Source organism: Ammodytes marinus (genome assembly GCF_949987685.1).
Source record: "Ammodytes marinus genome assembly, chromosome: 11".
In the NCBI taxonomy this organism is placed as follows: Eukaryota; Metazoa; Chordata; class Actinopteri; order Uranoscopiformes; family Ammodytidae; genus Ammodytes; species Ammodytes marinus.
This window is the reverse complement of record NC_137215.1, coordinates 11170421-11314599: the sequence shown is the minus strand read 5'-3', so window position 1 is coordinate 11314599 and position 144179 is coordinate 11170421. Positions and strand designations below refer to the sequence as shown.

General features: G+C 41.3%; 6 protein-coding genes across 7 annotated transcripts; 3 read left to right on the top strand and 3 right to left on the bottom strand.

Annotated features, from left to right (window-relative positions):
• The first annotated feature begins 12241 nt into the window (after window positions 1-12241).
• zbtb18 (zinc finger and BTB domain containing 18) lies at window positions 12242-20539 on the top strand. The gene is made up of 2 exons (XM_080036960.1): window positions 12242-12271; window positions 17665-20539. Exon 2 carries the CDS (start codon window positions 17682-17684, stop codon window positions 19368-19370), a length of 1689 nt encoding a protein of 562 aa, XP_079893086.1. The 5' UTR covers window positions 12242-12271; window positions 17665-17681; the 3' UTR covers window positions 19371-20539.
• Window positions 20540-43030: 22491 nt separating this feature from the next.
• adss2 (adenylosuccinate synthase 2) lies at window positions 43031-63815 on the bottom strand. Its single transcript, XM_080036586.1, has 13 exons — window positions 63446-63815; window positions 56880-56982; window positions 54689-54757; window positions 54536-54586; window positions 54319-54385; window positions 51364-51471; window positions 50665-50746; window positions 50458-50584; window positions 48573-48727; window positions 47480-47604; window positions 47200-47297; window positions 46752-46901; window positions 43031-44822 (listed from the first exon to the last, which is right to left on the bottom strand). The coding sequence occupies exons 1-13, from the start codon at window positions 63632-63634 to the stop codon at window positions 44770-44772; spliced, it is 1377 nt and encodes a 458-aa protein (XP_079892712.1). The 5' UTR covers window positions 63635-63815; the 3' UTR covers window positions 43031-44769.
• A 1710-nt stretch (window positions 63816-65525) lies between these two features.
• LOC307257291 (uncharacterized protein) lies at window positions 65526-68087 on the top strand. The gene is made up of 2 exons (XM_080036469.1): window positions 65526-65727; window positions 67035-68087. Exons 1-2 carry the CDS (start codon window positions 65550-65552, stop codon window positions 68042-68044), a joined length of 1188 nt encoding a protein of 395 aa, XP_079892595.1. The 5' UTR covers window positions 65526-65549; the 3' UTR covers window positions 68045-68087.
• Window positions 68088-86540: 18453 nt separating this feature from the next.
• LOC307257125 (equilibrative nucleoside transporter 1-like) lies at window positions 86541-109110 on the top strand. Of its 2 annotated transcripts, none has more exons than XM_080036262.1 (13): window positions 86541-86644; window positions 94866-94956; window positions 95103-95184; window positions 95962-96143; window positions 97177-97316; window positions 97967-98101; window positions 99099-99196; window positions 99566-99647; window positions 100810-100892; window positions 101053-101161; window positions 102218-102303; window positions 106182-106381; window positions 106883-109110. In XM_080036262.1, exons 2-13 carry the CDS (start codon window positions 94928-94930, stop codon window positions 106992-106994), a joined length of 1338 nt encoding a protein of 445 aa, XP_079892388.1. In that variant the 5' UTR covers window positions 86541-86644; window positions 94866-94927; the 3' UTR covers window positions 106995-109110. The 2 variants fall into 2 exon arrangements, with proteins under 2 accessions (XP_079892388.1, XP_079892389.1); XM_080036263.1 differs by lacking the exon at window positions 86541-86644 and adding an exon at window positions 94275-94341.
• A 4435-nt stretch (window positions 109111-113545) lies between these two features.
• On the bottom strand, window positions 113546-119262 carry LOC307257602 (sterile alpha motif domain-containing protein 3-like; the record flags this gene model as incomplete). Its single annotated transcript, XM_080036860.1, has 8 exons — window positions 113546-113842; window positions 114139-114218; window positions 114333-114504; window positions 114923-115126; window positions 115220-115399; window positions 115504-115591; window positions 118069-118267; window positions 119160-119262. The coding sequence occupies 8 exons, from the start codon at window positions 119260-119262 to the stop codon at window positions 113546-113548; spliced, it is 1323 nt and encodes a 440-aa protein (XP_079892986.1).
• A 3475-nt stretch (window positions 119263-122737) lies between these two features.
• Window positions 122738-138581, bottom strand: LOC307258007 (atlastin-2-like; the record flags this gene model as incomplete). Its single annotated transcript, XM_080037387.1, has 14 exons — window positions 122738-125200; window positions 127171-127602; window positions 127881-127952; window positions 128054-128110; window positions 128358-128485; window positions 128598-128736; window positions 128989-129081; window positions 129338-129394; window positions 129495-129545; window positions 129643-129747; window positions 129965-130096; window positions 132448-132660; window positions 133624-133784; window positions 138509-138581. 14 exons carry the CDS (start codon window positions 138579-138581, stop codon window positions 125081-125083), a joined length of 1833 nt encoding a protein of 610 aa, XP_079893513.1. The 3' UTR covers window positions 122738-125080.
• Window positions 138582-144179: the final 5598 nt, after the last annotated feature.

The window sequence follows — 144179 nt, the reverse complement described above, 5'->3', positions numbered from 1 at the left end:
CACACACACACACACACACACACACACACACACACACACACACACACACACACACACACACACTTCCTCTGTCTTCCAGCTGCAAGCTGCTGGAGATCCATTGGGTGCCATCAGTGTAGATTCTGCTTAGGGGTAAAGTCAATGAAGCAGTGGGATGATGACAGAGAGAGGAGGAGGGGAGAACTTTGATCTGTTTGTGTTCCAGAGGAGGGCTGCCATTGCAGAGGTGTGACCTTGACATTTGACTGAACACATTTACTCAGGATCAGAAATAAGATGTTCTCCGACATTGGCTGTAAAATGACAATTTTGCCTTTTTTTTCTTTCTTCAAATTACACTTCTTGCACATTTTCATTCCTTGCTCATTTCTAAATAGGTATTTGAGGTTGTGCACAACAAAGGGGGAAACAGGGAAGTGATGGTCCAGTTCATTGGTTCTACTACAGCAGAGTATGGGTCTACTGTAGGACATGACATGTTACACATCGGTACCAGATTGAGCTGTGAAAGATGAAAACTGAATATCCCACCACTGTGAACCCGTCTCCCACATCCTCACTGTATGTGCACAGCTGCATGTGTGCAAAAACTACTCCAAGCCACTAGGGAGAGCTGCACCAGTTAAACTCCTTCTCCAGGACTCCAGCTGTTGTCCTGCCTGTCTTTCTCTCTCCTCATCCTTCACTTAGATGGCAGCCATATGAAGTAAACACATCTGGATGAGGTACATTTTGTGTGTTTTAGTTATTTATAGGACATCTGGATCGGCACAATCTCTGCGAGGGCCGGGGCTTGGCTTGAGGAAATGTTGTGTGGTATTTGTTTGAATATCTCATTCAAGCCAAGAATATTGTCTCTAGAGGAGGTTACAGGAAGGATATGTCACATACTTTCTCTCCTGTGTTTGTGTCTGTGAGAGTTGCAGAGGAAGCTGGGGTTGTACACAACACATCTGTCAACATCTGGGTGCACAGACTGTGTTTGGCTTTCCAACAACTGGGTGAGATCAACAACAAAAACACACACAGTTTGAGCACAGCCAGGGGTTAGAGCAATCAGTAAACCCCCTTCCCACACAAACACTTCCAAAGCCTCTGATGGCCCCTGAAGGCCCCCGGTTTCCAATTCTGCCACTTCCTATTTCTGTTCTGCGCCTCCTTTACTTCCTGCATAAGGCACATTTCTCTCTCTCTCTCCCTCTGTCTTCCTTTCTCTTTTGTCACACACACACACACACACACACACACACACACACACACACACACACACACACACACACACACACACACACACACACACACACACACACACACACACACACACACACACACACATTAACACTCCATGTGTAAATGTGATTTTCCTGGGGCTACTTGCTCCTTGGGGAGGCACAGAGCAAGTCATCATCTTCTCCTTCCGATAACAAACTGCTGTGTAACATCTGTGTGCAGGAGGAAGGAGACATATGGGAGAAAGAACTCTTGTCATAGGAGATATTTTCCACTCATGTAATCGTCCCCACAATTTTCATTTCCCAAATATGTCCTACCATGTGCCTAGTTTGATAGAAAAGTCAGCGCACACTAACGTCAATAAATACTCACCTAATTTGAACATTCTTTCTTTACTAATAAACACAACAGAAAAACCTTGTATCCTTGTCATTGTATTGACATTTTAAACCGGCTTATTCATATCAGTACCATCTGACACCTATCAGTCAGCAGCATTTGACCTCTGTGAAATGATTTAGAAGTCAAATCTGTTTTGATAGTGTGTGAGGGACTTAATTTCCAAAAAGTGTTTTCCAAAAAAAAAAAGATAAACCGATTTTTGGATAACGCTGCAACATAAATACCGACATATGACTGAGATAATTCACGTGCTAAAAAGATTATTCTGATGACGTCCGAGTTCTTCGATCACAGGTTTAGGAGATAATATCCTACCCCAAAAATATCCCAACAAGTACAACACCATCAACCCCCATGTCCAGTTGTTGTTTACTTGGTCAGTCGGATGGCTGGCTGGAGGTCCCACACAGGGGAGGGCTGTGCCGTGTCGCCCCCAGTGACAGCTCACCATATGGGGGGGAGCGGACGTTCTCTCACAAACAGAGCTAAAGCACCCTGGCAGATGCCACCTCTGCGGTTACCGTTGTACACACACACACATGCATACAAACACACATATGCACACACACACACACACACACACACACACACACACACTCACACTCTCAGCTACACTCGTCCAGATGATCAAGCTAATTGTGTCCTACTGCACATGTTGTGTTCACAAAATGGACTGAGGGGTGACGTCACAGTAACCTAAGCAATAGTAAATATATGTTGTGATGAAATTTGCTTTTATTTGTTTTCTTAGAAATTTAGTATTTTAACATTACAGTAACCTCATTTTTTACGGTAGATGAAATTACTGTAACAAACAAGGTGGCTCACCTTAAAGCTGCACTCATCAATATCTTTATGCTAAAAAGGAATAAAATAACAATGTGTCATACATTATATGTTACATTGTCAATCCCACAGACAAATATGCAACTCTCGGGGCACCCTTAGCTCAGTTGGTAGGGCGTCCCCCCCATGGGCCTCGGCCAGCAGCGGACCCGGGTTCGATTCCAGCCCGTGGTCGTTCTCTGCATGTCACTCCCCTCTCTGCCCCATTTCAACACTGTCTCTACACTATCAATAAAGCATAAAAATATCTTAAAAAATTAAATATGCAACTCTCTGATTCCCTAAGCCTTAGAATTGTTTTGATTGGGCCGACAGCTTTTTTTCGGCAAAAAGAGCCTGAAAAACAAACTGAACAATACTTGGTCGGGACCAAATGCCAAACGGTGAACAAAGTGGGGTATTTAACAGTTAAAGATCCAGATATTTTGGCCCATCAATTTTTATCAATGATCATCACTTTGTCAGATTTGTACTCACAGTGTTCAGATACTTTAACATAACAATAAATCAATCATTATGATTATTACCAATTGTAATGATGGCTAACACTAACACTAAGACCTAGTTTGCAGTGGACCTGAATTATACTTTACCATTACTTCTGGCCTTTTCCAAAGCTTTTCACAAAGTTTAAGATTTTAAATTTTTTTTTATATTCCATGGAACCATATTTCATTTTATACCTGCACTGTGCAAATAGAAACTTAATTGAAACAACTTACTTCACACAGGTAATTTATCTAAGTAGCATTTAGCCTGATGTATGTATTATTGTTGTTTTGTGCTGCTGAAGAGGCCTACAGTTAAAGTCTAATCAAACGACAAATCTCCATCTCGTCCGTCTCTCTTCCCACACCTCTATCTCCTTCATTCACCCCCTCTCTTTAATTCAACCATAATGTCTCTCCTCCTCTACTCGTCTTAAAAAAAAGTGGTTGCAATTTACTACTCCTGAATAATGAGAGGATGGCTCCCTCCATTTAGCCGGAGGCTTACAGAACTAACATCTGGGCTGTTTGGCAGGCTTGTTGGAAAGCCTCTTCAATACTGCTCCAGATGCAGGCAAGGGAGGCCCAGCACACACAGATGGAGATACACACACACACACACACACACACACACACACACACACACACACACACACACACACACAATGCATAAACATTAGGAACATCCATACATGCAAACACACATTGGCACAGTGCACACAGCACACAGGAGAGAAGCTGTGCGCTCATGCACACAGATGCAAGCACAAATACAGATGTGGGAAGAGTAAAAGATACCGTACGCTACAGACAAACAAAAACACACACAAATCCAATCTCGCTCCCAGATGGAGACAGAGCGGCAGCTGATGTGGTGGGCAGAGCCGGCACATTGTTGGCACAGGTAACATGTTCTCAACAGCTGGCGCAGGTTAGGCATTCCTGGGAATTGGAGCCACAAGGCAAATGTTCCCGCTGGCTCGGTGGCCGGCGATGTGGCAGACAGACTGGCAGGCTGGCACACCATCGCCCGTACACACACACACACACACACACACACACACACAAACTCGACACAAAAATGGATTAATCCAGAAGTGAATAGACACATGAAGACTGTCACAGACATACAAATGTACTGAATTGCATGCGTATGTTTTTAGTGAGTATCCATATACACGTGTAGAGCAACACTGAGTGTGTGTGTGTGTGGGCATGTTTTGTTTTGGTATCCCTCCTCTGTGTGGAAGTATAGCCTTTTCACTGCCCGGGGGTTCATTTCCTGCCGCAGCTGTTGGCTAGTTCCTCTGACATCTGGACTGAAGACAGAGAGAGAGAGAGAGAGAGAGAGAGAGAGAGAGAGAGAGAGAGAGAGAGAGAGAGAGAGAGAGAGAGAGAGAGAGAGAGAGAGAGAGACAGGACGGCAGACAGACAGAGGGACAGAACAGAGGCTAGAGTAGCGCTTTTCATTTCACCGTGATCTCTGAGATCTTACAATAAAGATGTGTGATGATCACACTGCTGGCTGTGCACTCTTGGCCTGCACTTGGCTGTATTTATTTAAAGCTCTGTTCATGTTATTGTTTCCCACTCTCCTCTCCCATTGTTTGTATTCAGCCATGGACAAATCCAGCAGGAGCATCATGTCTGATTATGTCCATATCTGGCTTTTGGAGACCTGATTTTTGTTTTAGCAGGACAGCAAATCATGAACTAAACTGTATTTACAAAATACAAATAAACAAAAAACAGCAGCTGCTTGTCTCCGCAAAGATAAAGGAACTCCTCACATGCAAGAGTTGCAGCGTTGAAGTCTGCAAGTAGTTTTACCTTTAGACTGGTGTTATGATATTTTTCATTCACTTTCATTTGTGTTCACTACAAATTGTTTCTTATAATAGCCATGTAAAAGTAAAATACTATGCCAGGACAGGACACACTCTTTACTGTGACTATGAACTATTTGCTGAACCTGTTACATCACAATCACATCATTGCTGTGATGAATGGCAGCAGATACTGTATGAGTACTTTGTTGTATTCATGCTGCCTTCTAAGTGTGAGTCTTAGAAACAACCTTGGTCATACATCTGTTTAGGCTATCTTTTATTTTGCCTTGGCCCTATACCCTCTTGATATTTTCATTGACCTTCCTGAGTAGCTCCATTCTCGTGCTGTTGGGAAAATCAGTCTCCATCTCCTGGATGTACTGCTTACTCTGTTGTATATGCTCCAAACAGACATCTTTGACATTCTGGGTTGCTGTATCTTCCTCAAGGTTTTTCTATGGTAAGTCTGTTCGTTGCACCGTCATTTTTGTCCACACAAGTGCAGACATTCACGGTCCTCAGGCGATGCAGTCCTACTTACTCTGGTGATCCTGACTTCTGAGAACTGACTAATGACACTCCCATCAGCCACGGCTGTACTTTGGTTTTCATGCTAAAAAGCAGCATGCTAGCACGCCAAAAGAAGATCATGAACATGGTAAACATTGTATCTTCTAAACATCAGCATGCTCTCATTGTCATTGAATGTATATTATTATGCCAACCTAAGAATTTGGCTCAAACTGTGGTACTCACTGCTGTGTTGATTACAAGTACCAACAGCTTCAGGGAGCCGATAGCACTACTGAAGACAAGGGATTGGCATTTTCAGTCATTTCAATATTCGAGTAGGCCTACTCAGGGAAAATAAAACCGTGAGGTTTCCGACTGGAAACTAGGGCACTCGAATATGCCCATCCCTGCTCTAGCCTACTCTTGGTCTTGTTTATTTCTGGTATATGTTCTTATTTTCTATTTCTGGTATTTGTTTCTAATTTGTTGATTTAATAATACAATAAGAAGAGTTTGTAGACTGCTGAATCACTATGGAAGCCGTCAGGGTACTGACAAAGAAAACTACATTATATTATATCAATCATGACAGTAATGGATACTGGTGTCAATCAACACTTATTCATGTTCCCGAACACAGCAGTTTGATTGAGTGAAAAAAATGTATTACATTTTCTTAGGAGTATACTTGAAAGATGAAAAAAAGTATATTTTGGAAAGGAAAAATAACTAAAATGTCCAGCAGGGGGGTTTGTCTGTGGCAGGACGGCTGGCCAGATGTAGAGTCCCCCCCACCACTCCAGCCTACCGCCCACCACACACACACACACACACACCCTCTCCAAGCTCAGCGAGGGAACGGCCGGCTGGCTGTTGGCTTGGAGGCGCCATTAACCAATTTAGCTTCCAGATGTCCATCATACAGCCACAGCCAAGGCTGCACAGCTCTGTTCTATCTTCACACGCACAGGTGCAAACAACCCACACACAAACACACACACACACACACACACACACACACACACACACACACACACACACACACACACACACACACACACACACACACACACACACACACTCTGCTAAACTGTGATGTGCTGCTGCTGGGACACAAACAGATACATATAGAACAACTTCAGATGTACAGGACACATTCGCTCCAACACATCTCACACACAGCAGAGCCAGCTTCACTTGTGCTGCTCTGTGGTGTTTGAGAGAGAGAGAGAGAGAGAGAGAGTGAGAGAGAGAGAGAGAGAGAGAGAGAGAGAGAGATTTGATTGACAAGCATAAATCCTGATAAAACTGTGACTCACTCTTGATCATTTCTAAAATGATCCTCCGCCATCTGGAGGAAAGTGAGTTAAATACACAGTTGTTTCTCCTGATGTCTCGTCCCCCTGAGACATGAGCACACTCACATACATTAGAACGTGCTTTCTCTCTTTCTCTCTCTCACACACACACACACACACACGACACCACAACATGTCTAGAAAGGCTCACATTTGAGATTGAGCACACACATACACGTATTCACTTTCTTCAAATGGACAGATGCTGCACCTCTAGAGGCACAGAGACCCAGCAGCTGTTCCCCAGCCAGTCAGATGGGCTACCATTGGAAGTTCATGAATATTTTACACTCAGTCAAAATGGCTACATTCCAGACTCCGACAACAGCAGCCAGACTGGGCCAGATGATCAGATCATTAAACTATATGAACGGACTTCCTCCCACTGTCAGCTGAAAAAGAAAAAGCTGCTTGAATGTTTCTTGGGCGTTCAGATACGGGGAAGTTGGTGTTGGTTTTGTTTTATTGTAAAAGGTTTCTGACAGGGGGAGTTGGGTTTTTATTCTTTTGTATTTTAAGGCCAACATTTTTCATTCTTTGAATATTTTATGTGTAAAATATTCTTCACAGGTGAAAACCCTGCAGAAATTAAAACTACAGATCTTGTATCGTACTTTCAAAAAAAAAATATTATGAGAGGATAGATGTGCACACAATGATTCTTGTTATTTCACCTACAAAAGGCTGAAGTCTTTCCACGCTCATAGAATTACTCTTTCTCACAATGGCAGCTTGATCCAGGGTGTTGTGATCTGTATTTGGTTTTGGAAATGCTCCTCACCTTGAAAAAAAGTCCTCCTTGGTTGCAGAGAGGAAAGATGGCCTCCAATTGTACTGATAGAAATTGCTTCCATCTCTTGCCCCTCTGTCGGTCTCGGTCTTTGCCTTGGAGGGTGGATTGATCTCATCGGCTCCGGGGCTGAGATTCAAACATCTGTCTTCACCCCCCCTCCCTCCCCCTTTTCTCTGTCAGCCAACCAGTGTCTCCCTGAGTGTCTCCCCTCTTGCAGGCCCCTATTACAGGGCATGATGAGAGAAGCTGTGGGACACACTGTAAGAGGCAGCTGCAGGATCGGGGAGGCACATGGATGGTTTACAGAGTGGTGTAAGTGTCCCTCACAAGTACCAGGAGAGTATACAGGTGCTCTTGGCAACTCCAAACTGGAAAAAGACTGTTCTAAAAGTCTTGTATCAAATGTTTTTCACTAATCGTACGATCAACTTACTTTATGTTCTGTGCACAACAAAAAATGATTTGTCGAAGGAAGTGCCGCAATGATCTTAGATGCGGCGCTCTCTCCCTTTCACCCCCATGAGCTGCTTTTGTATAGCCTGGCATTCCCAGACCTGCCACTAGGCGCTGGCAAATAAAATTTGCTGCGCCTGTTGGTCTGGACACTCTCCATTGAAGCTTTTTCAGAAAGTCCAGAAATCCTGGCTCACGTTTCAATTGGTTCTATAATATGGGCGCGCCAGAGCCCTTTGTATGGTGCTCTGGGGCGGACGTAACCGGATGACGACAGTGACGTGCATGCGACGTCGAAGCCGTGATAGTAAACATCAAAGATGGCTGCGGATATGTTGTGTGAGTTTGAGACTGCTTTGGCCTCGACCCTTTACGATTTGGAAGACGGCACTCAAATCTTTCATTAGCAAGTAAGTGGAATGCTCTGCTTTGCCGACCGACCACGGCAAAAGTTTAATTTAACAGTTTAACAGCTGTTCGCTAAACGAACGGGGCTTAATACGTCACCTTGTGCATCGCTCTGATTGGTTGTAGTGCTATCCAACTGTGTGCAGTGGCATTTGAAATGCACGAGTAGGAGCCGCCCCTTGAGTTGGAAATTACTATTGATCGTGGCCCCAGACCCTCTATCGTTCAAGATATCAGGGTCTGGATTTCCAGGCTAGCTTTTGTATGGTTTTTGTTTCATTATTTCGGCCCCCTGCTGCTTTGAAGCAACGCAAAACAATTTATAGTGACAGTCTTTGTGTGAACTGATCATTTTGTAGAAATCTGTTTAGTATTAAAAAATTGTGTGAGGGTATTAAAATAAATTGATAATTAATGCTGGCAAAGAAGGGCAGAATCTGTGAAGCATACAGTCGTAATGTCTCAGGGATGGCCAGAGGTTTTCTTCCCAATCACTTCTTCTGCCAGATTCATAAACTGCATTTTCTCTGCTTCACACCAAGAAAATAAACCTGAATTCATGACTATGTGCTTCAGGGAGGACTGAATTAAAACGCTGAATATTTATCACATGCCAACACAAATACAGAAAAAATAAAAAAGTAGACTGATGGTGGGACAAAGGCAGCAACAGTATGTCAGGCAACAGTAGACACATTTTGATTTTAAGCAGAAGAAAGTCTTCATCAGTCACTTTAATAAACCTCATTCTTTTCCCTTCTCTTTTCATTTGAATTGTAATCGCTCAGTAATTACTTCATTTATTTCGCCTGTGCATCTACTTTTTGATGTTTTCCTTGTATCTATTATTTACTTCTCTGTGATCCATGGAACTCAACTGTATACATGGTGAGAATTCAAGTGTAAAACATGGGATCTACAGCGACCTCCAGAGGTGGAAAGTAGAAAATCAGACAAATACAAATCCTGTATTTACAAACACATAAGCAAATAAGTCAGACCCTAACTAACAAAGTTATTTTCTTATATTGCGTGATGTATAAGTACCATTTAAATGAATCAAACAACAGGTTGTCATCGTTATGACAATGAAGATTTGAGGGATATGACTGATTCCCCTATTAATATATGAGACTTTTTGTGGTCAGTATTAAGTATAAAAAGCAAAGTAAATCCAAACCCACCCTAACCCTAAAAAACTTTAGCAGAAGTGATGTGAATACAAGTCATACTTCAATGTCCCCCCCCACCTTCTGCTTTGTCTTTATTATATATATTTAATAATTAAGAGAAAATTATATTTAAAACAAGGAGCCTAATATTCAGTGATGGTGCTCAAAATGGTCGGACTACTTTATATTTATTGCTCAAATTAGCTAATAGTTTTGAAAGTCTATGTGCTTTAATCCAATTTTTCTGTGCAGTCCTCATGCTGAACTGTCCGTTCCCCGTGGGCCTAATTGTATTTTTCCTGCACGAACAAGGGGCTCATTGTGACGTGCTGGTAACGTGGATGCCCAAATTGATAGACACATAACAGGGTCATCATTCATTTGCATCTGAACAATTCCTTCAGCTATGACACCGGATCGTGTGAATTCATTACCATACAGGGCTGCAGTTCATCCAGCCATCTATTAGTAACGCCAATTAGTTTACTGGGACAGGTTTAGAGGATGCAAATGGGCCCGCAGACTCGCTCGGGATACCAGAGCTGCCCAAACGTTTTCACGTCAAGGCTCCCATGGCAGACGTTCAATGGCGGTTTGTGTCCCAGTGACCCAGGTTTGGGGGGGATTTTTTAATACATTTTGTAGGCTATATGCATCCTAATTTGTATTCAATGTTTGATTTTAGTCTATTTATGATGACCTCCCCTATGCATTTAAGCTTGTTTTAACACAATTAACTTGTTGTCCACTGTTTTAACTTTTGTGTTAAGTCCCATGGGTGCCCAGGTTTGCGCATTTGAACACCCATTTCTTACAGGTTTCCTTTTTTTCTGACCAGGGATAATCTCATGCTATTGATGTTGCTCTGTGTAGATTTGCTTTTTTTCCTCTTGGATGTTATAAACTTACAACCCAAATGTGTGCAACCGTGCAGCACTTGACACCGCAAAAGACACTCATAAGCAGCATACAAAACAAAACTCATGAACATGAACTGGAGGGGCCCCAAAAAAAACAATTGCAGTGACAAACTAAATGAATAGATATCTAAGCTTTCTGTGAAGGAAAAGACCAGTGCTTTGTGAATACATGCAACAGCCTGTCTATTGTAATTGGCCACCTACAGGTTAAACAGGCCTTGCCACATGAAGCATCCGCATGTCTTGAGGAAGGCACAACAAGTCAATGGTTTTACATGAAGGCACCATGCTGGCGGAAATAAAACCTGTTATATTCGTCAGCATACAATAGTCATTTAAAAAACAACATTTATTTGACTCTCTATTTGCTAAACAAACTGCTCGATACATAGCTTTTGACACTGAAGGCTTGTCCTTTCTAATCATCTGACAGAATAAACTGACAGCAGCCGTGCATGTAAACTGAATCAATGCTGATGGAGTTGTACAGACGCTATCATGACATATGGAACAAAAAGGACATCGTCCTCATTATGGCAATTACTTCTCTTTTGAATTGTTATATGGTGTACTGTAATGGGCTGAAAAATCCAAAGATAAAATCCATAAATTAATTAAATGTAATATTTGCAATCTTTACTGTCTACTTTGCATCCAACTGCTGCACAACAATTTCCTTTAGGATGACTAAAAAGTCTAATTTACTGAAGGTAGGCCTATAGCTTAAACAGCTCCATTATTAGTTATCCCTTGTTTTTTGATTTTATCTTTTTAACACATTGTTGCTTTTATTCTTTTCTCATTGGATTTGTTGACAATAATAACAAATATATAAATAAAACATTTAACAGCATTTTTTTCCTGTAATAACAGACTTTTTCAGACCATGTTTGTCTTTGTTTTGTTTTAAGGCCTTCCTGTAGGAAAAATGCATCAGTTTAATTTTCCCTTGTGATAACGGATATCTTATCTTATGTTGTTAACAAGTTGGATTTTGTAATTTTTAATGGCGTTTGTCAATAGTTAGAAATAATAGGAATCTTACCAGCATTTGATCTGCAATCAGAGCCTTTTGGAGACACTGCTTCTTCTGCCTCTAGAAGTGGTGCAACTGTTTTTAACGCCATTGATATGGCTAATATAGGCTAGCCTATATTTTTTTCCGGTGGCAAATAGTGTAACTACAAGTTGTTATAGCCTACATGCGGCTGGAGACAAACTGGGGTTTCCCCCCCTGTCAAGGTGGTGCACCTGCTCACGTCAGCTCCGCCCCAGCCTCCCCCATCCGTGACTACAGTACCCATGCGGCACCGCGCAGCTCTCCACTCTCTCTCGCTCTCCGCTGCGCCAGTCCGCCTCACCGACTCACAGAACCAGTTGGTTTGGCCCGGTTTGGCCCAGCTTCTTCTTTTTTATTCTTTGCTGGCTCCTCACTGTGTGTGAGCGTGCTGCTGCTACTGCTACTGTTGTGGCTGCTGCCTGGTGTCAACCTACGCCGACGACGTGAAGAAGAAGAGAAGAAGAGAAGAAGACATATCCCTCCCCTCTCCTCTCCCCTTCTGACGGCCGCTTCCAATTTGCCTTCACTTGCCTCTTCTCCGGCACCATTGGCTTCCGCTCCGTGCCAGTCAACTCGCCTGCTTCTCCCCGAGCCCCGAGTTGAAGCAGCAACAGCTCGGAAACATCTGGCCGCCGCAGAGTGCTACAGACTCCCCCGTCCCTCCACCGCCTTGTTCGCTGGCTTGCGTGCCTCGCCTCGGCAGCCTTGTTATGGAAATTAGTCCAAAGTAAGTCTAGTTTTGACTGCCAAGGAAAAAGAAAAAAAGAGGATTTGAAGACGTCGGACCGTGTTGTCTGTAAGTGCTGCTTCTAATACACCGGAGGAGTCCGCTTATAGGAGGCTCAGGATAGGGGAGAGAGAGAGGGTGGGTTACGGAGGGGAAAAAGTAGCTAAACCTTCCTTAGCATGACTGTGTTGTCTCCAAGCACTAATAGTTGCCATGTTAGCTGTCCCCGTGCGGTGTTTTAGCAGCTGTTGTCACAGCACCGGGGCCTCGACTACAACTGTAAATAGCTCAATATTGGAGCCTCTTCGCTTTACTTTTGTTAGCCGTGGTCGGGCTACAGCTAGCTGCGTGGGTCAGTGTGTCTCTGTCTCTGTGTATGTTATGTCTTCTTCGAGGAAATTAATTACGGTCTTCTACTGTCTTTGTAGTTTGTCTCTCAGCCAGCTCGATCAGCTGTAGCCTAACATTACTTTGGTTCGTATGCTCATTTCCTCCTATACAAACAAAACAGTCAGGTCGTGTTTGAGAATTTTTAAAACCTGCTTTAAATTGAGTTAAAAGCGCGTATTAGTCTTATTTAGCCTATTACTAATGTATTGGTCGCATGGCACACAGCTGTGAGGGCAGGTGTTATAAACAGCACTGTCACAGTGTTAAATTGTGTCAAAGTGTAGCATTGAAATAGTAGCCTACATGAGTGGTCGCAGGAGTCGCACGAGTTTTCTAACACTAATTAAAAATGCCATATGCAACTTTAATTAAAGTTTAAGGCTGCATTTTTAACTAAGCTGATTGATGATTGTAGAAGTTGCAGTCGACCAATTTTTTAAAGTAGGCTAATATATTCAGTCAACTGACGGTTAATTGTGAAACATTATTAATCTTAAAGTTGACTATAGGATAGGCCTATATTACCCAGAAATGTGTTATTAACTTATAAATGTTGTAGGCTATTAGGCCTACACATTAGAAAACCAAGAAAAAAAACTTTAATATAGTTTATTTGATTAGAGGCAATTCAACATTTTATTTCCTTTTTTTAGATGACAATTTTTTTAATAAGGTGATGTGTGGTTTTGCTGTCTTAGTCTGTTCAACTTATTTAAATGTTTTTGAAGCAGATTAAAGACACAAAAAAAATTAAAATGAAAGTAGCTGTGTTCCTGCTACACTGTTAGTAAAGAGCTCTTGGTCAACCTCCTAAACTTGAACACTGTCACTGAAATGAAAGTGAAATAAGGCTGTTGTAATAAGTTTCTCCCCGGCTTATTAAAGGCTCGTCTACCTTTTGTTTAGGATTTCATTCTCACTCATTAGGTTCTTTCTTTATGACTTGTTCCCATTGTTTGCCCAATTAATTTTTGTTCATGTCAGCTGTCCGAAGGGTCTGAGCAGGGGGGGTAGGAGGGGACGGTGGCTTGATGGATGGATGGACGAATGAGTGAGTGCGTGAATGAATGCAAGACGAGGCAGCGGCGCTGAACCGTAAAGAAGTGGAAAACAATATCAGCAGCGTGCGTCTGTAAAGTTGCATTTGCCTTTGTTTATGGTTACTGAGAGGGGACAGAAGGAAAGACAGAGGGAGTATTTAAACATTTCACCACACAAGGAAAAAGTAAAAAAAAAAAAAGAAGTTCTGACTCAGAAGTCTTTGTATAGCCTATATACTGTTAACGTTTCCTGATAGTTTTAGTAGCAGTGGGTGCATGATTTGTTGAGTACACTCTTTTCTGTGTCCCCCCCAAAGCATCCCGCTGTATTTACTCATTTTTCCCAGAGAGAAAAAGGGGGGGAGAGGGAGAAACGGAGAGACAAAGTTGCGTGGTGTTGGTAGAATGAAAGAGGAGTCTGGTGGCAGGAGTGTAGAGGAGGCAGCATATGGCTGTAGAAAGAGCACAGCTGGAGGTAGCATCTCCATCTGAGGATGATGTCAGAGCAGCTGACAGGCTGCCATCCACCCCACCTCCTCCTCCGTCCCTCCACCCCTCCCCAGTCCTTTATTGTGTGTCTCAGCGGCAGCCTGGGAGAGTTAGTGCTGTGTTGGTGTGTGTGTGTGTGTGTGTGTGTGTGTGTGTGTGTGTGTGTGTGCGTGCGTGTGGGTGTGTGTGTGTGTGGCTGCCGATCAGCGCCAGTTAGGAGGAGGAGGAGGGAGGGAGGTGGTATCTCGTTCCCCCCCAACATCTCCTCCACTTTGCATCTGTCCCTCGCAGTTTGAACAGCGTGGTGTTTTTTTTTCTTCTTCTTTGCCTGCCTGCCTGCCTGCCTGCCTGCCTCCCTCTTCTTCTTCTCTCCTCTTCTACCCACTCATTGATTCAGAGAGAGAGAGAGAGGTACACAGCCATTCCCAGCCAGAGAGCGCAGCTATTCTGCTACAGTGGAGTTAATCAAGTTGATGCATACTGCTGCAGGTATTGTTTTGTGTGTGTGTGTTGTTTGTGCTTGCATTGTGAGTGACTACAGCGGGAGAGTGCGTGGTAGCAGCGGAGCAGTTATTTTGTTTTGTTGTGGGGATCTCCGGTGGTGTGTCAAACCAGTGTGATCGCTGTGTGTGAAACTGCTGGTGAGTGCTTCAGTAGTAAACTCGTGTTGGTTCGGTGATGCCTGTCTGAGTGGTAATTGCAGTCCGGGAAATTCTCTGCTGTGTTTTTAGTTGGTGCTCTAGAGACCTGCAGTTAAATCCCGGTTATTGTTTGGCTTTTTTTTTTCCTATTTTAGTATTCAGGCTTTTTTTGTTGTTCAGACGCTCATTAATTTAAAAGCAAAGTAACAACGGAGAAAACAGTTTGTTGTTTTTTTAATAGATTTTTCTTTTCTTTTTTTTTACCGTTTCATTCAAGTGAAATATTAATTAAAAGTAATGTTTTTTAAACATTTTAATTTAAGAAAAAGATTTGGTCCTTTTTATTTTTTATATAATAAAGTTAAATATCCAGCAAGTTAAGAAGTAAAAAATCAGGATTTCTTTTCATGTTCCTTTTAGTAAAAGGGCAAAAAAGAAACTCAGCAGTTATTTAATCATAACAATCTAATCCTTTTTTTCCTTTCAGTTAACTCTGACTCGCTGTAAAAATTCTTGAAAGCATGTGCGCTCTTTTTTTTTTTTTCTCCCCTCCTCTCCTGTCGGCTGGAGTGGAGGAGACTAATTTAGAAGTTGCAGATTTGAGCTTCCTGAATTGGCTAGACAGCTGTAATCGCACTCCCTCCTAGTCTTAATCTCTTTATCTGGCTAGCAGCTGCCATATGGCCCCCGTCAGCTGGATCAGATGTGGGTAAGCCAGCCTCCCTCCCCGCCCTCCCAGCCCAGGCCGGCCGTCCCAGCCTCTCTCTCTCTCTCTCCCTGCCCTTCTGTGTGTGTGGGTGTCTCTCACTCTGGCCGGGGCCCGGGTGACGACGGGGCTGCTGCCCTCCTGAGCCTCCGCCGACGGCTCGCTTCCCCACAGCCGTCTTTATTTTTAGCCATCTTTAAGGATTAGGATTGATGCTGTGACGAGCAGGGCACTTACAGTGATTGTACTGTAAATCTTCCCTTCTGGGTGGAGGGCGAGGGGGGTTAAGGGAGAGGGCAGTTTCTACAACGGGGCGGATGTGAAGGGTTTTTCTTTAAGGATTCAGATGGAAAGGAGTGCGTGATTGACAGATAGTGTGTGTGTGTTTGGAAAGAGGAGGAGGTGGCAGAGGGGTTAGGCTGGACAGAGGGGAGTGAGGGGGGGGGGGCTGGGAGGTGGTACACCCTTGTCCCCGTAAGCCCCCTCATTAAAAGCAGTCCAACGAGCTGGGGGGCAATCACACACGCACACACGCACACACACACACACACACACACACACACACACACACACACACACACACACACACACACACACACACACTGACTGGCAGACACTGACATTCTTGGTTTGGCTTCATTCAAACGAGGTGATTTAACTGCTTTGGTTAACACAGTGCAGAGCGGGACCGATGTATTTTCTCAGGCACGGCAAATCAACTTGGTTAACAGGTGGGACTGAATGATTTTACACATTCATTTCCGTTATCGCCGTCTGTCATCTGCAATTTTTGCCTAATTAGATGTTAATTTAATTTAATTCATCAACTAGATCAATTCTACACTCGTTTTTCAAAGGACAGCTAAAGAAAAATTGCTGCAAATAATAAAAAAAAAGCTCAATCCCCCCTACCCTTGTGTAATCTTAAACCCAAAGCTGCCACTAGCAGGTTAAAGGAGGGACAAGCTGTTTTGTTTTAAACAGTGGTGCTATTTCAATTGGCCAGTTTTTGCTGCTCGACTTAGCCTGTGGAGGTGGTTGGAAGGTAGGCTGGTACTAAAGTGTGTGTGTGTTTGTTGTGTACGAGAGGACAGCGTGTGCAGCTGAAAGCCGGTTACCTAAAAGGGCTGTGCCAGGCCAAAGTGGGTTAATAAAAATAACCAGCGTAGGAGCAGCGACAATCCAGGAGTGCAGGCAGAGGAGTTAGAGAGATACGGAGAGAGAGAGAGAGAGAGAGAGAGAACAGAGTGGAAGAATCTGTCTCGTGCTTTACCTGAGATTGAGTCTTTCTGTGGGTAAAAACTGAATCTGTGATTATTCTTTAATTAAACTTTTAATTTGAATTATATTTTGAATTATATAATCATCCATTTTTCCTCTTTTCCCCTTTTCTTTGCATCAAATTTAAAATAAAGTAAAGCAACACAGATATAAAATGAGCATTTGGCATCGTTGTACCAAGGAATGTGTGCACGACTTAACGGTCACCTGCTTTGGGTTTTTTGAATCCGAGCAGAAACATATCTGCTGATGTGAAAAGGTCACTACTGAACATCAAAAATAGAATTTGATTTTAAATATTCATGGTATATTTGTTGGATGGTTTGTATTATTTTAACACATTTCTTATGTGTTAAGAAACGTTAATTTTCTTTTTTTCTCGGGCTCCTTGTTTTTACTGACCTGCGTTCTCCGATGTGTTTCTTGACGCTCTTGGTTCTCTCTGCGGTTTGTTGTCCCGCGTCACATACCATATGTGTTTCTGGCACTTCTCTCTTGCGTTTCTCCGTTTTTAATTTTAATTGGCCTAATTTTGTTTGCAAGAATTTCATTTCTAACACACAACCCTACGAGAGGATTAAAACAGTGTCACAATCTCTACACTTGCCTTGACTTTTTCCTCAGATATTTTTCATTTTACAAAGTTTGGAGTCTTGCCTATTCTTACAATGTCTTTGATTTTGATATCTTTGAGTTTGAATTTTCTCTTGTCGGTTTTGCTTTGAAAAAGTAAATACTTGGTTTATATTTCCGTATATTTACCTTAACTGAAACAAATATTTGATTCAAAATACAACACCTAAGAAACCTTGCCAAACTATTTTTAAAACACATTCAGTGTTAATAAAATGTGTAAGAGACTTTTTATCAGATGTATCTGACTGTGACTTTGTTTGTGTGTGTGTGTGTGTGCAGGTTATGAGGACAGCAGGATGGAGTTCCCAGACCACAGCAGACATTTACTTCAGTGTCTGAGTGAGCAGCGGCACCAGGGCTTCCTGTGTGACTCCACAGTGCTTGTGGGTGATGTCCAGTTCCGGGCCCACCGTGCTGTGTTGGCCTCCTGCAGCATGTACTTCCACCTCTTCTACAAGGACCAGCTGGACAAGAGAGACGTGGTGCACCTCAACAATGACATCGTGACGGCCCCGGCCTTCTCCCTGCTCCTGGAGTTCATGTATGAGGGCAAGCTGCAGTTCCAGGACCTTCCTGTAGAGGATGTGCTGGCAGCGGCCAGCTACTTGCACATGTATGACATTGTGAAGGTGTGTAAGAAACGCTTGAAGCAGAAGGCCACCACGGAGGCCGACAGCACGCGCAGAGAGGATGACGGTGGCTCCAGCTGCTCCGATAAGGCTGACAGTCTATCAGAGGCTTCTCCGGGCCGGCCGGCTACAGCAGACCTGCTGCACAGTGATGAAGAGGAGGAGACCAAAGCTGCACCGCTGTGGCTGAGGCTGCCCTCTGCAGACAGACCAGGGACACCGGCCATGGCTACATCCAGCCCACGCCATGCAGAGGCAGAGATGCAAGGTGCTGAAGGAGGGAAGCTGCTCTCCCCGGCCGGCAGCCCCACCAGCTCCTCCGGCTCCCTCTCCCAGAGGTCCCAGAGGTCCCAGCGCTCTGTGAGCTCCCGTGGAGCCCACAGGGGCAGGAGGGTGTCCAACGATGCAGCTGACTGTGTCCTGGACCTGTCGGTCAAGCCCATTGCAGGTAGCAATCACAGTAACCACCACCAGTCCTATTTCAGCGGAACAGCTACACCGGACAGCCTCCAGAGCCCATTGGCTGTGAGGGTGAAGGTGGAGAGGGGTGTGGCTTCAGATGAGGAAGAGGAACTGGGAGGCAGGGACTATGACATGGAGCACAGCGGCATCACCAAGGCCACGATTCCCAGCACCAACGGGGGTCTGAGCCACCACGGGGTGGGAGGGCCTCTGTCGGCCCAGCGCAGGCTAGGTCTGGAGGCTCACCTGTCTGCTCTGAGAGAGGCGTCTCTGGCCTCAGAGCTGGAGAGGGACGAGAAGCCTAACCACACGGCAGACCATGAGGACATAATGGGGGCTGAGAGCGAGCGGGCCCAGGCCGAGGTGGCCGGCATGGATAGTTCCCTTCTGCCGTACGTCTCCAACATGCTGTCGGGTCAACACACACAGGTCTTCATGTGCCCGCTGTGTAACAAGGTTTTCCCCTCGCCGCACATCCTCCAGCTTCACCTCAGCTCCCACTTCAGGGAGCAGGAGGGCATCCGCGCCAAGCCGGCCGGAGACGTCAATGTGCCCACCTGCACCATCTGCAGCAAGACCTTCTCCTGCATGTACACGCTCAAGCGCCACGAGCGGACACACTCCGGTGAGAAACCCTACACCTGCACCACCTGCGGCAAGAGCTTCCAGTACTCACACAACCTCAGCCGCCACGCAGTGGTGCACACACGTGAGAAGCCGCACGCCTGCAAGTGGTGCGAGCGGCGCTTCACGCAGTCCGGGGACCTCTACCGACACATTCGGAAGTTCCACTGCGAACTGGTCAACTCGCTGTCAGTGAAGAGTGAACCGCTGGCACTGCCCAATGTCAGGGACTGGGCCATTGAGGACAGTTCCCAGGAACTGTGGAAGTAGAAACAGACTGCTGAGTTTGAAAAAGGGAAAGAGAGCAGAGAGGCAAGGGGAGCTGAAAGGGAGCTGGCAAAGTTTGATATTTGGGGTTCAAGTGAGTCATGTTCTTGTGTGTCGCAAAATCTCATTCAATTGCACTTTAATAGCACATGAAAATGTTACTACTGAGTTTTTTTTGTCGTTGCTGTTTGGGCTAATTTGGTTTATTTAATTTTATTCTGAACTCTTATTTTTATTTGTAATAAGTTGAGTTTGGTGGTTTTCGTTGCGTCTGAGGACATGCGTCCCATTTAGAATGTCTTGCCTTTTTAAAGAATTGTCCACTCCATCGCTGTCAAGGTAACGGTTCCTAATTCCACAGACGGCAAACACCACTGCAGGAGTTCATGTCCAACACACTGAAGTGAAATAGCATTACAATACACTAAACGGGTACTGTGAGCAGCACACGTCGATACCACCACACACACACAGTTTGAAGAAGTGTGTGAGTGTTTGTGTGCGTGTTCGCGTGTATGTGTGTGTGATACTGCACTACTCTGGCAAAATTTCACCTGAGGTGTGTGTGTGTGTGTGTGTGTGTGTGTGTGTATGAGTGTGTTTTGAGTGTTAATTTTATTTTCTACTGGCATGGAGGTGTCGTTGGCGAAGCGCTCCCCGCTTCTCTTGTTAAGCTCTTTGGGGTTGTGTGTTCAGGGGAAAGCTGACTGACTGACAGACACACTGATGGCACTCATGCAATGCACAGCCTCCTTTTTTCACTTCCAATCAATTTGAAGTATTTTCTAGAAAATGTAAAGACCTTTACAAATTATTATAATAATTATTATTATTGTTATTAATAGAATTTTTTCTTAAATGTAGCTGGCAGTCTTTAAAACATCTCTTGTTGAAAAGGTATTTAATTTAAGTTTGTTGTATATTGTTCTGCTATAGTTTTAGAAATTTAATCCGTTACAATTTTTTCTTTTTAAATTAATGATCATTATTAATATTAATATTATTTTGTTACTTATTTTGTAATGGGACCTGCTGTTGTTGCATGACGTCCAAACTTGTATATTTTAAAAGGAAAATGTGAATTTGCTGTATTACTGTACACATTGTAATTGATCAAATATTTGACGATGGGCTTTTCATTTTTTTTTTTTTTTTTTTTTGTGAATACTACTCCAGGGTGCAGTCTGTTGAAAACTGAATATTATTCACACGACTTTGGGGGGAAACATGCATGAACATTTGATTTTGTCTTAAATCTTTAAGTTGTGTTTTTTTTTTGCATTTGGGGTGGGAGGGAAATGTTTGAACGTAACACTTTTGACAGTGAAAAGTTGAATTTTACTCGTCGTTGGTCTGTCGCTGGGCTCCTATAGAAGAATGTTACCGAATGTGATTCAGTCGGATGTTGAAGCGATATGATGAAGCATTTTAAGCCTGAGTCTATATGCACTGATCTCTCTGCTGTGTGTGTGTGTGTGTGTGTGTGTGTGCGTGTGTGCGTGTGTGTGTGTTTATGAGAGTGTGGCTTGGTTGCTACCAGTCAATTTAACCTACTGAAGATCTACGTCCACTCAGCACTTCCTGCTCCTGCTCCTCCTCAGGCGTTAAAAATGTCTCCACTGCTGTATGCTTTGTTTTCCATCTCTCGTGTCTCTTCCTCCTCCTATATGGCTCTGACTCGGCTAAAGCGTGAAGAATAACGGGGGAGAGAAAGAGGAAAAAAAGGAGAGAGGTTGAAATTGAGCTGAAAGTTGAAGGGTCAGATATCTTTGTCACACCGTTTGCGTCACGTTAAGCCGAACCCAGTCAGTGCAGCGCATTTCACATTCAAGACGCAGTGGCTTGATAGTGATAATGTTTGTGTGGGTGTGTGTGTGTGTTTTCCTCTTAAAAACATAATCCTTACTTTGACGGGAGATAATTGGCATGCCTGAATGCACCTTTTTAAGCTAAAAGACATGAAATCAGATTTTTTGATGAAAAGATGCCTTTATTTAAAAAAAAACATTTCTGACATATGGAAGTATTTGATACTGTAGAGCACTGGGAAAAATGTGTATGAATTTATCAGAAAATGATGTCTTATTATATTTTGATCAAGTTTTTTTTAATTTGTATGTGAATGTTGTGCTTGGTTTTGGGGCTACTTCAGTTTAATATTTTTTTTTCTACATCTGTATCTGAAAATATTTTGACATAATTTTCAAAATAATGGTCAAGCGTTATACAATCCAAAAAAAACATTTGACATAGAGGTAAAAAAAAAGAAAGACCGCTCCACATTTCCCCCTTACTTGGGTGTGTGCGTGTGTGTGTGTGCGTATATTTATGTATTTGAGTGTGTGTGTGATTGTGTGTGTGTGGCGGATTGGGTGGTTGTATGTGCCGCCCAGTCATCTGGTGGCACCTACAGGCTTTGCCAATGCAATTGTGTGGGTGACACTGCGGCAGTTTGCACCGCTTCGTCTAATTTTTTTGAATGTTATTTTCATCTCTCAAAATGTTATTTCTTCACTGGCAGCGTCTCTGCATATGGGCTCACTCCATCCTGCTGTTGTTTTCATCATTAATGCTGTTTTTTTTTTGTCCTGTCTGTTCCTCTGGTTGTACTTGACCGCCTTAAACTGCTGTAGTCCGGGCCTTTTTTTTTGGTTTGAGTGGAGTTGTGGCGGCTCTCAAGACGCTGTCAAATAGCCACCCCTAACTAAACATCTCCATATTTTGCTGTGCTTACTTGAATACAAAGTGGTGAGATTCTTTTTTTTGTTTTGTTATTTTCAGCAAGGTATATATATATATATAAAAAGTTCAAATGTCAGTTTAGACAGTTCATAGAAAGGCAAACGGGAAAGGGGTAGAGGGTTGGGTATGGGTTGTGTGAAATGACTCAGTCTGTTTTTTGAAAAAAGGACAATCACTATCTGGGGGTAAAAAAAACAAGCAGATTTTGATTCAGATATATTTGCTCCTCCCTTGAGATTAAACATTTTCTTTGCTGTTCTTTTCTGTTCCTTTTTATTTCAGATTTAGTCATTTTTAGCTTTGACAATCATAGTTGGGTTGATTTTTTTCTCTCGAGGGGAGTACATTCTTATTGTGTTTTAGTTTTGTAATTTTTTGGTGTGCTGTTGTTGACATTTTTCAATTGTGTGCAAACTGCAATAAATTATAAGAATCTTGAAGTTCAAACCCCCGCGTGAAGTTCTGTTTTTCTTTCTGTATTTTAGCACGTCACATTATTTTGATAAAATCTGTGCTGTGTCGATGAACATTTCCTGTACTATTGTATTAAAATCACAGAATATTGAATATTACAATTCAGGGACTCTGGCCTGATTTGCACCTCATGTCTGCTGCTTACACACACACACACACACACACACACACACACACACACACACACACACACACACACACACACACACACACACACACACACACACACACGGACTAACAGGTTGCGAGAGGTTTTGCCGTCCCGTGTTCCTCTGTGCCTTGTGCCGCTGGCGGAAGTTGTGCATGTTCATGTATGTACGCGTTATGAGCTTTACATCAAGCCCGGCTTGTACACAGAAGCATGATGGCCCGCATACTCGCTCTGTTTCTCTGTGTGTGTAAACTTGCCGTCTTCTCCTGATATACAGTAGCTGCTGCACTGGCTGAGGTGTAGGCTGCATTTGAGAAGAAAATGTGTAGCAGCTTGTTGAGATCAGACCCCCCCGCCCCCCCTTGCAACAAACACGCACGCACACACACACACACACACACACACACACACCCACACCCTCAGCTTCACTCCAAAGCTCCTCAAGTAGAGTTTTCCAGTAAAGAAATCAGCTTTAGCTAATGTATTGCTGCTCAGTAAACCTGCTCCTACAGATGTATTATAAGCCCCGGCACTCAGAGGCCAGGGAGCAGCGTTCATTAGGCCACAGATGGTCTCTTCAGTAAGCCCCCCAACGCACACTCACACGATAAGCTCACCCCTAATCTTCATGACATTGTCCTACGTCTGAAGATTGCCTAATATTGGTTTAAGAAACTCAGACCTGTTACAAAGATTTCAGTTTTTTTCCTGGGCAGATTTGAAGTAAAAACCTGTAACCTCATGGTATCCCCCCCCCCCCCTTCCATTTATCACTTCAGTTCAGACGGACAGCAGACTTTCTGATAACTGCTGAAGAAAAATGCAGCAACCCTTGTCCTTTGGTCGTGCGCTGCTCCTTGCTGATCATTAATTGCAATCTGCAGTGTTGTAAGTGAACATCTGCTTATAGACAACTGTGCCGTCTCTCCCTCTCTCTCTCTCTCTGCGAGGAGGCCGCACGAGGTTTGCTGTGAATGTAGGTCATTAATTTGTTTCTGTCCTTTGTTTACTTAAGGAAGGGGGACAAAGGGGCAGCTGCGGAACCATTTGGCTGTGCCCAAGGCAGGCCAGCTCAACATGTTGGGAGGCTGAGACCAGCTTGGGCTCCTGTCTGGGGCCCGGGACCCTGCACTCTTGCTGCTTTTTTCTCTTGTGAGGGAGCGGCCTCTGCCAAGCTGCCAGGGGAGAGGAGGGCTCTCTTTACCAGGAGAGGAAAAGGGGGGGGGGGAATAAAGAGAAAAGTGTCATTTGGGCTCCATGCGTCCTGATGTTTGACTGTGTTTAAATGTGCCGGATTTCCAGTCCCCTGCTCAGTCCCTCTCAAACTGACATCTGTAGGTTTGGCTTGGGGAGACAATCTCCATAACTTTGTTGTGACTTCCAAAAAATGAACTCAAGACAGCTGTTTCCATCTAAAAAGCTCAGTGTTCACAGACAACCGCACACACTTGTTTACATATCAAGCGTCTTTGAGCAGTGTATTTGTGCACCACGTGTGAAATAATAATCCCGGTGTTTCTGTCTTTCTGGGTTTTTGTTGTGGTTGTTTTATCCTATGCAGTGTGAATTTCTTGTCCATGAATAAAAAGGAAGCTGGTTAAATGTACAGTAAAGTACAAAGCACCGTCACAAAGGCCACAACGAGAACAGGATTATGACTTTCAGCCTTGACACAAGACGAGCATTCCACAAAAGCAACGCTAACAGCATCCATTCAAAGCTTACAGTCATATGAAAAAGTTTGGGAACCCCTCTCAGCCGGCATTATAATTGACTCTGCTTTCACAAAAAAAAGATAAAAGTGGTATGTCTTTCATTTACCAGGAACAGCTAAGTACTGGGATGTTTTCCAAACAAAGATTTTTTGAAAAGCAGTATTTAGTTTTATGAAATTAAATAAAATGTGAAAAACTGGCTGTGCAAAAATATGGGAACCCTTGTGGTCTTGCTGATTTTAATGCATGTAACAGCATGTAAAACTGAGGACTTTAAACACAAAATTGGTTGGATTATGTTGTTAAGCCTTGAACCTCATATAAAGGTCTGTTTAATCATGATAAAAGGTATTTTAGGTGCCTAAATGCAAGTTCCACTTCTCTTTGACTCTCTGCAGAAGTGAGACAGAATGCGATCATCAAAACAGCTCCCAAAAGATCTTAAAAACAAAGATTATTCATTGTCATGGTTTAGCGGAAGGCTACAAGAAGCTTTCCCAAAGGTTTCAATTGTCAATTTCTACTGTAAGGAACGTTGTCAGGGAATGGAAGGACACAGGCACAGTTGCAGTTTTGATTGATTGATTAAACTTTATTTCAGACATATCAAAAAAAAAAGAAAAACTAAAAGCATGAAAACACAACACAAAGAATATGTTCAAATGATTTCACAAATAAAAATAAACAAAATAAACAAAAAATAAACATAACATTGAATTGATATGCCTGAAAAGGAGTAGGAAGAAGTATAAACTTATTTAATCCTACCCCTTTTCCACAGCTCAATAACTTTATAATAATTTTTTATATATATATATATTAGTTAAACCCAGGTCTAGCAGACCAAGAAAAGTACAAGAGCGGCATATGCGGCGGATTGTGAGAATGGTTGCACACAACCCAAAGGTCACCTCCAAAGACCTGCAAGAACATCTGGCTGCAGATTGTGTATCTGTACATGGTTCTACAATTCAGTGCAATTTGCACCAAAACATCTGTATGGCCGGGTGATGAGAAGGAAGCCCTTTCTGCGCCCACGCCACAGATACAGTTGCATGGAGTATGCAAAAGCTCATTTAGACAAGCCAGCTTCATATTGGAAGAAAATGCTTTGGACTGATGAAGACGGACAAAAATGAAGTTATTTGATCTTTATAAAAAGCAGATGTTTTGGTGCAAATTGCGCTGAATTGTTGAACGATGTACAGATACACAATCTGCAGCCAGATGTTCTTGCAGGCCTTTGGAGGTGATCTGTGGGTTGTGTGCAACCATTCTCACAATCCTCCACCTATGCCGCTCCTGTTTTTTTCTTGGTCTGCCATGCCTGGGTTTAACTGCCACTATGCCTGTGTCCTTCCATTTCCTGACAACGTTCCCTACAGTCGAAATTGACAATTGAAACCTTTGGGAAAGCTTCTTGTAGCCTTCCCCTAAACCATGACAATGAACAATCTTTGTTTTTCAGATCTTTTGGGAGCTGTTTTGATGATCCCATTCTGTCTCACTTCAGCAGAGAGTCAAAGAGAAGTGCAACTTGCATTTAGGCACCTAAAATACATTTTCTCATGATTAAACAGACATTTCTATTAGGTTCAAGGTTTAACAACATAATCCAACCAACTTTGTGTTTAAAGTCATCAGTTTTACATGCTGTTACAGGCATTAAAATCAACAAAACCACAAGGGTTCCTATATTTTTGCACAGCCAGTTTTTCACATTTTATTTTATTTCATACAACCAAATACTGCTTTTCAAAAAATCTTTGTTTGGAAAACATCCCAGTACTTAGCTATTCCTGGTAAATTAAAGACATACCACTTTTATATTTTTTTTGTGAAAGCAGAGTCAATTATAATGCCGGCTGAGAGGGGTTCCCAAACTTTTTCATATGACTGTATATGGAAACGGGGAGAAAAAGCTTTCCGTATTCCTTTTCATGTGAGAGACTTGTTGATTCTCCCTGAAAGAGGAAGCACTCCCAGGCCAGGTCTCGCCTGGGAGGAATTGATGTAGAGGGAAAGAGGAAAAGCAAGGGGACAAACGTGTGTGTGTGTGTGTGTGTGTGTGTGTGTGTGTGTGTGTGTGTGTGTGTGTGTGTGTGTGTGTGTGTGTGTGTGTGTGTGTGTGTGTGTGTGTGTGTGTGTGTGTGTGTGTGTGTGTGTGTGTGCAATTGATCGAGGATTGTCTGCATATTTAAAAGTCCCCCTTTGTCAGGCACTCAGCTCAGCAGGACAGAAGGCAAGCAACAAGCGGCCCGCCTGCAAGCAGACAATACAGTGGCACTACACTGGCCTGGAAGGAGGGGGGGATATTTTTTTGTGAAAATCGGGGGCCACAGTGTCCCAGCAAAAACTCATCCAGCCATCCAGCCACCCACTGCACCCTCCTCCCCTTCCCCCTCAAAACAAAAGGCGACGCAACTCGAACTTGAATATCTGTGTGTCTCTGTGAGAGGGGGGCCCCAAACACTACTTACTCATAACCCCCCCACGAACACAGCCACACACCCACACACACCCCCCCCCCCCCCCACACACACACACACACACACAAACACAAACATACACACACACATACACGTACACATACACGCACTCTGTTGCAACCCCCTACAAACCCCTTCACACACACACACACACACACACACACACATGCATAAAGGATTCTCATACGGAAAATCTTAGATAAGAGCGTCATTCTGCAAGTGCACACACTCACTGTAGTTCCACACAACCATGAAGAACAACGGTTTATATAACTTGTCCTGAAGTTCGCGCACACATACACACACACATACACACACACACTCACACACACTCGTACACAAACACAAAGGCCTCCAGCTGGTCTGTCTTTGGGGCTGGGCTACGGCGGGATTAAACAGTACTTGTCCTTTGTGATTCTTCTTGTGTGGAAGGAGAGCAGCCATGAACTCTTAACATAAGAGAGACATAGAGAAAGAAGAAAAAGAAAAAAAAAACAACAATGAGAGAAAAGGGATGGAGACAGAGATATAAATCTTTGATCAATCAGAAGGATTCATTGGAAGTACAGGCATCTGGTCTAAAACAGCAGAATTAATTATAATTAAGGTTAAAGTAACAAAGACGCAGAAAGAAAATGAAAAATGCTGCCATCCTCTGCCCAGCTGTGTGTGTGTGTGTGTGCATCTGCCAGATAAGGGGCATAACCCGGGCGTGTTCTGGGTGTTGTTGGAAACTGCTGGCACCGGGACACATGTGCACGACTCAGCACTTTATCATTGCCATGGTGACCTGACAGGGTCACACGGGGAGGGGTCCTTTGGTGTCACTGAATCAACCTGTCGGGCTGCTGCTGTGTAAATTTGAACTGCGTTATTGTGTGTGTGTGTGTGTGTGTGTGTGTGTGTGTGTGTGTGTGTGTGTGTGTGTGTGTGTGTGTGTGAGTGTGTACTGGACATCTGCTACGCCTACCTGCTGATTTGTACACATGTTCAAACACACACGCACGCATGAAAAGCGCGCAGCCAGCTTCATCTTCCTTGTCTTTGCTCCTGCTGAAACACAGTGGAGACATGATGAAAGACACACACACACACACACACACACACACACACACACACACACACACACACACACACACACAGACACACACACACACACACACACAGCATTATGGGTAATAGCTCACACCCATGTTAGCATCCTAAGATGTGTATTGTGTCTTATTGCTGCAAGTGTAACACATCACAAAAATCATCAATTTAACTTTATTTGAAACTTTGGAATGAAACATTCCGGTTCCTCCTGATATGACCCTTCGGGAGACGTTGGTGACTTTACGGTAAGGAACCAATGAGAGACGTTGACAGAAAGAAATTATAATTTCATATCAACTCTGTGTTAAATGGTTCAGTTTATTTTCAACAAATGCTTGTTGAACAAATTGATTGGATGTCATCATAAACAACAAACACATAACACACTTTGTTTGAATATTCACAAAACAAGAAAAATGGAAAAGAAGAAAAAATTAAATACTAAGATTTTATCTAAAATCTATTCAAAAAATAATAATAAATGAAGCACTTAAAATCAGCCACTGAACTGAGTATCATTTTTTTTAAGATATTTTTTTTTGATACCGGCGGATATGATATGTTCTGTTACGATGCCATGTGATGTGATATGATAGCCTACTACAATATGGTGCTGTGTAATAAATAGCATTATGTCACAATACCATGTGAATATTTATGTGTGAGGGATTGAGCAGGTAAACATAAAAAGGGAGGCTTAAGATTTAAAAAAAATTGTGGGTTTTATTTACTAAACAACAAATAAACACAACTTACTAACAACTGTTAAAAGAAAATAACTCCAAATTTGACTATTGCGCTTTTGTTCTTTGCTGTGGTTAATTGGTGCAGTGCAGGACTCTTGATTTTATTAATTAATGCATGTTGATTATAGCCTATATATCCTATTGAAGATTTAAAAAAAATGTGATGTCATGATATAATTGTTAGTTTTTAATTTGCAGGGGTGGCTGTGGGGACAGCCTGACAATGTGGTCATACATTGCAGTCCAACAATACAACACATTTACGTACAATATGATGCAATGCAAAACAAGGTGGCACATATCGATGTGGTGCAATACAGTCATATGGCCGAAATCTTTGTTTGGAAAACATCCCAGTACTTAGCTGTTCCTGGTAAATTAAAGACATACCACTTTTATATTTTTTTTGTGAAAGCAGAGTCAATTATAATGCCGGCTGAGAGGGGTTCCCAAACTTTTTCATATGACTGTACATAACAGTACAAACTGCTATAAAATAAAAGTTCAAACAAGTGGCAACACATGTAGAGATAACCAGTTTGCTGATTATATTTTATCCAGTCAAACCAATTCTAATTCAAATATTGACCAATAATAACAGACAGATTCAGAACAGCAAATACCTGTTTCAGCTTTGCTTTGAAGTCCTGTGAATGTGTTCGACAGGATGATTCAGATCATTCCGATATTTTGGGGGAATTTTTGGGGGAAATTCTAATGTGAGTGCGATGATTTAGACCCAGCATATTGAACTATTATCTCAGCCTGCCAGCGAAGAAATTGATTGCGAGACAGGGAAATAAAATTTATGCAAACAATATGTCGAAACATGCCCACCCGCGCCATCTATTTGTCTATTTATCATATGGTCGACGTTTTCTTGACACAAGGAAAGACATAGAAAAACACTCCTGACAGCAGAGACAGTGCATGAGAGGAGTTAACTGGTGCACATGCTTGTATGCGTACAGTTACTGTGTGTATGTGTGTGTGTGTGTGTGTGTGTGTGTGTGTGTGTGTGTGTGTGTGTGTGTGTGTGTGTGTGTGTGTGTGTATGTGTGTTCTCTCACCCTGTGATGCCAACCTCTCCGCTCCCTCCCAGTTCTGGCCAGGCACGACCCATCTGTCACATTCCTCCTTCCATTCCTTCTTCCATCCCTCCCCCATCCGTCGCATCCCTCCCTCCCTCTGTGTACACCATCCTTTTTTCCATCCCTCTATCTCTCTCTCTCCTTCTATTTACGCTCCTTCCTGCAGACGCCCAAACTCCTCGTCTCTTTCTCTTTTTTCTCTCTAGATACGTTCCCTTTTCACTTCTCTGATCTCCCTTTCTCTGCCTTTCTTCCACCTCTCTCTCTCTCTGTCTCTCTCTCTCTCAATCTTTCTGTCTTTTTATTATTGTCTGTGTCAGCTCTTTAGTACGCCTCTAGATGACCAGGCGTGAAGAGATGAAAACGAAAAAACATGTGGCCACTCCAGCTTGAGCAATAATAACAATAGTCATCATCTAAAGATAACACAAATGGAGCCCGAGAGCATTATGTTCCATTGTAGGTCCCAGCTACTTGAGGCCAATGCGAGGCCCTGCAGGCCCATGTAGAGCCCTAAGGCCCAGTGCTACTGCTCCGAGCTGAACCACACTTGAACCAATCTGGGCCAGAGAGGGACAGGGGTCCTGCCTAGGGAACTGGCACTGTCTCCGCAAATGTGTGTGTGTGAGTTGTATAGCATCAGGGGTGTAGCCTGGGGTGAACTGGCATGTCTGTGCATTGGATTATTGAAGGCAGCTTGGGACCATCTGTATTGTGGTGGGGAAAGAGAAGACGAAGAAGAAGAAAAAGAAAAGAAAGAGGAGAGGAGGAGACCAAAGGAGCGAAAGAGAGCAATCAAAAGAGATGCTTCCTTTATTTATTTTTTCTTACTCTGCGTCTGTGTGAAAACTACTTCAACTGGAATGTAAACAGCCTTAATTTCTATCACCGTTTATTTTCAAACTCTGCTACTTATGTGTAGGACAGTCGTTCTCAAAAAAAGGGGTTTTAGACTACCTCAAAGTGGTACAGGACAAAAGGAACAGAAAGAAGAAATACAGTTTTGCTACACAATTTTCCGGACATTCTGTGTCGTGGTCTAAAAAATATTCAAATAAAAAACTTTGAAACCTGGAGAATGACTATTTGGTACACTGCCCACAACTACGTACAGTCATATGAAAAGGTTTGGGAACCCCTCTCAGCCGGCATTATAATTGACTCTGCTTTCACACAAAAAAGATAAAAGTGGTATGTCTTTCATTTACCAGGAACAGCTAAGTACTGGGATGTTTTCCAAACAAAGATTTTTTGAAAAGCAGTATTTAGTTTTATGAAATTAAATAAAATGTGAAAAACTGGCTGTGCAAAAATATGGGAACCCTTGTGGTCTTGCTGATTTTAATGCCTGTAACAGCATGTAAAACTGAGGACTTTAAACACAAAATTGGTTGGATTATGTTGTTAAGCCTTGAACCTCATATAAAGGTCTGTTTAATCATGATAAAAGGTATTTTAGGTGCCTAAATGCAAGTTCCACTTCTCTTTGACTCTCTGCAGAAGTGAGACAGAATGCGATCATCAAAACAGCTCCCAAAAGATCTTAAAAACAAAGATTATCATTGTCATGGTTTAGGGGAAGGCTACAAGAAGCTTTCCCAAAGGTTTCAATTGTCAATTTCTACTGTAAGGAACGTTGTCAGGGAATGGAAGGACACAGGCACAGTTGCAGTTAAACCCAGGTCTAGCAGACCAAGAAAAGTACAAGAGCGGCATATGCGGCGGATTGTGAGAATGGTTGCACATAACCCAAAGGTCACCTCCAAAGACCTGCAAGAACATCTGGCTGCAGATTGTGTATCTGTACATGGTTCTACAATTCAGTGCAATTTGCACCAAAACATCTGTATGGCCGGGTGATGAGAAGGAAGCCCTTTCTGCGCCCACGCCACAGATACAGTTGCATGGAGTATGCAAAAGCTCATTTAGACAAGCCAGCTTCATATTGGAAGAAAATGCTTTGGACTGATGAGACAAAAATTAAGTTATTTGATCTTTATAAAAAGCAGATGCGGCATAGGTGGAGGATTGTGAGAATGGTTGCACACAACCCACAGATCACCTCCAAAGGCCTGCAAGAACATCTGGCTACAGATTGTGTATCTGTACATCGTTCAACAATTCAGCGCAATTTGCACCAAAACATCTGCTTTTTATAAATTTTTGTCTCATCAGTCCAAAGCATTTTCTTCCAATATGCAGCTGGCTTGTCTAAATGAGCTTTTGCATACTCCATGCAACTGTATCTGTGGCGTGGGCGCAGAAAGGGCTTCCTTCTCATCACCCGGCCATACAAATGTTTTGGTGCAAATTGCACTGAATTGTTGAACGATGTACAGATACACAATCTGCAGCCAGATGTTCTTGCAGGCCTTTGGAGGTGATCTGTGGGTTGTGTGCAACCATTCTCACAATCCTCCACCTATGCCGCTCCTGTTTTTTTCTTGGTCTGCCATGCCTGGGTTTAACTGCCACTATGCCTGTGTCCTTCCATTTCCTGACAACATTCCCTACAGTCGAAATTGACAATTGAAACCTTTGGGAAAGCTTCTTGTAGCCAAATTCCCCTAAACCATGACAATGAACTATCTTTGTTTTTCAGATCTTTTGGGAGCTGTTTTGATGATCCCATTCTGTCTCACTTCAGCAGAGAGTCAAAGAGAAGTGCAACTTGCATGTAGGCACCTAAAACACATTTTCTCATGATTAAACAGACATTTCTATGAGGTTCAAGGCTTAGCAACATAATCCAACCAACTTTGTGTTTAAAGTCATCAGTTTTACATGCTGTTACAGGCATTAAAATCAACAAAACCACAAGGGTTCCTATATTTTTGCACAGCCAGTTTTTCACATTTGATTTAATTTCATAAAACTAAATACTGCTTTTCAAAAAATCTTTGTTTGGAAAACATCCCAGTACTTAGCTGTTCCTGGTAAATTAAAGACATACCACTTTTATATTTTTTTTGTGAAAGCAGAGTCAATTATAATGCCGGCTGAGAGGGGTTCCCAAACTTTTTCATATGACTGTATGACGTGGGGTTGTAATTAGAGATTGCATCATTTTAAAGGGTCCTTATGAAATGAGGTTTCTAACCACCAGTGTGGGATCCACTTGAAATGAGTGAAAGCGTCTGAGCACCAAGGAGTGAGCAGTCTCTCAGCTGTGTCACACACAATTATGGGCCGACGCACACTGCCAATCAGTAAACATGATTAAATGTGATAAATGTGAATCCATGGGGAAGTTCTCACAGAGAAAGGTCAGAGGTCAGGGTCGCCTACAAATCAGCCAGTGACAAATTGGGATCATTGTTTCAATGGGTAGCGCCACTTGAGGCTGAAGCAAGACATCTGTTCTCAGGACAACAACCTTTTTGTTTAGGTGTGTGTAAATTGAAATGAATTGGTTGTAGAAGGTTACAGTGATACACTTATTTCATAACCACTGTGACTAGGAGACGGTATTTGACGCAGATACCGATACAATGTTTCACATCGTTGAATCACAAACTGTCACAGAGGTTTGTGAGTGGCTTTTCCCTGGAACAGAAAGTCTCTGAAGTAACCCAAGGAATCATCTTGATGACCCATTTTCTTTCCTCTTCACATCAAAGCAATTATACTGAATCAGGACATGGGCTGGCGGGGGAAACTTCTGTCTTACAGATAAGTGGGAAGCTTTCACTCCACTTATAGTACTTATACTATACTTATTTATCCTTTGCAGGGCTTGGAGCATTTCTCAGATGTGTGTACAACCTGGACAAATCGCCAGAAGAAGTCTATTACAGGGTAGAAAAAACAACCATTCACACTCATGCCTGTGGTTTCCAGTACATGTACCCTGCATTTCTTTGGACTGAAGGAGGAAACCAGAGCATGCAGCTTCAGGTTTCTTTGAGTGGACAGAGGAGAGCAGTGCTTTTAAAATGTGAAAACTGAAAGGCTGATTGGGCCAAACATTTTTTTTTAGGTTTGAGCTTCTGTACCTCATGCCCAGGAAGAACTATGGCATGTGCAGATCAGCATAAAAAACAACAACATCTGTATTTGTGTGTGTGTGTGTGTGTGTGTGTGTGTGTGTGTGTGTGTGTGTGTGTGTGTGTGTGTGTGTGTGTGTGTGTGTGTGTGTGTGTGTGTGTGTGTGTGTGTGTGTGTGTGTGCATAGCGTAGGTCTTCCAGAAGGTCTTCTCAAGAAGGCTGACAGGCTGGCAAGCAGCTGTGGTTGTAACTCTCTTTCTCACAGAAATCCAGGAACCCACACAAGCACGCGCACTCTCTCTCTCTGTCTCATGTCTCTGTCACACACACACACACACACACACACACACACACACACACACACACACACAAACACGCACACACTCAAAACACAAGCTGTTGTTGCTTAACGACTGGGCTGCTCCGGAGCACATCTGCACTCTGCATTATCATTAGCTCTCTCCCACATCCCCAGGATCGCTGACAAAGTGAACAATACCGACAATCACCCCCATCAGCTGTGGCCATATGGGCGCCATCCATAGCTGTAGTGCCCCACCCCCCCCCCCCCCCACCCGGCTGGGTGGGTGGGTGGAGAGAGAGAGAGAAGCAGTAGAGTTGTTAGTGTTGGGGTAGAGTTGTTGAGGGATGTGTATGTGTATGTGTATGTGTATGTGTATGTGTATGTGTATGTGTATGTGTATGTGTATGTGTATGTGTATGTGTATGTGTATGTGTATGTGTATGTGTATGTGTATGTGTATGTGTATGTGTATGTGTGCGTGTGTGTGTGTGTGGGGGGGGGGGGGGGCACACGTAACAGCAGCAATTGTGCCAGCATCTGTTTGGCACTCAATTGCTCACTCGGCCATTTTTTGAAGACTATTGGGCCGAGCTGGCGGAGGAGAAAGTTTTCTTTTTGCTGCTATCACAACAAATGCTGATGTGCGAGTGAATGTGTGTTGTCTTTTTTTCTTCTTCTAATGATCTCCCTTTCCCGCCCATCTCATTTTTTACTCCTCCTTTGCTGCCTCCCCCCCCCCTCCCCCCCACCCGGACAGTTAAATGTATTGCCAGGTATACACACTCCTGTAGGCTGCGTCTTGTAATTGCCACCACCTTAATCCTCTGTCCTAATGGGCTGGGAGGAGGAGGAGGAGAAAGATGAGATGTGTGTGTGTGTGTGTGTGTGTGTGTGTGTGTGTGTGTGTGTGTGTGTGTGTGTGTGTGTGTGTGTGTGTGTGTGTGTGTGTGTGTGTGTGTGTGTGTGTGAGTGTGTGTGTGTGTGAGTGTGTGTGTGTGTGTGTGTGTGTGTGTGTGTGTGTGTGTGTGTGTGTGTGTGTGTGTGTGTGTGTGTGTGTGTTAGTGTGTTTGTAATGGGGGAGTCGGCCCAGATGGCACAACAAGGTGCGCTCCACCACTCTTCATGCTAGATCCCCAAATCTCTCCCTCTCTTTCCTGTGGCCCTCTCTCTTTCCCTCTCCGTCTCCCCTCCACTTCTCCTCTTTTCTCCCTCCTGGACTTTGAACCCAGCTGGCGGAGGTGTTTTTTTTCTGGGATCAGCAGCAGAATCCTTCACTGCTGTTCTAATTATCTTTCAACTCCAAGCCCCGACTGTATAATCATTCTTTTATATCCACCACACTCCTCTCTAACTTCTTTCTCTCTCGTTGCATTTCTTTCCTTCTCTCTCTCTCTCTCTCTCTCTCTCTCTCTCTCTCTCTCTCTCTTTCTCTCTCTCTCTGATGGATCACAAGCAGAAGCTTCAGTTGCTCCTTGGAGATTTCCTTTTTTGGGGGGAAAACAGACACTTCACAGCCCATGTGTCACCTTGAGATTAGCGTTTGTTGATGCATAGTTTTAGCCTATTGGTGTTTTCTGCTGTTCCCATGCAAAACATGAAACCGTTGGTGTAGCCATGAATTAATACAGCGTTTGTTCAGCTATTTGCACCACATGCCTTTGCTTTAAAACCCAGGAGGAATTATTCCGGAGAAAAACTTGCAGAATCAGAGGGATTCATGAATTCACTTTGATTGAGAAAGTTAGGAAATGTACGCAGAAGCTGATACACTGTGTAACTGTGTTCTTTACATGGAACAGTACGATAGAGAAGCAGGAGGTTCAACAATATACAGTACACAATACACACATTGTGAACCTCTCAATACATCTTTTACTCAATCACAACTGAGACAACGCGGCTAGTGAGCAGACTTTATTTGTAAGATTATTTGTCAGGTTAGAAAGAAGGCAATAATAAAAAATCAGAAAAGAGTAAATCTTTCTGGTGCAGATACATTTTCTTTAAATTTGAATGTAATTAAAAATTACGTTTCAGGCTACCTGATGAATGTAAGTCATGTGTTAATTTTCCCTTTACTCTGGTTTGTTCTCCAGCCAGCTCTTGAAGAAGGTATCTTGCCATTTAGCTGTTAGAGTGACTCAAACCTGAAAAAAAGAAAGCTAAATGAGCTGAAGGGTGCTAAAGTTCTTTGAAGTATTGACTAATGCAGCGTTAACAATCCTTCTCTTCTCAATTTACAACATTAACCCCATTTATAAGTACACTGACTTTTTCATTTGCATGTTATGTGTCTAACCATGACTCAAACATTAGTCACAGCTTATACTATATATGTCTCGGCTTGATGCCTTAATCAACACATACTTGAACTAATGGACTTCACTGCACGGAGAAGTTGGACGATTATTAGAAACAATATGTTCACATCACAGGTGACGATTCGTAGAGGTGCCAACAAAAAGGGCCTATACTTCTCTGAGGGTCCATTTGTCGTCAGCTGTCATGTCCTGGTGTGTTTTTCTCCCTGTATAGCCAGCTGATCAGAGCCATCAGGGCCACAGATCTGTATGAGCCGTTTGTCCTGATGTAGTTATTGTCTATCCTGACAAGAGCAAAAAACCGGACGAACCAGCCCTCAACCTCTGCCTATATACAGGTGTGTGTGTACACGAACAGAGGTGCTCATAGGTGTGCTATTCATTCATAGAGAACTTTGTTTGTGTGTGTGTGTCAGGTTGCAGGCCCACCCCGCTCCCCCCCTCCCCCCCTCCTCCTCCTCCTCGCCCATACAGAGCAAGCGCCTCCTGGGCAAATATTTAAAGTCAAAACAGGCTGGGCCCATAAAAAAGCTTGAGAGGAGGTGGTGGTGGTGGTGTGGCTACATCTGTCGGGGGGGAGGGGGGGGGGGGTGAGAGGAGAGAACTGGGTGAGAGAGGAGAAGGGGTGGCAGAGCAGCTGCCGAAACGAGTCTGGACACCGCTGACGCCAACACCTGTCCATACTGGAGACACGCGGCTAGCAAATGTCCAGCAGCCACAGCCCCTCAAAGCACACACACATGATCACACACAGGATCACACACAGGATCACACACAGGATCACACACACACACACACACACACACACACACACACACACACACACACTCACGCACACACACACACACACACACACACACACACACACACACACACACCACACTCACGCACACGCACACGCACATGCACACACACACATATACATGCACACACACATGAAAAAAATGCTTTAGTCTAGCTGTCGAAACATGGAAAAAGCTCATTTGACAAACACACATGGATAAAGACACACAGATAAGGACCCGGACACACTCACAAACACACACACCTAACCCAGCCCTTTGTGGCCTTATACCACACCCCTCTTTTTCCTCTGGCTGACCCCCATCTGTTGCCTCCCTGGGGAGTGTATGTGTGTGTGTGTGTGTGTGTGTGTGTGTGTGTGTGTGTGCATCTGTGTGCGTGTATGTATAAGGGGTAGGAGGTCAGGGCAGGGGACGGGCAGGCGTTGGCCCCGGCTGCCCATTGATCAACAGCTGCTGGGCTTCTCATGCTGTGGGCTGGACGGCTGCGGAGGCGACAGCAGCTGGCTCTGGGAGAAGGTAAAAAAGCTCAAGGCCAGAGGCTGGGACCTGGGGTTGGACTGGAGGTTATAGGGACTACTATAGAGGGGGGACCCAGGCTTACAGAATAGGACAGGGAGTAGGGCTGAAGCTACTGGGTCTTGGGCAACCACGGTAAAGGGGTTTAGACATGAGTGAGTTTTCAGCTGAGGGGAAAAGGGGGCAACAGGCTACAGGGATGGATGCTGCCAGAGACGGGGGCAGCTTGGACGGCAGCCAGATGCTGTGAGCACGGGGATGGATGCCAGAAAGAAACAATGAGTTTAGATAAAGTGGATTTCAAGCAGTGGTGTACTTGAAAGTAGTAGTTAGTGTCACCGAGGTCTGACTAAAGACAAAAGTGTTTGTGCCTTTTCGCAAAAAAACACCCTCAGTCAGTAATAACTTCCACACACCGAAGTGGACATGAATGATTGAAGGTTACGGAAAGTTTGAAAAATTGTGTGCAAAATTCCAACCTTAAACAGTGTGGGTCAGGGGTGAGTTTTCCTCATACAAGCTCCACACATGAAGCATTCTGGCAGAAAATCGAGAATAATAATAACATAATAATATAATAATAAGTATTACAGAGCTCATGATGATATCAAATTAATCCCATTTGTACTTCGCATAGCAAGTACACATGGGAAATGCAAGAAGGTTCTAAGGTCAAGCAGTGGACAAATAAAAAAAATTTAATAGAGTAAATTTAAGTGAAAAAGTAGTTTTACCACAGTGTAGATATACTCTGTTCCAAGTAAAATTCCTAAATTCAAAATCTATAGTAGAAGCACAAAAGTACCCGTAACTTTTCATTTTAGGTCTGTACCCTGATGAATATCAGACATCCTAAGAAAGTTAACACTGCTCTTGATATGTGTTTACTGCTTGCAATAATATGTATTAAAGCATGTGGTGTCCTTTTATACAAAGGTGGATCTAAATAAGGTGATGAATATGACAGATGAGGTATAATTATAGGTGGTCTTTTGAAGCTTAGGAATTTCACCAAGGGATAAAAAAAAGTCTTATCTTATTTTAACATGTATCAGACTGTATTGGTTGATTGTGTTTAGGATTATTACTCTGCATATGCAAAGTTTAGTAAATGTCCTTAGTTACTTTCCTTGAGTAGTTTCCTAAACAAGCAACCTTACTTTGTCTTGAATGATATTTAGATCAAATGGCAATTTTGACTAAACATTTCATGTGAGTCAAGAATCCTGTGTTTGATCATCAGCCTCGTCCAGTTGATTAACTATTGGTGGACACTGATTGTGTTATTATTTATTACTTTTAATCAAATTAAACCTCCTGGTAATCAAGGTACATTTCAGCCTTTTTTCAATGCAAAAAAAAAAAAAAGACAAAAAAGTTTCACCTTTCCTTACTGGCAGGTTGGATTTCAGCCTTGATGTTTGTGCCACAACTGTTTGGGAGGTCGTCGTTTTGAGCATATAGCTTGGTGTGTGTGTGTGTATGTGTGTGTGTGTGTGTGTGTGTGTGTGTGTGTGTGTGTGTGTGTGTGTGTGTGTGTGTGTGTGTGTGTGTGTGTGTGTGTGTGTGTGTGTGTGTGTGTTGGAGGGGGGGGGGAGGGTGGAGACCAAAACAGGAGCTGACATAAGAGCTGACAGCTGTTAACGGTGTCGGCCGTCACACATCTGCTGCGTTCGGGCTCTTTTACAGAGCGGCCACAGTTCATGGGCTGAGGAGGAGGAGGGGAGAGGAATTGAAGCAGGTGAGGGTGGGTCGGGAGAGAGAGAGAGATAGTGAGTAAAAACAACTTTACAGGCTTTTTACAGCCATGCATTCCTCTGAGAGGTTAGAGCCGTGGGTCAGTGGCAGAGCACATCGGGGGGGGGTGGGGTGGTGGTGGGGGGGGGGTGGGGTGGTGGGGGGGGGGGGGGGGGGTCTTGGATTTTTTTCTAAATCACTGTATAGTCAGTTATATCACTCTCATGAATATGTGGGGTTTGAACCATCCTCTTTGGTAGTGTTTGAGAACAAGGATAGTGTGCTGAATTAAATTTTTTTTAAAAAAGGTCTCTTGCTTGTGTCAGTGAAAAGCAGCATGACATTGACCTGACCCTTAATCCTCAATGTGTTTGTTTGAGTTTGTTCAAGTGCCAGAGTTAAGCACCCGGGGCAAAGGAGCACAATGTTACAAGCTCCTATAAAAAAAGACACTATTTCAGAAGCTAAACTTTATTTTGAATCTAAAATTCGCTTCGGGGCTTAGATCCCCTCTTAGATGGAAGACGGTAGGAGAATGTGGGGGCGACACACCACGTGCAACTTAAATGCTCAGTTCTTGACCTTTGCACACGGTCCACTTTAAAACATAGAGATAAAATAAACACAAATCAAGTGAACATTTCCACCTTCAACCCAAGACAGCAGAAATGTTGTCATCTCAGCTTACTTAAAGGTGATAAGAGGAACTTTTAAGTATTTCTGAAACAGTCTAAATGTTCCTCTGATGAGCAAACGAGACCATCAGACCAAAGAATGCTTTTTTATGTAGTTTTTCTTAATGCCTTTGCCATGGGTACACTCACAGGAACAACAGCTGGAGTAGTAAAAACACTACCGCTTTTGTCCAAAGGGGGTGCAAGAATGAACACATACTGCATGTTCCTCGGAGCAAATTAAAAGAAACAGTTTTAATAACAGACATTATTGGATCACATTGGACGAGGAGATTGATACCACTATCTTTATCGTATCTCATCTCTCAGCTAAGCATTACAGCTAGAAACAGGGGAAACAGCGATAGCCTGGCTCAATCCAAAGCCTCCAAAGCTCGCTAATTACCATGCTAAATCGACTCTGTTTAATCCAAGCACTGACTGAAGAGTAAAAAAACAACATGTTGTTCTTTTAGAGGAGGTTATGTGCCAGAATAGCACATTCCTTAAATCCATTTTAAATATGTCCAGTCTCCTGGCTTCATATTGACCATGCACACAAAGAGGTTCACAAGCTTCTAACCTAAAATATTGATCTATTCCTTTATGTATTGAACATATAAATGGTAAACATAGTCTTGCTGCAACAAACAGCCAGATATTTCCGTTCAGATTTTAAAATGGAGCTCAACGGATATAAAAAGTGTCTGGGCTTACATTCATCAGGTGCACATAAACTGTGAGAGAATTCTAATGGCGCTTTATGTGTAAATGTGACAATCATCGGCAGCAATTTCCCTGCACAGTTAAGAGATTGTGGCGGAAGACGCAAGGAAACATGTAAGTACTGCGCTGTACGCCTTGGCATTTCCCTTCCATAAAGAGGGCTTTGTTTACGGGTCAAAGGTCAAGGACGCACAAAGGAAAAGATATCGAGTTGAAGAAAAATTTTGAAGAGAAAGGAAGTTTCCTGGATGGTTTTGCATTACGACGTGTCTTTGCGCATATGTTTGTGCGAGGTGGGTAGCGTGAGAGTGTGTGCATGCGTGCAGGTTTTTGTGTATGTGTGTGGTTGTGTGTGTGTGTGTGTGTGTGTGTGTGTGTGTGTGTGTGTGTGTGTGTGTGTGTGTGTGTGTGTGTGCGTGTGTGTGTGTGTGTGTCGCCACAGTTGGCTGAAGGAGAAAACTCATTTGCTTGTCCATTTACTCTGCTTCCCTCTGCAGCACAATGCAGCGGCAGCCGTCGGACAAAGAGGCCTCACTGTGGGATTCAAATAAAGGAGGGAGGAGGGGGGATGTTAGTGCATAGAAAGGATGAAGGGTTTTGGTAGTGGTGGGGGTACGGAGGTTGAGTTTTGGAGGCCAGAGAGGATTGAATGAGTTGTATAAGAAGGAGGTGGGGGGGGGGGGGGGGCAGGGGTTGGTAGATTATGTGGTTGAGCGATATAGAAGAGGGAGGGGCGGCTGGTCACAAAATTAGTGCAAGTCCGACCCAAATTGGGGGGTCAGTGGTGCCCTTCGGCCTGCCGGTGTGACATCAACATGGTATGTGCTCCAAGGTGACACACTTTGTTCAATGGGATGACCTCACTCTGGACAGCTGACACAGGGTCAATTTTTTAGGGAAAATCAGAATATATATGGAGTTGTGAGTGTGGAATAATCTTATCCCCAAATATGGGTGGATTAGTCGGTGTGTGTGTGTGTGTGTATGTCAGTGTGAGAGTTTGTGGGTTTTCTTACAGGTTGTTGGCGCAGTCAGATGTAGTCAAATAAGAGGGAGGAAGCTTGGTGAAGGTAGGCAAATGAACTTCAGGTGAGGCTGTGGTCGCTAGTGGAGTATTAATAGTAAACACCAACAGAGAGACATTTTAGTAGAACTCACATCTGTCACAAGTACAACTCACTCAGTAAAAGAAACAATACCAAAGTGTGCTTAAAGCTCTGATACGAACAGAGGCCCATTTCAAATGTATTAGATTATAATTATTCATGCACTAATATTAGGCTACTTTAATGTATCAGCTGATAGAAAGGTCCATTTTAAGTATATCAGTTTGACTGGGTCAATAAACTAATCTTAAATACATAATCTATTCATTGCTTCTATTTGGTATGATGAATCTGAACCTACAATAATTTGTTGTGAATTAGAATATTTGCCATAGTATTGTTGTAGAATACAGAGCAGTACAAGTCACCACTTTACTAAAGTACTATATTTGAGTGAATGTACCTTGGATTTAAGATGTTTATGGTTTTGTTTAGTGTGAATTAATGTTTGAATCTATGCTTGTGTGTAGCCTTATTTATATATGTGTCTTCATAATGCTTTCCAAAAAGATTCCCACGTCTCACTTGGGCCTCTAGCTCATTACAGTAACAAATGTTTAGCGTTCATTCCCAGTCAAATGTCTCCATCTAGTGTTCATGAAGAAAACTAGATTATTGCAAGAAGTTGATTTCACATCCCTCAAAACAATCAAATACTGAATGTCACATTTTGGAAGAAAATAAACCTTTTCGCTACAGCAATTTACAGATAATATTAAAAATAAAATGGCTTTATATATATATATATAAAGCCATTTTATTTTTAGCCATAATTATTATATATATTTTTTTCTAAGAAAAATATGAAATAGCAAATCTCCACCAGGGATCTTAATTAAATTGCTTAAGTATTGTTGATGTATGTAGTATATTGTCTCTTTGATTGACATGACGGACTGCTTCAGTGGAGCAGATAGAAGTCTTACAGAGTGTGAAAGAGTCATGTAGTACACGTGACAAAACTGCTTCACCATGAATTCAGAAAACACCACCAGTTTAAATTTAATAAGAGTTGTTGACAGTACACATAGTTCTTTTTTTTTTCTTTGTTTTGATTCACAACTCAGTTAGAAGACTCTCTGGTTTCAGCACAAGACATCTCAAGACAAAAAGAGCATGAAGAGTTCATACATTAAAAAACAAAACAAAAAAACATCCCCTTTTAATCAATGTCCTGAGAAAAATGTTTCAGACTTGAGCAGTCAAGTTTTATGTCACAAGAGAAGATACTGTTTTATATGTATTTGACAAACAAATGATTTGATTTGACTACTTAATTTAACTAAATGCTTCCAAGCAAAGTCGACATTTCATCTTTTAAAATACTAAATGCTTCACTTCTGGTATCAAACCCATTCGTGTGTTTCAGACAAAGCATTGGAAAATGTGTAATCTTCAAAAAAAAACAAAAAAAAAAAACAGGTTGTACAGACATCTGACAAAAAAAGAGAACAAATTCAACCACGTCTGCAAATAAATCTTGTTTGATAGTGAGTCTGTTTCTGCTTTTAAAACTGTCACAACACTTATTTAAAATGTAAATGATCATTTGATGAAAAATTTGACAGAAACAATGTGACAATTCCACCAAAATTTGTTCAGCTTCTCCACCTCAATCAAAAGAAGCTCTTTAAAGGAGCGTTCCGTGATTTTTATACAAAGTTCAGTAGCCAGTGTGAACAAGTTTGCGTGTTTTGTGGCTCTAGAGGAAAAGTCTCCCAAAGTCTGGACTTTACGCCACATTAATATCAGATTTAACTTATCGTAATATTTTCATTTTCTTTCTGCTTTTAAAAACGTGTGGAGTAATATGGACAACTGTCTTGTACAGTATTCTTCATCATTCCATCATTAAAGGTTGTTGCTGTGGCTCTTCTGTCTACTTTCTCTTTAAAACATCAAACTTCTCAATTTACAGAAGGATCGATGCCAGCATTTAGTGGAAGCAGTTAGCTAGTTACAAGAAAATGTAAAAGGCAAATATTTTGGTTGAATGACAAGGCAATGGGAGTGGCTTTAACTCCAAACATCTGTCTGAAGACGAGAAAAAAAAAAGACACAAATAGTATACAAATATTAAAGGATCCCTTGATCATGTCAGGATGTGCTGTAAACCTGGCAGAATAAAACATAAAGCTGATAAGAGTCCAAAGCATCTAAAGTGCCCCGAGGTTCAAACTTTTTAAAACTGATTTACACCAGAATGGCACAGCGCATTTAAAACACAGCATAGATTAACAAAAAAATAATAATACACTTGAACATTGTTTGACCGACCCAACGTTTGACAGTTCTTAGGGGACGTGATCCCGTGTCTGCGTCAGTGTGTGTGTGTTTGTGTGTGAGTCTCTCTCCCCCCCTTTAGACCTGATGGAAGCTGGTGTGCCGAGTATGTTGACGTTAATATCTTAGATATCTAAACATGGACAGACTAAAGAGATACTGGGCCGTGGAGCTGTTATCTTAAAGTTTTAAAACTTTTAAAACATCTGAATTGAGACGTTGAGGTCAGTCTGTTCCGGAGCGGTCTGGTCTATAATGTGGAGCAGTCCGATGATACAGTGATGAAGTGTTAAGAACAGACATGATGGACATGTCTCTGTCGGAAAAGTTGAGACAGTTAGGTAGGCTGTGTGTGTGTGTGGGGGGGGGGGGGGGGGGGGGAGAGAGCAGAAGGGGTACAGTTGATTCACTGCTGTGCATCCTCTTTGCCTGCCTTCGTCTAAAACAGCTGGATCATGGACTCCCGAGACTTGCCCACTCCAATCCACTTGACTGGGCAAACAGAGAATAGATAGGTAGGTGTTAATCATTGAGTTGCAAACCTGGTCATAGAGGGAGCTGAGCATAGTGCAAACGGGTGTGAATTTAACAGTTAAATGTTCAACGGTGCAAAATTACTTCTTTCTGTATAAGGAAAATTAGATTTTAGACTTTAATTAAATGCCATTCTATACAGTGGAGGAAATAAGTATTTGATCCCTCACCGATTTTGTAAGTTGGCCCACTTACAAAGAAATTAGCGGTCTATCATTTTAAAGCTAGGTTTATTTCAACAGTGATAGACAGAATATCAAAAAGAAAATGCAGAAAATCACATTAAAAAAATATATAAATTATTTTTCATTTCATTGAGTGAAATAAGTATTTGATCCCCTACCAACCATAAAGAATTCTGGCTCCCACAGATTAGTCCTCGTGCTTTAAAAAAGTATTCCTAATCTCAACTAGTTTCCTGTATAAAACACACCTGTCTCAACTTGTTACCTGTATAAAAGACACCTGTCAAAAGAGTCAATAAATCAAACTCCAACATCTCCATAATGGGCAAGACCAACAAGCTGTCTAAGGACACCAGGGACAAGATTGTAGACCTGCACAAGGCCGGAATAGACTACAAGATAATTGGCGAGAAGCTGGGTGAGAAGGAGACAACTGTTGGTGCGAATATTCGAAAATGAAAGAGACACAAAATGACCATCAATCTCCCTCAGTCTGGGGCTCCATGCAAGATCTCACCTTGTGGGGTATCAATGATCATGAGAAAGGTGAGGGATCAGCCCAGATCTACACAGGAGGAGCTTGTTTATGATCCCAAGGCAGCTGGGACCACAGTCACCAAGAAAACCATTGGTAACACTACTATAACTATGCCGTAATGGATTGAAATCCTGTAGTGCCCATTAGGTCCCCCTGCTCAAAAAGGGACATGTACAGAACCGTCTGAAGTTTGCCAATAAACACCTGAAGGACTCAGAGAATGCTTGGGAGAAGGTGATGTGGTCAGATTAGAACAAAATCAAGTTATTTGGTATCATAGTGACTTGCCATGCTTGGAGGAAGAGGAATTCTGACTATGACCCCAAGAACACCATTCCCACAGTCAAACATGGAGGTTGAAGCATTATGCTTTGGGGGTGTTTCCCTTCTAACGGGACAGGTGGACTTCACTGCATCGAGGGAACTATGGATGGGGCAATGTACCATGAAATACTGGGTGACAACCTCTTTCTCTCAGCCAGGTCCATAAAAATGGGTCGTGGATGGGTCTTCCAGCACGTCAATGACTCTTAAAATACAGCAAAGGCAACAAAGGAGTGGCTCAAGAAGAAGCACATTAAGGTCATGGAGTGGCCTAGCCAGTCTCCGGACCTTAATCCATTAGACCTGTGGAGGGAACTGAAGCTCAAGCGAAAGCCTCAAAACCTTTAAGATTAGGAGAGGATCTGCAAAGAGGAGTGGTCCAAATCCTCCTGAGCTGTGTGCAAACCTGGTCATCAACTACAAAACACGTCTGACCTCTGTACTTGCCAACAAGGGTTTCTCCACCAAGTACTAAGTAATGATTTGATAGGGAATCAAATACTTATTTTACTCAATGAAATGCAAAATTATTTATATCTTCTTTTTATGTGATTTTCTGGATTTTCTTTTTGATATTCTGTCTATCACTGTTAAAATAAACCTGGCATGAAAATGATAGACCGTTCATTTCATTGTAAGTGGGCAAACTTACAAAATCAGTGAGGGATCAAATACTTATTTCCTCCATTGTATCTAAAAGAACCAATTTGACAAAAACTAAAACTGTAAAGAAAATACCTATCAAACATAAATCATTATTTTGGGTTAGGGAAACATTTTGCATCAAAACCTAAGTCATTATTTCATGTCTGGACATTGAAAGACAGGTGCCCTTCATACCATCCACTCCCAGGTGCTCCTCAATGTAGCGGACATATTTCTGGGCATTCTCAGGCAGCTCCTCGAAGGTTCTCACGGCTGACGTGTCGCTGTTCCAGCCGGGCAGAGTCTCATACTGGACCTCCACACACTGCAACACCTCCTGATTGGCTGGCACACAATCAATGAGACCAGAGGTTAGGGATAATATCACACCATTTAGTGTTACAGGAGTCTGCAATCAAACAGCTATGAAAGCAGATCAACATGTTTCTGCCTTGAAAAGAACTCTCGATAAATAGTCATCATGTAGACCGGAAGAACAGGAAAAGCTGTAGACCCGACGAGAGGTGGGATATTTTAAAATCCTTTTTCACAACCTTTGTTTTAAGTTATTCTCTTAATAAGCGCTGAAAATCAATTGTAACAATTGCACATAAAAAGGTTTCTCATTCACACAGCGGCTCACCTGGAAAGTGAGGTATAATTTCGTTGTTGACTTTGTACGCCACGCCCACTTTGATCTCTGAGAACACGTCAAGGATGTCCAGTTTGGTGAGCGCTAAACTAAGGGGACAAAAGGGTGCAGGACGTTAAGTTGCAAACATCTGGTGAAACCCTGCCCCTTTAACAAATACAGATTGATTATTGTTCTCCTTTATATCCCTTGATTTTCCACTATAAACACACACATTAAGCTACACGATATAATATAATACATAATGATACAAAACACACACTGAACTCACGCGGTGAAGCCGTTAATCATGTGGGCATATTTGATGAGCACCAGATCCAGCCAACCACATCGCCTCTTCCGACCTGTGGTCACGCCCACCTCCTTCCCCCGAGTCTGAAGCAGCTCTCCGATCTCCTACGAAGGACAAGATGAGCAGCAGACAAATGAAGTTCACTACAGATGGTGATTGGTGGCAGTTTAGCAAAACCTCCTTTGGATGGCACTGTTTGACAACAACGTTACACATCTCCTGCAGTAGTCTGAGCAACACATTATTTTCTTTCAAATCAGTTAATATCGCCTCATGATCCCCTAACTGGCCGTATTGTGTGTTAGCTGTAATAAAATTCTGTGGTTTATACACATCTTTTGCCCTGTAAACTGGAATGTTGCTAGGAACGACTGACTCCCTTTGTTCACATACCAGTTTATAGTGCCTAGGCTGCAAATTGTTGCAGACAGGGACAGAAGATTTTATTTAATTTTTTCAGGTAAACAGTATAAATGCTAAGCTTAATATCCCTTCCCTTATCCTATGTTAAACTTTTTCCACCGCTTAATTTTGCCTCCAGAAAGAGACACAAGATGCACAACTAAAATAAACAGCTGTCTGGCTGCAAATTAAAGCTGTGGAAGAAATCGCAGTTTAGCGTACAATTGAAGGGATATTTTTATTTCGGGTTAGCATTTAAATATGTGGAAAATAATGATTTTGCAACAATACATTACTTCTGCTACAGCGACATACTCCCCAAACTCCTTAAAAGTGACTACGCTCATCACCATCTCCATAATGTCATAGACTAACTATGTATACGTACCTCATCCATAAATACCAAACTACCCCTTTGACAATTGATTTATGTTCAGTGCAAACACAGTACGGACAGGTAGCATATTAGTTTGAAGATATTCACTGATTTTGACAAAAAGTGATTTTGACAACAAGCATTCTCCAGAATCGTTGACTTTTCAAATGAAGTGGTTGTAAACCAGTTGCTTTTAATGTGACATACTAAAAGTAATCACAGCTCTGATGTACTGTATCTATGTCATGTTTGCACCTTGATACAACATATGAGTAACTGTGTGTGTACTCTTACGTTGGTCTGTTCTGAGGGGAAAGCTCCAATGCCCACTCTGGTGGTGTAGGCCTTCACCACGCCATAGACCTCCCCAACGTTCTGAGGCGGCATGCCCAGACCCGTGCACACTCCACCCACCGTGCAGTTGGAAGACGTCACAAACGGGTAGGTCCCTGCAATGACATGAGTAGTGTGAACTCATCACATATCACATTCTTTTTTACGGTACAAAGTGGTTGAACAGACCATGCGACTGAAAACAAAATTGGGAGCAAGATTTGTCAAGAGCAAGTCGATTTTCAAAGTCTGACACTTTGGGCCAAGACAACGGCGCAAGGAGTGGATTTCTTTTCACTGTTCAATTGCCTCTATTGGCTGCAAACTACAAAAACTCACTTCTTATTGTTTTTAGAAACACCTGCAAAGTTTTTTGTTTTTCCTTCTCTGCATCAAAGATTTAAAGAACGAGGTGTGGATTATTGTCCCAGTTTAACCTGTACTGAGAATAAGAACCTGCTTGCTCAATCAATCACTGGATATTACGCCCCATAAAAGAAATACCTCTCAGTCGGTCACTGACTGAGAAGTAAAGTGTTCTCAAATACCTAGCGTTGACCTTTGAGTTTGGCTTGAGGCTCACTGGCTTCTAGTTAAGCTGTCTAAAAAAACCTGTCTATGTGACACAAAACAAAACAATTACTAAATGGTTAAGTAATATTACTGGTTTGTCCTCTGTCTAACTATGCCTGAGGTGATAACCACATAGAGACTGACACAAACACAATTCAACTCTACCACAGATATTCAGACAGTGGCATGCTTCAGGAATTGTGGTTCAGATAATACGGTCAAACAAGTTTTGAGTTTCCTAGTGTTTAGACTGAGATATGGTTGTGTAAAGGGGAACAGGTTTGAAGTCGCCTACAGCTGTTCAAGTGCTCTTGAGCTAAACACTGACGCACTACATGTTCCCATATGATAAAGGCTAATGCAAACACATACGCTTAATGTCAAATGATGAAGACTAAAGTTAAAGAGTCTTGATGCTTCAGTGACATTTGCCACTATTTTCTAATCAGGTATACAGTAGATATAGCTAGCCAGAGAGTGAAGCCTATCAGTGCCCAGGACACTGTGCCCTGATACCACCAGAGTTATTACAGGCAACGTGTTTTGATAATAGCCAGTGTTCAACCTCCACTGCAATTCAAATTGGCTCAGTGCCGTCACTGCTCTTGGTGTTGACAGGTCTGCTCAGTTATAGTGACCTACCAGGACATGGCCAAGATTAGCGTGTGTGTGTGTGTGTAAAATACAATCGTAATGCTTTGCCGACATCACCCTTAAGAGAATATTTCTGGATTTAAAGAACACTCTGTAATTGTGATCGTCAGACCAACAGACAGCAGATGCCCTTCGTGCTCATGCACAGTCCGGTGGCATTAAGTGGTTTTAACTGTGAGCGTGCACGTCAAATCTAGACGCCAGAGCGCCTCATAAGCAGTAAGTAAACTTACCGTCATCCCTAGCCTGAGCTCCAAGCAGGCTTTTGTAAAGAGCATCACAAAGTTCAAATGTTTTGGGTAAACATATAACTGGGTCACTGAGAATGCACTCATCAGCGCTTGGGCGATCGTGATCAGAAGCCACATTTATTTTGATTTTTTTGGGCATTTTTATGCTTTATTGATAGTGTAGAGACAGAGTTGAAATGGGGCAGAGAGGGGAGTGACATGCAGAGAATGACCGCGGGCTGGAATCGAACCCGGGTCTGCTGCTGGCCGAGGCCCATGGGGGGGACACCCTACCAACTGAGCTAAGGGTGCCCCTGAAACCACATTTATTCTCAGAGTAAAAGAGTTGGCAAACAGAATTTGGCCCATGCACACAGCGATATACTGACCAAAGTCTATGTCCAGTAGCGCTGCGTTGGCTCCTTCCACCAGGATGTTCTTAGGAGGGCCGTGAAGAGCTTCGTACATGTAGTACACCCCATCTCTCACCATGTGCTTGATCCTCTGCACATAGTCCTAAAAATCACACCACATTACTGCACAGAAAACTATTTAATGTTTCTAGCAGTATTTTTCTGTATTCAATTTTTCGTTACCTTTAATCTGAGCAGCTCTCCATCTGTGTCAATCTCCAGAGTGGGGTACATGGACTTGTATTGCCGGGCCAATACTTTATACCTGTAAGAGGCAACATTGATAAGTTTGAATTCAATGAATCCACCAACTGGGCTGGTATAACATAGCATTTAACATCAGGAGAATATAAACACAGAAGGTTCAAAAAACAACATCTTGCCATTTTAACTTGCTCCTTATCAAGCAACAGTTCCAGACACAAAGGACAAACAGAAACTAAACAAAGTGGCTCTGAACAGATTCTAGGAATATTAGGAACCTCTGTGTAGGGTTTTGGCATCAGATAAGCATTTGCACACAAGGTTGTTGTTTTTACCTTAAAAAGGGACTTCCTGTATTGTATTACCTATTGAATTTCTTTAACTTTTTTTCTGTCAGAAAACACCCGCTTGGACCTTAATCTTTAATGTCAAAAATGCAGGTAAAGTTCCTTATTTCCTACAAAGGTTCCTGTGGTTAAAATAGGCGATTAAACTGAAGCCAGGTATGTGTGGTTGAAATGCAGGTGAAGTTTCTTGTAGGTGAAGATGCAATTAATCATAACTCATTCCTCAAAGTTCTTTGGAAAGCCTTGACACTTACAGCAAATATACTTAAAAACAGATTTTCACCAAAACCCCAGGCTAACAGATATAAGATCATGTAGAGTTGGCACAGACCTTTCTGAGAACTGAGTGAAGTCAGCTAACAGGTCACATATCCTGAGGCCGCTACGTGCTGCCTTGGCCGAGTACACTGGACCAATCCCCTTCTTTGTTGTCCCGAGGCTGGGCGGGGCCAAGAGGGAAGGGAGGGAGGGAGGGAGGGACGGAGGGAGGGAGGGAGGGAGGGGGAAAAGCGAAAATAGAAATAGCATCAGCATGTGATCTCAAACAATAAAATGCCTTTTTATCAGTTGGAAAGTTCATCATGTCATGCATCACAAGAGTTAATCCCCAGGTGTTTTAACTTCTCACAGGACCAAAAGTGTGACTGAAACAATAGGTGCAATTTATATTCAATCGTAGAACTGGTCAATCGGACTGAGCTGTTAATGGAGCACAGTGCAAAAAGCAAGTGACAGAGAAACCTTATTTGAATAGTCCAATGCTGATACCGACTTATTTTTAAGCAGGCGTCATCGTTCCATTTTCAGCCAGCCTCAATAGACACTAAACATTTTCACACAGATGCATCACTGACACTTGCATGTCTTTATACATGATAAGAGTATCACATGATAACTATTCAAATAAACCGTTTAACTAGATCAATATTTACCTATGACACACTCTTGTAACACACCCTTTTAAAAAGGAAAGGGCTTCCCACGGCAAACTTTGCTCACCCTACAATGTTGTCTATTGAGTTTCATCACTGGTGGTAAGAGTATTCAGAAGTATTCATCACCAACAATACAACAATGTAAAAAGCCATGCATTCAAAAAGGTTAACTTTGTGAAAAGCGCATGAGTAATGTGAGCAAAGTGTATTTACTGTATAAAAAATAGAAGCTGCAGCTAGCTTAACTACTTAAATCCAGTAATCAGGCATCAAGATTAGTACTGGGGTAGGACAGGAAAAGTTCAAGTTTTGCAACATAAATCTCCAATCGTTACTTTTGTCTGAGTTTAGAAGTTTAGAGAGGGAACAGCTCTTTAGGAGAACTGCTAACAGTTCATACAAGACATATTTGAATTGTTAGCAGTTCTCCAGTGTTAATAGCCCCGAGTAGAAACTGCATTTTTATCAATTAGGTTTTGTTACGTTAACTGGAAATCTTAATCTTAAATTCGTAAAGAAGTGTAAATGTGCGGGGACAAAAATGTAAAAAATACCAAGACACAGACAAGATGGATCCACCCACACCCACATCCGCACACACACACACACACACACACACACACACACACACACAGAGACAGAGTGTGTGACGCAGTGTACCTTTAAAAAGAACATGCATGTTTTCCTGGCAGATATAATCAATCAATTATGCAGTAAAATGAATCCACATCATACTCTGACTCCAAGCAGCAGAGCAAGCTGGACGCCTGGAGATGCTGGGAATCTAAAAGCACCTCACAGAAATCAGCTAAAAGGTTATAATGACTGAGGCATTAAGGCACACTGGTGAACACACCTTTCCTCTCTCTTCCTTACACAACACAACACAACTAACTGGGGTGAGGGGTCACCATGTGGGGTTAAAAGGCAGATGCATGACAGTGTGCAGGTTGTTGTTTTTGTGATGTGAATACACGGCCACAGAGGTGTGCTCACAAAATAAGTGATCGGCTTGAATGCTTCCTTCAACTCCTAAATATGTATACACATATGCTGCAGTTTTAGTAACCTATTTTTAAACTGCAATCACAGCAGAAACAAGTTGTGAACACAATATTGACATACCACCTTTTAAGTTGGTAGGTCGAACAATTTATGCTCTTTTAGCTGTTTTGTGGCCTCCATCACCTGGGGGAAATATCTGGCTCTTAATCTGCTTCATTATGTCCACCAGCTCTACATGCTCAGCACCAAACATCTGAAATCAGCTGGCTGCTGCAGCTAAACACAACATTATTAAATCGGTGAGAGTGGGGCGGAAATATTGTACAGTTGCAGCCAAACACCTAAACAATGAGCTGAAACTCACAATAAAGCTCCAGAAAGCCAACTGCAGATTCATGTGAAACAGTGAATTTCTAATTAAACCCTTTCACATTGTCATCTGATGCATTGTCATTATAGAATGATGGATTATTATAGCCGTTTTAATTTTGTAAGAAAATACCCTAGTCTTGATTTAAGTTAAGAGGGAAAATTAGATAAAATACTACGGCTGATGCCACTTGCTGCACTAAAAAAATTAAGTTTACAGTACTGTATAAATACGATCGTTGAATGTGTAGTGTGGGACAGTGTTGTTGTTCACTCAGAGCCGTGCTGGTTGCTATAACAAAACAATCTCCAAAATCATCCAGATGGAAGGACAAAGAGTGACCTAACTCTCACATGAAGAGAGATTGTGACTTCCGTCTAACATGAATACTTAAAAAATACAATCAATGCAGGGGCGCCCGTGGTGCAGTGGGTAAGGGCGCCGCCCCCCGGGCTCAGGCCCCCGCAGCAGACCCGGGCTCAAATCCCTCCAGGGTCAGTTCTCTGCATGACTTCCCCTCTCTGCCCCATTTCACCTCTGTCTCGACACACTGCCAATGAAGCATGAAAAATGCCAAAAAGTATCTTAAAAGAAATAAATAAAAGAAATACAAACAATAGCTAAGGAATGCAGGAAGTGTTGCATTTGAAATTATTTTTAAATCTACGAGATGCTGTGGTCAGCTGGATGTTCTACTGTTTGTTGGTGGTGTCTCATGAGATTGAAGATAAGTCCAGGAGGATGAGTCAACTTCCTTCTCGGAATGCGTGGACATGGCAACAGATCTGATCTCTCCCTACAAGTTTGTCTATAGCCTCTGTGTGTGTGTGTGTGTGTGTGTGTGTGTGTGTGTGTGTGTGTGTGTGTGTGTGTGTGTGTGTGTGTGTGTGTGTGTGTGTGTGTGTGTGTGTGTGTGTGTGTGTGTGTGTGTGTGTGTGTGTGTTGTTGCCGCAGCCGTTTATAACAGGTTTCTTACTTCTTGCCTGCTTGCTCTTGTCTCTGCTGTTCCTGAACGCTGTCAACCGCTTGGTGGAAGTCAAACACTGCAGGAGGAGGGAGAGAGGGAATACACACTCTCACACACACCTCAGTGAAACCAGGGCTCAAGCACCCACACAAACACAACACACACTCCCACAACTTACAGACACTTGTGCATGTATGCATTCCCACAATATGCGAGTACTACTCACCAATATGTGCTCTGTCTGAGATGATCAACCTTTGCTCCCAGTCTTTTAGTCCTATGCACACACACAAACAAATATATTGAGTCTCGACACACAAAACACAGTCTTGTTCTGTTACTTATTGTTTCATTCTGTTTAACCTCTAACTTCACTCACCTTTTCCTTTGCGCTCGTTCTTTTCTGCTTCCTCAAAGAGGCCTGGGAGGTGGATCACTACACCATTGCCTGGGTGGGAAAAAATGTATTCAAAAAATGGTAACGTTTAAGTTTACAGTCTCTGATAAAACTGAACTAAACAGACATTGGCGGTTGTGTGCAAAAAGATAACATAAAGATTATACAAAGTCACGATGACTGTCCTTGGGCCTGCAGGATGTTTTAACTCAAGCTTATTTATAGAAGTGCTTTCCAACTCTACGGCCTTTGAACGACTTCACCAAGAAGTTCAATGAACTTTAAATGAAAGCACAGAATGTATTATGCAGCAGAATGTATCTGAAGTATCCAAACTAAAAGTCCATCCAAAGTATGTGCATTTCATTATGTCGATTAATGTTGCAGATGCATTCAGTGCGTACGCAGAAGTGTACTGCTAAAGTTTGTCGAGGTGACACTAATCCGATACCTCTCAGAAATGAGCAGGGTAGAAGTATGCCAGCAAAGTGAATTAATTAAATCTATTTACAGCACTTGAGTAAAAGTACCAACACTGACAGTTACCCAGTGCTTTCAGAAAAAGAAACAAAAAGGAAAATGGAATTGAACGATGTAGTGCAAAGAAAACCATGTCAGAATGAGTAGCATTAAAAATATGATTAAAAATGTGTTAATTAATATGAATGCTTCAGATTTAGGGTCCGTTGTGTATACTGGCTCGCTGTCACACTGTTGTGTCTCACTGAGATAAATCAGAGCTTTAAATAATGTTATTAATTAAATCTCTGCTTTTTTCGGCCTACACAGTGAGGTTTTTGTTTTAGAAAGGTGTTGATCTAACTTCATAGTCATTTTGGAGGATTAAGTGTTATTTGTGGTGCAGTGTTATTCTTATTTTGTCATACAGAGAAGTGTTTCTTGCATCATGACCAGCCTCTTGTAGACTGGAGGGTTTCTCTGTGATTTCTGAGCAGATTTATGACCATTTAGTATATAGAACATGTGTATAACGTTTGGGTTAAGACTTGAGAAGAGCTACACATTTTCACCTCATGCAGTGTTCTTGTTTGACGTCCCTCCCTCCACACCTTAAACTCTCCCTCCTAAATATGCATTCCTCAGTGTTACACAATACAACACAAAGACAACGCAAGCTGCAGCCCAAAACTGTTCCAACAAAACCTGTACGATAACGACCTTCATGAAGGTAGAATATGTTGAGTGCTGTTGTAACTGACATACTGGATGTATAGAAGAATACACATAATTATCATATGATGTGCAGTTTAATATACACACAGACGTCTTTTAAAATGTCAATTATTCTGTTTGGAATTATGGTTTTAGCCTGACATATACATTATACAGAATCAAATAAGCACTTTTTCACTCCTGGAGATCTCAGCATGTAGATCAGGATTTAGCTTAGTGAGAATGCGAGCTTACAGAGCTGACGCTGCAAGTATACAGTTATAGCGTCGTTATGAAAAGTGTGTCTGTGGGATTAAGTGTTGCCTTTAAACAGCTCAGAATAATCTTGAAAGTGTGGAAAATGGTGATAAACAACATAAATAAGTAGTCAATAATGCAGCACCTTTAAGAAAGTAAATCAAAGAAACGTACACTGCTCCACTTTAATTTAGTTATAATATTTGAAAGACAATGTCAAGATTGACACCATGCTGCATGTTATCTGAGCGTCTGAGCCTGCAGAATATTACTGATATAAAATATCAAGGCAGAGATGTGATCATGCAGCTGGCACATGTTAAAGTGCAGACGTGTGGAGGGTTGGAAGAAGCCAGACGGAAAGAGTATAGGACACCATTAGCTAATGAAGTTACTGCAGAGGAGAGGATTCTGAAAGAGAACTGCAGTAGTTTGGCCCAGAGTCAAGCTGATCACACAGTCAGTGAGCGTAGCAGCAGTCGTCAAAGTGGAGGACGTTTACTCTGGGCAATGACGAACGCCTGGCTCAATAGAAGTCTCGATCAATTCGGGCGAGGAAATAGCGAGGAGTGGATGGCCTTGAAACCAGAGCCTGTGCATAATAGTGTGTGAGAAAACGATGTGTGTGTGTGTGTGTGTGTGTGTGGGCGCGCTTCAGTGAGTACGCAGACAGACAGCACAAACGTGGGTGTGAATGCGAGTGTGTTTCTGCTTGCGTGCTGCTCGCGTCTACATTACACACCGATGAAGGCGGTGACCTTGGGGTTGATGATGCCGCTGGGCAGGAGGTGAAAGTCGTACTCCACGGAGTCCACCACCACTGTGTGTCCTGCGTTGTTCCCGCCCTGCAGGAGAGGAGACAGAGAGACCCACCATGAGGAGAATAGACTACACAGAAATGCAGTGACAGACAGGCATTTGACTACTCAGGTCAAAGTTTATTTATATAGCAGCACATTTAAAAAAAATAAAAACTCAGTACAGGCTCAACAAACAACACTGTATAGGATAAGCAACATGAAAAATAAAAACACAATAAAAATTAGCATAATAAAATGTCAAAATGTCATGCTCAACTTGTATTAAAAGCCAGTGCAAAGATGTGAAGCAATGAATTGTGTTCAATTAATGGACTGAGCAGTTCTTATATTCAAATGGTAGATTGTTCCACAGATTAGGGAGCAGCAGCCACAGCAAAAGCTCTGTCACCTTTGGTTTTCTTATAATGACTAATCGACGGCCTTGCGACTTTGTTTGGCCGAGCTGAAAGAAAGGAAGGCTGAATAGTTTGGCGAGTAGCAACAAGCAGCATCATACATAGACAAACCCCTGTGTGCGACTCTGTGCTGGCTGCTGCTGCTGCTGAAACGCTCACACAGACACTGCTCCCTATGCAGTCACATCTCAAGGGAAAAGATCTCACTGCAGTGTAAACTTACTGACAAATCTATCCGATTGTTTGGTGCTGTTAATTAAACATTATGTAAACAACAGTGCTCTGGTCCGGTCAGACAGGACTTCAAAAAACACGCTGAAGGAATTGTATGTGTTGCTTTGCAACCTTCTAGTTCTAGCAAGCTTACTTTCCTTTTTTTTTGGCATCAAGTTCAATGACGAGACAGGTCAAAGAAAGGTCAAATACAAACCACAGCTTGGTACAATTCCATATCCTTTTCCTAAACCTCTCTTATTAGTTTTCCTTTTTGCAAGTCTGACTCACCAAACTCCTGGAACTGGTTAGTTTTAGTCTGATGATGAATGCCAACCCTTCACTGAGCAGAAGCGCATTGGTGAGATCTCATCATTAATATTATCTACGCACATAAAGTCGACATACAGGGCTTCGGTCAAAAAGGTTAGACTCTGCAGCTCATAGACATGATGCAAACATGGAAAAAAGTACTGGAGTAGTATTTTGTATTTAAAATTGTCTGTTTATTTTATTTTACTGGATTTTGCTTACCGTGGGGTAGGTAGGACTGGACAAGCCCAGGTTTCTTCCTACCCCTTTTTTTAACGGGTTTGGTGTGTAATATGTTGTAATTACTAATTAGCTTTTGATTTTTTTTTTATTCCCAGTTTTACTTTTTGTTATTCTTGTATTATTATTTTTCTAAATTGTTCAAAATAAAAGATTTCATTCAATTCAATTCATTCAGCACAAGCAAAGCTAAAAAAAAAATCAAAGATTTGAACGGGAGAGAGGACAAGTATTAAATATAGGATGTTATGTATTACGATGTTTTGCCGCGTCATGCCTGTGCGACTTGCGCCAGTGCTCACGAGCGACTCAAATGCTCCGTCCTGTGACCGGGGATACGTTCCTAATGCTGCTGGGTATATAAATCAGGCCCAGCATGTGCTTAGACCACATGGAGTTATTCCTGGCCCCACAGCAGCACCCTGAACGTGGAGAGGGGGGAAAACAGATGCCTCTTCTTTTTAAAGATGCTTTAACGATCCATTCCATCCCCCCAGAGAACCTAAATCTGGTTCTCCTCACAGTCCCGTGATCTGCCGGCCTCCTTTCCCCCCCACCATCACAAGATACTAAACTTCTGATACCCACCTGCTACTGTACTGTGTTGGTTTGTAGTACACTGCTACTGCAACACTGATTATCCACGGGGTTTAGAGATAACATTTAAAAAAAATCCAAAGCATTTAACAGCAATGCCCAAAGGAAAATCAGCTGTTCTGCAAGTTCAATCGCTACAGTGCTACACACCATTTCACCTGACTCTACTGTTGAGCTCGTTGATTTTCCAGAAACAACGGAGACATTGGAGATATTCTTCGAATTATGTTCACAATGCAACAATACATTTATCACTCCACACATACATTTACATTGTTCTATTCTGTACACACGCCATCTATTGCAAAGTGGTCCCTCCTTGGTCGCTTCTCCTGAAATGAAGAGCTTAATTTTGGGAAGTTTTTCCTTGGCACAATCAAGGAAAAACGGTGAGATTCATGATCTAGGGCTTGACCTTGACTTGACATTCACTTGAAGAAATTAAAGAATAAGGACAGAAGTGAAGAATTTTGGTATGAAGTCCAAATGACTTCTCTTACACCTTTCTCAGAATAAAGACTGTAAAAAAAAAAACCTGTTGGGTGTTAAAGGATCCAGTCGCCTTGTTACCTGATCTGGACCTGTGACCCTGCTCCCTACCAGGGGATAAAAACAGGTGTCACAGCCCACATCCTGCTGCGGTATGGAAGGCCTGGCATGGGATACTGGTGCAGCTGAAATGTCTTAGTCATTAGAATTTGTGAACTAATTAGCTGATCCACAGAAAGTTAAGAGTTGGGTCATTTATTAAAGCAGCTAACAATATTTCTATATGAACAATGGATCACAGGGTTAGGGTTAGAATATTCGATTTACACATCAGGTGGACACGAACACAACTCCAAATGAATGATGTTGTTGCTACGTAACTGCTGGATGTGTACGTATCCACAGATCCGCAGTGAACATACAACTTAGAACTGGCCAAAAGTAACACTGATTCGCGCATGTTAAACTGTCAGTTCCCCTTAAAAGATCGTTATGTTGAAAACCTTTGTGGTCTTTGAGTGTCACGACTTTTTCATGGAAAATATTTAGATAAGTGACAGAAGAAACATGTGTTAATAAATCAAACTAATGATGGATGGACATTTAGCTGCTAATGGTGTTATGCATTATATCATGGCTTACTCCGAAATGATGTTTATGTTTTTACAACACGTGTCTCTCCACACGGGTCAACATGTCTGCTCTAAAAAAAACGAGCAATGTTAAGAAGACTTACATTTGCAATTTGAGAACATCTTTGGCAAAGGCAGCGGTTTGTAATAATTAAAATAAAGCGTTAAATGGTAGTTGCAATACTTGCGGCTCAATCAATCGTCCGAATCGTTGCGGTTCTATTTAGCTAGCAGATTCATATGAAGGCTGATTTACTTTTCTGACAAAAGATGACAATGCATCATGTGTTGTGTATAAGACTGTGTCTCTAAGCAGCAGGGTGCCATGGTGAGGACAGAACCACTGAATATGTTCAAGGTCACAGCTTCAAGCCCTGGTGTTGACAACCACTTGCAATTGTTTAGCATGAAGTTAGCAAATCATTCCCAGAGTGTTGATCTTGAGGTATTTCTGCTAGAATTCTGTACGAGACATAACATGTATCTGACCCTTTTCATTGAGTGTTGAAAGATGTTGTGCACGGTGCCTCTATTCACCAAATTTTTCAGTGAAAGGGGCAATCATGCAGAACTTTCTATAGAACTAAGCCTTGGTTTCAGTAAACAATGACATAGCAGCAAAGTGCATTGAATCAGCGCGTGGTATTTGATCCAGATGATATTTTATTTTTATTTTGTAACAGTAATCTGTGTATCTGAATCCGAATTTGATGAAAATGGGGGCGGGACCTGATAAGCCTTTGGCTTCTTCCGTCTCCCTTCGGACAACACAAAGTATGATGTATGAATATTTGCAAGAGAAAATTGTGTATTGTGTGGAATTGTCTGAAAGAATAATAAATAAATAAATAAATAAATATCGTATATCGGTATGAGACCATCCGTGGCGAATGAATCCGTTTCCTGGCAAGCCAATACAAAATACTGGAGAAATCCAGGGTGTAAACACGACTAGGGTCCTCTGAGAGTTTCTTCTAAATACAGGAAATGGCACCAGTTTAACTTGACGAGCTTGTTTCAGAGCCCTGTGGCAGCTTTCAGGTACTAGGCTAATCATCTCCCAAACAGAAAAAATAAGAGGAAGAATGAACTTTTAGTGCATTTCAACTTAAAATGTCGGAAGATTTTGGAAATGTCCATTATACTTTAATATTATTACATAAATCAAATATATGTGTTTTGTCAGACATTCAGTTATCTGAAATGTTTTATATAATATATTTTAATATTCATATGAATACATGTTTATATTAAATGGGCTGTAACTATTTAACCAGTACAGCTGCATACAACCCTAAATTGAGAGCGTTGGAGGCTAATGAGCAAATACCTTCACCACATGATTTGGATATATGATATTCCGGCATGAGGACTACTGAGTGAGTAAACCATCAGTCTCCTGAGTTGTGTTTTGCCCTCTCAGCTACACGCCCTGCTTTCTTAGAGGTCTAGCCTGTAACCAACACCAACGAGACTGCTGGCAAGGCTAATCATTTTATAAAAAGATCAACGCTATCTCCAGCCCAAACACACACACACAATAATGTATCGAAGGCCTCTGCCAAGAGGGGGTTTATTTTTATGTATCTTGCTTTGGCAGGACCGACAGGAACAGGGAAGCTCAGAGGATCAGGAGAATCCTTGTTATGTCAACTTGTTATCAACAGAGACAACAGACAGCCCTGTGATCTACACAGAGTTAGAATGAGCTGTTGGATTGACGGTTGCATTAAGGAGCACAGTGTTAAGGAGGGTTGCAATTTATCATTATTCATTTATCTGCTGATTGACTTCCCAAATTATTTTATGTGATCTGTGAAATGTAGAAAAGAAAATTCCCTGCTTGATGAATGGAAACCAGTGGTTCACCCAAATTATGAATGCAGTAGCAATAATACAGACTACTTGTTGTATTGCACGTTATAGCAGTTTCTCCAATGTTTCACTATAGTATTGTGCATGAACTCTGAAGCAGGCAAAGTGTCAACAAAATGGGAAGTATTCCACATTGATGGGCTAACACACTGAACTCAGCTGTTTTGTTAACCAGACGATCACTATTGCAAAATAATAAGGTTATTATTACATTTAAGTCTAGACAGGTTGACTGAATACACTGTATCTAGTTGCAGACCAAATATGAACAGTCTTCTGTCAGACCAAGGCTTTCCTGGAGTGCATGTGGTTTAAGTATGTGGCTCAGACTGGGGCTTGGTCCTCCCTCTACTGCTTTCCCTCAATAGCTCACCTCTTCTTGTTCATGTACATCAGGGACAAGTATGGCAGGGAGTTGAACCAATGAGCCACAACGTCCATATAAAGAGGGGGGCGCATTGGACGTCACTTAAACTACACACTGCCTGATCAGATGAAATAACAAACACTGATGTGAGGTTGAAGAACACTTCCACATCGCTGTGTACATGCTGCTTGTGTCATAAGTCTGGACGCCGCCACTCAAATCCTGATGTTAGATTGCACATATCCTCTTGGGGCCCCTCTAGTCTGTCTGAATAGATAAGCTGGTTTATTTAAGCATGTGTGGCCCCACCCCTCAAAGCAAAACAGAATGGTGTTTATATTTTGAAGTCAAAGTCCAGTCAACAAGGAACTGACAGTGACAAACTTGAATTGGACTAAATATAAATAGTTTAAATTGTAGCTAATGATGCCTTCAAGACCAGGATAGGATGACGTGTACACGCATTACGAAGAGGAACACTGCTGCAATAACCATAATCACAGGTTATACAGTGTAAAAGTAACACCATCTACCAAGGCTGCAATTATTCGTATAGGCAATTATTAATTGAAAAACTGCCAATAGCCTACTAGTCCAGAGGCTTTGGTGAATGTGGAAATGAAAGTGAAACCTCAAGGATCAGGATAGAGAGAGAGAGAGAGAGAGAGAGAGAGAGAGAGAGAGAGAGAGAGAGAGAGAGAGAGAATAACTGCCACTGAAGAACTCAATTTGGACGATATATGACTAGGCTATTTCACTAAATGGAGTGACAACTATTTGTATTATAATTTATTACTGTTCATAGGCCTAAACACTAATTTGGTGGGGGGTTTTATAACCTAAATGCAGCTAATGACGCCTCCAAGACCATGTAGCCTTATCGCATTAAACGAACACTTCTGCAATACCGCCATCAAAGATGATACAGTAGGTAGGCTATACTGTTAACATTATCACCCAAGGATGTATTTAAACCCAACACTGGTCCCTTTTGCTAAAGAGCTTTATACGAAGCAACAGTGAGCGAACAAAAAAAATTAAGAAGAATATCCCAGTTGGAGTGATGCACCTGGTCACTTTAGTCAGCCCGAGGTACCTCCTGCAGCTATCCTCCTGTCATGTGCGCGCGACAGGAGACAATTCATCACATCACTTTGGGAGTCCGAAGAGCTAAGCAGGCAAGCAGCTAGCAGGAACTCAAGGTGACATTAGCAAAACACTGAGAACAACACACACAATGAGATGTTGGTTAGCTGGACGCGGACCTGACACCTAACTTGTTTGTAGCTAGATGTGTGAGGAAAACCTTCGTCAGCTTGACCAGGAAAGAGAGTACGTGAATGCAGCACGGGGGCTAAACCACCAACCTGACATCTGCACACCATATCCGCGTTCTGTGCCAGCAGGTCCACAACTTTTCCTTTCCCCTCGTCGCCCCATTGAGCCCCGAGCACCACGGTCACTCTGTTGCCCACGGCCGGTCTGGGTGCGCCATTTGTCGGGCTGTCGCTGTCGCCGCCGTTGGGGGCCCCAGCCGGTTCCTGACTTTCCGACATTTCTGCTGGGTTGCTGGGCTGACTGACTACACTCGTGCGCCCTTTTTTGCACTGAGAAGACTGAAAGAGCTACCTCCAAGGCAACGTTAGACGCTAGGAAGTAACACAGTTTAGCACATGCGCACTAGAGAAAAACGAAATCATAATTACCATGCCCATAAGTGTGACGAGAACAAAAACATGAAAAACACGCGCAGCTCTATGCCTCAGTCAAATAAGCCGGTTGCAGTTTTAGGTACAATATTTGACCGCCACATGTATAATATTGTTGGTAGGCTAATTGTATGGATTTAAACGACGATGTGTCTGGGTTCTGTTGATAGGTGAATCTTGATTGCTTTTACAACCTCAGATGACACTCCCACTACTCTGGAGGTGTGTTCAAGCCGAGCCCCAAGTAATAGCCCATACAGTCTGGTTATAGTCCAGTTATAAACCTGTTTCAGATTGAATACTTGTTCTCTATGTGTGTGTTTGGGTTTAACATTTCTTAAAAATACAGTATCCTATAGCCTATTTAGCTTATAGTTGCATGTTGTTTTCCTCAATTCGTGTTTGAATCTGACTGTATTAACCCAAAGACTCTTTGACACTACTAAAATCATTATCCTATGGCAGCTGTAGTAACTTTGCTAATCTTTTACTCGCTTAATCTCCACAGTTTTCAATTTCCTCCGGAATGTAGGCTACTGTAAACTAGATAAAGTTTATAATTTACATGGAAGTAACATGTAGCCTATATGGAAAAAAACTTGTTCATGATCATGATTAAATTGAAAGGGAATAATTAATCATAGTGTATTGTTGTTGTTGTTGTAACCTTTATGTATTGTATGTATTTATTCATTATTTTAATATTTAGTGGATGATTCTGAGACAGAAGTCTCATGTTTGTGTAATTGCATTTTCCACAAATGTTTGTTACAAAACATTGTGGTTTATATAGTAGCCTATACAAAATATATAATGTTGCATGCATAATGCAGAGAAGGGGAGACTTGTACAGGTTCACATGGAACTCCTTCCACAGATTCTAGACAGTCACTTGACAGGTAGCCCCAGTCTTATTTTCAATGGGTGTGAATGGGAGTACAGACAATGTGAAGGGAGGCGAGGTAGAGTTGTAACTTGGATTTATATTCATGTTAACTTTGTCCATCCGTTTTTTTCTGGTGCCCTTAAAGTAAAAATAGGAATCCTGAAATCAGATGAGTCCAAAATGATCAACACTCCTGTCTTCTCACAATGTGCAGAACAAATTTTATTGCAATTCAGTAACAGAAGCTCTTTATTGGACTGTATGTGTGATGCTTTATATCTTGAATTATTTGGCTCCCTCTAGTGGTGTTTAGAAATGCATACACATTATGGAGCATAATGCCCATAAACGGGTTTAACGATCCTTATTTAGCAATGACTCAGGCTCATTGAAAATACTCAGACAAATATTGTTTTTTGAAAAGTTATAAGGTCTCTATCTGCCGACAAACTGACTAGAAGATTGCTGTAAGTTAGGTCTGTTAAAGCCATATTTTATATCCCTCAACATGTTTGATGAATTTGTGTTTATTGAAGAGTTTAGACTACAGTGGTGTCTGTTAGTGGATGCTCACATTTCTCTGCACAGGTGAACTTGCCCACTTATATTTTTAAATGTATTTATCTCTACATGTATTCTCGTCATGTCGTTAATATCGGAAACTGTACAGAGTAGGCCTACATGCACTCAGCTCCTTGCGCTGCGTGTTACAGCTGTCGTCGTCCTGCAGGGGGCAGCAGATATCGCACATGCGCAAATGCTCCCTGCTGCTGGAGTTGTTTATCGTTACTTCCGTAGCTCGAAGGCTAACACCCAAATCGACTTCATTAAACCTTCCCTCGCCATTCTCATTCATAAAAACAGTTATCTTAAAACATGTCCTCTCGGCTGCTTCTCAGGTCTTTCGTGAGCGAGCGACTGACAGCGGCTGCAGAGGAAATATTTCAAGTTTTTGAGGGAACAATCGCGAAATATGAAGAGGAAGCTTCGAGCTCCAAGCAGGAGATTGATCGTCTCAGAGGTTTGCTGCTAGAGTTTGCGTCCACACATAAAAGTGAGTTCGTCATCATTTTACATCTGTCATTGTCAATGGGCCAGAATAATAAACGTAGTGTCATCTCAAAGGGCATATCCGTCTACGGTTATGTTGGTATCTGAAACATTAGCCTACTTCATGTCGTGCCATTTGTTAGTTTTCTTAATGGCCATTAATGAACAATGTAATATTTCTACAGCTCCTATAGGCTATAGCCTATATGAAATGTGTTACTTTTTTTTAAATGCCTCTCACATTATCATGTCTTGTCCGTCTTGTGTGAAGTGAACTTTTTGTTGCTAACTGGACTGAAAATGCATACTTTTTAAAGATAGTGATATAAAAGTGAAGTTTTTTTTCCTTCTGCATAACATAACTCAATCGAGGTGAATAAAGATGAATCAATCAGGTAAAGTTAACACATCATGAATGTATCATGGACATCTAGTCAGTGTTTTTAACTTGACAACAGTATTGTGTCCACAAAACCAAATATGACATTAAAGGAGTAAGTGATATTTGTTTCTTAATATGCTGTATGTGTTAAATCACTCTATATTCTTACAGCAATCACTTAAACAGTATGCACAGTTCATAGCACAGGTCTCCCAGTCATTCAGATTTGCAGTAATTGCCAGTTAAAATTTTGAGTATCCCGCTCGTTTTATCCAATCAGGAGACAGAGCACTATAAAGAGGCGGGTCTCTGTCCCTGTGAACGATGACTCGCTGCTCTCCATCAAGGTTCTATCTGAAGAAGAGTGCTGCACGTTCATGTGGTAGTGACGTAGGGACGAGGGAGGGGACTGCTAACTGCAGTCACTGACAGGAAGTTAGCTAAAAGGACCATATCACTTACTGCTCCTTTAATAAAAACCTCCCATTTGGTGCCACGTGAATCTGGGAACATTGACTGACCTCTGGGAACATTAGGATGACCCCGTTCTCTTTTTATAGCGTACACACAAGCATTATTTATTTTTCATCTTTTTTATATATTTTATTATTAGAGTGCATAACGGCTTGTCTGCGACTGATACCGATATTGGATTGGATCAGCCCCATCCGTAGCACTTATAGGGCCAGTTTCACAGACATGGATTAAGCCTAGTCCTGGACTAAATGGAATTTTGAATGGAGATTGTCCATTGAAAGTACAATTTAGTCCAGAACTAGGCTTAATCCATGTCTGCGAAACCGGCCCATAGAGTTTATGTCAGCAACCACGACTTAATCACTAATTTGTTGATAAACTGATTGAAAAATAAGAATGGGAAAGCGGCATTTGTTTCAAATTGTTTCCTTTTTTTCCCCCCACACACACAGACTTCTCTCAGTCGCCCACCAGCAAAGAGGAGACTCCCATTAAACAACATGACTCTGAGCCAGAACAAAGCGTCTGTCAGAGCAACCCAGAGCTACGGCATATTAAAGAGGAAGACCCTGAGCCCTGGGCCTGTCAGCAGCAAATGGAAGTAGAACAGGTCCAAGAGTTCAGGCATGCTGCTGACTTCGCCTACCTCCCTCACTCATCATCTGCCTGGGATGAGAATGAGCAGGAGGACACCAAACTGCCTTTGCAACCTGAGACTCAAAACGGTGAACGGGAGGAGCAACAAGAAACTGAAACCGTACGGTATGCTCTACCTGTCGCCTCAACTCTGACTTCACAAGCTCTAGCCCAAAAAGAAAGGGTTCAAGATGGAAGTGAAGACGAAAGACCCGCCGCGAGTCTGACCTCGGGCCAGACACAAATGAACCAGACGAGTCAGAGTTCCTTTAGCGCTCCCGGTGAATCCGCCCCGTTATCTCATATCGATCCGTTTGCGCCCGAGCATCGTTGCCAATTGTGCGACAAAGTTTTTTCCACCATTAACTACTTGATAAACCATGCGTTCCACCTGCACGCAAAGCTCGGGGACGTCCTCTGTGCGGTGTGCGGACAAGCTTTGGAGACCACCGACAGTCTTAACGTGCACCTTAAATCGCACAAGGCCTCCAAAAGTTGCCAGGTGTGCGGCAAACACTACAACAACACGACTGCCCTGTCCGAACACATGGTCAGCCACACCGGGCTGAAGCTGCACCGTTGTCACGTCTGTGGGAAAGAGTGCAGCCGCAAAGGAGACTTAAAGATACACATGAGGATTCACACGGGAGAGAAGCCATTCTGCTGCTCCTTCTGTTCCAAGAGCTTCACCCACAGCGGACACCTGAGGAAGCACATGAGGAGCCACACGGGGGAAAGGCCGCACCGCTGTGATGTCTGTGGCAGAGGCTTTCTGCAGAGCACACACCTGAAATACCACCTAGGGACTCACGCTCAGAAACTTTGACTTTTTCATCCACTTGGGTCCATTATGTATCAATGAAGAACAATTTGCCCTATCATGACACTTCACTTACTGTGTGTGTGTGTGTGTGTGTGTGTGTGTGTGTGTGTGTGTGTGTGTGTGTGTGTGTGTGTGTGTGTGTGTGTGTGTGTGTGTGTGTGTGTATACTATGTATATATATATATTTTTTTTTTTTTTTTTTTTTTTTTTAGTACAATTTGTCTGTGTAAAAACTTTAAAATTCAAACATCTCACACATTTTTAACAAAAAGAACCAAACTGTAACAGTAAAAAGCTGATTTTCATCACATAGGTACTGTTAGGTTAGTGGGTTATAAAAAAGTAAAGTATTTTTACCTTTTTAAAGCAAAATTTGACTTTCAGCAGTTAGATGAAAATGTTACCTAACAACCAACAGGAATGTGCTTTTTAATAACAAGGAAATTAACTTTGTCTTTAAAATGTTTCATTTGATGTTGAAGAATTTGATTGTTTAATCTGTGTGTGCAGTTTTTTTTAGTTTAGCTCGGATAACTGTAAACCAACAACAATATGGATCATGATTTTTACTGTGACTTCTCAAGTCAAGTTTAATGCAAAAGCTTTTCTCATACAAATAAAAAAAACACTTGTACAGCAGAGTCAAATTTTGTATTTTGCTTGTTCAGCTGACCTGCTTTGTACTGACTTAAAGACTTTATAGATTTGACTATATAGCATGAATGAATTAGTCTTCAGCTTAATTGTATTTTTATTTGAGTATTTAAATGTGTTTCCTCCAAAAGGCACAACATTATCTCATCCTGTTGACAAACCCATAACCGACATATTATAGTCTTATAAAAGTTGATATAATGCACTTGTTGATTATACCATTGTTTATATCGCTCTAGATATTTCACTTTCTTCACAAACCTATTGCTGGGCAGGCAGGGCGCAGTGAGTATATCAGTGCTTAACTTTGCTAAAAAAAGGCTAGAAAGCATTTATACCATCCCCGTTCACAACATTTAGAAGAGAATGAACTATTTTCCTTTCTGAATCTACAATGCACAAAGTGATGTTACATCTGCAGCTGATACATTTACATCTGGGATAAATTATGTGTTTACATGATCCTTTTCTCGCAAAGAACCCCATACATTACCCTAGTGCTTCTCAAATTATAATTTTTTATTTTTATTTTTTTTAAGTGCTAGCAAGCGTGATGTGTGCTTGTGTATGGTCATATCCGCACCGCACGAAAGGCCGCGATTTGCGGTAAATAAATGTCCACGTGTATCCAAGTGTCTCTGTAGGCTATTTAAAAACAAATCAAGCAAGTAGACTAATAATAACATTAATGAATTATTGGTTATCGCATCACAGAAGCCCTATTGGCCTATAATAATAAAAAACACCACCTTAAATATGATACAGTTTTAAAATGTTTTGAATGAAATGCAAACCTCAGTGAATCATTTGCTCTTGTTTTTCTGTCCTGAGATTCACACAGACTGAGCAGTCTTGTTTAAATGTTACAAATTGAGCTAATAAACTGAATTAATTGCTGTCCCCTATGGGGGCATGACAGAAAATAATTGAGAACCACTGCATTACCCCATGGTCTGTGATGAGTAGGATTTACCAGTAGGTGGCACTGCAGGAGGCTTTATCCATCCAGTATGTCGGTAAGAGTCTGCAAAGACTACCACACTTTTCTTACTTCTTACTTGAATAATTAGATTATTAATTAAAACATTGACTGTGCCTTAAGATGTTTAGCCATTTGACTGTGTTATTATCACAGAACTTAATTGTTAAAAAGTAACTCTCAACATTATTATCATGTATTTGAGTGCAAATTCCTTTGAGTGGCAGCCAAGTGAAGATTGTTGCAAGACAATTTGATTAGATCAAAGTTGCCATTCCAAAAAACTCCTGCACAACGTTTTTTTTCTTCTTTTTTATACCATAAAATCGGTTTCTTTATTTCCAAAATTCTGAATCCTTCAGGGAGCAGGTCCAGAGTTATTCAAATAGTTGTATTTAAACTGCCAATAACTTCTCACTTTCATAGAAGACCAGCTGCAAAATTACATTCACAGAGTCACCAGGTTTTAGATCCACTCTAGTCCATGACTTGTTGGTGTAATCAAAAGGACCATAAAGGCCCTATAAAGCCTGGCTTGGATCGCTCCCACGTGGCCCTCGAAATCTCACTCAGAACAGGAGCTCATTCAGGAATCTCTGTGTTTGAGAAGCCGCTTCGGGGCGATTCAGGTTTTAGATTGTGAAGCTCAGGCAGCTAATCGGGCCTCAGTGACCCTCCAACCCTAAAACCAACTGCCCTAATCTGGTTATGCAACGCCCTCCTCCTACAGACACAGCGTCACGGACCAACACCCCTGGACCCTTGGGAACAGTTTCCCACATGTCAGCTCATGTCTAGCCCCTCATTGAGATTCAATCACTCATATCTAATCAGATGATTTGAATCACTGCTAATTCATAGACCAAAAGTAGCTGTAATAACACTACATACTGTTTAATGTTCCCTGTATCTTTGCAGCGGTATTTGACCCGGTCTATGGTTATTTGAGAAAATTGCTGCATACATTTCGATAGAAATAAAGAGGAGGGCAAGAGGTTAATCTCCTGAGAAGTTAAATAATGTGGAATTAACGCAAGGGGAACTGGAGGGATTTTCTTTATGTGGGTCATGCTGTGTCGCATACATTTAACACACACAGGACATTTTTCCCTGGCTTTCCCTGTGTGTGTGTGTGTGTGTGTGTGTGTGTGTGTGTGTGTGTGTGTGTGTGTGTGTGTGTGTGTGTGTGTGTGTGTGTGTGTGTGTGTGTGTGTGTGTGTGTGTGTGTGTGTGTGTGTCCGTGTGTTCTAGGGTGTGTAAAAAGTGACATTTTGCACCCACAAGAATTTCACTGGCTCTCAGCAATCATCAGGAATTTCGAATGGCCTTGGGGTTGCATAACATGGGTCATGGAGTTACTCGCCAACCCCAGCCAGTGAAGTCTCCCCACAGCACTGAGTGAGGCAGCCCAGAGAGTGTTTTGGTAGGAAGCCAGATCTACACCTAGGTGTGGACGGAGGTGGTGGTCCAGGGGGAATGTTTCTGCTGCAAAGAAGAGATGGACAGAGGGATGTGTGTGGGGAGAGATCTGACAGGATGATCATCCTTATGGGTTGTCTTTGGTTTGGAGGAGGGCGAACAAACATCTGGTGGACATCCCCTGGAAACTGAAACACACACACATACACACACACACACACACACACACACATACACACACACACACACACACACACACACACACACACACACATACACACACACACACACACACACACACACACACACACACAAGCACATCATGAAGCAGGGTATTGGGCAATGGAATAAATCGGCAGTCAAGCCAAGTATCACTATTTTTCCACACATCTGCTTAATGTGGGTGTTGATGGGAGGACACGAGGTTGGACAAAGTGCAGGAACATGAACAGTGATGAAACCTTTTGAGTTTATTGGAGAACTAGATTTTATTTTTATTTTGCAATCCATCTCATCCCTTTCCCCGCAGACACTGGATGTTTCAGACCCAGCACGGTGGGAATTCAAAGACAGTTTGTTTTGTGGAAAACCTTGAGCACGTCCAAATGATGCATTTGCCATGTATTGTTTACTTTCTATTGCTAGTCCCACGCGTATGAATCAGACGCAGGAGCTTTCAGTGCATTGCAAAGCTCTGCTATTAAAAGCCAGGGTGGTTAGAATGACTGACGCTGCAGCTGTGGTTGTTGCTGTGGGTGGACTTCCAACAATAGTCCTTTACAGATCTGATGAGTGGATCAAGTGATGCCTCACTTATTTAGTTATTTGTAGAGTGTGGTTTACTTAATAATTTTTGCCACGGGGGCGATGAATGAAACATGGGATGCAAGCTTTTCAAACAGCATTCTTTTATGTCTCATAAAGGCAATATATAAACAATAAAAGGAGCACTTTTCTCTCCTCTTCCTCTTACCAAATAACAAAACTTTTTTTCTTCCTGCATTCTGCAAAACAATCGTCTGGCTGATGCTTATCCTTAAATGCTATAATTCTACAAGATTGATGAACAACTCACTCCCTCATTTCCCTGATGACCATCAGATTATCCTCAGATAATTTGATTCAAGCATCCACCCATAGTCTCTTCATCACCACACCTCAGTAAAAGACATCAGGGGGATTCTTCAATCTTATTGATCTGCACTTAATGAAGGCGTTCTCTCAGCCACAGCCCGGTCAAATGTTTCTATGGTAGAAGTGTAGGCACTCACAGCACTTGATTAAGGTGATACAAAGATCATGGTGTTTGTTTATTATGATGGATTCAGAATGCAGGTCACCATCCATCCTGACTACTTCCTGCAACTCACAGACGTTTGCAGGAAACGTGACTTTCTCCTCGATTTAAAGGGGACATTTTATGCTAAACTGCCAGTTCAACTCTGTACTTTTGGTGTTTAAAAGTGGTTTTCATAGTTTATTGTTGCAATTTCTTCATCACCTTTTTCCAGCCTTTTTCACCCTTTGTCTGAAATGCTCTGTTTTAGCAGCATATAAGCATATGCTAATAAAATGTACAGTCTACTTTCATTTGGAGCTAGGATTTAAACATATCTTTGTCAGCCAAATCCTGCAGAATTTACAATTCACACCATATGCTCTTGTTGGATAGGCCTACATCCCCTGTAGCCTACTGGGGCTGACTGTGATTGATCAATGTTTCACCAGAGCCAATGAGAGTCTTGTGCGAATAAAAACCTTTTGATGAGGTGACGTCTCTCTCTGACCAAGTATCGTTTTAAAAGGATTATAATCTTCATTTTTTAATTCCAAAGTAAGGGGGCTGCCATTTGTCAGAATCCGGACCAGTCAGCTGGGACCAGATCGCCCCCCCCCCCCCCCCCCCCCACACACACACACACACACACACACACACACATACACACCTCTGGTCTCTATGTGCCAACTGCATGAATTCGGTGCTCAGAATGGATTTTTTTTCTCTCTCCTGAACGAGGAGACAAAATACAGACATATGCATGCAAGACCGATAGGCCTAATGCCAACGAGCCGACGTGCTGTTCAAATGTGCGGGCATCGCAGTCGTATGCCGGGTGTATGAGGGTAAGTCTGTGTTTCTCTTGCGTCCGCGATAGAGTGTGAAGGACGGTGCTGAGTGTGCTGCCAAAAACACTGACGTCTCAAGGAGGGGGAGCGGGCTATGGGATGCCCACGAAGTGCACGTTCCCAGTCTCTGGTATACAAATCGTTTAATAATGCAGATGTATTTGGTTTAGGGATGGTGGAACAAAACGGTGCCAGCAAGGTCAAATGGTCACACAAAAGTCGCAGTGCGCTTCTCGGACGCGCCAGGTGCATCACGGTGCTGATGAAAGTGCGCGCCAAATTGATGCGCCACAGAGAGCTTTAGCTGGTGGCGGTACTGGTAGCAGTGATCGAAATGCGATACCAGGCAGCCAGTCTACATACATGCGTGTTTGCTGCCGCATTACTGATCTATATTAAGACCTGGAACCGTTCACTGTGTTAATATTCCAGCGTGCATGGTGCTTGTTGTGATAGCTGCAGAGGAAGTTGAAAGACGACCTCGCTTTTGGACTCAAAGTTGCCGCGGGCCAAGAGGTTGAGACTTGTACACAGTCCGAGTTGAGGCAGCACAGCAGGTGATAGTGTGAGAATGTAGATTCTCTTCTTGCACGCGCGCAAACACACACACACACACGCAAGCAAGTACGCACGCAAGCAAACACACACAGGCACACACACACACACACACACACACACACACACACACACACACACACAAACAGCAGGGGATAGCATGAAAGAGTTCAGAGAAAAAAAGCACTACTGTATTCAACCAAATCTCACAGCTATATGATCTCAGTGACAGTGCACACACATACGCACACAAACAAAAAAACACTCACACACTCTTTCGAACCCCTCTCTCCTCAGTGTGCTTGATACAATGTTGTTGAAGTGTGTTTGGTAATACTTGAAGTTGCTTGCTTATCAGCCGGTCCTGGGTATTTGAGAAAGCTGCCATTCTCACAGTGATAAGCTGTTCTGTTGATGTCAGACAGTTTTCACCTGCTGCGAGGAGTACTGGACATAAAGCACGTAAAGAGGAGAAAGGTTAAGATGCTCGGGTCAGGTTCAAGAGAGGCTGGTGCTGCTAGTGCTGAAAAATTATCTGTATAGCGCATCATACTGTTACTGTAATAGATAATGGTTTTGATTACTGCTTAATTGTTTGTTCAAAAATTATTTGCAGGGAGGGGATGTGCAGTTTCTCTCTCATCTCTTGTCACCATGAACTGAATATAAAACCCTGGCTTTAGAAGATAAGCATCTGTAGCTTTTTTTCCCCACGCGTTGAACAGTACATCCCTGTTACGTGTGAACTGGCTTTTATGTGAAAAAATCAGTAGAATTCCTTTTCAATCAATTATTCTGCAAAAAAAATTATGGAATAATCGATCAGGAAAATGTCCCATAGTGTGACCTCATGTGACCGAGGCTGGAAGTAGTTGACAGCCATGTTTCCTGCTAGCCTTGTAATGGCCTGTCAGCGCTGCATTCACATTAACCTTCTCTGGGTCAGCTGCACTGTTGTCATGACCCTGTGTCACCAGACAACTAGACCACTATAATTAGAAAAGCCACACAGGGGTAACGGCACGTATGTGGCTGGGGTAATATGATGCAGTTGAGTGAAACCAGGTGACCGATACTAGATCATGAAAAAGCGTCATTGTGTCTGATGCCCTTTGGCACCAAAGTTCATGAACATGGATGAATCCAGAGGTTTTACTGCGGGCGATTACTTTATTTACGTTATTTATTTTTTATTATATGATTGATTCACTGATTACAGTCTCCAAGAGCTGAATATGACATCTTCAAATAGCTTGTTTTGTCTGAACAACAGTCCAAAACTACAAAGTTTTGAAATATATGATATTAAACAGGAACTGGTAGAAAATCCACTCGTTTGAGAGGCTGGAACAGGCAAATGCACTTTGGTCCAGACTCAGACTGAACGATCCCGACAAATACATAAACCTGTGTCCGGAAATTCACAGTTCCAAGATGATATGGATAGCAATGTATGTGGTGATTAACAAACAGATCCCAGCAATACGCATAAACCAATCTCTTCGATAGCACAGAATTCACAGAATAACAACATGTACTATATCTTTCATCAGCTTTGACCTGTCAGAAATGTGTCCGCAACTCCAACCCTGGGAGTTAAGTTCATATGTTCATGTCCAATGCTAACTATCAATCATTGCCAAAGTAGGAAATAGTTTGACTTTAAATGCCGCTGGGCGAACAGTAAGAGTGGAGGCCTTGGCGGTGGATGATTGGGCAGACTTTTCTGCAAGAGAAAACAGAATTAGCGTCCTGTGACAGCCTGTTAATCTTTCCGTAACCTTAACCACAGTGAATGCCATGCACAGTTATTAGATAAAGCTAGTCTTTTGACATTTGTGTTTTGTGTTAAAATTGGCATTATTTCCATCATATTACAATGCATTTTGGAGGGAAGTAGTGAGGTGATGACCTCCAGCCGTTGCATCTAACTGGGCTTGCAGATTTGAGGAAGCTGACTTGACCTATTCTTGGGGTCCATTAAACCCTAATGAGGTCCATCTGCCTGTTAGAACTCCTGTTAGAAAACCTGTTAGAAAACTCTAAAAAAAAGAGTAGTGCTGCATATAACCGCTAACTTACTGTCCAAAATGATATCAGATACAAAGAATCTCAAAATATATTGCATTTTCGCCACACAAAAGTTATGCATCATATTATGTGGCTGAGTTCTGAAACATCATACAAGAGAATAATTTCTCATAAAATAAAGAAATATCAGCAAAGTATTTGGGAGAGAAGATGTGACTTTTGAGTTGCTACATACGGCCCAGGGGTCTACTGGACAGAGAAACAGAACATCAGACCATTGAAAACAAAAATGACATTGAACAGTTACCAAGGTTTTTGCAGAATCTTCCAGCCCTGACGTTCTTGTTGCAAAACCACCTCATTCCCAGAAGCTCAACAGACACACAGTATCTTATTTGAAGTTGGGAGGCTGGCATGTGATTTTAAAATATTCCAGCATTCCACTGTAGATTATTTGTGCTCAATTCGTTGATCCTTTGACTTTTCATCAAGCGCCACCCACAGGTTGAAAATGCTATAAAATGGTCCAAAAACCTGAAGAACTACCGATATTCCAATGAAAGCTGCAACGGTATGAACTTGGTAAAACATTATGTACATCAGCATGTTATCTTAGATGGATTCTTTGTCGATCAACTACCCATTCTTCGAGATCTAGTATTTTCGAGTTTTGTTTTTTTGTACCTGGTCTGTCCAGATGTTACGTTTATTTGCACTCAAACTTGCCCAATGCCGGAAAGTTGGAAGGCAGGGAGGATAAAGGGTTGAATTGAGAAAGAGCTGATACTGATTTTAAAAAAGCCCTGAGTTCACATACTTGGAGCATATTTCTTCAGAAAATAGGGCTTAGTACTGGTCAGTTTAGATTAAACACGTTGGAATGTGCTCTCATTAACTTTCTATAAGTAAATAAGCTTAGGTTTGTTTTTACATCTTTAGTAATAAATCTAATACACACACACGCACACACACACACACACACACACACACACACACACACACACACACACACACACAAACAGGTCTGCTGAGTGTATATAGGAGGCAAGTAGGGTGGTTTTTATTAACACACAGATATGTGTTCATCACAGTGGTTTGATAAACGCTGTATATTTCACAATACAAGACATGTGGCAATAAAGTTTCTGGTTGAAAACTGAAAAAGGGTGAAGGCCAACTTTTCATCAGGGGATGGAATTACATAACTCTTCCATGTTTGTTCAGGGAAACTCCTAGGAATAATCTCAAACATATGTTGGGCATTTAAAAACAATCCTGGAAATCATCATTTTTGGCAAGCGCCTTTATTGTTGGAATCCACAAAGTCAACTGTGTGCATATAAAATATAGTATTCAGAAAAATAATTACAAGTTTGATTTAAGATGTACTGACTGACCTCAGATTCACGAAGGAACCATTTTACACTTTCACAGATGATGGAGATATCACTTAAAATAAAGTAGGAGTCAGCGATTCTGGAGAATGCTTGCTGAAAAGAAATGTGCTGTAAGTATACAGCCTAAGCTCTGTAAACTGGTATGTAATAACGGGTATGTAAACAAAGGAGGCCACCATAGAGTCATGCTGTTTACTGAGTCTTGGCTGTGTATTCAACATGGATTTTGTTTTCAGCGCCCACACATTACGGACAGGTAGCGTAAATGAGGGGATATTCATTGATATTGAAAGACAGGTATTGGCAATAGGCATTGTCCAGAATCGCTGACTCCACCTGTCAACATACATTCTGTCCACATGTATTTTGTAGGAGGCATGCAACAGTGTTACTGTGTATCTGTTGTGCATCTGTGGGAATAGGGTGGTTTTGGGTCACAGCCATGTGGTCTTGATACATGCATATTGAGAGTTTGGAATATTGATAGTGAGTGTCAGTATTGGACAAATGTCATTTGTTTTTTAAGATAAATCCTCATGCTTTAAGTCTGATGTTCTGTTAGTTCTGTGCTGAATACCCCTGGGCCCTCCTTAGCAGCTCCATTTTGTCACCTAGATAATTTCCTTAATTTTAAGAAAACTGCTTCTAACTATGATTTTGAACTGAAGACATGTTTCAGATATCTACAACAAAAAAATAAACATATTTAATGTACATTCATTGTAATAACAGATGACAGGCGGCAAGACCAACCCACAAACCTGAAGCAATACATTACATTTCAGCTAACACTTTTATCCAAAGCAACTTCTTGTGGAGTGCACGCGCGTCTTTGTACTGGTTGGACATGAGAAACACACAACATATCCACAGTGTAACTTTAACATTAATAGATGGACTTCACTGATCAACTGAGGTTTTGCCTTTGGTATATTGATAATGTAAGTACACAGTGCCAAACAGTATTGTGAAGAAAGTTTTGTCTTTTGACTTGAAATCAGCGTTTGAACTTCTTGGGCCAGAAATTCAAAAGTATTTATAAGTAAAATGTCTTCCAAGATTTTTTTCATGTAACTATTTAATCTTGCTCAGTAGAAAGTGTGTGACCTGTGACAAGTTTCACACACAGTTATTGGGACACTGTGTCGCATCATGTGGCAGATGCATCTCTCTCAATCATATGGCTGTCAACATGCAGCTGAGAGATCTGGTGACAGCCTCTGAAGTTACTTTATATTCAGCCTGTGAGAAAACAGGGAACAGTATGAGATTTTATAAGGGGCAAATAGATTTAACAAAAAAATGTGTTTCTGTCATTCAGATTTGTACAAGATATATGAGTTTAAAGGTCCTAATAAGCCTTGTATCAAGTACACAGATGTTTTCACTTTAATTTTGGCTGATGGCTTAATGTTGCTCTTCTCTGGACTGTGGGGAGTGCACAGACGTTGCTTGATTGACATCTCCCTCACACTCCTTAAAGTTCTTTTGCACCTGTTAGGACAGCACAGCTTACACGTTCACCATTTTTATTAGTGAAAACAGCTGTTGGTATGCACGCCTCTTTTGACATGTATACAATTTAAATGCAAATTTTAATTTATGATCGCCTGAAGTTACCGACTTTTTGCCTGTTTCGGGGCTGAAGAAACAAATTGTTTTCTGAGTACACCTTTTAAAGCCACTACGAGTAACATTGCCCATTGGCGTCCCCTTTGGACAAAAGCAGTAGTATTTTTACGACGCCAGCTGTCGTGAAGCTGTTTTCTAGCTCGTGCCGGGCGTGCGAGATTCAAATGATCAGGAAGCAATATAGTGCATGTCCGTGTGTTGAAAGTGTGAGGGCACCGGACTCTTTTCGGCTCCGTGAGAGTGGTTAGTGACACTGCATCAACTCATTGCAATCAGGTGCGTGTAGCACTGACTGGCATTAGAGCTGAAAGATTCCGTGTCCTCACACAAAGCGAATGAACGAGAGACGGCAGTTAGTATGGATCACGATGAGGTAATGTGTTTATGTTGTTGTAAATAATGACTATTTCAGATGAATAATGGTCATCTGATGATGCTGGTGAGGCAAAGTAAACTTTGTTTTAGTAGGCTACCGCTCATTCTTTTAGGAGTAAACACTGCAGTCTAGTTCGCTCCCGTGAAATTGTGCATACGTTGCTTGGCAACGCCCTCCCGCCCGCCTATCACTCTCCATTTTAGCTTTTCTTCATTGCATTTTATTTTTTTTCTTTGATGGTTCAGCCCCGTTATCAGTCATTATGACGACAAATAACTGTCTCAAACAAGGCTCCCGCTCCCCTTCCCTCACCTGGAGGGATAGGCTTCTCAAATCGCGTTGCTGCGCCACACTGAAATCTGTGACCAATATGGATATGTGACCATAGAGCATGCACGCGTGAACCGAAAATCGGACTCGGTGTGCGACCTGACCAAACGCAGTAATAAAAACGATATAAAAACAATTGGACCACAATGCACGCATAATCATGGTGTATGGCTTATTGCCAAAAGATGTATCCTGAGGCTGTGGAAGTCCGACTTGGCCCCCTCCTCGCTATATGGGGCCCAGTGCTGCGGCACTTAGGGAACCAAAAGGTGAGGTGTGCCCCAGTTTTGTTTTTGTTTTAGCTTTGTTTTGTTTCTTGTGTACTTAGCTTATTTTCTTAGTCATTTTGTCTTAGTTATTTATTTGATTTTTTTTTCTGTATTCCTTGTCTGTTTATGTGAGGGAGGGGGGAGGGGAGGGGAGGGGAGAGGGGGTTGGGTGTTGTGTATGTATTGTATGTGTTTACTTATTCAGTTTTTTTTGTCCATATGTAAAAAACATAAAACCACTAAAATAAAAGTAAAAAATAAATAAATAAATAAAAATATATAAAAACGTCTTTCTTTGCACTGATGGTCTCGTTTGCTGTTAAAGGTAATTTATGATTATGAGAGGAAACATGAGGCTGTTAAAAAGATATTTAAATGTTTCTTGTAGCCGCTTAAAGTGTACATATTCTGTGGTAACGGAGAGACGTTAATAATTTATTTGGAGTCAAGTTTCTGGCTACATGGTCTTATATAATTCTTATATTTATTCACTTTTGGGCTCCACCATCTTCTGTAGCCTGGTCCTCCCAGACCATTGTACTTCATTTAATTTGTACAGAAGGTCTGGAATCACTCAATTGACAAACGTAAACTCACCTGAAGGCGGGTGTCTGTTGAAGTTCAAAACTATTGGATCTGCCCAGTGCCACTCTAGATCTGCCAACCAATCGCATAACGTTTGGTCGTGACGTATGTCATGCACCGGCTTCTGCAACTGAAACTGGCGTACGTCATTGTTCTCAGCCACTCCCTCTGTTCGTTGATTGGACAGGCAAAATAAAACCTGCGAATATACCGTGGACCCAGACTGACTAATGAAGGGAAATTAAAATTGAGCGGAAGTATGTAGGCGGCCGGTGCCATGCTCCAACTTCTGTGGGAAATGTCATGTTCATTACCTGCAACATGTACAAGAACTGATACAGGATAAAAGAAAGGTACAATACGTATTGGTTGAGAAAAACAAACAAGACACAATATATAAAAAGCAGATGGGAGCTACAGATTCAGATCAACATTTTCTGTATCTTCATCCCTACGAGCGATCATTTTCAAATAGCTAAATAGTTCTTCCCATTGTACCTTTTATATATTGTTGTAAAAATATACAGTAGATTATAGTCGCTTCATAGAGTAACCCAAACCTGTTTTTTGTTAGTTCATTTATAGCTCATGTAAAAGTGCTAGTCGTCAAATATCGTCTAAATCACCAAATCCTTTTTGTTCCTATTCATTTTGATGTTTTCTTCAGCGATAATAGCTTCTAGTGTGTTTTTCTGGGTTTGATGGCTTCAGCAGATGGCCTCCAGACGTTCAAGCAAACAAGGAGGAGCAGGTCGCCAACAGTCAAGGTTTAATGGTCTGGTATCAAAAAGACTGATGCCGTCTCACGCAATAATACACAGAGAACAATTGAGTAATGGTTTTTTAAATGGGCAAACAGGATGTTAAATGGGAATTACGCCATAGAAAACATGGTAATGGCAGCAGTCCAAAACATAGAAAAAAAGTATTGACCCTGCCCTCAGTTACCCCTGTTTGAAAAATTCCCCTTATCAGGACAGGCTAACAGGATGGCTGACAGCCTCTGATAAGATAAGAGGATGGGCCGGGATGAGGACTGATAAGGATGATCTTTTTAAAAGAGAGACAAAAAAGACTAAAATCAGTGCAGAGAAGAGTGGATCTCTTGACGGTCATCATGTGCTGAATTTATCGAGGACTAAGAAGTAGTTTAACAGCTGAGACTGTCAGCAGGGAATTCCGATTTCCTGGAACTCACTAAACAGGTGATGGCGTGCATGTGGGACCATACATGCACAAAATAAGATATACTGATATACATACTGTATGTATCTGATTGCATACAAACACACATACATTCATGCAAACACTCACTCACACACATGCACATATTAAATGCATGGTAAATTTGACCTGTAGATCGAATGTACAGTGAGCTGACGCATAAAACTCCACCACACATTGCATAGTCGTTGGTTCAAACTGTCATTAAGAAAATGTTCTGTGAAATGCATTTGGTGTGATTCCTCCTGTGCAATTTATTTACAAGTCAAGGCTGCTGCTTATGTGAACATTACGAGCTTTAAATAGAAGAAGAAATAAGCTTGTGGAGGGTTATGGTTTTGGATTGCATTACAAAGTCCCATAATCCATAATTGTGCAAGTGTATCTTTTTTCAAAACCTTATTTTGCAGCAGCTGATCTGAGAAAGTGTGGTGCAGTTGTTTGTGTTTGAGTGTTTTCTGGAAACTCTGGAAACAATTTCAGGGCCACAGAATGAAATGTGTTATTGCTTAAAGAAACAGCCAATCACTAAGCAACCTTCATCTTCAAAACTTTCAGTGCAGCAGCTTTCCTTTTAGGTTCACCATAACAGGACACACAACTTCTTTCCTAAAAAGACCAAATTTCTCATCTTTTCATTAAATATTTTAGTGAGGAACAAATACAACTGTATTACATGATTGTTTTACAAAACAATTCATAAAACATTCCAACAAAAAAATCCTAGAGAGTTTATCCAAACTAAAGAAGTCCAGATTTGAACATGCATGTGCAAGGGGTTTGAAAGGGAAAAAGGGATAGACAGGGCCTGGTGGCTGTTGTTTTGATAACTTCCTCTGAGTGTCTAATAAGGCGTGACAGTCTGTGCAGTGAGTTGGGTGTGGTGGTCCGAGGTAAATCTAGGCCCGGAGACTGTTAAAAAAAATAACACCACGTTAGGCTGCAGCAGTTTTCTACCCATGTAATGAATGTGTGGATGTAACCTTTTAACATCATCAGGACAACATTGTTACTACACATGTTATATTCAATCATAACTGAACCAGAATGTGGATATGAAGGGAATGCTACGCTCATGCATCCTCCTCCTCATATTCTGAGGCAGAACTGTTAACGTTGAATAATTCCTTAATTTAATGAGCATCCGTTGGGAGAACTCGTGTTGGCCCTTAATGATTGATGTGAACTCCCACTTTGCATCAAGGCAAGTTTGAGTTTTCTTTCCTTTAATTCATATAAATGGTTGCTCTCTTTTGTACTTTTAGAAATGAAGAATGCTGTTATGTAGACTGGTGGGGAACCACATTAGATGTATTTGAACTTTATTCAACTTTATTTATATTATATTTATAAAAAAAATGTGCAGGTCTGTGGGATGCAACTGAGAATCACAAAGCATAATTTCAGATACAAATACAAAGATTGCTTAATAATTTCTTAGATAAAACATGGGTAAATATTTTGCACCTATCCAAATATTGACGATTGAGGATTATAAAGATCGAAGGGGTGAACAGGTTTAAACTCAACAAATAAAAGTCTGATGTTTTTTTGAGGACTTTTGGCAACATTTCCATGGCTGCACTGAAGAATGTTAGCAACAACCCACCCAAAAAATGCAGAAATTTTCAGGACTAATGCCAATTTTTGCAGTTGCTGGACTTCGACTAAAAGCGATGATTCCCAATAATGGACTTGTCTCAAACAAAGCTCTTGTCCCTAAATGCACCGCTGGACTGAGAGGAATGTATTGTCCGACGTGCAGCAGCAGATTTGTGGATCATCCATCGTGACAGGGATTTCATACTGGAGAGCCTGACCCTTTCACACACTCTGTTTGTCTGTCTGGAATTTGAAGAGGCAACTAAGGTAAAGATAAGGAAGGGATTTCACCCAAACGCTAATCCTCCAAAATGGAGCCAGGAGTCGAAATTCTTAATCCCAAATGGGATTTACTTCACTCTCTCTTGTGTATCTCCGGAGCCATTTAGAGGTTGAAGAGGCCATTCATTGGAATTCCTTTTTCAACCCATGTCCTCTTAAATCTCAGTATGTGGTCAGAAAGCCACTTCCAGCCCATTCATGTCCTGCAGTCCCAGATCTGGCCTCTCATGCCACAGACTTCACAGGGCCGTCTCAAATTAGACATGTTTGATGCTTATTTGCTCATAAACTATAGTGTTCTATAAATGGCATTGGGGGAAATGTATGGGGGTCATCAGGAAGTTGAGTATAGCGGATGACATAAGATTGTTTGGCAGACAATAGAAATGCAAACAAACGTGCTGCAAAAGGGAATTTGAATTGCATGCTCCTCAAGGTTCTTCTCGAGACAGTGTTCCTAGCTACTAGGGAAGCTACTTGGTTTTGTTTTTGTTCAGCTTTTGTAGATTAAAAATGGCTCCACTGCTTATCTCACAGGTACCCAGTGATGTAACGCATCAGAATCTGAATCGGAAATACTTTTATTGATCGGGGGGGGGGGGGGTTCGGTTTGTTACGATTTCTCCAATTGAGGATAGAAAAAACATAGAACATTTTAATAAACCTTTAGTTATGTGTTATTCAAAGATCAAATACTTTTTATTCTATAGGTACATTTAGATATTAATACCTCTGTACTTTTACTTAATTAAGATGTTAAATGAATGCGTTTTATGTGTAAAGATTATCATTTGAGTGGTACTTGAAGTGAAAGATTATTAAGAGTATAAGAGTATTACTTCTTTCCACCACAGAAAGACTAAAATGCAGTTAGTCAGACCTGAACCACATGAGCACCTGTTGAGCTGTGGCTGAGAATGTTGGCAGTTTAAGTTTGCTTTGCCCTTTTTTTTGTCTGCTGTCACCTCACCTCACCTTACTTACATTGCATCTGATGGACGAGTCGTCATAGGAAACCATCATCTTCTTTTCTTTTTTCTCTCCTTTCTCTGTTTGACTCACTTCATGGAAAAACCAAGTCAAGGGCTGCTGTGCCCGGCTGGCTGCACTGAGAAGCCGCTGTCTGACTTTCCCCCTGTTTGGCAGCACATACCAAACTAAATACGCCCGAGGCCCCAGAGGAACACAGAGAGTAAAGTGACATGTTCGACAACAACGGGGAAAATAAAGAAATGTATGTGGTCATTGATGGAATTGAAGTGTAGTGTCTTCACACATAGAGAGAGAGACACACAGAAGTCCCTCAGTCCTCTGTGACGCGGCTCCTCCTCGTTGTGTTCGTGTAGACGAGGAAAACAGCCAGACCACTGCTCGCCCTCACACATGGTTTCTGTCCATAACCACAGCAAGCTTTTTTTAGACAGGGGGGAGACAGGGTGTGGATGACTGTGTACCTCAGCCACTGTATGGGCAAACAGCAGACCAACTCCAGACTCCAATGCAGCACACACACACACACACACACACACACACACGCGCGCACACGCACACACACACACACACACACACACACACTCACACTCACACACACACACACACACACACACACACACACACACACACACACACACACACACACAGAAGAAGACCGTAAACAACGCCTCAACTCGGCGGTTTAGACAGGCCAAAGTGTTGTGATGAAATTACACCTTGGTGTCATTTCGCACAGACACTAAAGAAAACAAGCTTCACACTAAAAGCAATAGAAGAGAGGATTTTAGCGTGGCAGATTTACAGACGGACATGGTGTGATCAAAACTGCAACAATTAAAGGGGGGAGTCAGTGATTTTGACAACAAGCATTCTCCAGAATTGTCCCCATAGTTTTACGATATTATGCATCCACACACTCTTGTCTTTCTTATCATTTAATGTTGTTTTATCCTTGACCGAATCCCCCCTGACTGTTTCACACAGTAAGCATTAACATGTGCTGCCTTTGCATTTGAGAAAAGCCCACTGTGAATAATGAGATTCTATGTCTGATTCATGGTACTGTTTGAAAACAGCTCCCACCCATGTCTATGTTTACACGCCATTCCGTAACTGTGGGAACATGAGCAGCCCATCATTTTCTATCAAGTTGTTTAGGCCAATGTGTTGGCAATTAAACTGAAACAGCGTTTTGAGTTTTTGACTTTCTGAACCTTGTTCAAGAAAGTGGATTTATTCCAGTCGTCTTCTTTTTTTCTGCCATGGGCCTATAGTGTTGAGGCCATAGACTATGCTATATGGTCTAGGTGCCAAAATGTGTCCCTTAACTGTGAAACTGATTGTGTTCATGATTACATTTATGGGGTTTCATATGTCACTCAAACACTTAGGCTAGATACAATTGTTAATAATGGTAATTTGTTATCACTCGATTTGTCTACCATAGCCAGTTATTAATCAATTCATGACTGAAAGCTTACTGCAACTTTTTTTCTTCATGGCTTACTGCACCTTTGATGTAAGCACCATCATTTCCTTTAGAGGGTATTTCTGTTGACGTGTCAAACATTGTTCATCACCAAAGATGGATCATCAGACACAGTCATAGAGATGGCAGACTCCTAAACACCAAATTCATGGGCAGCAGATGACAACTCGAATAGTAACGAGATGCTGGATTCAGGGACGATCGTACATTTTAGTATTAAGACTTCAGGCCAGTTGAATCCAATATTACCTACAATTTATCACCCAGAGGTTACTGCATATGTATTTTGGGATTTAATATCAGTTGAATGTAGTTAACGACTGTGGCTTTTGGTGTTTTGGCTCATAGGCTACTGTATTATAGCCTTTGAATATTTTTTTATGTTTGAGATGTGGCTGCAAAACTCAACATATTGTTAATCTTTATTGCAATATTCTTGATTTCATTATATTATAGTATAAATTATGCTATTATTTAATGGCCCCCAAAAATGTATTTTTGACTGTTCAGTTAGCCTCCCGTAAGCTTCTCCGTCTCGAGTACTGACTTTTAAGAGGAGCTCCTGAAGGCACCACTGGTTGGTCCCCTTGAGCTCGGGACGGGAGTGTTGACACAGAACATGACACAGACACAACCAGCCTTCACAGACTAATGATAAGGTAGGTCATCTCTCCGCGTGGTGAATTAAACAAAGCGTGAACTAGCGAAACTCTTCTGTCAATCCGTTTGTGACAGTTATCTCCGAAGAATAGCGGCGGTTCGGCTCTGTTTTTGGTTAAAAAACAAACAAAGAACGTTTTAAATACCAAATTGTGGATAAAAACACGTTAACGATTGCTCGTTTGAGTTGGAAATATGCTCTCCGCTGTCGCGTGCGAGAAGCGGTTGTGTTTATTGTTTTAACGGACACATGGCTCGTTTGTAGCCGATTTATTTAACTGTTACCGGGAGGCATAAACAAAAGACAAGTGACACCGGTGTTGTGATGCTGGAAGCCAGCATGGCTGCATATTTTTGACTGCTGCTGTAAATTAAATTTAGCGCCAAATTTTAAGCGTGGTCAGTTCAGCTGGTCAGTGTTGGTTAGGTAGCTAGTAGTCTCGCAAAGCCAGACCAAACTACAGCAAGTAGGTAGCTAGCAGACAGTAAAACGGGTGACAGTATTTATTGTGCAACGGGACCTTTTATAAATTGTGCGCGAGATAGCTGCCAGGTGATAAACAAAGGATGGAGACTAACTAGCCTACTTCTGTAGGCTATTTGTAAACTTTATTTTTACCTTCTAAAGGTGCTGGAATTACTGCATTTCAAATTCTTATATGTTCCCTATTTTGCTTAATAGTTGCCTTCAGAAAACGTTTAATTATATATTTTTAATTGGCACAAAATATTGAAGGAAACAATACTTGATAGATATTAGCCTATTGAGTGAATACCGAATACAGAATACGTCCCAAATGTTGCACTTTCTGCCTCACTGACTGCCAGTCTAATGAAGTTATTTACCAATGGTTGACGTTATAGCCTACATTTAATTGAAGTGGAGCGGTCTTTACTTTAGACATCATGATGCTGAGGGAGGGAAAGCACGTGTGTGTGTGTGTGCGTGCGTGTGTGTGTGTGTGTGTGTGTGTGTGTGTGTGTGTGTGTGTGTGTGTGTGTGTGTGTGTGTGTGAGCTGCAGCTTTTATCAAAGCTTTCAGTGGTAGCACATGGGGAGAGAGTGTATCACTGGATCTGACAGTAGAAAAAGTGAATAGGAGAGTCAATTTAAATTTTTATTTGCATGAGGGTGGGATGACTCATAATGGAGGTTTGGAATTTAACAGCATGCACTGATATATAACTGCTGTAGTGTGTGTGTCAAAGCACAATTAATCTGTATCAAATCTGCATTTATGTAGGTCACTGTGATCTTTCAATTAAATGTTCCTCAATAAGCCCTTTTATAGTATGTTTTTATTACTGTGTCGGATGTGCTGTGTATTACTTATGCATGGTATTTTAATGATTTGAGGGTATGTATCTAGTACTCTTCTAAAAATGTATTGCAGGATTACTAACTCGTATAACGACAAGAGATCCCTCTGGGTATATGAGTGAGCGTTTCGCTGGCTTGCCTCCATGTCACACGTGTCCGTTGCTATTTGCAATCGCTGACCCTGAAGCAAGGAGAAGAGCAGCAGCAGAATGGTGGCTTTGTTTTTTCACTGAACAGCTGATGGGACATCAGCATCGACCCACCGCTGGGTGCACACGAGCATCTGTTTTATAGGGAGTGGACGTTAGAGTTTTCCCATCTGTTGCCTGAATGAGTGGACTGATGCTATGCTCAAAGGCAAGAAACAAAAATGCCATTCATGCTTGTTTTTTTTGTCCATGCTGCTGGCAGTGGCAGAATTAAGCAAATACGCATTTATCATTTTTGTCCGGCTGCAACTTCTCTATGTGAAGATAAGATTATTGTAACCATGGTCCTTCTCTTATCTGTCTTATTCATTTGGGTCCATCAGTGCTGACTGTATAGTGTGGCCATTGTGATAGCAGGTGGAGTTGCTTTTGCTAGTTCATCCATCAGCTATTTAACAGGAACTAACCAAAGAGACAGCAGGCTGGAAAGTGCAGTGGATGGGCTTTTGTTCTCGCTGGCGGGAAAAAGACTTGTGGCTTAAAAGGGCAGGTCGGGGTGAAGACAATGTATTTGTGCACCCTCCCTCTTTTTTTGGCCTGGATAATTTTTTTTTGTTCCCCTCTTTCCAGGGTTTTCCCCCAGGAGCTTCTATACCTTTTTATTTCACTCTCATTAGTGTCTCACAAAACTCTCTTCCTGTCTCTGTGCTATTCTGTTTCCTGTTTATTTGTATTATCCTGATTACATCCGCCTTAAAAAATCATGACAATTCCCCTGTGCACACCTGTGACTGAATAGAAGGCGTCAAAACACTGGCGTAAATAATATAATAGTTATCACTTGTCTGCGCTCACATCAGGAAGCAACACATACTTCAGGTGCAGATGTGGTGGGACCTTTAGATTGGGTCAGATACATTTCATTATGAAGAGAAAAGAAAAGGAGTGGAAAATGTAGTTTATGTAGCTTCTCTCTGTTTTAATTGGCGTGTTCATGCGTCCATGTTGTTGGTGTTACAATACTCTGTGTTCAAAGTAGACATTAAATTCTCTTACTACTCCATCGGTCCATCTTGATGTCTCTTTGTCATGGGACTCCCTCAGTGTTACCTGGGCCTGCTGTGTCTGCTTTGTTTTAACTCTGATTACCCAAATGTCTTTGTCCATGTGAAAGTGATGGCGTGACAATGGATTTGGACACCTGTCTGTCACAATCCTTCTGTTCACACTCGCAGCCTGCGTTCCCTGGTTCCGATTTAAAAAGGTGTTTAAATCTGTCGAGTTGTATTTAGTTATTTTCTTTTCTTTCAATAGGATTTTGTTTGTTATATATTGAAACCAGTGTCTGAGCATGAAAGACCTGTGTGGACAAGCTGTTTGAAGGGATGGCTAGTACTGACTGTGAGATCGGCTTCACACCATAACCACAGCTTTCGATGGGAAGTTGTTAAATGTTTAGGCAGTGTTGCGTTTGCTGCCAGGGTGACGGGCTGCGGATACAGCCATAGATTCAGTAATGCTGCCCTTGAAAGAAGAGCTGGATGAAACGCAGTGTGAAATGGGATTCGGGGTTGTAAAAGTCAGTGTACTGCAACGCAACTGTAATGTATTCCCGGATGATCTAGGCGCCAAGCTGCATTTTGTGTATGCGCGCGTGTGTGTGATGTGAAACTGTAAACTTGGTTGTCAGCCACAGATGTGATCGGCATATGAATCTTAGTAAAGAGATTTATGAGTTGTGCATGGGGAGCCCTTTTTAAATACTGTGACCACAAGGTCCCCAATCGCTCATTGCCACTCAAACTCAGAAAGTGATGGCTTCCCATGTGGAGTAATCATCCTCTTGTCTGTTGTTTACACTTGAGTAGTGCATCCTGCCTCTGTTCATTTTATGACTACAGATTTAAATAAGTGGCTCTGAGCTCTGAAGAGGGCACATTTTGGTCCCAATACTTTGCAATACTAAAGTATTTGGTGTTCCTGGTCTTCAGTTTTCTGCACTTCTTCTCCTACTTGCTAGTTAATTCCAGTTAATTGTGTTCAGGTTGTATCCCATTTGTGAAATGATCTCTAATTAGATTTCTAAAATGGAAACCAGCAGGTTTTTAAACCCTGAACAGCTGGGTTGACTGACAACGTCTGGCAAAGTTTAAACTATGTTTTATTCAGAAGTGTACATCTTATAGATTTGATTAATTTTTTCTAAATTAGATGTGTTGCCCAATTTCCTCTAAATATCTCTGTCATGCATATGGTCTCATTCTGGCCGGATTAAATGTTATGACTTTGTTAAGAGTGTTCGTTATCTTTAAGCATTCAGAAATGACCTTGAGGAAAGAGGTTATTCTCCTTATGCCTCATCATGTGACCAGCATCAACCTTCCTGTATGTCAGACTGGGAATAAAGCTGACCCTGTTAGAGAGAAATGCTGGTGAGACCAGAAAAATATACTCCTTTTTCCAATATGATTTTAAAAAAAAATATATATATATATTATTCCCTCTTTTTTAAGTAGTTATCTCAGCTTCGGTATGTTCATGAGTTTTTTTCCTTTTTTTCTTTTTTTAACCTTTATTTATACAGGTATATCCCATTGAGTCCGAAGACTCTTTTGCAAGGGAGACCTGTTCCCATTTACACGTTACCATTCACACACTCATTCATACACCGATAGCAGGCTAACTATCGACATTCACACGAGGCAAGGTGGGTGAAGTATCTTGCCCAAGGACACAACAACTATGACACAAGTGGCAGGGCGGGGATCGAACCTCCAACCCTTTGATCATCGGCCGACCCGCTCTACCAACTGAGCCACAACGCACAGTTTTACGTTGCAAATTGGAAGCATAATGAAAGCAACAAAGAAGAATTTGGAATGGAAATCGTTTATAAACACAGAATGAAGAGCCAACTTAAATAAATAAAATAATAATAGTAATTGCCATATTAGGTTTTACATTTTGTTTTAGCTTGGTGCAGAGGTCTTGGTTAAAGCCCCTATCTCACTGGGCTGCGACTGTTTGCGACAAGTTGGAGACTGCATTCGCAAACAAGTCTCTAAACTGTCTCCAAACGTTCGCGGAGGTCTCAATTTCCTCGCATGAGTCGCAGAGCCGCGCAGTCTTGTCGCATGAATTTTGAACATGTTCAAAAAAAGTGTGCGACAAATCAGTCTCAAAATAGTCTCAGAGTCGTCGCAGGTGTGTCGCACGCGTCGCAAACCCTTCTCAATTTAGTCTCCGCGAGTCAGAAAGTGCGAGAAGTGTGAGACAACTTTGCGAGGGTTTGGCGACATATGAAACTAAATTGCGACTGATTTGAGACAAAAAGGAGACTGACATTCCGTTCGTGCAACACTCGCCAGACGTTCGTGAGACATAAATGCGACCTTCCGGCAAAGACATTCGCAAACGTGTCGTGAGGAACCAACTCAGTGAGACTGCAAGTGAAAATTGTCGCAAATTGGCACAATTTTGTGTCTCCAACTGGTCGCAAACAGTCGCAGCCCAGTGAGATAGGGGCTTAACACGTGTTGACTAGAGTTCAATAATGAGCTGATCACTAGCTGTTGGTTGTATGAACCTTAGTGTCTTGAAAGAGAACCCCTTAAGCAGGAAATATAAATTAAGCAACTGCACACAATTGTGACCATGGCAAGCAGTCCAGTCTAAACAGCCTGTTTGGCAAGATTTGAACCTTGTTTTTTTAACTTGACATTGGAGGAGGAAACAATAAATTACTGTCCCTCCTGTAAAATCATTCTATTGGAGTGTCGATTGTTGGAGTTGGACGTCTGTGGGAGGCTGGCCAGTGAAAGTGTCAGACTGATGCCAAACTGGAGTTTTGTACCACTCTACAGACTGCAAAGTGCCTGTGTTATACTGTGTGTGTGGTGGGCACCATTTCAAGCGACTCGTGCCAGCTGGCTCGTTTTGATGTCACCTTAGATTGAGAGAGCCATACTTACAAGAATCTGGGACATTGCTGAGCCACTGTGTTTTTTAGCTGTGACTTTTATTGGTGTCTAATAACATTATCGATTATCAAGTTTGAAGACAGAAGAGATGGCAGATGTATCAAATATTTCTTTGTGTTTCTCAAAAGTCCATTCTAAATTGTGTGATTGGTCAAGGCACAAGTCAACAGGCACCAGGGCGAAAGCTAATGGTGGGTTAAGATTAGATTAATCAATGGCGATAAAACCACCAAATGAATGCTAACAAACAGTTATCTTTTTTATCTGATGCTATATTTTAGCCAGTATTCCAATTTCTTAAGTACAAGAGACTGTATCGATATGACATTAAACATATATTTTTGTAATTTGTGTATTGCAACAACTTTATCTCTGAAATATTCCCTTTACTGATAAGTTATGGGCTAATAATGGCTGATATATTGGCCAGGTTCTAGTTTGTATTAACACAGTGTTGTATGCCTGATCTTGTGGTAAATTACCATGTAAGTGAGCACACACAGACTTGTTTAACAAATACATTCTCATGACTGTCTTTTGTGCCATCTCACATGCCATTCAAACTTTCTCATGAACTGTTTCTCAGAGTTAGACTATAGTTTAAATCCATGCTACTAAACGGGCAGGGCTATAGTGTGTGTGCGTGTGTGTCTTCATATAAAGCAGTCTCTATTTTTACTGCGAGGCTAGCACACTCATGACCAGCCAGATCAAACATTGGACTATCATGTCATCAGCAACAAGAAGCTAGACATTGCTCTTGGAATGAGCTGCCAACAACTATTACACCGATAAATACTGGTCTCATCTTAAATGAATGTATGTTTAAATTGGGTAGGTTTTCTGTTGCAAATATGAATTGCTCATGTGATCTGATCGGCTATTAAAATTATGCAACTTTTGGTTGGCCGCATTGTTAATTTGTAGCTGTCTGAATATCAGTCTGATTTTAGCTCATTTAAAGGTGCCCTTTGCAGTTTCTTTGCCTCTCAAAAAATAACATTAATCCTTATTAAAAAACTCCGCAATGTGCCTTTCATTCCATTTGGAGCTTTCACATTAAAGTGCTCATGATCAGTGTAACTTTGCCTTGTTTTGTTTAGCTTGATTAGATGCCAAATTGCTCTGTGTTCCTGTTTTTATGAGGAAGTGTCTTGAAGAAAAGCCATTTTGTTTAGAGAATGTGTCACACAGCTATCTGAGCACATGTATTCTATCAGATCCAGGGGGAGAGTTGTTAGGGAATAAATAACCAATGGTTTAAGATGAGAATGAAATGGAAAGGTGACTGATGGGGAAGTCATTATAAAATACTAGAGGAAGTAGGAAAGAAAAACAAGTTGCACTATGCACATTAAAGGTGGAGTCAGATATTCTGATGATGATCGGCTAACTGTACTGTGTGCGCTGAAAAAATAAAAGTGTTAATACACAGCCTAGGATCTCTAAATTGGTATGTGTTGTGTAGATTATTTTTCATCGTGCAAACAGTACAGACAGGTAGCGGATTGTCAGGAGGTATTCGTTGATTGTATCAAAAAGTGATTTTGACAACAAGCGTTCTCCAGAATCTCTAAAAGCCAGGGACGCAAAAGACAGGAAGGTAATGAGAGAGGTGCTAAAGAGGAACAGTGGGTGAAATGAGGTGAGAAAGGACAAGAGTAATGCAGCAGCCAGCAGGAAATGTGAGGGGAATTGGAGGGGGAAATGGAGAATCCATGGGTGCATAGATTGAAAAAGGGGATGGAACAGATCGAAATGTGAATGCAAAAAACTCAAGAACGTGGTAGAATAATTCAAAGAGCAACCATCATGTGCTCCTCTTAGCTGTTTAGTGTTTACAGGTGCTTTTTTTCTGAGCACCAGAAACTTTACACCATTGCTCAAGTTCTCCTAGGCGAGTCTTATCAAGAAAGTATTTAGTTTTCTTGGAGTTGATGTCTGTGCCAAAAGAGCAACACGCACACACACGCGTGCGCACACTTGGAATGTAAATGTAAAAATACGAAGGAAGGGTGGAGGACATCAGGGTTTGAGGACAAAAGGGAGTTTGAGGTAAAGGGAAGGGGGAGGGATGGACACTAAGATGCAAAAGAGGGGCAGGTCCAATGGGCAGCAGACAGCGGGGTGTCAACCTACGAAACCTCTGTATGCTATAAAGTCAAGCATGCAGAGCTTGTTCGGCCTTTTGCCTTTAGCTGTGTACATCTGACCGGGAAAGAGTCTTTTAGTCCCTGACTGAATGCTGTAAGTAATACTATAAAATAACTGTTTTCATTTTAAGGTAAATTTTTATGTTTCTTCATTTATTCTGCAGTTTTAAACATATTTGAGATAGTTGGTGTGTAATGTGTTTCTGACAGAAGGTTGGCTCATTTTCATATCTGTTATGCAACTTCACCAAATGACTGAGCTGGCATAATCTCTCATTTGCACGAGTGTTTAACCACTCTTTGTTCTGTGACATTTTTGTCTGGCATGATGACTACTTTTTTTTTAAACACACAAATTGGGAAGCAGAGGTTAGTAGACTGTCTGTGTGCTAAATCTTGAGGTTTTGAACTGCCTTTGCTGGAATATTGCAACTCCATTTGGTGATGTCTTTAAACTGAACGGTTTTAATTGAATTGGTTAGTTGTCTTTTTTTCCTGTTCTGAGTAAAAGCCAAAGTTTAATTTGTTTAGAGACATTGCTGCTGCTGCCGCTGATAAAAATAAAGATGCTAACCGTTTCCATGTTGTTAACATCTACTTGTTATCTTTGTTTTTCAGACCTGGTGCCACCCTGATAAAACCCTGACGGAGCACGTGCCTCTGACTGTTTACCAATAACCATGACGGCCATCAACGCACCTCGGGATAAGTAAGGGAAACTCAATCTCTTTTAGTTTCAGTACGTGCAAAAAAAACGAGGATTTGGATCGGATCCAGTGAACACTGGATTTGTTTATGTTGATGTATTCTCATTGATGTACTCCCATGTGAACCTCCTTTTGTCTCTTTTCCCAGATACAATGCAGTATGGATCATTTTCTTCATCCTGGGCTTGGGAACCCTCTTACCGTGGAATTTCTTCATGACTGCAACAATGGTACAATAAGCAAACTTTTTTGGAGAATTCCAATTTTATGAACGTGAGAATATTTGCTGCCAGATCCTCTAAACAGATAGATTGAAGTAAATGAAGGAGCCCTGTAGGTGGCCTTATTCAAAGTGACAAGTTAATTAAAAGGTTGGGTTCCACTTGGAAGAAGGTCACTCACCTAACTTTGAGAAAACAGAGATTGTTTATTTACCTTTCCCTCCACACCCCACCTGGTTTCACTCAGGATGGCAGACCTGACTCCAGCCAGGTGGATTACCATGCCAGTGGTATAGCCTCACTAATCCATGGCCATTCTTTTTCAGCTTTAAGGGGTTAACTACTTAATATGTGGAATTTCAGTTTCATTATCCTGAGGGAGTTGATTTGGATCCAGCCTCAGGGGGGATTTTTAGTTGAAGCTTTTACAGCCTTAAGAACTTATTTGTTTTGAAAAAGGATGGTGAGGAGCCAATTTGATCAATGAGATGCGCTTTAAATTTTTTTTTTTTTTTTTTTTTTTTTTTTTTAAACGTTTTGTTGTTTGATTTTTCTAATATAAATTCAACCATCACACATAATTAAATATTTCTAAAGGCCTCGCAGTATTGATATTTTGGGAAACTATAAGTAGTAGATTAGACTAAGACTTGTTTTCCTGAAATCTTAGATGTAGGCCTTAACACCAACTATGTACCACTTACATTTCTGCAATATGCATTCCTATGACATAATTCAAGACATAACCAATGTACTGAATGTGCTTTCCTTCCCCCTTTCCTTTAGTATTTCACGAGTAGGCTCAAGGATACAGCCACTGACCTCTCCTCCAATGAGACGACAAACGTAACGTCGGCGAGCGGGGATACTCGCAGTGTGCTGGAGTCTAAGTTTAACAACGTGATGACACTCTGCGCCATGGTGCCTTTGCTCATTTTCACCTGCCTCAACTCCTTCATACACCAGAGGTATCCATACTGACGCACACACACTAGCAGTCACACACACACAAGAAAAGCTGGCCCCTTTAGATTTATGTAACTCGCAGTTTTTTGTCATCTACTTGGTGTGCTTTTGAGACCATGTATGCTATGGTCTTAGAGTACATTTGTAGCAGGCGCATTTTTCTTCAATTATTTACGGAGACATTTTTTTCCACAAGACATTGCGTTCAAAGGATGATTTCTTGAGGCAAATTCTAAACCTTTTACTTTCCGGATCATTCTGCCAACCATCCTGCCCATCGGTACCCCTTGGTCCCCCCCCCCCCCCCCCAAGCCACTGTAGAACAAAATCTTGTTATGTGAACGTGTGTCTGTATGTATGTCATGTGAATGTAAGTCTTTTGTGTACGCCTTCAGGATGTTTGCTTTAATTAGAGTGGGATTTGAGGGAGATCTGGGGTTGAACCACGGCTGACTCTTCCCCTACACAATCACCTACACAAACACATCCAAGAATGCTATTTATATTCTCTCTACTTCCCCACATGTTCTTCTTTACATCTCCTTTAGTTCTCTTCCACACTTTGTTCCCACATTTCCTGAATGTACACACTTGAATTCTGCTGAGCTTTTTTTTTTTGTCTATTTTATTTTTTCTCTTCAAAAGACACAAACACAGTTGAATTGATTGATGAACAAAGCACATGTCATTATGAATTGAACCCAAGTCCCTCTGTTCTCTATTGCTCAGGCTTTCTGTTAGGAGAACCTCAACTTGACTCCCTTTTGCCGTCATAACCGGGAAATGTTTGTTTCCACTGCTGTTCAACAATCAATCATGATCCTCTCTAACCCTTTTTCCCATCAGATTTAAAAATATACATGAATTTGGTTATTTGTTTACCTAAAACTCATGTTTAAATGACATTTTCTCAACCCTGAAGCGTCCTAAAATGCGCATGGTCATGTTTTTTGACTTTTGGTTTGGGGTTGTTGTGTAGAAACAGACACATGTAGTAGTTTGCATTTCATTTCTCTCTCACTCTGTCTCTCTCAGGATTCCTCAGACGCTGCGGATCTGTGGCAGCCTGGCGGTCATCTTTGTGGTTTTCTTGCTAACGGCGATTCTGGTCAAGGTGGACGTGGCCCCAATGCCCTTCTTCACCCTTACTATGATCAAAATTATCTGCATCAACTGTGAGTTTCTAAATACAAAACCAATAATAAACTACGTGATCCATCAGTAGACACTGCAGGGAAAGTCTCTTTGGCTAGCTCAAAAGGAAAGCTCAAACTTGAATGTAGGAAGATAGCTCTTTAGTTCATTTCAATCTAGTGCATCGGGAAGAATCCACTTGCATATGACACACACACACACACACACACACACACACAACACACACATACACACACACACACACACACACACACAGCTTCAAATATAAACATAGTCTGTAATCTCACTGCATATGTTTATTTACCATGCCTCACTAAGCAGCGGGGATAAGCTCACCCCCCTCCTTTCCCCCGTTGGGCCAGTCCTGACCTCCAGGTCCTCTACGGGGAATATCCCATCATGTTTGATTTGGAGGGAGAGCGCGCCCTGACCTTAAAGCTTTGATATCGACATCGGCACATTCCTCTTAGACACATGTTAAAATATTTCTGAAGATAATTAAGTTCCGAAGCTGCTGTATAAACAGTTGTAATCTAGTGGTGTGAAGTTTGTTTGAAGGACCCCTTATTGGCTAGCCTCTTATTTCTGTGGTTGTGTTTTGTGTGACAGGGACTCTTCAAAGACACTGGCTCTTAAACATCCTTATGTTGTTTTCTCTGTTCCTCCACAGCGTTCGGTGCCATTCTTCAGGGCAGTCTGTTCGGGCTGGCAGGGATTCTGCCCGCCTCCTACACCACTCCCATCATGAGTGGACAGGGGCTGGCCGGAGCCTTCGCCGCCTTCTCCATGATCTGCGCACTGGCCAGTACGTCTCTCACACAACATAACAAACACGCCTCACAACACACTTTTAAGTAATATTATGAAACTCACATTTACAAACAAAATTTTTCATACTTAAAAAATGGTTTTGAGGATCAATTTAGTAAACATTCACTGATTAATTGTGTTGTCTGCTCTTGAAAACAGAATAAGCTGGCTTGAAGCCCTTTTTGCTCTCACAATGGTTTCTCTCAAGTTTCTTTTCTATGCTCTGTGCGAATTACCACTTGAAGACATAATTAGGACATCCACTTAAGCTGTATACTCATTCGGTCACCAAAAAAAATCTGTTTGTTTGGTTTTCTTTTCAACTAAAGTAGTTTGCTTGGATGTTGACAAATCTCACATTCTCAGTCCATGTGACTATGCTAACAGCGGCAGATGACACAGTGAGGGTTCATTATGGGAAGTGAAATGTTGTACGGTCGATCTTATCCTTAAAGCTATAGTGCGTAACTTCTGTCGCCCCAATAAGGAATTCTAAGTAATCCAACATCACGGTCAGTGCATATACATGTGGTAAGCCTCTGGTGATCGCGTATGGATTTTTTTACCTTCTGCTGTGTATCCAGGATTTTACTTCGCAGTAGAATCAACAACTGAAACATTTCTTAGGAGCTGCTTGTGATTTTTTTCGAGCTCCTGCACCAGTGTCAGGAGGTGACACCAGTTTGTAAACTCTGCCATACTGAGAAATACAGAGAGAACTATGTGGAGCTGTTAGGCGCAATCAACTTTGTTTCGACTCATTTGGCAATGGCTTGAATGTAACCAACATTTATTTTTATGAAAAAGTCACGCACTATAGCTTTAACTTCAGCATTATGTGGCCGTTAGGAATTGACAATATATAACACATTAAATACTGACATCAATGCAAAGAACAATTGGTTAAGGCCCACAAGATAAACTGTTGAGTTAAATCAATATTTGAGTGAAAACACACGATTGATTCTTTGTGTCTTTGTCTTGGTCTACAGGTGGATCAGCCCTGCAGGACAGCGCTTTTGGTTACTTCATCATAGCCTGTGTTGTTATTCTCCTGGCCATAATGTCCTACTTCGTCCTGCCCCGGATGGTAAGACCTCAAACTCTCGGAACTACTTGTTTAAACAGTTAAATTCCTTCTTCATTTTGTGTGTGTGTGTGTGTGTGTGTGTGTGTTTGTGGTTAAATTATTTCTTAATTGTTCATTATTTGTGTGTAACCAGTTCACACGTGCTCCAATTTTTATGGTATCAACTTTTTGGAAACCACTGTAAACTTCAGATAAGTGCTTATTGCTTTATAGAACTGTGCTGAATAAAGTTGAGACCAGTTTTTTTTGATGTGATGGAAAACACATCTCAGTGAGAATATACAACATGTTCTCCTCCCTCTATCTGTTGTATTTGCTCTACTAGCTGAGCAGAATTGGCTCATTATGGATTTTTTTTTTTATCCACAGGAGTTTTTCCAGTACTACATGGAAAGTAATCGATCCAGACCCTCTGGTGATGAGGAGAACAAGATGGACCTGCTCAAACAAGGTAGACGATGTATGCTCACATTCAGAATCCAGTCTAGGGATGGCCATTTTGAATTTTTTCTTTAACCGGTTAACCGCAAGAATTAACGGTTATTAACCGGTTAACCGTTAAGATTTAATGTAGCCTATTTATAGTGAAATACCTGAAGCCTTATAGCAGGGCTCCCGACCTTTTTTTGTTCCAAGGACCGGCATATTAATTTAAAAACAATTCAGGGACCAGTAGCCAATTTAAATGCCTACATTTTGACATTCACACGGCACCTTTGTCTGTTGTGAGAAGAGGTCTAGTATGCGAATGTAGGAGCAGAAAGTGAAATAAGTGACTGAAAAGGGACATTTACACACACAAACACAGGCTTAGGGGATGGGTAGCCTACCGAAACCCGGTGCTAAGTAGTGCTGAGCACGGGGCAACATTTTGAAAGACCGTAGTATTGATAAGCTCCGACGTTATCAGTACTGCATAACGGTACTTTACGCTTTTGTTTATGACGGATTTTCGCTATTGATCCTCGCACACAAGCATGGCAGACCTCTCTGTGTCTGTGCAGGGGCACTCACTGCCTGTCTGTCACTCTCTCACACTCACTGAGACGGTGATAGATGGAGGACAGCATCCACCTCAAGAAGGCTAATGCTAGCGCTATGTTAAGGTAGCGGGAGCCCACGCTGTTAATTAAATTATACAAAAACATGGCAGGGGAGTGTTGTGACCATAAGTTGTGACTGGCAATCTTTCTGGGAGCGTACCATGGACCTATTATAAAGTTGAGAGTAGCTTACACAACTCTTTTCATTCTTTACCGACAGTTGGCATTCTTACATCCGGTTTAGCGATATCAAAATAAGAGTCCGGATTTCAGAGAAATTAGGATGATTTTTATTTTTTTTTAACCTTTAGTATTAACCGGTTAAAGATCTTCTTAACGGTTAACCAGTTAACCATGGACATCCCTAGAATCCACATAGCAATACAATGATTGATTATGGAATTTGAATCTGTGGACAGCTTGAGTTTTGGTGACATGTTGATTAATAGTGTTTGAGAGCATAATCCTGGGTGTACACTGACTCAAATATGAGAATGATGGCCATAACTGCGTGTGAAGTGCCACTTGACCAACAACATAATGATCGAGAGCTGTTTGTTTGTTTCTCAGAAGGTGCAGAGAAGAGGCCGGTGGTGAGTCTGGTGGAAGAGGAAGTCAAACCCGGCGTGTCTGTGGTTAACATCTTCAAACAGGTGAAATGACTTTTTGTGGCAGAAGCTTATGTGATACATTTCTACCATTTTAAACTTCACTTCATTTTAGTCTGCCATTTAGCATCCAAACCCTTTTTAGACCTGTATGACAGGGATGAAACATAATATTAATCATGTCTGACTTGTGCTCTCTAATCAGATCTGGGTGATGGCTCTGTCAGTGTGCTTCATCTTCACCATCACCATTGGAACGTTCCCAGCCGTCACAGTCGAGGTCAAGTCAGTAGTAGCACAAGGAGGCTCCTGGGGTGAGTCATACAAGTTTCCCATAGTTTCCCGTTTATAACTCCTAACCTCAGACGGTAATTTCTGAAGAAACAGACTTGTTAGACAATCAAAAAGTTCAAATGTATTCATATAATTATATTTATTTGTTAAAAAATGAAAACTGTTTGCAACAGGCCATAATAAGGGGTGAGACATAAATGTGATGGATGGCCTTTACTGATACAATAGTATCAATCTTTTTCCTTCAACCATCAAACAAATACACTTTATAAGACATAACTGTTGCCTTCAATGTAGCTCTACATAGCCTTGTAAAGTGCCATTTACATTGCATTGCTTTGTTAGGAATATGAGGGCAGCCTGTAAAAAAAAAAGAAATTAAATAGTATCAATCATTGGATCTCCTTAAAGATCCAATGAACATCCAGAAATGTTGCAAATTTCAGATGGGCTTTATCAGACCCGCTCCACTGACATGCTCATGCTTTATGTCCCACAAGCCCGGTCTGAGCTGGGAAAGACAGCTTTTAGCTTCAGTGCCCCCGACTCCTGGAACAACTTACAGCAACAAATTAAACTAAATACCTTCATATCCTTTAATCAATTTAAACAACTATCTTAAATCTGCCAAACTCTACATGTAACTGTTTTAATTAGGCTATATTGTACTTTCACCCATTTAATTTCATTTTAATTGCTGCCACTCTTCACCACTATGTAAATGTTTCAATTGTTTTTTTGTTTTTTGTTTTTTCTTCTCTTCACCTGTTGTTGTGTATTTGATGTATTTGCATTGAATATTGTGTATGCATTGTTGTTTTTCCTTGGAATTTGTTTGAACTCGACACCATTGAAAATGAGGGTCACCCCTCAATTGGTCTCTCGAGGATAAATAAAAGTTAAATAAATAAATAAAAATAAATAAATAAAAGGACTGCTCCATTAATATTGTCTTATATTGAATGCTGTCTTTACCCATGTTGGGTATTTGATGTTAGTGTAGTTTCCTATCAAGCACATACATCTACAGTCTGGCTGTTGTTGTTATTGACAAAAATGTTTTGCTCCCTCTTTAGAAACGTACTTCATCCCCGTGTCATGTTTCCTGCTCTTCAACCTGATGGACTGGGCTGGCAGGAGTCTGACGGCCGTCTGTATGTGGGTCAGTAAAAACATCTTTTACCCTCTTGTTTATGAAGCCTCTCTCCATTTAAAATGATCACATCAAAATATTTAGTGTGACCTGCAATTGTTTGGCAGGTTTGTGATGCCATGGACTGCAGACACACTTTAATTAAAGCCCTGGGCTGCATAAAATGTTTACGCACTAATAAATAACTCTGTCAAGAATGGAAAAACACCAGATGCCTAGAGTTTAGAAATAACAAATAAAAGGAGACAAGTTTTGTTGCTGAGATCTAGGGCTGGCCCGAATGCCATTTTTCAGGCTTCGAATATTCGTTGGTTTTTCCGAGCGAATATTCGAATATTCGTTCCAGAAAAACACACCATCAAAAACAACATTAAAAAAAAAAAATATAAAAAATAAAAATAAATAAAAAACGTTAATAATCCCTATATACTCTCTGGAACCGATTTTGACAGTATCTGCATATTTTGTTGAAGATTTACGCGCTCGGAGGTGAAGTAATGGATGCACTATGACACTTAGTGATGTAATATCCTCCTAAATGAGCAATACTACTACTACTACAATATTACTAACTTTTATATCCAAATATAAAATTATTTGATGACATTATATTGCAGTACTAGCTTCTTGCAAAAAAAAATTTTGAGAAAAAAAAAAAAAAAGCTCCGAATACTAATTTAATCTCCGAATACTAATTTTCCGAACGAGTATTTGAATATTCGAATAATTCGGGCCAGCCCTACTGAGATCAGAGATTTGCTCTGGATAAGTGTGTGTGTGCGCTGTGTATAGAAAGTGGTTTTGGTGGTCATACACATCTGGATGAAGCTTGTATTTTATTGACCTGCTGAGAAACCACTAAACCCTGCAACCGATCTGAGCATTGCCTCTTTTGTTATGAATGCGTTTCAGGCCAGTTTAACAAGTTAGAACGATAACTTGCTGTTCACACTATATCAAGCTGTATAGTGTTTTAGCTTTTTCGCCCTCAGATTTAATCATACAAGCTGTCACTTTGCAGTTCTCCTCATATTAATAATAAATCATCATATAATGTTTGTTCCTCTTTACTGATGCAGCATGAATTAAGATCTGCTAAAACAGCATCCAGGAAATGGCAACTTAACAAAACAAGTTTGACTTTACATGGGAAATGATCAAATCCAATCAATTAATTTCCTTAGAAACAGTTTCCAGTTTGTCAATCCTGTCTGGCCTTCACTGGAATGCAGATAACAGTAGTCAGCTGCTCTAGGAGCATGTGAGTTTATTTATCATAGTTAGACACCGCTGATCACGATGCTAACGGGTCATACTGAGGGGCTTTTTGTCACTAAGTTCATATAAGATAGTTTAAAGGTCCCAGGAATGGAGTGCAATATGTTCAATATCAAATAACCACAGTACAGTGCTGATTGTGAAGTTGTTTGGATCAGCGTCTCTTTAGAAAACTCTAAAAACTCGGCCAAGCCAGCCACTGCCATGACAGCGCAGGTACACGCACATCAAAATCAAAGATGCAGCCCAGGCATGTCCTGTTGTTAAAAAAGGCAATACATATTCCCCTAACTCAAGTTTTGTTTAAACACTCTGGCTTATCAACATACAGCTCCGGAAAAAATTAAGAGACCACTCCAAATGTTCAGTGTCACTTGTTTTACTCTTTAGAGGCATACAGTATAATGTTTTATAATATAAACTACTGAACACATTTCTACCAAATTCACAATAAAAATATTGTCGTTTAGAGCATTTTCAATAAGTCATGTATGATGTAGAGATAAAGAATTATGAAAAATCCAGACTGGTCTCTTAATTTTTTCTGGGGCTGTATATACAGATATGAATGCACCAAAGCTAGCCTGGGGAGACCAGCCTGATCTTGCAAGCTTCACATTAATTTCTCTCCCGCAGACCATTCTGGGGCCGGTTTCCCAAAGCCTTCGTAGAGCCTTCTTAACGCTACGTCATTCGTAACCCCTACGTAGAGTTCCTACTTAACATTTCGCCTGTTTCCCGAAACGTTCTTTGCTACGAATCTCTTTCGTACGTCCTACGTTGGTAAGGTTGGTCTGGAGCGCCCGCAGAGCCTTCTTAGCTCTACCGTAGGGATGTTTCAGCTCTCATTTGTGTCATTTAACTAATAAATCTGACTGTATTTCATATCAAACGGACACAGCGATGACTGTATTAAATAACAAACTGTTAAAAACGATAACTGTATATAGCGTACATATCACATTTAAAGTAAGCTATATATGTTAGCAGAATACCATTCACTCTGATTCACAAAGTGTTCAAACTATAAGTAGCCTACATAGTCATCTAACTGACTTGACAATCAGCATTAACTGATTGGATGCGATGTCCGTCAATATGAAAATAGGCTACTTTATACGTGATACACTACAGCCTACAGTCGGATCGTTTTTATCAGTTTGATATTTAATACAGTCATCGCTGTGTCCCTTTGATATGAAATACAGTCAGATTTATAAGTTTAATGACAAGTGAAGTCCCTGCGATCGCTGTGGCATCGCCAGAGATAGGCTTGGCTACTACAGACCCCCACATTTCCTTCCGTAAGCACCATGCGTAAAACGGACACGAGTGACATCCCTGTTGCGCATGGAACTGCCACAAGTCATTCATGAAGAAAATAATTGCTGGAAACAATCTTAATCTCCTCCGCTGTTTCTATATTTTTCTATAGCCTAGGCTACCTTTTTTAAATCAGTAGGCCTATAGGCTATGGTAATACGTTCGACCAAGGTTAACACTAGAACCATCGCATTGTGTTCCACACACTGCGGAGCTGTCAGCTGAGCCGGCTCAGCTGACAGCTCCGCAGTGTGCGTCGGATTCTCCGCCTCAAAACATGTAAACGTGTGAAAAAATTAATGAATAATCAATTAAAGCTTACCTTAAAATAAGTGTGCCATGTTACTGTTTATTGTATTTAGGATTTTAGCTCATTTGGACGCTGTTTGGGCCGTCTGTTTTTATTGATATAGGCCATTGGCGATATTCTACTTTCAGTTTCCTTACTGACCCACCACGAAACGTGATTATTGTTCTTAAAGATACTTAGATTATAAAGCAAGAGGTGTTAAATAAATGTTTCGGCTTAGAAGGATTTCTAGTAATCTTTTATTCGCAAAGACTTGTCATGCAGCTTCGCATGAAATAAGCAGGAAATGGAAAATCGAACTCTGAGCCATCGATTTCAGCACTGGACAGCGCCGTGTACGAGCCACGTAGGGACTGTTTCTTAAGAAGACTCCTAAGAGACCGTTCGGGAACCACGACTACAGAGGTAAACAACTTTGGTAAGTCATAACGTAGGAGTCTTCGTAGCGCGCTAAGAGATGACGTTATCGGGAAACCGGCCCCTGGACATTCTCCAAGTCGGTCAAAGAAATAATCGGGCTTCTGACTGCTTTTTCGTCCATTAGTGGAAGGCAGCTTCTGATTGGTTCATGTCATTGTCGTCAACATGGATCCACAAATGTGAAGCTAGTGAGATATGGCTGGTCTCAGACTAGAATCACTACATTGACAACTACATGAACTAATCAAGGGCTGCCTTCCACCAAGAGATGAACGTTAGGTCTGAACACGGCCCCTGATCGGCCTGGTCATTTTTTTACCGGGCTCCTCCCCGCGTTAATTAGAGAAAGTCCAGACTGATCTGCGGGGTAGAAAGAAAGAAATGTGAAGCTGGCAAGAAGAAGCTTGCTCCAGCATGCTACACTATAGCACCCACAGTAATCTGTGCCTGCACACAAATACTGTTCATATGTCGTGGCAGATGAAGTGAATGAAATCAGCGAAGTGTGTTGTCATGAGTTGGTCCCTGTGGTTGATGTCCCGTTGTGTCTCTGCAGCCTGGTAAAGACAGTGTGTGGCTTCCTGTGCTGGTGGGTCTGAGGATCGTCTTCGTGCCTCTCTTCATGCTGTGTAACGTCCAGCCTCGTAGATTCCTCCCCGTGCTGTTTGCCCATGATGCCTGGTACATCATCTTCATGATCTTCTTCTCCTTCTCCAACGGATACCTGGCCAGTCTCTGCATGTGCTTTGGACCCAAGTAAGAAACACATACACACTTTACATTCCCTTTAGAATAAAGTTAGTTTTACACGAGGAATAGAGAATACTGCTACTACTGTATATGAGTGCTCTGCTAAATGGTAAGAGAACCTGGAGCCTAGAATACATTAGCTTTGCTTAGCTGAAGAAGTAATCACAGTTAGCCTGGCTCTCTTCAAGGCTAAACGAGAACTCCTTACAGCACCACAAAATGAAAAAAAAAATGTAAATGAACTTTTCTGCTTATGTATGGATTTTACAAAACAAACAAAACATATTACAACTCTCTTTCTATCACAAACAATGTGAAGCTCACATAAAACAGTGTAGATCAGCGAGGGCCTCTTTTCATGTAACTCTTGGACGGACAGTGAATAAACATATTTCTTATAGTGTTAAACCTTTTTAAGTGACACCTTAATTAACCACAAACACAATTGTGTTTAAAGGTGAACCACTGATTCCTAATGAATGTTGTCCCTCTGTTGTCTCCTTACAGGAAGGTGGCACCGCATGAGGCAGAGACGGCAGGGGCCATCATGGCCTTCTTCTTGTCCCTAGGCTTGGCATTGGGCGCTGGGATATCATTTGCTTTCCGAGCAATGGTCTAAAACCTCCAGTAGAGCCTTCAGTAGATCAGACCCTCTCCCCCTGGCATTAGTGTTCACTGGGGCTGGACTCACTGACTGAAGACTAGAGGAACTCAGTCTTCTGGAGTGTACAGTAAAGACTCATCTCGGCAACCGTATAAGCTGAAACATGTTACCAATTTTCTTTTCTTTCTACAAACTGTGCAGCACAGTGTTCAAACATGTGCTCACTTCTCCTGTTTCTTGGGGACATGTTCCAGTTGATGCCATTGATCAAACCGTTTTGTAGTACAAAAGAAATTCAACAAGCCATTGAAAACCAAAAATTAGTTGTAGGTGTAACTTGTCAAGTAGAAGAGACAGGTCGCGTTCCGAATCGCATACTTTCTACTATATAGTATGTAGAAAAAATATTTAGGATGTCCCGATTCTTGTGGCCAGATTTAGGATGGTTAGAAGTACCCGGATGTCCTACTTCATGCGGCCAAGATTGTTAGTGTTGAAAAGTGCATCCTATTTGGGCGATTCTGACCCACAATCCAGTGCGCACGTGAAGTGACGTAACATCGATGAAGCCTCCATATGAAAACAAACGGGGATGCGACGGATATAAAAGCAAGAGGCAAGATCAAGGCGCAATGTTATGATGAAATAAGAGAGAAAAGTATGTCCCAATAGTATGCCTACTGCATCCTAACTAGATTCTTTTAATCGTCGGATGTAGTATGTAGAATAGAAAAAAGAAAGAGTATGCGATTCGGAACGCAACCACAGTTTTAAATTCTCCCAGATTTCTCAATACTGCCAGATCCTTAGCCCAGGCAGTGCAGATGGCCTTGACACTTGATATCTCGGAGCCTCATTCACAAAACGTCCTTTTGGACAAAATTATATTAAAAAAGGCAAAAGGCTAAATTGCAATAATGTTTTTATGTCACAAAGGTCTAAACATTTTCTTTTGGAAATAATCACATTCAATCACAATCATTTGTGGTTACTTATGATGGTGTGTAAATTAAGTCTTCACAAATATATTTTTAGAACAAGGCTCTTAGATTCTGGCTTGTTAACATTAATTGCTAAATCCAACCCAACTGTGATCCTATTTTATTTTTATTTGTTTTGTTTTAAACAATGTTTGCACATCAAACATGAAACCTTGCGTTATATATTACTCTGGACTGTTGCAGCTTTTAACTCTGATCAAGCCAAATACATAAAGACAACATGGGGAAATGATGATGAACTTTGAAGGGAGGTCATGACCCATTAAACGGCTAATGTGCCGTACGCAAAACGGCTTTGCTCCCTTGCTCTACTTTCAGTGTTTCTCGGGTCACGTGTGTGTGTCTGTGTGTGTGTGTGTGTGTGTGTGTGTGTGTTTGTAAGCTTCCTCATAACCAACCAGGACATTTTTAAAGAATGTAAGGATGACGTAAATCCTAAAGACGAGGTTTTAATCAAGAATCTGGGCCATTCATGCTGAATAGTATTGTCTTAGACTGAGGGTGGTGGTTTGTAGTTTTTAGATGACGTTGTACCAGCATGGGTCTATTAGATTAATCTGAAAAGTATTTTACCTTTCAGCCCACATGTGAAGTTTTGACTGTTATTGTCTTCCTCAAGAGATTTTGCCACAATGTATTTAAAAAAGAAGAAGAGAGAAATCGAAACAGTCAGTGCCGTTATGAGTGAGATTATGAAATCTCACTCCTTTTTTTCTCTTGAGTTATTAATATTTGTCATCAAAAGTGTTCTCATGGAAGATAAGTTTTTGTATCAGAAGTAGTTTTTAGTACATTTTTCCACTTGGCTTTCGCTGAGTTAGTTTTGTTATGAATGGGGAGGGGGTGGGGGGTAAAAGGCCTTGTGCCGGTCAGTGTTATATTTTTGTTTATATGCAGTTTTTTTGTTGCCTTTTGATGCCTTTTTTCTAAGTCTGCTTTAGTTGTACACCATATTATTCATATCACCATCTGTAAACATCCTAACAGCCTGTTTGTTCAAAAAAAGCACAACGTTGGTCTGTTCTTCCGTGCGCTTCTGTGTTTTTGGTTGGTATGGGAGTCCGGCATGGACCATTTAAAATGTTACATGTTGCAGCTTGAAACAGTTCTGTGATAAAAATAAAACTGTATTTTTAAGAATCTGGCTCCTCCTGTTGGTGATGTTTGAAACACACAGATTAGAGATAATCTAGGAACAAGGAATATCAACTGATAAATGTATTGCTTATTGTTATGAAACATCTGGACACGCACTCCCCTCCAAGTCGCTTTGCAGATACAGCTCTTAACCTGATTCACTTAAATGTACAGCACAAATTGGCTGCATTCCTCAGCTGATAACTGCTGAACTTTCCCTTGTGCTTCCTCTGCATGTGACTCAATAATGAAGTTAAATTGGCCAGACGTTGTTGCAGTCTTTTCTCCTTCATAATTCCCCACTGACCTTTTTCACACGATGCCACTGACTGTTATTCTGCTCAAGGAAAGCTTTACTTTTCAATATAACCGCTTTTAAATGTACAAATTTAACATCTGGAAATTTAAATGACAAACAAAACTTGATTAATTTGAGCTGAGACATCTAAAACTGGCTTAATGTGAATGTGGGAACTGTTTGGTTTATAACGTTCAACGTCGGTAACAAAGGGCAGAGTTTACACAGGGGATGGAAATGACATGCCCACACCCCACTCATTGTTTAAAGCGGCAACGAGTAACTTTTAAATATCTTTTAAACAGCCTCATGTTGCCTCTCATAATCATAAATTACCTTTAACAGCAAACGAGACCATCAGTGCAAAGAAAGACGTTTTTATATAGTTTTTATTACTGCATTTGATCTGGTCGTACACCCAGTCCGATTTTCGGTTCGCTCGTGCATGCTCTATGGTCACATATCCGTATTGGTCGCAGATTTCAGTATGGCGCAGGAACGCGATTTGAGGAGCCTATCACTCCAGGTGAGGGAAGGGGATAGGGAGACCAGATCCCAATTCACCAGATGTGGGACAAAGACTACGTTTGTGCGGGACAATGCGGGACAAAGTGCCGTTTTTTTAGCAAAATAAACTCGTGTCACCACCGGTAATGCCAGAGACACGGCTTTCTATATTAAAAAAACACTATCTTTAGATCAGCGCGCAGCAGTTAAGTTAGCTACTGTTAAACAAAGAGCATTAAGGCTGCGGCTTCACATTAAAAGCATTTAACTGGCTTCACATTAGCATTTCACTTGACAAACGTGAGTTGGCTTTTATTTTGAAGTAACAGGAAAGTGAACGCTGAAGCACTGCAGCACCTTCACAGAGCCACTGAGCCCAGCAGCCCGATACACACACACAGACAAACGGAGACTGCTGTCTCCTCACAGCTATCGGATAAATGCCAGATTATAAAACACGCATTTAAAAAGGGGGGCTCACTTTCAATAACAATGCGGGACAACGTCTCAATTTGCGGGACGTGTGAAAAGTAGGCCTAATGGAAATGCGATCTGGTCATCCTACACACTAAGAAATAGAGGTACGGGATTGGTCCTAAAAAGGTACAAACCCTTTGTCCCCCCCACAGTACCCTATCAGGGTACAACACTGTACCTTAAATACAGGTACATATTTGTACCTTCTAATTTGTACCTCTAAAAGAACATTTCTGTACCCCTTGTGACAAAAATGTACCTTTATGTCCTGGAACAAAAATGTACCCATTGGAAAGGTACATCATTTGTCCCTTATGAGGTACTGCTGGGGGGACAAGCCACTGTGTACCTTATGGCGGCAAAAGTGTACCCATAAATTCAAATACAAAACCATTTGTAATTTTTCAAAATACATTCTTTTATTTTACATTTATTTTTACAGTTTCAATTCATCAGTCTTTAACATTTAACGGTTAAAACTGAAAGCATCAGGCTCGATGAGCCGTTCATAAATCAGTTTTTACATTTAAATGGAAAACATTGCAGGTGTAAAGCAGGGGAAATGATCTAGCAAGCACAAAATGTTTCAATCAACCAATTTTCCTTTTAAAAAAAACTCATTTAACAGTTAAAATGGAATGAGCATTCAAAATCAGTGTTAAATGGAAAACTTATCTAGCAAGCATTTAAACAAAATGTTTAAGCGCAACAAACAAGTTATCATCAACTGTATATGTGTCCAGTGATGTATGGTCAAGTTCAAGACCAGGTTTAATCAAAATCCAGTCACTGTCTAATTTTACATTATAAGCATGAAAATGTGAGTCAAAGGAAACTGGGATTAACATTTTACAGCACAGCACCCACAAAGTGTTGATGTTAAGAATGTACTTGATCTGCGCAAACACAGGAATTCTTTCAAGATGTACATGGTCTAATGGCAAAACATCTCTAATAGCATACTTCACGTTGTTTAGTGAAATTTGGGACACGCGCTGAATTTCTTTGCCCTCCCATTCTAAATCTCTGATCTGATTTCCTTTTAATGCATTCTGGAGGCCAATAGGAAGAGACAATAATGGTGTGCTCACTGATTTACCGGGCACTTTTTCACAATCACCCAAGACATTGTTCAGGGAAAATTCCCAGCATTGTTTGAGCTGGTGACGATTGCTCAGTGTCACTGTTATGTTTCTAAAATTTCGACAGTTATTGGTCAGATTCTTAAAATACTGATGTTTGCCTTCGAATCTCATACACCAAAGAGAACGAAGAGGACCATACATTAACATAAGTCGAGGATAATGTATAAGGAAGTGACATTTAGGAGTTAAAATCGTTCCAAATACCTCTGTCATCTCAGAAAGGAATGTATGCACAAGTAATTCAAGACATGCTAGATCATCTTTCCTCACTTTAGTGGCCATGACAATATCTGCAATATCTCTACATAATAAAAACACATGCCAGTATCTGCTGCCAGGAGGAATACGGTGCCCCATTATAAAAGGCAACAATCGAAAGAGACACCATTTTTGGGAAGCTGTTCCTACGATTCCAGAAGTCCGGAGAAGTCTTTCAGACAACAGCACAGGTTGATTGGCCTTGTCATTCTGACCAATACAGAATTTTTGAAGCTCGTCATTTAGTTCAGTTATAGTAATATGTTTTTGTGTATGCGCTTCACGAATAACATACTTCATTGTCAGTGGTAAAACTCCCTCCAACATATCGTGCATGATGTCTGGAGGTAGAGACTTAGTTACATCAAAATAACTGAGTGCATCAAATGAACTAGGGCCATATACACCGTACAAAGCAGCATCTTCCTTGTTATGCCGGACACACTGGAGATGATATTTGTGGACTTCAGTTGTTCTCACAATAAAACTATCTTCCTGGAATTTTTGTTTAATTTCTGAATAGGTTGCCATACAGTAACGACAAATTCGACCTGAGTTAAAACACATGCGGAAGCCACCAATCATATGTGCCGACAGATTGTCTGCTGAAAAAGTTGCTAAAGCAGCTAAAACTTTGTGCTCCTTTCCACTGACACTTACTATGAAGCCTTCAGTTGAAAGCTGTTTTAGGTCATCTAACATGGGTTTCAGTATGACGTCCATACCAAATTGTTTTACATGTGAGTAACGAGCCAGCAGAGCTAGGTGAATGTGCTTCAGTTGAGATCTATACATTCCACTTAGATTTCCAATTGTGTAGTAAAATGCACATAACTTGTATTTAGTTCTCTTGGAGCCCAAAGGGTTTACAATCTCAAATTCGTCCTCATACAAATGAAGTCTTATTGCATTTGGATGCTCTTTGAAAATCAAATGTTCTTTAAAATGAACACCATCTGTATAATCCGACAGAAGCTGTTCATCTTTGTCCTCATTGTTTTCAGTAATTTTATTCCAGACATCTTCATGAGAACAGTATTTCCTTAGAACTTCAGAGATGGGAACATAGGAATAGCTTCCAATTGTATTTCCTGAAGAGCCTCTTAGTGTGTAATGTACAGGTTCTGTATAGTCCATCTTGGCCTTGCAGCGTTCTTTTATCATGTGCGGAGAACGGACGACATCATATGCTTTTTCAAAGAAATCCGATGAGTGCAAAACTTGTTGAAGTTCAGGGCACTTGGAAATATCAAAACCGTTGTTTTTAAGATGGTGAGAAATAAACAAATCATAGTTTTCTTTGAAAAAACAAAATAGAAATTTGACATCATTGGTGATGTCTTGTTGTACTGACAAATGTAGAAGGTTTACCTCTCTGCATTTAAGAATGAATCCAAACAGATTATCTCTGAAATCCTCCAATAAATTGTCTAAATTGGGCTTAACCGTTTCGGGATCCGAACCACTTGGATCAGTCATTGAACTTCCCTGCTGCACTGAGGACTCTTGAATGGGACAGTCATTTGTATTTTCAGGTCTAAATACAAAGTGTCTGTGCTTTCTGTACACATGTTTTCTAAAAGAATGATATTTGGTAAAAGTTGACCGGCAATCACCTAAACCGCAGGTGACGTTAAAATTTGGTTGATGGGCATGAACAATGCCAACATGTTGCATCAACTTGAACAGCGTAAATGTCCTTCGAGGACACATAGGGCACTGGTGCATCGGAGGCATAATGGTTTAGCACAGAAGATTGATCACACGTAGTACAGTCACTGGCAGTGTCTTCTCGCCCTCTTCTACAATACTGACAATGCGCCTCTGAAGGAAGATCAGAGTATTTTTCAGGTGCAGTGGGTATGCAATGTTGAAAACAAAATGCATACTGAAGGCTGTGATGAAACCGTCTTCAATGCCCGTGCACTGGCACACGTCTACTCCGTCGACTTTCACCACGTTCAACGCTCTTCCGGCAATCGCCATTTTCCAGTCATTATCCAGCAGTCTTATGGTAGGATAGGGTGTAGCAGGGTTGCCCTACATGAAAGGAAAACATGCAAAAGGGAATGATTATAATTTGTTACCAATCAGTCAATTTGTGAACTCATTGGCACTTTTATTGCAATCAAATCAAATTTGTCAACAGTTCTATTAGAGTCCTATGTTATTTATTTATTTGTTGTAATTTCTTGGGGGGAAAAAAGTTGAAATTTTTGTTGCCCCTGACAAGAAATTTGCATCCTATTATATGAAAAAGTAAACAATTACTTTCTGTGCATATTTTTATGCAAGGTCTACTAGCAGTCATATTGTTGGATAATCCAGACGCTTACCTCTCCCATTGTAATGAAGTGTTCCACCTTTTCTTTGAAGATTAGTGGCAACAGGATCAGTCCGGCCCTGAAGTCGATTCCTGCAACACATAAAAATATACTACTTTCACAATCGCATGCATTTTCAACTGCACCTGGTGGTTATTACAGAGATCTAATTACATCAGGTTAATAAGCAAGGTGATCATCACTACCTGGTACATCTTCAGCAAGGGCATCTTGTCTTGTTTCGTTGTACTGTTTTGCTATGGGAGATTTTCCCTTGGCAAGTTGAAGAACATTTGTCAGTACATTGGCGAACCCCTCCCTGAAGCGATCACCAAAGCCTTTTTGTGATTGATGAATCCGGTCAACCTCGTTGAAAAGCTGTAGAACACACGTATAGCACTTTATACTTTTTTTTTTAATAAAATACGATTTTTTAAACTGAAGTAGTGTGTATTGGCATACTTCTGTTTTATAAAAGCAATACCTCACTTCTGTCCAATATATGTACTCATCACAGTTAAGGGTGTCTCTACGGCTTTACTGTCATAGCCTATAATGAGCACATATCACTAAAGAAACACTTAAACCAACTCTCCACACTATAAACAAACTTAATTGGGAGCTGTGAATAAAGTTATCATACTGCCTTGAAAATATATAATGAAAAACTATTTGAAAACTGTATTACCTTACCTATATAACCTAACAGTTTGATTTCACTTCAATTTCTAATATCCAAAATAATTACATATAGATTGACAAAACTCCACTGTAACAGTTCGGCATTTCCACTCACTTCAGCAGGCATCCTCAGGTGTGGATATTTAATTAGAACATCCTCTACAGTCATTCCTTCCATAATCTCACGTCTTCTCCACGGAAATGTTCGGACCATCCGGTCATGGACAGTAGACATGTCTGGTTGGGTCTTCAGGTATTCGTTTTGAAGCACATTCACATGAGCCTCAATTGTGCTGGAGTCCTCGCCAACACCAATTTCCTTTGGCAAAAAGGACAGATAGATGCTAAAAGTCAGTGCACTCATTGTACACTAATACAGTACTGGTTGACAAACAATATCCTATGGACTTACATCAGTAAGACTTGCTGACATCCGACCGCGGAGCATCTGTGCTGAACCAGCAGATGCCGTAGTGGATTCAGACTGCTTTTTGTTGCCAAACTTCTCCTTCACCTTCCTTACTTCACAGTCGTTTACAAGAGGTGCACGTTCAGCCTTGAATTTACGTTTGAGGGACATGTGCCAGGTGTGCTAGTAAAAATTAATATTGCAGCAAGTAAGGAATGAGTAACAATACTGTTTTACAAACAAACATTACATTTTTACTAAAAACTATTTAAAAAAATACAACTTACATAGCCGTTCCCCGTCACATCTCTTAGAAAAGGATATTTCACAACCAGCGCCTTGACAACCTGGGTGTATTCTGCATTGGTTGGATACCTAGCTCAAAGTTAGGAACAAACTCAATCCCTTAGTTTTGTCTTAAGATCAATTCACAATCAATGAAGGCAGCAAGTAGTCAAGTTGTATTAGCAGAAGTGGTTGTAAGTACTTACAGTGTATATTCTGCAACCATTTCATACAAGCCTCTGATTATGTTGTTGCGTAACTTTTGCACACACGGTCCCACTCCCCCAGCATCGAGCTTTGATTGAACATCTCGCGGGAATTTCGGAATGCCAATCCCCAGAGGAATTCGGTTGCGAGTTACTTCACTGCTGCAAGACAACAAGATGACATTAGTGCAGAAAGGCATAATATGTCCACAGTATGTGACAACCTATAAAATAAACTACATTTTAAAGAGGCAGCTAAAACATCATTCAATAGAAATTCCTCAACCAGCTATGTCTAAGTTAAGGCCTGTTCTTCCTGCTCACTCAGAAACTTAAGAGCTTGGTAATAAATCTAGAACCACACCCCATGCAAATGAGAAGACAACCAATATCATCAGAACAATAATAATTATATTTTCATTTTGTTAAAAGAACATTTTGTCCTGTACCTTATTTTTTATTTTTATATATTGTCTTTCCCCTAAGGTAGCTTAATATTTTGAAAAACATCTTTTTCCATATAAGATACAGATTTAATTCTTAATTCTTACGGTGAAAGTTTCATATGTTCTACATTCACTATACTTTTTTATTTATTTATAAATCTAGAATAAAAAAAAATTTCAGAATGTCCTAATTTTTTATTTTAAATCTTTTCTCACATGGTGTAATAATGTCATGTTGTAATGTTTCCCAGATACTGTATTGTTTCATTCCATGAGCTGTAATCATCAAAAGTAAAACAAAACAGTCTTCACTTATTTCACTTTACGTGGAATAATGAATCTAGAATATATGAAAGTTTCATGTTTTAATGGACTTTTACAAGATATTCCAATTTTCAGAGTTTCACCTTTACAATTGTAGCAGTGTCACATCTGTAATGCATATCTGCTGTTAAGCGAATATGCCTTTGTTTTATGGCTACAGCATCACATTATATAGAAAATATTGTTGAATTCACATTCCCCAGCCTACCTGTCAAAGAGCTAATGTTAAAGAACCCATATTATGCTCTTTTCTGACTATTTTATGTGTTCTGCGAAGTCTCTAGTAGGTTTTTATGTACCTATATGCTGAAAAAAACGCCCAGATCCTGCATATTGTCATATCTCCGATTGCCAGTTTGTGCCTATTCTGAGCACTGGCCTGATTCTCTGTATACAAGTGAGCTGCTGCTAACCCCGCCCATCCAGAGACGCTGGCCGCTCCCGTGGCCACTCCTCCAGCCCACAGCCTAATGTTGCTATGGCAACGTTTATTCACCAGAGCTTCGTGTGCAGCCCGCAGCCAGCCATGGTTTTTACCACTAAAAACATTGTCAATGTAAATCGTGTTTATCTGTTTCTAACATACATGTCCACATCTGGGGCACCTTGTGATATTTTTTTAATAAAGTCTACAGTGGCAAAAGCACAATGCTAATTTCTCGGGTAGGCCGTTCATGCTGAAGAACTAATGTAACTCACTAAGCACACCTTACCCTTCATCTGTACCTTCACTGATATACAAATAGCGCACTTTAACCATAATTACGTGCGTATTACTTTGTGTTTTGTAATTCGGTACCCGATGTGCACCGGGAGAAGCTAGACACGCCCGGGGAGCCCGGAGCAGGAAAACCCCAGGTCTCCGCCTGGTGCAAGGCCAAATAAGTGAAAAAAAGTCTCGGACAGAAAATAGTTTTCAGCGTGGAGGTCTGCGGCTTGCTCCCCGGGTGTGTGTGAAGCTCATTCTGCCTGGCAGCAGCATACTAGTCTCCCTGTAGCTTGCCCGGGCTTCTAATGTTATCCTAGTGATGAGCTAATACTTCGATAAATGTTACAGAAGCAAGCTAACTCTGGCTCGACTGCCCGGCCGTTTGATATATTCCACTGTGGACAGACTGTGGAGGCGGACTCAGCCTAGAGCAGAGGGTGTGGTTATGCTTGTGGATTCAGTAGATGACGTGTACCACGGATTTCCCGCGCAACAGTGTGATTTGAGGCTGTCTTCAGAAAGGGAGGGAGTGAGAAGAGGAGAGGTGGGGGTGTGTTTTGATACGCTATGAGCCCACGGGGAGCCCCTCGGGCCATATTTAGGTTTAAAAACATTAAAATAGTGCAATTCACATAATAAGTCCCCTTTAATACACAGCCTAGGCTCTGTAAATGGGTAAAACAAACGGGGTCCACCATAGCAAGCAACATGCCCGTTTACAGAGCATAGGCAATAAGACTGCATTTTTTTTTTCAGTGTACGCGAACACAAACACAGTACTGACAGGTAGCTGGGTCATGGAGATATTTACTGATTTTAACAAAAAGTGATAGTGACAAGCATCTCTCCCTTTAAAGCATCATAGTGATGCACTTATCTTACCTTGGATCTGTGAAAGGCTGTGGCTGGTGCTCCTCAGTGGAGTTAGAATTGACTGGCTCTTGCACGAGACCCTCCTTGTGCTGATGTGCAGTGACAAACTGTCTAAATTGTAGTTGCTTTTTGAAAGAACCATCAAATAGGTGCCCCACCATGGATTCAGTGAGTCCTAAGTTAACCGTTTCCCCATCCACATGATAATCTGAGATAAAACACAAACACATGCACAATTAAAACACCGTTATGGGACAATACTTTCAACATTTTTCAAGCATCCCTGCAAATAAATGTGTTGAGGAAAAGACAAACGTTGGAAATGGTAGAGTTGGGCTGCTGTTATTTTCACGTTCAATTAACAGACAAAAAAAATGTTTAGTCTTTGTAAGGTTGGGCTGTTCCGAATACAATTTTATATATTTATCACGGAATTCACAATATAAAATGGTAAAATAGAGATACTATATACCCAAGCACGATTTTCATAAAGCTGTCAAAGCTAGCAATGCCAGTTGGTCCACATGGATGTAACATTAACGGACCTGCCACAGCAAAAACAGGTTTCGCTACCCAAGTTGGCAGGGGCTCCATTAGACCGCGCCAATACTGGTGCCCCTGCCAACTTGGGTAGTGCAACCCATTTTTAAATTCAGAGTGAGACTAAAATGTGCTTGATGTAGCTAGCTAACATTTAAGGCAGCTATTGACGATTTAACAGATTTTACTAATTGCAATGTGGGCATTTTCAAATACAGAGTATGACTAAATGTGCTTGATGTAGCTAGCTAACATTTAAAAAGGCAAATATTGACGTTTTTCAACGGCTTTGACTCATTGCAATGTGGGCGGCAAATGAACATTCGACTTCCCTTCGTTTTATTGAGCTACCACCATCTTATTTGATAACTGACTCTTGTTGGCCCTTGTAGGCCAGGTTAGTTAGCTTAACAGAGCTAAAAGGGCTACCGTTAAGGCACAATGGACACTTTGCCGAACAACCGTTGCTATGTGGTTGGTGTTTGCGCACCCTTTGAGCTCCGCCACACTGAATGTCTAAAGTTAGCTTGCTAACAAAAATGTTACAACCATTTACTTACCCCTGAATTTTCTGCTCTCTTCTTCGTTTATGTTAATTCCTGCTTCCGAACATTTTTTTATAAGTTGCTCCGTTGATAGGGTCGATAAACTGTTGGTCGCCATGCTGTCATCATATCCATAGCCACTGACTTGACAGAAATGAACCAGACGATCCACAGTTGTACACGTTCGTTTCCGAGTAATTTCATTGGACGAGAGGCATTGAATGCGCGCGGAGGCGCGGAGTGACTCCAACTGACAAAATCCCTCCGCTTAATTCAGAGCTGGACGAGCTGCACCTGTGTGCCCTACTTTATGTCCGTAGTGGTGCCTCGGGTTGACTTGGCGGTGACTGTGTACGCTGTGTCCCGTCTGCGAGGGCAGCGCGCTGAGCACACGTACACACACACACACACACACACACACACGGCGGCGCTCCGGGCGCAGCAGGCGTAGCTTTGCTTTTCCACGTCATAGTAGAAATGCACTCAAACGATGAAAAATGAAGCATGGTGGTTTGGATGGCGCAGCGGACCTTAACCAGCCACATTGAGAGCCGAAATTTATTTTCTTATGTGATTTTTACGGGACAACATCGGGCGCCATTATGCCTACCAGAGTAAACACTGTTGGCTAATTGAAATGCAATGTAACCACAACCTGAAAAACATTTGTTTTGATTATTTTAACCTATAGATCAGGGGGCACTAAACAAAACGCTGAGGGCTACTTGTTCAGTATAATTTTCGAAATATATATTTGAACAGTTTACAGTGTACATATATTATGCATTAACATAAGACTTTATGTTATCATAGCCTAGGGCTAGTTAATTCCATTTAAAAATTAAATCAGGGCAAGGAGTGGATTTGGATTAATAATCATTTATTAATGATTTATTAATTGAAAAAGTTTCCTCATATTTTTTAAATGTTACATGTATTGAGAGAGGGGGAACAATTCTCTATTTAGATCACTGGTTGCTACATTGATTGCCTGTACCTTAAGCTTTTTAAAGTACAATTTTGTACCCATTGACGGCAGCAATGTTTTTGTACCTTAAAAATCAAACAAAGGTACACAGTTGTCACCTTCAGGACCATTTTAGTACCTTACAGGGTACTTTTCTGAAAAATGTACCTTTAGGTACGGAAATGATACCTCCATTTCTCTGTGTGTAGAAGGGGAGCGGGAGCCTTGTTTGAGACAGTTAGGCTATTTGTCGTCATAATGACTGATAACGGGGCTGAACCATCAAAGAAAAAAAAAGAAAATGCAATGAAGAAAAGGTAAAACGGAGAGTGATAGGCGGGCGGGAGGGCGTTGCCAAGCAACGTATACACAGTTTCACGGAGCGAACCTAGACTGCAGCGTTTACTCCTAAATGAATGAGCGGTAGCCTACTAAAACAAAGTTTACTTTGCCTCACCAGCATCATCAGATGACCATTATTCATCTGAAATAGTCATTATTTACAACAACATAAACACATTACCTCGTGATCCATAACTAACTGCCGTCTCTCGTTCATTCGCTTTGTGTGGGGACACATACTCGTTCAGCTCCGTGAGAGGTGACAATGGATCAACTCATTGCAATCAGGTGTAGTTGATGCTGTGTCACTAACCACTCTCACCGAGCCGAAAAGAGTCCGGTGCCCTCACACTTTCAACACACGGACACGCACTAGCCTATATTGCTTCCTGATTATTTGAATCTTGAAGCCCTGCACGAGCTAGAAAACAGCTTCACGACAGCTGGCGTCGTAAAAATACTACCGCTTTTGTTCAAAGGTGTCGCCAACGTGCCGACTTACTCGTAGTGACTTTAAGGTTGATTTTCCTCTTGAAATTTCCCTGAACATTGTCCTCTAAATGTCTAAAGGTCCCTAAAGGTCTGACTTGATTAACTGAGTCGCCTTTTTTATGGCTGCTTAAAACAACACTGACATCAACCTTAAATGTAGATGTGGTGAACTTGTTTTTAAGCCGTTTCTAATTTACACATCCAGCAGTTAGAGCCACATTAACGCCATAGGGCGTTACATTAGTCGTCCCCGACTCCCCGTGAGGAAATCTGAGTTACTACAACAACACCGTCGGCGCATCTACATGAGGTAAGCCTTCGGTGATGTACATCCAGGTTAGCCTGGCACCGCCCGCCTATATACTTCCGCTCAATTTTCATTCCCCTTCAGTAGTCTGTAAATGCAATGAAGTACGATGGTCTTGTAGGACCTCATATTACTTGCTGAAGTTTGGTCTGGCTTTGCGAGACAAGGTAGGACCAGGCTACGTACAGGTAGGTACACAACCCAAATAATGAAGTTGTGGGCAAAAAAAGAAAAACTGAGCTGGATCTCACCTTAACGGTCTGTCAGGATGCTCATCATTACCAGAAGGTCTGGGACAAATGAAACCATGTCATGTCATCTAAAACCTACTGGAATGTATTGAACCTGAATTTTGAAAAAAAAAAAAAAAAGATTTTTTTTTATTATATATATATATATATATATATATATATATATATATATATTTATTATTATTTCGGACAATTCCACACAATACACAATTATCTCTTTCACATCATACATCTTAATTTGTGTTGTCCGAAGGGTGACGGAAGAAGGCTTATCGAGTTATATATATATATATACTGTATATAATTTTTCAGGTTCAATACATTGTATATATATATTGCATTACAGATGATTTTTTTTATTTTTATTTTTGTATAAAAAAAATCACTTTGGGGTTACAACATGGACATATGGGTTACAAGGGGCAAGCAGAGTCTTCCGCCATGCCGTCAGGTATAGAATTTATGAATGACTGGAAAGATGCACTGCCACCCTGAGGCAATAGTGGAGCAGCAAAGTACTTGTTTTCGTCAGAATCTTTCAGTTGATGTTACAAGCGTGAACATTGGTATGAGCAGTCTCCATGGGTCACTTGACAAGAAAATTGTCCGAGACATTTGAAATTATGAATTTGAAAATTTCTCTAGAAATTAATCGGGTTTTTTCATTAAAACGTTTTTTATTTTATTTGTTGTCTTGGACAATGTTCTTGTCAAGTGACCCATGGGGACTGCCAATGCCAATTTTCATGCTTGTATCACACATTGAAAGATTGTAGCACTTAGCAGCTCCACTACAATTCAACAGACTATAAGTATTCTTGCATATATTCATGATAATACTAATAATGCAATCAACATGTGTGTTTTTTTAATCGTGTTAATTTGATGCATAATAAGAAATCTTGATAGCTACTTTAAGAGAACCACATTCAGCCTAGTATATTCACCCAGATATTCCTTGATATCTAATACCTTTAAACAGCTACTTAGGGCTGAATTAGATCCGGTAATGTTTTTTATTTGCGTTTATATCATGCTAAACAGATGATAGAATTGAACACAGTGGTTTTCTACACAACTGCTGAGAAATGTGCTACACTGTGCTTTGGATTTTTGGAAGTAAAGTGCTTTGTGTGAAAAAGTGGTTTAGTGAAGTCACAAAGGAATGCGTTTTACTGTTGGTAAATGGAAGATTGTAAAGAACAAACAAAATCAGGAACCAAAATAATTTAATTGACGATTTATTCTTATAGGTAAACATTTTATTCAAAAATAAATTACCAGAAATATCTTTAAAATGCAGACAGACAGTCTCCAACCCGCTCGTTACAATCAAAACAATTTCCTATCAGAAGTATTCACACCAAGTGTTTCTAATAACATCTGTCCTCATGAAAAGGAGAAACCTAGTGTAACCCCTACAGCAGCAAATTATCATTCTTTAAACCACAGAATGTTAAGTTGATCAAGAGAAGAAAAAGAAAACAGTCATTGTCAATTGACTTCACTATAAAATGTATATAAAGTTTATTTAAATATTGAATTCAACATACATGCCCGATTTGTAATATGTGAACACAGAAAGAGACTGTACAGTAAGAGACTGGCGCTTGAGTTGAGAAATAATGTGGATGGAATCAATGCATCAAGAGCTCAGACAGATGCGACGCAGCTGTTAGTGATAGTATCATATTTCTCGGAGAAGAGTCCAGTTATTCAGGTTTATCCAACTCTTGTGAAGAGACGTGAAAAGGCAGCTCAAGAGAATGAATTGATGTCGGTTAAGAAAATATGACAGTTCAACATTTTGGGAGAAATGCTTATTCCCTTTCACTCTCATCGGTCAGCTGAATATAGAGCTAGCCGACCCAGAAACCGCTAACCTGGCTCTGTACAGGTATTAAAAATATATATAATCTACTCATCAGTACTTCTAAAGCTCTTTAAGTAGCACGTGTAATTCGTAGAAAGAAAGAAAAATTTAGTTTTAACGAGCGTTGCAGGATAAAACCAGAAATTCAAATTTTTTCATTTCTGTTTGTAAGAATCTAACAAACTGGATCAAACTAGTTAATTAACGAGCTTTGGCTGTGGTCAAATAGGCAGATGTTTTAAGTTGTAGACAGTCTTAGCTCCGTCACCCTCTCCTCCAGTTTCCATGCTAAGCTAAGCGGCTAATCTTCTGACTGTAGCATCAGTGGGATCAATCTTCTCATCCAACTCGATGAAAGAAAGCAAATAAATGTACTTTCCAAAATGTCAAATCATTCCTTTAAAAAGGGTGACAGGAGTTTGAGCTAAAAGAGGTTTATGTATTTAGGCTAGTGCAGCTTTAATAAGAAACATGACAGTCCTCACCTGCTACCTGACTATAGAGGCCTGGGCTCTAAAAGCTCTTACTGTAGCTAGCTTAATGCTACGACAAAGTAGCTCTTAAAACCATGCAGACGGTCAAACAACTGGCAGCTCTGTTACAAGACACTCAAGGCCAGATAAAAATCAACAACATGCGAGTTCTACATTAAAAACAGATACATACATCAGCTGAGAGGCTCAAGGCTTTCTACAGTTCTCTTCAGGGCTACAAATCACAAAAGGTTAAAAGGGAGAGACACAAGAGACATACAGAGGAACTCGCCTAGAAGCAACCTAAGCCCAGAGTTTGATTAAGTTACCTGGTTATTATCACGCCTTTAATAATGTTATGAGAGAGAAAACTGAATGAATTGAGCAGGCAGGGAAAAATAAAAAAAGATTTTGCCTGATTTCCTGCACTCAACTGTTCAGCTAAAATATGTAGAAAGAGACAGGCTGGACATGTGACATTTAAAATCCAGTTTTTCCATGACACAGTTTTCGATTTACTTTCACTTCATTAAAATCCGTTTTTAAAAATACCTGATTTGACTGAAATAAGCCAGCAAAAACAATACAACAATCACCTCAATAGTTTTCCGAGTCAGTTAGTTTTTGTGCTTGTAGGAAACGAAAATAAACAGGCTGAAGAGAAAGTAAACTGAAGTGTCTCACCTTTCAGTCAAAGAAAAGGGCTTTTAGTTTGCATCAATTGCTGATAACAGCTTCCCACAGCATTGTCAGTTTTCCCTGATTAACAGCTCAATCCTGAAGCGAGTGCAGTCGCTACCAGCAAAGATGTCAGTGTGTGTGTGTGTGTGTGTGTGTGTGTGTGAGAGTATGAGTGTGCGTGTGTGTGTGTGTGTGTGTGTGTGTATCAGCCTACAGTGTGCATTTCAACACAAGATGCATCATTCCCAGCATGGCACACTGGAGAAGATGGCGGTCCTTCAGTTCACGTTTTGGCAAGAGGCTACACACCTCTGGCTTCTCTGCTCAGTCTTTTAATGAACATGTAGTTCCTGCTCTGAGGCACTGGGGGGCGATGGAGAGCAGGGCAGACAGTGAGCCTACAGGGCTGAAACAGCAAATAAGCGATGGGCTTTTAGGGGAGGGGGAGTGGGGGAAGCTTTGGTGTTGAACTAGTTCCACAGTTCTAGGATTGAACACATTGAGCGAGTGGGCAGGAGGAGGGTTAGGAACATCAGGAGGAGTAAGAGGGTCAGTGAGTCTTTAACTTGGTGTTCTTCGAGCCTTGATCTGTCAAGCTGGCTTTGATCGAGTTGACCACCGACTGTCTGACGTTGTCTTCCATATAATGTTCACTTAATGGCTTCAACACCTGCGGGAGAGGAGAGAGGAGAAAAAGAGGATTTTGTGTCAGAATGAGTCAAGTGACTGTCTAAAAAAAACAGTTTGTAAAAGGGGACAAAGAAACTGAAAGAAGGAAAGTTAGGGAAGTAAAGACACATTGAATTAAAAGACAGGATGTTGTCTCCAACATGACAAAAACAGAAACACATCAAAAATCATCTACAAAAGATTCACAGGAGAACTGAACAAAACCTCTTCAACTGGAAAAAATTAATAAAAAATAAATGTTGGTATCTATCAAAAAGACCATTAAAAACCGTTTGGGCGAGTTTCATATCCTGGAGATCCTGAGATGAGCCTGGCCTGCAGGTGGTCGGATACATTCAGAGGGACTAAAGTTGAAGAATCCAGCAACAATTGACTGAAAATGAACAATAAAGAAGCCAGCAAACTGAGATAAGAAGGAGGTTTAGCAGTCTGTAAATGGGCCAGTTGTCCAGCAGCTATTTGCTCTTCTTGTAGTTGTTGTTGAGAGACAGAGCTCCGAGTCCCAGCGTGGCTTTTGAAGGGAGGAGAGAGACGGGCCAAGCCAGGCGGCTCCTGACCGGCTCCAAAAGTATGGAAAACACCTGAGAGGACAGCAGGGAGGAACGGGACAGTTACACAAGGAACAAGACTGACAGAGAGAGACACACAGAAGTTTGAAGAGGCGGTTAAAGCTATAGCACGTAACTTCTGTCGCCCCCATGAGGAATTCATTAGGTAATTAAAACAACAAGGTCAGCACATCAACATTGAAGTTAACCTTCGGTGATTATGCATGGATTGTGTACCTTCTGTTGTACTGCCAGGTTTTTTTCTTAGCAGTAGAAAATAACTGCAAAAATGTTGGGTGCTGCTTGGTATTTTTCTGAGCTCCTTCTTCAGTGTCAGGGGGGCGACACCAGTTTGTAAACAATGCCAAACTGCGAATTACGGAGAGTGTTTTGTGGAGTTGATAGTCTTGATCAATTTTGTGTCAACTGGTTTGGCGATGGCTTGAATGTAACCGACATTCATTCACATGAAAAAAGTTACGCGCCATAGCAGTAAGGAGAAAGAATAAAGAAAAAAGAAATATAGATGAAAGACTGAGAAAACACAGTAATTGTTAAACCATAAGAATAAATATGCTGGGACCGTTGGCAGGAGGCGGAGGAGAAAGTAAAAAAGGAAATGCAGGAAATGAGGCAGGAAGTTGAGAACGGCAGGCAGGTGATCAGAGAAACAGGAAGAGGCGCCTCTCACCTTTCTGACCATCTTCTGTTTAGCAAGAGGAAGGAGGGAGAAGTCAGAGGAGACATGAGGTGCTGCTGGATCCAAAATGATCTCATAATATAGACACAACCACCCTTAGTTCATATATGTACTTGAGTCTTCAGGAGAACAACACTGATAGTGAATGAAGAGAGAGTGAGAGCAAACAAATGTGTCCAGTGTGGAGGGAGACCAGAAAGGTGTTTGTGAGAAGGATGGTGGGATGTGACGACAACACAGAAGACACACATAACGTATGAAGTGGATAGAAGGAAATAAAAAAACTGATGGATGTGTTCTTGTTTCACAGGCTTTCACCTAGAAATCAAAGGCAATGCGGGAAAATCAAACCAGTATAGGTAACTGCAGCTGACACCAATTGCATAATCAGTAGATAAAAACAACAGACACACATGCACTATATATCATTATATTCCTGGAGATCTTAATCTGACCCTAAAACCCCCAAGTTTTTATGACTGCGAAACCAATGATCGTTAAATTCATCTATCAACATTTTCGGTTTCCAGCTGTTAAAATAAGCTGAATCTGCCTCCCAGTTAAATATAACAGGAAAGGGAACATTTGAGTGTTTTGGACAACAGGTATTTATATAAAAATAAATAAAAAAAATAATCTTAAATTATCTTTTTTTCCTGCCACAAAATGCAGATTCATCTGGACACACACACAAACACACACCTGCTCCCAGAGGGTTTCGGCCAACAGATCGATGGTCGTTCCCACCTCCCGGAACTCTCCAGAATACTTTGCATAGGCCCAGGCGCAGAGCGACATCAGCGCTATGCCCATCACCAGGTTGGCGAGGGCGGCGAAGGTGCTGAGGCCGATGAAGCCCGTCACCCCAGACACTATGTAGGTGACGAACATGACGGCGAACAGCGTGGCGGGTGTCCGCGCCGCGTAGAAGATGTTCTTGCCCTCGTTGTGCTTGGAGAAGTTGCCGAAGGTCTCGTCCAGCTCTGACTCCAGCTGGTTCTGGTAGCGCTGGCAGAACTCGTTGCCGCCCATTTTCTTCACCGAGCGGAAGAAATGCACAGAGTGCTCGCGAAACTCCCCGTGGCAGCGCTCCAGGTCGGCCGGGGCGATGTATGGCTTGTCCCCACCGCAGACCTGATGAGGAAAAGAGGTGGCAGTAAAAGTTACACAGGCAAAAAAATAAATAAATAAAATAATAAATTTTTCAGCAGTGTGCCACTCCAGTTGGATAGTCTGTGCCCCGTTTTGCAGGATTTGTATTAGATTTTATTGGATTTAAACAGTTTGTGTGCTGCTCTCCTCCTGTAAATATTAGAATAAAGACAGAGACTGCACTTTTCTATTCCTTAAAGACACCTGGTGGTCATCCTTTGGGTTGTTTGATTGATTGTGAAAGTAAACCCAGTCCTTACCTGCTCCATGCTCTTGCTGTACATGTCTTTGGCTCCTGCCACAGCAGTCAAGTTGTTGGCTTCTGCTGTCGCCTGATAAACAGGAAACGACAATGAGATTCAGGAGATTACAGTTAAACTCCAGTGTGTGTGTAAGCTCAGTAAGATCTGTCAGTTTTGAGATGGTCACTAACCTGCAGCATGGACTTTGGATGAGGCAGCTCCTCACCTTGGTAGATCTTTATGTAAGCCTGCAGGAAAGTTAAATAAAAAGGAGATTATCACGAGTGTTTCTTTGAGTGTTAGCTCAGTAGGGAACAAACAAGTTTGAGGGGAGCTATGGCACAAGCATGCAAAGGTTCTTGGACTCTTCTTTTGTAAAATTAACATTCACCCTAAAGCTTGTTTTTTTTGTTATTTTCAAACAACTTAATCCATGTTAGAAGACTAGCCAGCGGTTATTGACCATGTGTGACTTTTAATAAAATGCGGCAGGACCTTGAAGTATTCCAGGAGATCTCTGCAGGTGACTTTGTTGCCTCCGATCTCCTTCACCACCAGTCGGTCTGGGGCCAGTAGGAGAGGCACCAGCTCGGACAGGGCCTTCTTAAAATCTGAATCGATGTCTGGAACACACACTTTGATTATCCTCTGGAGCATGACATTTATCTCCAGCATGCTTTAGCTTTCGCTCTTCATTCTGGTTAAGTAAATGTGTATTTTTTCCTGTTATCCCACCTTTCAGCCGGCCGTCAAAGTACGGGTTGGTGGCCACCTTGAGGCCAGGATGTGGCAGTAGGAAGCAGCCGATGTTTGAGAAGCAGGAGTGGATGTGCTTCCTCACATTCTGCAACTCTTCGTGTTGGTGCTGTTTGACCTATGTCAGCAAAAAACAATTGACCCAGACAGTGAAAGTGTGTGTGTTGGCTGCCTTTGACTGACATGTGAATGTTTGCACACACACACACAACGCCTTAAGCAAATATGCCATGGCTTTAATTATGTCTGGTGTGGATTGTCTGACAGCGAGTAAGTGAGTGACTGCAAACACAGGGAAGATAGCGTTTTCTTTGTAAAGCAACATGTTTTGTCAAAAAACAATCGACTTGGATTTAGAAATGATTCTCACCTGCAGTCTTTTATCCAGGAAGTTGTTGCCTCCCTTCAGTCCGTAGTCGTGTTCATAAGGATAACACCAATCCCGAATGAGGAACATCAGGGACTAAAACACACCACCAACATCACAGAGACACAATCAGTCACGTTACACCTGTGATAATAATGTGAAGATATATTTATCACTTCCCTGATCAATGATTGACAAAAGCGTTCCTTCGTTCAGTAACATCATCCATTATAATTGACGTTACATTTCATATAAAATAAATTATATTTTAATAATCCCTTTATATCATTATTTACAAATACATGACTTGCATCACATGCATGTACACAGGGTCAACAGAAGCAGCCAGTACCTGGAAAGGTTTCAGGTAGATCTCCTCCATTGCCAGACGGCCATATTCTGTGAAGAGCTGCATGTGAGAGAAAAAGTAAATGATGATCAGAAAACAGGAGTTACTGTAACAGACTTTGGTGTTACTCTTTCCTGAGAGGATGAAAGATGAGGCCAACCTGCAGGTGCTGTAGGTCGTCCTCCTGAATGTTCTGGGAGAGATTGTACACCTGAAAACAAAAAAGGAGAAGAAAAGACATGAGACATAAAGGCCAACATTTTAAAAGAGAGGAAAGCAACAGCGTATTTCCTATCTGTCAGTCTCACCTGTACAGAGCTGGTCATTGTGCTGAGGGCAAACACAGTAGCACAATCCTTTATGGTGGACTGGCTGTCAAACGCTCCCTGAGTGTCAACAAGGAGGACAGCAACCTGTTGGGATGAGATGCAATTCATTAAATATAGCTGCCAACTTTAGCCAAATATGGTGCTTGTTGTTTTGCTTGTTAGCTTAAATGTTTACATGGGTAAATATCTAATGGTAATACAGTATATACGACGTTTTCACAAAAGATTCATTTGCACCACATGGGACAACATTCAAAGCTCATGAGGATTTACGGTATATTTTTGTTTGTTAATAGTCTACCTTGCTGCCATCGGGCTTGTCCACCACAAACACTTCACTCCAGATCTGAATCCCTGTGGTCTCCCTCTCACAGCCTCCTCTCCAGCTGAACCCAGTCAGTGGCTCATCATCACCGCCCATCCACGACTCACCCTGCAGCAGACAAGAGGAAGGGAGAAGTGAAAAAAATTGTAAATTAGATGATTGGTTATTTGTAGTGAAATAATGTACTGTTAATTGTTACTGTATTTAATGGCCTTAACCAGAGGAAAACAATTATTTTTATTTTATCTGTGACAACAATATTTACAATCCCTGTGTCCAGGTTTGAGAAATGTAATGTGCATATTAACACCTAAAGGCCAGGACACACCAGTCCGACTACACGAAAATGGAGTTTGCCGATTCAGGCAGCTCCAGTCTTCCCGTCGCGGCCAAAAAAGTGCAAAGAACACACCAAGCCGACTGCTGACTTTCCGTACGCTCTGCGCTTGCGCGGGACGTAATGTCTCCATAACAGCAGGCGGCGCTAATCTGTATTGTGGCCCGAAAAAATACGGAAGCCGGAAATGATGGGACGGCTCTCTAGACAAACATAGATAGAAATACATATTTATATTTATGGACCATAAAGAGCACCATTTTTATCTGAGAGTGTCGAGCATGGTGTCGAGCAGTCAACAAGGGTTGATGCATGTGAGTACTCGCTGAACGAAACAAACAAACACATTAAAACAATGGCTAACTGTTGTTAGCTGTTTGTGCTACCCGCCTCACTTCCGGGCTTCACTGATTCGCTAGCCCTCCACAAATCAAATTGCTCCAACTGAAAGACTGCCCGCCCGACGACATCTACGACGACCGATTTCACGGCACACACCAAACAGATTCGTGTCCCCGCCCCCGCCAGACTCTACGACGGCGATTATCGGGCCGGTGTGTCCGGGCCTTAAAACTGTGTTGACTACTAGCTCATAGAAAATGATTTATTGTTTATCTTGGCAGGATCATCATCGTGAGCCACTCATCTCAAATACAAAAACAATCAGTCAGTCGTGAAACATTGTGACCTTGTATATATTTCTAGGCCGACAGTTGAGGAGATCCCTGACCACCGATCGGAAATGTACAAGCCACGCAGGCAAATAGCTGATTTGCAAAGCAAAGTTGACATGATCACTGATTCCTGGTTACAACAACCTGACATCCCTGTTGAATGCCCATCAATGATCTTGTGATAGAGTGAGATGGTGTGATTTGTTATTTGATACAAACAAACACCAGCTATCTAATAATATAATTATTACTATAAGTCCGATGCAGTATAAATCAGCATGAACAAATAGCATCAGACTGAACACGTGCAGATGTGGTACATTAATGCCCACATTCATGCTGCAAAACAGCTGTGAGAAACGGTCATAAACATCTTTGTCCTGTTGTCTGTGTTTAGATGTGTGCGTGTGTGTGTGTGTGTGTGTGTGTGTGTGTGTGTGTGTTAGAGAGTATGTGCAAGTGAGTGTAAGGCGATCCTGGCATCTTCTGTGTGACTAGCCCAGCTGCCACCAGAAGGTCTGAAGGACTAGTTGTTGATGCTTATGTCGGAGAAAGTCACAGCTGTTAGATTGACATACTCAAGAGAAGATAGAGTGTGTTAGTGTGAGTGTGTTAAAGCACCCTTGTGTCTTAATGACACACACACCTTCCTGCCGTCTTACTCACCTGGCTGACTAAGTATTTCAGTATGACGCCGAACTGGAAGCACTCGTCTATGCTCGTCACATTTTGGCACACATGTCCATACTGGTTGTAATCTCATCTGCTGTCCTAGCTTATTTAGCCCACCTGTTTACACCATCGCCACTGAGCGCCAATGTTTCACAATATTACACAGCCACAAAGGAGAGCTGAACTGTGTTATGATTACTGAGCACACGTAAACACACCTCAAGCAGGAGCCTTTCAAATTGAGTACAAATGGGAAACTAATCGGGTACGTATACGGTCTGTTGATCAGGACTGATATGTTATAATAATACTTTATGACTGATGATCTATTTTGGAGCAACTGCGTCTGAAAGCATTTCTAGTCATGATTGACAATATGTTAATGGCTGACCAACTTTAATTTGATGCAGTATGAAGTTGTACATGGCTCTATCTTTGAGCAAACCTTTTAAAATCCGTCGAAGCAGCTTATTCCTCTTTGGAATTGATCAAATCAACACTGTGGCAGTTAGTGTCACAACATGAAACGTGTTGGATTTTTGGGGTACTACATTTTATAATACTTTGGAACAATTATTTTCTATCAGATTTTTTAAACTGATTGAGACACCCAAATGTAATATTATATTTGGATTTTTACTATTTTAGACCAGGTTTTCCAGAGGACATTATGTATCAAGCACTGAATAATTTTCTCTTTTTATAGTAATCTCCACACGAGTATGTTCCTTTGATAGCCAGAAGAAACTAGGATCACCACACATTGTTGGTCTGACCTGGCTGTGCATGTAGCGCAGCATGAAGTCCAGCAGGAAGGACTTGCCCTTGCGGAAGGCCCCGGCCACAGACACCACCACCACGTTCAGGTCCTTGATGTGCTCCTGCAGCAGGATCTTCTCCAGCGCTGCAGCGTCCAGCTCAAAGCTGTGCTCGTCCCCGTTAGCCACTACGATCTGGATGGGCCGAGCCGATTCCTCCTCCACCGCAGCCTGAAGACATGAGTTAGCAAATCAATCAAGGGGCTTCCAAGATATTGTGAGATTTTTAAAAAGGGTGCGCCGAGGAACTTTCAGTTTCTGTTAATTCTAGCAGCCCCTTTGGACAAAAGTGTTTTTACTATGCCTGCTATAGTTCCAGGGTGAGCGTGCCCATGACAAAGGCATTAAGAAAAGCTATATTAAAATAGCATTCTTTGCACTGATGGTCTTGTTTGCTGTTACATGTCATTTATGAACATGAGAGGAAACCGTTTCATATATATTGAAAGATCCTCGTAGCACCATTAAGTGATTACTCTGCTGAGCCGGCAGCTTTCATGGAGACTAGGAAGTGAAAGACCAGCCAACGAAATGTCAGGGGGGAAAATAGGATGACGTTCACGACAAAAAAGCACAGACACAGCTAGGATCTAAGAACTGTATAATGCACCAAAAAAAAAAAAAAGTAGATTTGTATTTTATCCCCCTAAATATAATATAAAACTATTCGTAAATACACAAAACGTATTTTCTCTGCTTGTAATCTTTCAATCTTTCTTTTACCACCATGAAATAGCATGGGAACTTTCTACCGGCGCTTAAACAATTAATAACCTTTTTATCGATAATTATTCATTATTTTAAATAATTGAAGAAAAATAAATGTGTCTTTGTGTCTTTTAAGACCAAACAACTACTCAATTGATTGAGAAAATAACTATTGGATGAATAAATAATACAAATAACTTTCAGATGCAGCACTCATTTCCATTAATTGATGGTAAACAGAGAGCATTAATTGGACTCACTCGATTCTCGCCTATTCCTTCCCTAAAATGTAAAGTATGTACTCACGAAAAAAAAAATCTTGATAAGGTTGGGAGCAGTAAATGAGAAATAAGAAACAAAGAAGTTAGTCAGATATGGTATACAAGCTCCTCAATAGGCACGGCAGGAATTACAGCAATGCTTTACCTCTTCTTCCTCCATCTCTTCGTCTAGGGAAGGGGTGAGGCTTGTGCCCGAGTGTAGGGCTTCGGTCCTGGGAGGTAATTCCTCTTCCAGGTCTTCAGGTCTGGCTAAAGGAGGCCTCTGCCTGTGCCTGAAAATGGGGACATTTTCCACGCTGCTCAAGCCTTTATAAAAACAGGACAAAGTAAAGAGAGAGGTATACAATTACACTGGTTGGATAACAGGATGGTGCATGTTGACAATGGGTGTAAAGTGAGAAGAAGGAGAAGAGAACACTTTAAAAATGGGCATACGTTTGTATGAGAGAGACTGACTTTCGGTCTGACAAGTTAATAAGGAAGTACAATGTCCTCTATGGTCAAACAGGAATCTTTGCACTGTTTTTGTGCTAGGCTAAATACTGTTATCTCCTCTTGTGGCTACACATCTAGGTCAAGCTCCAAAATAGCCCTGTGCTGAAAAATCCACAAATGTAAAAAGGGGCCTGCAAAAAGGACACAAGAAAGGGAGGTTACAACAAGGACACTGTTTTCACACTTTTCTTCTCTGCCATTTGGATGTTGCTGTGAAAGTCTTCTTTTAAATCAAAAGCACATGTTTCCTCTGAAAGGGCACCATTCCTTCCTTCCTGCCATAGTGCCACAACTGCAGCAGAAGCAAGTGTGCTCAACCACAAACTGTAGTGCATGCAGAGGAGAAGCTCGTCTTTGTTGCCGCTACCAATCAATCATTATTGATCAATCTTTATGCCTATGAAATGTCAAAAACTGGTCAAACCATCTGACACAATTCCCAAAAGCCCAATGTGACTTCTTCAAATGTATTTTAATGTTTGACCAACAGATCAACACCCACATATACAGTATTTTTTATCATGAGACCCAGGAAATGAGACAACTTTTGCCTTTAGTTTATTCCACGTATTCAAATAAAAATTAATAATCGGTGATAAATTATTTGATGTGACTAAACTCTAAAGACTTTCAAATGTAAGTAATTTACAGATCTCTTTCAAGCTTTATTAAGAAATTAAGATTTTTTTTAACAATTAGTTCCGTGCTTTACAGGCATAAGACAATCATCTATTTCCACCTCCTTTACAGACTGGTTGACTTGTGCAGGATTAAGATGACACTCCCTAAAATTGCGATTACTTGGTCATATACCTGAGTTTCCAATGAACTGGTGTGACAAGTATCAAGCATTACTCATCCAAATATTTCAATGGAATAGTCATTCCTCTAAACTAAGCTGTAGCATCAAATTCTCTCTCACCACAAACAAATTAGGTTTAGGAAAACCAACATAAACAAATCACACCAATGATTTGAATTTCCTGAAATCACGGTGACATCTTCAAATATCTTATTTTATCAGACAAACAGCCCCAGACCCTATACATATAACATATAATATATAAGTTTCAGGTTGAATCCGACTTAAAAGTGAGTCAAATTATCGTTTCAGCTCGATGGTGATAAATATCCAAATTTGAAGCTAGATATGAAAGTCATGAGTTGGGTTGTTTTGTTGTTTTTAAAGAAGCGTTAAATCTGCTGGTTTAGACTTCCAAACCAAATGTCTCCAGGTCTGTGTGTTCACTTGAGAGAGCACCAACAGTGGTGACACAGAACAACACACCTCAGAGGGATGCTGATGCCACACCTGTGTGGTTGACGCAGGAGGAGAGCAGTAAATGCTGTACTAAACAAGTTCAGTAAAAACTTGTCCTCTGGTAGTGCAGAGCACACACATTGTGTATGTGACATTACAAAACAAAACCGCCAGATCATCAACAAATCAAACAACAAATTGGATTATTAACAACTGTAAACCAAAGGCCATGATTTAGGCAAAATTCACATTACAAGAGGCAAGTACCCTCAGTTGTTTGCTCTGCGTTTGTTTTCTAAACTATTTCAAGTGATGGAAATGCAGGCTTGTTTGTCTTCTCAACCAAGCATTGGCCGTGCCTGGCACCATTTCAAGAGGAGGACCACTGTAAATGGGGCATTCAAAGATCAACGTGGAGGTGCTGCATCAGCTAAGCCGTGCAAGTGTTTGAGAATCAGCCGCTGAGAGCATGGAGCAGTTACAGTAATCTGCTCCGCACACCAATTAGCCCTATGCACATTTCCTCAGTGTGTGGGGTAGCAGGTTCCCATCCAGTCCAGACTGGGGCACTCAGCAGGATGAAGTGACACAGCACACACACTGCAGCCATAGAGGGAAGCACACAAAGCAGACACTATGCTGGCCTTGGACTGCAAGGAGCAGCAGAATGTGTGAGAGACTAAATACAATAAGCATGAGATGCTAGGAAGCATAACAGCCGGTGAAAACCCATTAGCTGTTCTGATATGTCATGTGCATTTACTGTCTGCTTCACACTTTACGATAAATTGGCTAATGCAGCGTCCTATTCCCTAGCTCAAGGAGAACGAGGTCAGAACTAAAATAAGCTACATTACTTCTTATCTTATGGAGGAAATAAGCAGATGTTGACTGGCCTACATGTTTGTCCTGCCTGCACACCAAAACAATTACACACAGTTACCAATGGATGAGATGGATTTGTATCGCACACACAAAGCATGAAGCATCACACAATCACACAACAAGTAGTCTTGCATCTCTCCAGTTCTAATGGGGGTCTATCTTTAACTATGCATGCAAGAATAAACTGTGTCTACGCAAGCTAGCCTACATCTTAGCAGTGTGTCCCAAATCAGCTCTGCCTTCCCTGGGCTCCTGCACTATATCTGAGGCAGACTTTGATATGGCCATGGTCCACTTAGCTTAACCAGCTGTCTAAATATGGGAGGTTTCATCCTTTAAAGAGGCAGTGTGCCTGGCTTTTTCAATGTAGAAATGAAGAAACGGCTTAACAATCATTTGAGAATGAAGTTGAAACAAAATTGTGCAAGTGATTTGTAATATTTCTGAAGATGTCTTGTTGGTTATTATGACATATTCTTTTGGGCTTTGTGGGAAAACACTGGGGAGTTAAGGGTTCAGAAAGTTGGGAAAACTAGTGCAAATGTCTCCTCTCTACCGTTGCAACAGTGATCAGGGCCAGTTCTCAAACACAGTGTTTCAACGCCATATTCTAGCCTTGTGACATCAAGGCAATGCATTTTAAATAAATTAATTGTTTAAATGATTAGGCGCCATGTGTTCAGTTGATGGTGGAGAACGAGGAATAATCCATTGTAGTCTGCATTAAGATGCAGGTGCACTGCCTTAGTTCCCCTTCATACCAGCACCAAAAGAAATCCTGACACAGCCTCTCTGGACAAGAGTCAATGAGGACAAATGTTCAAGTGCAGCAAGCAGACCAATGGGGAGTCTGAGGACAAAGTGCAGATTAAGAGCCGCTGCGGCCAGTGAATGTTGTTACCACAGAGTCAGCTGGCCTGAGTGAAAGTAGATATAAAGGTTATTATGATAAGGGACGAGGAGAGCCTCCAACTGACGATAACTTTTATTTTTGTTGATTTTGTATTATTAAAATGAATTGCTTTGTGTTATGTATACAAATAATGAAAAAAAGAATTCAAACCAACAACCCAAAACCTAAATCACTTTGACATCATTTAGACCAAAGAAATATATTTAGAAAAATACTCAAATAGGAGAGGCTTTAAAACTGAGAACATTTCAAATTCATGCTCGATTATCGATTGTTTGCTTATCAAAGTTATTGCTAATGTGTCGATCAACAAACGGAATAACAAAGCTCTAAAACAACAGACCCTTGCTTATTTACCAATATTTACTGAATATTTGGTGGTTTCAGAATAAAAAATAAAATAAAAACTTAACACTGCAAGTCAAGAACCCTGAACAAAGAAACAATTATCACATTTACTTTGAAAGCTTAATGTGGATACAGTACTAATTTACAATACCCGCAATTGAAACTAACCTAGGCTATATCTTAGAACACCACACTGGGACACAAAGTGAGGAACCTGCATTTACCTCCAGGGAAAATATTTTACTTATTTTCATTGTGACTCGTGAGGTTAACCATAACACAGCAGCCTACACAAGAACAATGTGAACAATCAAACCGGTTTAATCATAGTCTACTGGCCAACAAAATATGCCTTCTTTTATGCAGGCCTAGGTGATTTACAAACACCCATGTAGTTGTATTCATATGACAAAATAATACATAATTAAGTGTATAAGTGCTGGCAAACTAAACGGACTAATAATAGAGCAGGCTATTTATAAATAACCTCATTAGTGGGATGAGAAGATTAAAGCATGTTAGATGTCGTTAGGTAGCAGGAAACGAGTGTAAAGCGGACGGTTTCAAAGTTCAGAAACGGTGCAGCTTAAAACCAAAACAGGGCGCTTGACTATTACAACTGCCATGAGGAGGTTTAGGAGACAAAACACCAAGGGGCAAGCTGTTGCTCTTCTGCGGGCCAGGTGGTGATAGTGACGGTCCTGGACAATTGAGCCGACAGGTGTCGCGTTTGAATGTTGTATCCTGATCAGAATCAGTTTCAAACGACAGCTGCTCAGAGAAAGTTAAAACAGTGTTTATGCGGCGAGAGACAACACTGACTGGAGAGGGAAATGCATCTCCTGTGGGCTAGTTTTATAAACAGTTTGGGCTGTTTTGACACCATGTTTGTGATCTAGACAAAAGAGAGGCATATTCTAGCAGGGGGAACACAATTTGGCGTTAGACGGCGGGTCCCCCAGCTGAAAACAGAAGCGTCTGGCTAACGGGAAAGCGAGTTTACCGCTCACAAAACACGAACACCGACAGATCAAAACCACTTTAAATATATTATTCAGACTCTCAATCTTCCTCCCCCTAGGCTCACCCTCATAAACCTGCTAGACACAATCAGTAAACGGGGTTTACCTTCGTCAACTGCTGGGCTTTTGCCGTTGGGCTCGAAGTGATTTCTTCTCGGCAACCCGCTCACCTCCGCCATCTTGGTCAACTGAATTCTAACGTGGCTGACGTCAAAGAAGCTTTTTTCCCTTCTTGTGCTGTCAGCTGAAGTTCGTGCCGCCTGGAGGCTGAACTGCTTCTGCAGCCCCAGCCCAGCCGGGTCAAGTACTCACCGCACAAGAATGCAAACACTTCTTCAATTACACTGAGGAAACACAACATTTCATGCCATGTGTCAAAAACATGCATTATTGTATAGGCTACTGTCCCACACATTGAAAACTATGTTTCTTTATGATAGGCTATTTAAAACATGAGAGTAGGCTATGGAGGACCATAGGCTATACTTACCATGTCAAAAATAAATAAATGTAGGCCTATCCATAAATTAATTGATGTCATTAGATGAACCAAAAATAATATAAAACTCATAATTAATAAATGATAAAAGTCACACATATTGGTTTCCCCCAATTCACTTTCAATATTCCTTTTCTGTTTAATCAATTGTTTGTAAAATACAATTAATAAAAAAATTAAAACAATTAATGACTCAGTTGAATTCATGACAATTGTAAAAGAAAAAGAAAAAAGGAGACTGTGTAAGACATGTTTATTTATTTGTTAGTTTATTTAGGAATGAATATAGAGATAAACAGTAGGCTAATTTAAACAAGCACATCTTAAAAAACTGCAGAAAACAATAAAAAGCTAATTAATGCATGTATCCAACCATTACTGTTGTGTGAATGAATGAATGAATGAATTTTTATTATTGTGTCATGTCCAAACAAGGACCCATCCCCTTCGGGATTATAAGACACCAACAACTAAATCAAATTCACATGATAACATTCACTTCCTGTAAATAAATGGAGATCACAATTCGCAGTATACCCAGGGGGCAAAGTGATTTTATGGACATGGAGCGTTGTAAAAGGTTGTTCACCAAAAATGACATCTAGGACCTTCCACGATCACAACCTGGGTGGACAACCTGGTCAACAAGCTGCTGGAAAGCTACAGCGGGCCGACATAGAGCATATCAGAACCACTGTTTAAGCGAATGGGGGTGAATGGGGATGGGCTAATAGGGAATTTTTTTGAAATTATAGATATCATTATGAAACTTTGCCAGTTGATTACTGACATTGAAACAAACACTTTTTGTATTACAGTATTTTCCAAAATGTTTAAATAAATATGAAAAATCATCAATATCTTACTAATGATGCGTACATTTGCATATCTGCAAAGCCCCAAAATCTAGATGTTGGAAGAAAACAAAGTCAATTTGTTTTTAAATTTTGAAAACAAAACAAGTGTCCAACTGCCTGAAGCCTTTCCTAATCACAGTTCAAATTTGATCAATAACCCATTGAAAATAATTTTTTTACACAGTTACATTTCATGTGCCATGGACCAAATGTGTCCTTTTGGAGTCTCTAGCTGGTATTTTAGTAAACGGCTAGACATTCCCTTGGAAAAAACTGTGTAAAAAATGCATTTTCTATGGGTTATTGATCAAATTTGAACTGTGATTAGTTGTGGGGCGACTGTGGCTCAGTTGGTAGAGCGGGTCGGCCGATGATCAAAGGGTTGGAGGTTCGATCACTGCCCTGCCACCTGTGTCATGGTTGTTGTGTCCTTGGGCAAGACACTTCACCCACCTTGCCTCGTGTGAATGTCGATAGTTAGCCTGCTATCGATGTATGAATGTGTGTGGGAAAGGAAAACAGGTCTCCCTTGCAAAAGAGTCTCCGGTCTCAATGGGATTTACCTGTATAAATAAAGGTTAAGAAGAAGAAGAAAAGCTTCAGGCAGTTGGACACTTGTTTTGTTTTCAAAATTTAAAAACAAATTGACTCTGCTTTTGTCCAACATCTACATTTTGGGGCTTTGCAGATATGCAAATGTACGCATCATTAGTAAGATATTGATGATTTTTCATATTTATTCAAACTTTTTGGAAAATACTGTAATACAAAAAGTTGTTGTTTTAATGTCAGTAATCAACTTGCAAAGTTTCATAATGATATCTATAAGTTTAAAAAATTCCCTATTAGCCCACCCCCATTCGCTTAAACAGTGGTTCTGATATGCTCTTTGTCGGCCCCCTGTAGCTTTCCAGCAGCTTGTTGACCAGGTTGTCCACCCAGGTTGGGATCCTTGAAGGTCCTGGATATCATTTCTGGTGAACAACCTTTTACAACGCTCCATGTCTGTTTTTAAAAAAAAAGGGGTTTTGCCCCCTAGGTAGTAGGACAGGAAACAGACGCAAACAAAAGAAAAGAAAAGAAAAGCAAACATAAAGATCTCATTGATAAGTATGTTTTGTTCTCTTGGCCCAGGCCTTCTCCAGATAGCCAGCAAGGGCAAATACCTTAAAGTCAAAGAGCCACTTTAGCCTGTCTGCCTCATTCATCCACATGAAATCAACATCACCACACTGATCGAACAATCTCTGACGCAACCCATGGTACAGAGGGCAATAAAACAGAAAATGAAACTCGTTCTCCACATCAAGGGTAAAATAATGGCAGAGTCTTTCCTCCTCTGGGACCCCGCGGTAACGTCCTGTCTCCAGGTGCAGGGGCAAGATTCCAGAGCGTAGCTGGGCGCACAGTGATCTTTGTTTTTTAGATAAAGGAGCACACACATATTTCTCCTTCCTGTAATAGTTCTTAATCAAAGCATAAGTCCTCAATTTTGGTTTAAATAAAATGTCCTGTGCCCATTTATCTTGATACGTATTGGAAAGAGTTTCCTTAGCGGACACTATATTCACTGTATTTTCACTTTGGAAAAGGTGAGTGGCTCCAATATCTGTGAATATTTCCTGCACCTCACTTGCCCATGCACCCTGCACAGTGTGTGTATTAGAAGTTGAGCACATTTAGTCAAACAGCTGTTTTGTGCAAGCCTTGTAGGCTAAGTCATTTTTTACAGGCCATAAACCTATCAGTTAATCAGAGTAATACATACACCTTACAGGTCTTGCTGATTAATCAATAAAAACCAGATTGGTGCTTTTCAAACCCACAGAATTTAACTTAAAGCTATAGTGCGTAACTTTTTCATATGAATGTTGGTCACATTCAAGCCATCGGCAAACAAGTTGACACAAAATTGATTAAGCCTAACAGCTCCACAAAACTCTCTCTGTGTTGGCATCGTTTAAAGACTGGTGTCACCCCCTGACACTGGCGCAGGAGCTCAGAAAAATCCCAGGAAGCGCCAAGAAATATTAGATTTTCTGATTGTACTGCAGAGAAAAAATCTGGACGTACAGCAGTTATACAAAACCATGTGCGATCACCGAAGGCTTACCTCATGTGCACCGCCAGTGTTGTTGTAATTGCTCAGAATTCCTCATGGAGTCAACAGATTTTACGCACTAGCTCTAACTACAGTATTCCCAATAATTTCTCAAGATCCCAATGTTAACCTACATAAACCACATTCAAGAAATGGAAATAAAAAAAATAGATTTGTTGTTAATAGTTTAATAGAGCAAAGAGAATGGCTTTTTTAAAAACGACTTGTTTCTTTTGTGTTCAGAGTACCCTACCCGGTATTGTCATCATCATCAACAATGTTGGTTTCCATCCCAAGAATGTGAGATTGGAATCTTGGCGGAAATTTGTTCCATTTCCTGAATACATCTGGCGACGCTACATTCCTTAAGTACTGTTTTGGTTGGCTTCTGGCATAGGAAACACAAACCCACATTTCAAATTTTGTCTCAAGATTTGCTTGATTGTGTTTTTGTCTTGTCTGTTTTGTTAGTATTGGGTCTTGGGATATAACACATACAATCATGATTAGGCCTGTAAATAATTCAAAAGTGGTTCCCCTTTGTGGCCTTTTCTGAATCAAATGACTTTCTGAAGCATCTGTGCAATATGTTGTAGGTTTGTACTGTATACATTTCTAACAATAGAAAAATAAATATTGAATGATGATTTTAGGCCGTCGGGCCCTTACTTTGGTCCAGACTGCATAATCACTTGAGGAAGGCTAGTTTTGCTTTCAAAGGCGGACTACACCCAATAAAGATAAGCCCTATCTCCTGTGTTTAGCCAGATATCTGTGATGCAGTGAAGATAAGTTGTTCTCTGCTTACTCACTTTATGGTTTTAACTGCTCTCAGTGATGATGACATGCTAAACAAAATGCTCCAAACTTCCTCCCTTCATGTGTGTACTCAGCTGTTAACACTCAGCACTAGGGGGGTCCAGCATTATGTAGTATGTAAAGATTATACTGGCAGACATGCATAAATATGAGCGCACTTATCTTCAAGTCCTGTAATCAGATTCCACTTAGCTGGGGAGGCCTGGTGTTCATATTGCTGGTTTGGAATATATGGATTTAAAACCAATAAATATGAAGTATCTGGAGATTGATAAAGAGTCCTACCCAGTTATGCTCATGTTTCAATGAGACTCTGGAGCTTTTAGTATAATGCTAACATTAGCTTGCGCCTTACATGCTCACGATGACATTGCACCATGCATGTTAACCATCTGGTTGCAATGTTATAATGCTAACATGTGCTCTTTAGCACCAAACAGCACAACTGAGGCTGATTGCATACAGTAGGTTTGTTTGTCATAAACCAAAGTATCGGTTGAATCACAATTTTGATGGCACTACATTAAACGTTAAGGGATCACTAATGATTTAAATGCATCTGAGGCAACATGTTTGCACCTCATCACACTGCAATCCATCCAGTAGATGTTGAGACATTTTAAAATGCCAACCTCTTGGGGTGATCATGAAGGTCCTGAGACTTCATTCTCTCAGGACCAAACGTTTCTGTTCAAGTTTCAAGGCAATCCATCAAATATTATTGTTGAAATATTTCAGTTTTGAGGAAAGTGGTGGACTGACCAACTAACCAACAGCTCCAGATTGCCATTGCAAGAGATGAAAGAACAAGCAGAAAAGAATGGTTGGTTTTATACTTTATACGCCTTGTTATTTGAATTTCTTATATATTTTGAGGTGCATAAGTTTGCCATTTTATTTGACCTGGTACATACAAGAAGAAAAACTAGTAATTTAGTTTGACATTTCAGGGAAGGCCTACTAGTCCTTTAAATTATTTGTCTTCCGCAGGTGTGTCCTCCTGTAGTCAGTCGCCTTGGTTTGGTCTGTTTGCATTGGCTGCCGTGGTGAAGTGTGTTTGCATTAGCATGAAGCTAATCCAAACTGTTGTTCAAGTTGTGTTACATCACAAAGCTGCTGTTTGGACCTTCAAGTTATACTTTCAAACTCTCAACACTCTCTGATGTGCCTGGACACACCAACTTGTGTACACTTCCACACGGTTTGTATTCAGCCAAGGTGACAAAGACACAGGAGGAGAAAAGGGATGAGCAAATTGAGGATGCAATCATGGCTCACCCCAAGTAAACCTGCCCATGAGCCAGTCTGGTTTTAGTCGGCTAACTGTGATAGGGCGTCTGAAGAGTGCTGGATCAACACCCTCTTTCTGAGGGACAACCCCACATATGCTGGAGATCCTGCTCTATCCCGGGATTAAATATGATATTTAGGAATCACTAAAGGGGCTCTCTTGTTTCTCCTTTGCTTACTTCACATTCAAAGTCATAGATAAAGCTCCAAG

Coding starts and splice junctions, on each gene's coding strand:
- zbtb18 (XM_080036960.1), top strand. CDS start 17,682: ATGGAGTTCCCAGACCACAGCAGACATTTACTTCAGTGTCTGAGTGAG.
- adss2 (XM_080036586.1), bottom strand. CDS start 63,634: ATGTCGGAAAGTCAGGAACCGGCTGGGGCCCCCAACGGCGGCGACAGC. Junction 54,587..54,688: donor GAACGAGCGCAAAGGAAAAG/GTGAGTGAAGTT, acceptor GTGTGTGCATAG/GACTAAAAGACTGGGAGCAA. Junction 46,902..47,199: donor AATTATACCTCACTTTCCAG/GTGAGCCGCTGT, acceptor ATTGTGTGCCAG/CCAATCAGGAGGTGTTGCAG.
- LOC307257291 (XM_080036469.1), top strand. CDS start 65,550: ATGTCCTCTCGGCTGCTTCTCAGGTCTTTCGTGAGCGAGCGACTGACA. Junction 65,728..67,034: donor GTTTGCGTCCACACATAAAA/GTGAGTTCGTCA, acceptor CCACACACACAG/ACTTCTCTCAGTCGCCCACC.
- LOC307257125 (XM_080036262.1), top strand. CDS start 94,928: ATGACGGCCATCAACGCACCTCGGGATAA. Junction 95,185..95,961: donor TCTTCATGACTGCAACAATG/GTACAATAAGCA, acceptor CCTTTCCTTTAG/TATTTCACGAGTAGGCTCAA. Junction 101,162..102,217: donor AGCACAAGGAGGCTCCTGGG/GTGAGTCATACA, acceptor CTCCCTCTTTAG/AAACGTACTTCATCCCCGTG.